The following is a 144,179-nucleotide window of genomic DNA, read 5'->3' on the forward strand; positions in this document are numbered from 1 at the left end:
CTTCAAAAAAGCGAGCGCTTCGCTTCTCGCTTCTCGCTTTAAGCGAAAAGGGGCTTGTCGCTTTTCCTCGCTTCATGCTCTTCATAACATTGGGAACATTAGTCATCGTTTCACCATGATCGTTCTTCATTTTTTTGCATTTAAGGGCCATAAAACAGGAATTTCGCTCGATTCCATATTTTCATGTGCTATAGCCTACGCCATCTGCATGGGCCCGAGCCCGTGGACCTGAATCGCCTAAAAACTTTTCGACCCATCAAAAACGACCTAAAAAATATTAGTCATCGTCTTTCCATGACTGTACCTCATTTTTTGGCGTTTTAGGGCCATAAAATAAAATTTTGCCCGATTCCAATATTTTCGTGTGCTATAGCTCACGCTTTCTGCATGGGTCCGGGCGTCCGATTTCGAATCGCCTAATATTTTATCGGCCCATAAGAAATGACCTAATAAACATTAGTCATCGCCTTTCCATGAATGTTCCTCGTTTGTTTGGCGTATTAGGACCAAAAAGTAGGAATTCAGCACGATTTTTAATTTTTTGTGTGTTAATGTCCATGCCATCTTTACGAATTCGACGACCCGCCTGGAATCGACTAAAATTTTGTGTGCCTGTCAGAAATGATCTAATGAATAATAGTCATTATTTCTCCTTGATTGTTCCTTATTTTATGGCGTTTTAGGGGCCATAAAACAGAAATTCAGCGCGATTACCGATATTTTGTGTGTTAATGTTCATGCCATCTTCATTAATTCGGGCGACCAGCCCTGAATTGCCTAAAATTTTGTGGGTCTATCCGAAATGACCTAATAAACAATAGCCATTACTTATCCATGACCGTTCCTCATTTTTTGGCATTTTAAAGCAATAATTAGGAATTCAGCGCGATTTTTGATTTTTCATGTGCTAATGTACATGTCATCTTCATGAATTCGAGAGACCGGCCCTGAATTGCTTAAAATTTTTGTGAGCCCGTCAGAAACGATCTAATTAATAATAGTCATTGCTTCTTCATGATCGTTCCTTGTTTTTTGCCATTTTCGAGCCATAAAACAGGAATTCAACATGATTTCTAATTTTTCGTGTGCTAATGTCCACGCCATTTTCATTAATTTGGGAAACCGGCCCCGAATTGCCATTTTATGAGCCCATCAAAAATGACTTAATGAACAATAGTTATCGTTTTGCCATGACCGTTCCTCTATATACGAGAACTGAATTGCCTGCTACATTGTGGACCCATTAGTAAAGACTTAATGAAAAATAGTCATCGCTTCTCTATAACCGTTCCTCATGTTTTGGCGTTTTATGGCCATAAAACGAGAATTTAGGACGATTTCCAATTTTATATGTGTTAATGTCCACGCCATCTTCATTAGGGCGATGGGCTTTGATTCGCCTAAAATTTTGTGGGCTGATCAGAAATGACCTAATAAACAATAGTTATCACTTCACCATGACCGTTTCTCTTTTTTTTTTTGTTGATATTTTATAGCCATAAAGCTTATTATAACGACCCAGTCGGTTGTTTTGAGAGTTGTATACCCGTTCTCCCATTTACTGCTCATTTTGTACTTTATAGCTGTTATGTGACTTATCGGGGTAGTCGATTCGGGTCCGGTGTGATTTCAGAATGAAATGAGACACTTAGTCTCAAGGTTGAAAGCTTAAGTTAAAATGTTTGACCGGATGTTGATCTTTGAGTAAACGACTCCGGAACGGAGTTTTGATGTTTCCGTTAGCTTCGTTAGGGGATTTGGTCTTCGGAGCATTTTCGGATTGTGATTTGGAAGTCCGTAGTGGAATTAGGCTTGAAATAGCGAAAGTTGCATTTTTGGAAAGTTTGACCGGGATTGGACTTTTTGATATCAGGGTCGGATTCCGATTTCGAAAGTTAAAGTAGGTCTGTGGTGTCATTTTTGACTTGTGTGCAAAATTTGGGGTCAATCAGATGTGATTTGATAGATTTCGGCATCATTTGTAGAAATTGGAAGTTCAAAGTTTGTTAGGCTTGAATCTATGTGCGATTCATGTTTTTGATGTTGTTCGAGGTGGTTTGAAGGCTCGACTAATTTCGTATAAGGTGTTAAGACTTGTTGGTATATTTGTTTGAGGTCCGGGGGGCCTCAGGTTGATTTCAGATGGTTAACGGAACGATTTGAAGTTTGAGAGAAGTGCTGAAGCTCACCAGCTTCTGGTGTAATCGCACCTGCGGAGTGGGGATCGCAGGTGAGATCTCACAGACGTGAAGGGTGAACCGCAGAAGCGGAGCTCGGCTGGCCTGGGCAGGGCGCAGGTGCGAGGGTCTAACTGCATATGCGAGCCCGCAGGTGCAAGCGAGGCTCCGCAGATGCGAAATTATGAGAGGGGCTTGTTTCCGCAGAAGCGCCTCCGCAAGTGCGGAACCTGGAACGCATATGCGGTCCTGAGGAATTTAAGTGGCTTTCGCAAAAGCGGGGATTTGACCGCAGAAGCGGTTCCGCAGGTTCATATATATGGCCGCAGGTGCAAAAATCCTGGACAGATTATTAAAATAAGGGTTCGCGATTTTGGCTTCATTTCAAACATGTCAAGCACGGTTTAGGCGATTTTTGAGAGGGTTTTCGAGGGGATTCTTGAGGTAAATCCCCTGTGCTTATTTTTGATCAATAATATTGCTTCCCCATTGATTTTCCCAACTAGTTGTTGTGTGTTTAAGGTGTAAATTGGGAGTTTGATGCTAGGGATTTGGAGAGTTTGATTCGAGGATTTGGGGGACGATTTGGTGTCGGATTTTGATAGATTTGGTATAGTTAGACTCGTGGTTGAGAGGGCTTTCGGGTTTTGTGACTTTTATCAAATTTTGAGACGTGGTCTCGGAGATCGGATTTTGAGCCGATTTTTTATTTTGATTAATAACTTAGTATTTTCTTATGGAGTTGATTCCTTTAGCTCGTATTGATTATATCGCATTGTTTATGGCTTGATTCGAGGCATTCAGAGGCCGTTTCGCGAGGCAAGGGTGTGTTAGAGTAGAGATTTGCTCGTATTGAGGTAAGTAACAGTTCTAAATTTGGTCATGAGGGTACGAAATCCCGTATTTCGTGTCATGTATTTGGTTTTGAGGTGACGCACATGCTAGGTGACGGGCGTGTGGGCGTGCACCGTAGGAATTGCGACTTGGTAAAATTTCATGGAACCGTGTAGTTGTATAATCTGTTGTTATCTGTACATTCTCCATGTATTAGAGAAATGTAACCACAAATAATGTTTAGACCAAGTGTTGGCGCTGTAGGAACCCACAAAGGTCGTATACATGTTGAATTATCTGCTAAATTGCTGTCTGTACTCAGTCACAGTTTATTTGTATATTACATCTCAGTCTCTATTGTTCATTTTTGATGCATCATATCATTGCTATCTGGGCTGCTTATTATGACTTCTGAGAGCCCGAGATACTAGAGAGGTTGATGACTGAGTGAGGCCGAGGGCCTGATTGTGAGGTATTATACTATAGCACGTGAGTTGTCTATGCGGATCCAGCTATTATACTATAGCACGTGAGTTGTCCGTGCCGCACGTGAGTTGCCCATGGGATCCAGATATTATATTATAGAACGTGAGTTGTCCGTGCAGCACGTGAGTTATCCGTGCAGATTATAGCGTTTGGGCTGAAGGAGCCCCTCCGGAGTTTGCGCACACACCCAGTGAGCGCAAGTACCTATTGAGTGCGAGTGTCGAGTGGTGAGTGAATGGGAAGGCTGAGTGACTGTGTCCCTGAGAGGATGCATTTGATCTCATTATTGTTGCACTTAGCTGCAATGTATCACTGCCTTTAAACTTTCTAGATGATATTACACTCTGTTTCAGTTGAACTTGACATGAAATTACTGTTTTGGCCTAAATTGTCGAACTAGAAAGCATGCCTACTTTCTTATTTGAAATCATTGAAATTGAACTATAATTGTGAAGCTCGTCACTACATTCAGTTCTTTAGAGGTAGAGGTGCATCTCGTACAGCAGCTAGAGCAGCACTTGCAGATCTACCAGTTGCTCCAGCTCAGGAGCAGGTCCCAGATGTAGTTGAGCTAGTGGGGACAGCTTAGGCACCAGTTGTGCCCATTGTGATTCCAGGCCTTCAGGAGGTCTTGGCCCAGATATTGACGGTTTGTGTATTCCTTGCTCAGGTGGTTTTGGCTCATGCCGCACCAGCCACTTCTCAGGCTGGGGGAGGTTCTCATACCCCCGCTGCCCGTACTCCATAGCAGGCGATGCAGGGACTTCATGTTACACCCCATATTTTTGTACGTGAAAGTACGTCGTAAGTCAATTGATATAAGCTTGAAAATGAGATCCTCTTTGAAAGTATATAAAGTGATTTAATGATGTTACGTACCATTTTCGCAAGCCTTTAAGAGTTATCATTCGGGGACAGATGTTTCTAAGGGGAAATGTGCTTATACCCCGTACATTAGATGTCACTGTCATTATAGGATTATCTAATGTAAGTTCAAAAAGGACAAAATCCTTCTACAAGGATAAGAAAGGTTTACCGAAGTCTTAAGTAAGTTAAGATGAATATGAGACTTATTAATCATGATTTAAATGAGTTTAAAGTTATGATATGACTATATATGATGTTTGGATAAAGTTTGGGAAAAATCGGATTTAAGTTGCGGAAAAACCGACTTAAGGATTTGCCTTGTAATGAAGCTTTTTGAGAAATATATTTTGTAAGCTTTATGATGTCTTTTGGCATATATTATATACCAAATTGAAGCTCTTTGAGTCTATTTTCTAACACATTTAACCATTCATCGATATGATATCGGAGTAGAGATATATTTGCTTTTTACGAGACTGCGCAAGCAGCACCCATGGGACCCACAAAGTCGTGGGAAAATTCCAACTTGTATTAAAGCCAATTCTCCGTCATTTTAACTCATTTTTCTGGTCCAAAACAGTTTCTAAATCCTCCTAAATGCTCTCCAATTGTTCCTCCATGATTCTAGGGTGAGAACCTAAGATGAAAACATGAATCCAATGCTAGAAATCCCGTAGTGCTTGATAGATCGTAGTTCTTCGTTTTGTGGCTATTTTGGAGGTTTCTTCAAAGGTAAGTAACCTCAGATTTCGTGTTGTTCTTGTTGATTAAGGTAATAATCAGTCCCTCCTTCATATATATTAGATTTTCAAGGCGAACTACAAGTGTTTACACACCAACTTGAATACTAAAAGTTGATTCAAGAAAAGAATACAACATCTATAGTGTTGTGGTGTTATTGAGGATAGTTGTGGGTTGTGCTTGGCTGAAATTTCATGTTGTTTATACTGTTTAAGGTGAGTATAAAATACTACTACATGTACTTAAAGTTGTTTGTGTGTTGGTTGCATTATTTGAGCAAAATACTACAAGAGGAGACTTGAAATAGTTTGAGATGTTACGGGTTTTAATGGACTGTATTGGAAAGGTTGTTTCCATGAACTATAAATGGATGGAAAATGGGAAAAATAACTTAATTATGATATGGTTTCTATTGTTATGCATGTCTATATGTTTATCAAGTGAATTAGTGAAAGAAGCATACAAAATTTGAGATTGGAAGTAAAAATTAGCTTAAGTCACTTCTATGGTGTTGTATTGCCATTGAGGGTTGTTGTAAGATAAATATAACTTGGATTTCGACTTGAAGCTACTGTAGGAGGTATGTATATTGTGTTCTTAAGGTTATCTTGACATTGATTAAGTTAAATGGATGGACTAGACATGAACTAGTGAATAAAATTGCTAATTGAGGATAATTAGAGTTGTGGATTATTTTCTTTGTTATAAATATATGGTATAAGGCTGGAATCATTGATGAATGACTTCATTATCATTTTAATTATACTAGTAAGTTAAAGTAAGAAGTCTATAAGGGGTGATATGGGGTATACGGATTCTAATTGGGCTTGTAGCTTGTCGTGAAGTAGTTGTGACTTGTTGTTGTTATATGGTGTCTTGTTATTGATAGTTATGTATTGCTGGATTTCTCTAGTCATTGATGTTGGTATATGGTATTGGAGGAGTCTCTTGTTACAGGGGAGATGCTGCCCAAATTTACATAAACGAGCTATTAGTTTAAGTTGCGGACTTAGCCTTTACTCAATATTGATTTTGAATCTCCTTATGCTATGGTAGATTGAGTTGAGTTGTTTGAAGAATTGCTTGGAAGGTATTAAGGACTCAATGGAGTTAAGGTATGTTAAGGTTATCCATTCTTTCCTTTTGGCATGATCCATATGATACAAATAAAACGTGCAAACACGGAACTTTCATAAATGACTATATTCATAGAAATACTAGGGGTGCCTATGTTCTTGATTCCCCATGTACCCTATTATTATATCTTTTGTTCATGGGTATCAGAAAAATACGTAAGTTGCTAAAGTTTATCCAAAGGCATATTGATCTTATGACATTGTGAGAAATCTTACTGACATACTTCATTATGCATTGCATTCATTTATACATGTACATTGACTCATGACCAGATGGCATTGTATATGCATATATTATATGTATATGGGATATGAAAAAAAGGTTATGTCGTTATATACACACCACCACCTGATCAACTGGTATACATTGATGATTTCGCCCATAGTGGCTGCGATGATATAAAAGTACGCCATGAGTAAATTGATGAAAGCCCGGAAATGAGATATTACATCCTGTATTTTCGTACGTTAAAATTTCGTCGTAAGTTAATCGTTGTAAGTTCGGGAATGGGATTATTTTGAGCTTATAAGCATTATGCTATTTCAAACAAGTGATGAGTGAATTCGTGAAGATGAGAGGGTAAGCAAATCGAAGAAAAATGAATTTCGTCGAAGGTTGCCGATTTGAGATAAAATACGGTATGAGCTACTATACCCGGTATTTTTGAATTAGTGCCATATAAGGTACCACATGACCATGATAGTAGGGTACATAAAGTGTGTCAAGTGAATAGTATTTGAAGTAATTTGAGATAATTCTTAATTATGTGAGTAATTTATTAATTATTAGATTAGTGGGGGATTAATAAGTTGATTAAGAAAAAGTGGTGAAAGTTTGGATAAGTTTAAGTGCAAAACGTGGAAGCAAGTTGGATTGCTAGACAATCCTTATTCCACAGCGCCCATGAAAGGTTAAAGTAATAACTAATACTGTGAGCCACAGATCAGAAGATAGCTTAAGCCTACATAAAGGCTGATCAGAAGGAAGAGGAAACTAAAGAGTTACAACAACGAAGTAAATAAGGAGTCTCATTATTGGACCCAGAAAATTATAGAAATCGTGATTGAGAACATTGCAGGATCGATCTTAATATCAGAGGTACAAGAGAGATAGTACAGTAGCCATATTCTATAATGGTGTAGGATAAAGTCAGTTGGTTGAGTACCAGCCTCATAAGAAGTCAATATGAAGCTCCCACCGGAGTGTGTATGCACCAGAGGTGCAAGTATTATAATAGAGCTTCAAGTCGCGGATGTGAATTATACCTATGTGAAGGGAGGTCATGAAAGGGATAGAAGATGTGATGCGAAATTTTAAGGTAAGTAAGGTAAAGGTGAACAACGTACGAGATACTCAAATACAGAAGATTGTGAATAGTCCATACTTCGGATAGAAGGCTAGAAGCGCTGGGATTCAGTATCTAAGAATGATAGAGACGTCATTGGTGGCATATCTTCCAGCCTATGGTTTCTAAGTACTGAGAGATCTAGTCAAGAGAGTAAAGAATAGTTAGAGACGATGTGATGTCTCGCTTGATGTTCTAAAATAACACAAGGAAATCTATGGTGCAAGCAAATTGAAAGAAGGTTGTGAGTAGTATAACTAGATATGTGTAGGTCGCATGCTAAAGTATGGTAAAGCGACAAGGTTTTAGGAAGACAGGAGTAAGGATAAGAAAGGGCGAGTGAAAGTGATAAGAATGGATAAGTCTTTAGGATTAAGCCCATGAAAACAAGAGAGTTGATGGTTTCTCTAAGTTATAGAAAGCTCAGTATAGCCTGAATGAACTCAAAGGAGTCTAAGACTAATAGCATTTAAAAGAGATGGAATGTTGCCCTGGTAGTAAAATAAGGGTATGTTTGTGATAAATGAAGGATGACGTTTGGACCTTCGATTGAGTAATTGTACAGGATTAAAATACCCACGTAAGTGAGTCACATTGGGATACTATAAAATACGGTTATTGAAGTACAGTATCGCCGCAAAGTGGATAAGGAAAATCACTTCAAATATGCCTCGATTCAATGTAAGCCCTAGTGGTAAGGTATTACGTAAGAAGTTTTAAGTTATGAGTGGTATATTGTAGATCAATATTGATGTGAATCAATAATGGATGGACAAAAGTCACAAAGTATGAGATGAGATTAGGCTGTCATTCTTAAGATGAACAGTAATGAGGAAGCATTAAAGGACTTAGATTTATACATATGGTATAAGCAACGAAAGTAACCTGGAATTCGGTAGCAGACCTCAGTAACAATAAATTGAAGTAAGAATTATGATATAGTATGACCTACCTAGATATAGTAAAGTCATACGAATGGATAATCGAGTTTATGAAATAAGATATAACAATATTCGTAAGTTCAACAAAGTACCGAGAAGAGAACTTCAGTGTACTTATAGATGCCCAGAGGGACATCTTATTAAGCTCTGTATATGCTTACAAATTGAGGCCTAGAGATTGGCTAAAAACTGGAGGAAAGAGGAGAAAAGGGTTGCATAGGCGCACATACAAGGAAAAGGTCGTACAGGCTGAATGACAGAAGGTAGCAAGAGTTACGAGATTGGAAGAATTCCGACCACAGACCGTGGTGTGAGAAAGTGGCCTAAATAGGGGAATGCCCTGGCCTTTGGATTTATTCAAAGAACAGTTGCCTAAATGGCAAGAAGAGTATTAAAGTATTCGCAAAGGCTATGGGTTATGAGAATGATAAGTGCATCAGTCAATATTCGAGGACGAATATTCCAAAGGGGGGAATGATGTTACACCCCGTATTTTCTTACATAAAAGTACGCCATGAGTAAATTGATGAAAGTCCGAAAATAAGATATTACATCCCGTATTTTCGTACGTTAAAGTTTCGTCATAAGTTAATCGTTGTAAGTTCGGGAATGAGATTATTTTGAGCTTATAAGCATTATGCTATTTCAAACAAGTGATGAGTGAATTCGTGAAGATGAGAGGGTAAGCAAATCGAAGAAAATGAATTTCGTCGAAGGTTGCCGATTTGGGATAAAATACGGTCTGAGCTACAATACCCGGTATTTTTGGATTAGTGCCATACAAGGGACCACATGACCATGATAGGAGGGTACATAAAGTGTGTCAAGTGAGTAGTACTTAAAGTAATTTGAGATAAGTCTTAATTATGTGGGTAATTAATTAATTATTGAATTAGTGGGGGATTAATCAGTTGATTAAGAAAAAGTGGTGAAAGTTTGGATAAGTTTAAGTGCAAAACGTGGCAGCAAGTTGGATTGCTAGACAATCCTTATAGTGACCAGGTAAATTAGTATCTAGGTGGCTTAATTACGGGGCTTTTGGCCGAAAGTCATCCCCAAAATGGGGGCCCACAAAACCTCATAGATAAGAAGATTATCATACATCTTTTAAGTAAGATTTTCATAATGGTCTTCTGTTTGCTAAGCAACGAATGATACTTTGCCTAAAAGCCAACTTCTTTGTCCAGCTTGTTGTGAGAAACTTAGCTTCTATTTGAATAGTATCTCTAAAAGTACACTATGTTGAGTGTACAAGCACGGAAAGGAAAAAGAAGCGTAAATCCGGATTGGTCGAGATGCAATTCTAAGAGAGCACGGTACAATCTTTCTCAAGGATATCATACAAATTTTCCCCTACCTCGATCCGTCGTTACGTGTTTTGTCGCAATTGACGTGTGTTAGAGGGATTGTCGAGAGAATCTATTCCAGGTATGTTAAGGCTATCCCTTCTTTCTTTTTGGCATGATCCAAATAATACAAATAAAACGAACAAAATACGCAACTTTCATAAATGACTCTATTCATAGAAATACTAGGGGTGTCTATATTTTTTATTTTTTCATGTGAATTATTATTATATCTTCTGTTCATGGGTCTCAGAAAAATATGTATTTGATAAAGTTTAGCCGAAAGGTATATTGATTTTTATGGCATTCCGAGAAAATCTTATTAAATTATTTCTTATGCATTTCATGCATTTATACATGTACATTGACCCATGACCAGATGGCGTTATATACGCGTATATATGTATATTATATGGATATGGGATATGGAAAAAGGTTACGGCGTTATATACGCACCACCACCTGATCAGCTGGTATACATTGATGATTTACCCACAGTGGCCGAAATGATATGATGGGATGCCCTCAGAGGCTTGATGATGTTATGAACACATATACCTATGCATGGTATGACATTTATACACATATGCATGACACTATAAAAATGAAATGATTCACAGAGCTATGCAGACGTACATATCGAGTCTTTTACTCCATGTTTCTCTCATATCTATTATTTACTGATTTTCATTCCTTACATGCTCGGTACATTATTTGTACTGACGTCTCTTTTTCCTGGGGACGCTGCGTTTCATGCCCGCAGGTCTCGATAGACAGGTGGAGATTCCTCCAAGTAGGCGATCAGCTCAGCATAAGATATTGGTGCACTCCATTTGCTCCGAAGTTGCTTGTTTGGTCAGTATGATTTAGATATGTATGGTTTGGTATGGTGGGGCTCTATCCCGCCCTTTATGACAATTATGTACTCTTAGAGGCTTGTAGACATATGTCGTGTACGTGAAAGATTGTACGGCCGTGTCGGCCTTTGTTTTGAGTTTATAAATGATGATGTTGGCCTATTAAGCATGTATGTCACTTGTATATGATGATACAATAAGAAAGATATGTTATATTGGTACTCGGTTAAGTAAGGTATCGGGTATGCATGGTGGACATGTATTGATTGGTATGGCCGGGTCATATCTCAAACTTTATGACATTTATGTACTCGTAGAGGCCTATAGACAGATGTCATGTATATGGATACTTGTATGGCCTTGTCGGCCTATGTTTTGAGTATACAAATGATTATGTCGGCCTTATAGGCCCGTATGTCATATGCATAAGCTTCTACATCATGTTGGGTCATCCCAAGTCGAGTATTTTCTTATGTTTAATTCTAGTTATCTCATGACGGCCTTTCCGGTTCATTAACCCATGATAGTATGATAAGAAGGATATGTTACGTTGGTACTCGGTTGAGTTAGGCACTGGGTGCCCATCGCGGCCCTACGATTTGGGTCGTGACACTTCAGACACCGGAGGTGCTACTAGCCCAGCCAGTTACAGCTGCTCAGGCCCTGGTGGTCCCCGCTATGACTGATGATGAGCAGAGGAGACTTGAGAGATTTGAGAGACTTCGGCCTCCATCATTTAGCGGAGTGGAGTCGGAGGATGCCCAGGGCTTCTTGGACAAGTGCCAGCGGATGCTTCGTACAACAGGTATTCTGGAGACCAGTGGGGTCTCGTTCACTACTTTTTAGTTTTCTGGAGCTGCCTTCATATGGTGGGAGGCTTATGAGAGGCGCGGGCCGGTCGGTGCAGCACCACTTACATGGAAAGAGTTCTCCATTCTCTTCTTGGAGAAGTTCATGTTGCAGTCTCGTAGGGAGGAGCTGCGCAGACAGTTTGAGAAGCTTCGTCATGATGGCATGTCTATGACCCAGTACGAGATGTGGTTTTCTGAGTTAGCTAGTCACGCAGTTTGGTTGGTTCCCACTGATAGGGAAAGGATCATGAGGTTCATTTATGGCCTCACGTATCATCTGCGGTTGCTTATGACTAGAGAGAGGGTATCTAGTGCCATTTTTGACGAGGTGGTTCACATTGCTCGGCAGATAGAGATAGTTCGTAGCCAGGAGCGTGGTGAGAGGGAGGCCAAGAGGCCTCGAGGTTCGGGCGGTTTTGGTGGTGTACCTTCTGGGGGACAGTCCTACCACAGCAGGGGTCGACCTTATAGGCCCGCCCAGATGACTCGTCCAGCTCATCGTGGTGCATCAGCTAGCCACAGTTCTTATAGTGCTCATTCAGGCCAGTCTTCATTCAGTGCACTACTAGCACAGAGTTCTCACCATGCCTCATCCACTCAGGCTTCTACAGGTAGTTCCTCATGTTATTCGGAGCAGCAGTTCCGTTACATGAGGGGTTGTTTTGAGTGCGGAGACTTCGGCCATATCAAGAGAGATTGCCATAGGTTGTTGAGTGGGACTCTACAACAGAGTTCTCGGCCGATGGAACCAGCACCAGTAGTTACGCCACCCACTCAGCCAGCTCGGGGTGGGGGCCAGGCAGCTAGAGGTCGCCCTAGAGGGGGAGTCCGAGTAGGGGGCGGTCAGGCCCAGTTCTATGCTATCCCTGCCAGACCACATGTTATTGCCTCTGATGCGGTGATTACAGGTATTGTCTCAGTATGACACAGGGGTGCCTCTACATTATTTGACCCTGGTTCCACTTATTCGTATGTATCTTCGTATTTTTCTCATTATCTAGATATACCCCGTGGGTCCTTAGTTTTATTTGTTCATGTATCTACGCCAGTGGGCGATACTATTGTTGTGGACCATGTATGTCGGTCATGTGCAGTGACTATTGGGGGATTGGAGACTAGAGTTGATCTTTTATTGCTTAGAGGTGGACTTCGATGTGATATTGGGTATGGATTAGTTGTCTCCATATCTTGCTGTTCTGGATTGTCATGCTAAGACCGTGACATTGGCGATGCCGGGTTTGCCAAAGATCGAGTGGAGAAGTTCTCTAGACTATGTTTCCAGTAGAGTGATTTCATATTTAAAGGCCCAGCGGATGGTTGGGAAGGGTTGTTTATCTTATTTGGCCTTTGTGAGGGATGTTGGAGCTGATATTACTCCTATTGATTCTATCCAGGTGGTGCAAGATTTTCCGAATGTGTTTCCTGCAGACCTGCCAGGCATGCCGCCCGACAGGGATATCGATTTTGGTATTAACTTGGCGCCGGGCACTCAGCCCATTTTTATTCCACCATATTGTATGGAACCGGCTGAGTTGAAGGAATTGAAGGAACAGCTTCAGGAACTCCTTGATAAGGGGTTTATTTGACCTAGTGTGTTGCCTTGGAGTGCTCCTGTCTTGTCTGTAAAGAAGAAGGATGGTTTGATACGAATGTGCATTGATTATCGCCAATTGAACAAGGTTACAGTGAAGAACAGGTATCCATTTCCACGTATTGATGACCTATTTGATCAGCTTCAGTGTGCCAGGGTGTTCTCTAAGATCGAATTGCGTTCAGGCTATTATCAGTTGAAGATTCGGGAGCCAGATATCCCGAAGACTTCCTTCAGGACTAGGTATGGTCATTACGAGTTCCTTGTGATGTCTTTTGGGCTGACCAACGCCCCAGTAACATTCATGCACTTGATGAACAATGTAGTTTAACCTTATCTTGACTCATTTGTCATTGTGTTTATTGACGATATTCTGGTGTACTCTCGGAGCCGGGAGGATCATGAGCAGCATCTGAGGACCGTGCTTCAGACCTTGAGATAAGAGAAGTTGTATACAAAATTTTCTAAGTGTGATTTCTGGCTAGATTCAGTGGCATTTATGGGCCATGTGGAATCGAGTGGGGGATCAAGGTAGATCCGAAGAAGATAGAGGCGGTTCAGAGTTTTCCCAGACCGTCCTCAGCTACGTAGATCTGGAATTTTCTTGGCTTGGCTGGGTATTACTGTCATTTTGTAGAGGGTTTCTTGTCTGTTGCAGCACCTATGACCAGATTAACCCAGAAGGGTGCTCCATTCAGGTGGACCGAGTAGTGTGAGGAGAGTTTTCAAAAGCTCAAGACTACTTTGACCATAGCCCCAGTGTTGGTGTTTCCTATTGGTTTGGGGTCCTATACCGTATATTGTGATGCGTAGCGCATTGGTCTCGGCACAGTGTTGATGTAGGATGGTAGGGTGGTTGCCTACTCATCTAGATAGCTGAAGGTGCATGAGAAGAACTATCATGTCCACGACCTCGAGTTAGCAGCTATTGTTCATGCCTTGAAGATCTGGCGGCACTATTTGCATGGTGTTCTTTGTGAGGTTTTCACCGATCACCGGAGTCTACAGCATCTGTTTAAACAGAAGGATCTTAACTTGCGGCAGCAGAGATGGTTAGAGCTGCTTAAAGATTATGACATCACCATCCTCTATCATCCCGGAAAGGCGAATATGGTGACCGATGCCTTGAATCGCAAGGCGGAGAGTTTGGAGAGTTTAACATATCTACCAGTAGCAGAGAGGCCTTTAGCCTTGGATGTGCAGGCCTTGTCCAACCAGTTTTATCAGATTGGATATTTCCGAGCCGAGCAGAGTTTTGGCTTTTGTGGTTTTGCGGTATTTTTTATATGATCGCAGCAGAGAGCACCAGAATAATGACCCTCATTTGCTTGACCTTAAGGACACGGTTTAGCACGGTGATGCTAGAGATGTTACTATTGGGGATGATGGGATATTGAGGATGCAGGGTCGGATTTGTATGCCTAATATGGATGGGCTACGTGAGTTGATTCTTGAGGAGGCCCATAGTTCACGGTATTCTATTCATCCGAGTGCCGCGAAGATGTATCGGAACTTGAGGCAGCATTATTGGTGGAGAAGAATGAAGAAGGATAGTGGGATTTATAGCTCGGTGCCTCAACTATCAGCGGGTAAAGTATGAGCATCAGAGACCGGGCGGATTGCTTCAGAGGTTAGAGATTCCAGAGTGGAAATGGGACCGGATCACCATGGATTTCGTAGTTGGGCTCCCACAGACTTCGAGGAAGATGCTATTTGGGTGATTGTGGATCGGCTGACCAAGTCCGCGCACTTCATTCCAGATGGGACTACTTATACTTCATAGCGGTTGGCTAAGATTTACATCCGATATATTGTTCGCCTCCATGGTGTTCCAGTGTCCATCATTTCAGATCGGGGCACGTTGTTCACATCGCAGTTTTGGAGAGTCGTGCAGTGAGAGTTGGGTACCCAGGTTGAGTTGAGCACATCATTTCACCCTCAAACGGACGGACAGTCCGAGCGCACTATTCAGATATTAGAGGATATGCTACACGCTTGTGTCATTGATTTGGGGGGTTCTTGGGATCCGTTTATTCCATTCGTGGAGTTTTCCTACAACAACAGCTACCGGTCAAGCATTCAGATGGCTCTGTATGAGACTTTGTATGGGAAACGGTGTAGATCTCCGGTGGGTTGGTTTGAGCCTAGGGAGGCTAGGCTATTGGGTACTAACTTGGTCCAGGATGCTTTGGACAAGGTTAAGATGATTCAGGAGCGGCTTCGCACTGCGCAGTCTAGACAGAAGAGTTATGCCGATAGGAAGGTCCATGATGTTGCTTATATGGTTGAGGAGAAGGTATTGCTCAAGGTTTCACCCATGAAGGGTGTTATGAGGTTCGGGAGAAGGGCAAGTTGAGCCCTCAGTATATTGGGCCATTTGAGGTACTTTGGAGGATTGGGAAGGTGGCTTACAAGCTTGCCTTGCCACCTAGTTTGTCGAGTGTGCATCCAGTATTTCATATTTCTATGCTTCGGAAGTATATCGGCGATCCGTCTCATGTTTTGAATTTTAGCACAGTTCAGTTGGATGGTGATCTGACTTATGATGTGGAGCCGGTGGACGTTTTGGATTGGCAGGTTCAAAAGTTAAGGTCAAAGGACATAGCTTCACTAAAAGTGCAGTGGAGAGGTCGGCCAGTTGAGAAGGCTACTTGAGTGACCGAGCGGGAGATGCGGAGCAGATATCCACACCTATTTGGGACTCCAGGTATGTTTCTACACCCGTTCGAGGACAAACGTTTGTTTAAGAAGGGGAGGATGTAATGACCCGTCCGGTCGTTTTGATAACGACCAGGTCGGTCGTTTTGAGAGTTGTAGCCTCGTTCCCCTATTTACTGCTCATTTTGTACTTTATAATTGTTATGTGACTTGCCGGGATGGTCGGTTCGGGTCCAGTGAGATTTCGAAATAAAATAAGAAACTTAGTCTCAAGATTGAAAGCTTAAGTTACAATAATTTACCGGATGTCGATCTTTGAGTAAATGACTCCGAAACGGAGTTTTGATGTTTTGTTAGCTCTGTTAGGTGATTTTGGACTTAGGAGTGTTTCCAGATTGTGATTTGGAAGTCCGTAGTGGAATAAGGCTTGAAATGGCGAAAGTTGAATTTTTGGAAAGTTTGACCAGGAGTGGACTTTTTGATATCGGGGTCGGATTCCAATTTCGGAAGTTGGAGTAGGTCCATGGTGTCATTTGTGACTTGTGTGCAAAATTTGGGGTCAATCGGATGTGATTTGATAAGTTTCGGTATCGTTTGTAGAAATTGGAAGTTCAAAGTTTGTTAGGCTTGAATCTATGTGTGATTCGTATTTTTGATGTTGTTCGAGGTGGTTTGAAGGCCCTACTAAGTTCGTATGAGGTGTTAAGACTTGTTGGTATGTTTGGTTGAGGTCCCGGGGGCCTCGGGTTGATTTCGGATGGTTAATAGAACGATTTGAAGTTTGAGAGAAGTGTTGAAGCTCACCAGCTTCTGGTGTAATCGCACATGCAGAGTGAGGATCGCAGGTGCGATCTCGCAGAAGCGAGGGGTGAACTGCAGAAGAGGAGCTGTGCTGGCCTGGGCAGGGCGCAGGTGCGAGGGTCTAACCGTATCTGCGAGCCCGCAGGTGCTAGCGAGGCTCCGCAGATGCGAAATTGTGAGAGGGGATTGTTTCCGCAGAAGCAGGTAGAAGGCCGCAGAAGCGCCTCCGCAGATGCAAAATTGTGAGAGGGGATTATTTTCGCAGAAGCGGGTAGAAGGCCGCAGAAGTGCCTCCGCAGGTGCAAAACCTGAAGCGCAGATGCGGGCCTGGGGAATTTATGTGGCTTCCGCAGAAGCGGTTTCACAGGTGCGGATATATGGCCGCAGGTGCGAAAATCCTGGGCATTATTAAAACAAGGGTTCGTGATTTTGGCTTCATTTCAAGCACAGTATAGGCGATTGTTGAGAGAGTTTTCGAGGGGATTCTTGAGGTAAGTCCCTTGTGCTTATTTTTGATCAATAATATTGCTTCTCCATTGATTTTCCCACCTAGTTGGTATGTGTTTAAGGTGTAAATTGGGAGTTTGAGACTAGGGATTTGGAGAATTTGATTCGGGAATTTGGGGGACGATTTGGTATCGGATTTTGATAGATTTGGTATGGTTAGACTCGTGGTTGAGAGGGCTTTTGGGTTTTGTTACTTTTATCGAATTTCAAGACGTGGGATCGTGTCACGCCCCAAACCTGGGGAGGCGTGGCTGGCACCTGGTGTCGTACTGGCCCGAGCGAACCACTCTGTAACTCATGATCGTTCGACCAAAACTAGAACATACATAGGTCGAGTTAACTGAACTCATTCCTTTTGTAACTATCATGGACTCATTTGGCCACCACTCATAATGTACAACTGTAAGTGGGAAAATACTGTATCAATGAACCATCTTTCTTAAAACATGAATACATATGGGCCATCAAGGCCTCTGTCATACTGTACAAAATAAACCTTTGTCTACAAAGCCTCGAAGATTATTTGACATCAAATGGAATAGGGTACCGGCCCTACCCATAAGACTATAGCAAAACTCTGACATGATGACTCATAGACTCGGCTGCACTCCGAATGAGGTGGAGTCTTACCGATCCTTCGTTGAATGCTAACCTCGTCTACTATGAGGGCTCATCAAACTGATTATCTATACCTGCAGGCACGAATGCAGCGTCCCCAACAAAAGGACGTCAGTACGAATAATGTACCGAGTATGTAAGGCGGAACTAAAACATAACAATAAGTCAACATTAATTAAAGACATATAAGAATCAACCTGAATCTCTGAAGTGCCACCGTATATGCATACTTATTATACTTATATATACAATGCTTCTCTTTGAGACTCTTATCCATATCGTATGATGCATGACTGCCCAACTTGTGGTAAATAATGATATATAACTGCCCAACCAATGGTAACTGCCCGACCAGCCGTAGTACTGTGGTAAATATATGAAGATGCATGTACATGTATCACAATATTATAAACATTAACATATCTATCATATACCTCATTAGGGACTTAGGGACATACTTAGACATGCTTGAATATCATTTTACAGGAATAACTAACATAGACATCCTTAACTGATAAGAGTAGAAACACTTATAAAATAGCATTACGTTTACGTATCGTTACTTGGATCATGCCAAAAGGAAAGAAGGGATATCCTTAACATACCTGAGCCGATTCTCTTGACAATCCCTCTAACACATGTTTATTGCGACAAAACATGTAATGGCGGATCGAAGTAGGGAAAAATCCGTATGATATTCTTGAGGAAGATTGCATCGTGCTCTCTTAGAATCGCATTTTACACTACTGTAGAAAGCCATTTGTTAGCAAGCTTAGCTCTCTTATAAGAGTTCATAAGAATTCTTTTGAAAATGATGTGTGTTAGTTGCAGCCCATGATTTTCCTCTTAAAAGATATGTAACAATCTCTCATTTGTTTAGATTTGCGGGGCTCCGCTTTTGGGATGACTTAGCCAACAATATTCATCTAACTTTGCCACCTATTTATGAACTTTAAGAGTCACTACAAACCATATATTTAGCCACAGAACAGTCCAACCGAAAAGACAATCATATCCCATGTTCTTTCTAGTGTTATCTTATGATTTTTCACTCAAACAACACAACCAACACAAGATTAACCTTAGGCACAATCAAAAAAGATGTTATACATACCTTGTACAGTAGATACAACTCGAAACCCTATCTCAACTTAGCTCACAATAGCCCTCAATCACACCACAACCCCATAGAAGCATTCTCTTGTAGACTTTAATATCTTTGATGATGATTTGAGTTGTTGTTTCCTTGAGTTTGGTTCTTGTGATCTTGAGATATGTTAGGGATGATTTTGGAGATCTTGAGAGTGGTTTTGTGTGAGTAACATCTGTATTGTTGACGAGATATAAGGGGATAAGACCACCGCCTCAATTTTCCAAGCAGGTGGGTAAGCTGCCCGCTTGGCAGCTTGAGCAGTGCCACTTCGGACACTTGTATATCTCTATTCCGATATTGTATTGACAAACGATTTACAGCGTTGGAAACTAGACACATAGGGATTTAATTCCATATAAATTTCTCCATGTAACTCTCAATATATTGGGAGAAAACTGCGTCGCAACTTGGCCAATAAACCTGTCAATTTCTCCGAAGTGCGGCAACGTGACTTGGCGATCCTATTTTAAAAATTTATATTTCTCTGCCCCGATGTCGTATGAATAAATGGTTTAGACCGTTGGAAACTAGGTTCCAAGACCTTCATTTTGGTATATAATATGTCCCTAAAAGACCTCATATAGCACATGAAATATATTTCTCAAAATGCTTCATTACAAGGCAAATCCTTAGTCGGTTTTTCTGCAACTTAAATCCGATTTTTCCCAAACTTTATATTTCATATCCAAACATCATATATAGCCATATCACGACTTTAAACTCATTTAAATCATGATTAAAAAGTCTCATTCATCCTAACTTACCTAATACTTCGATAAACCTTCCTTAGCCTTGTAGAAGGATTTCATCCTTTTTGAGCTTACATCAATTTACATATGGCGGACTTTCATGTACGGAAACATGGGGTATAACAGCTCGGGGGCTGTCTTTTGAGCCAATTTTTTATTTTGATTAATAATTTAGTATTTACTTATGGAGTTGATTCCTTTAGCCCGTATTGATTATATCGCATTGTTTATGGCTAGATTCGAGGTATTCAGAGGCTGTTTCGCGAGGCAAGGGTGTGTTGGAGTAGAGATTTGCTCATATTGAGGTAAGTAACAGTTCTAAATTTAGTTCTGAGGGTACGCAACCCCATATTTCATGTCATGTATTTGGTTTTGAGGTGACGCACATGCTAGGTGACGGGCGTATGGGCGTGCACCGTAGGAATTGTGACTTGGTCAAATTCCGTGGAACCTTGTAGTTGTATAATCTGTTATTATTTGTACATTCTCCATGTATTAGAGAAATATAACCACAAATCATGTTTAGACTACGTGTTAGCATTGTAAGGACCCACATAGGTCGTGTACACGTTCAATTATCTGTGAAATTATTGTTTGTACTCAGTCATAGTTTATTTGTATATTACATCTGAGTCTCTATTGTTCATTTATGATGCATCATATCATTGCTGTCTGGGATTCTTATTATGACTTCTGAGAGCCCGAGAGACTAGAGAGGTTGATGACTAAGTGAGGCCGAGGGCCTGATTGTGAGGTATTATACTATAGAACATGAGTTGTCCTTGCGGATTCGGATATTATACTATAGTACGTGAGTTGTCCGTGCAGCACGTGAGTTGCCCGTGCGAATCCAGATCTTATATTATAGCACGTGAGTTGTCCGTGCAGATTATAGTGCTTGGGCTGAAGGAGCCCCTCCGGAGTCTGCACACACCCCCAGTGAGTGCAGGTACTGATCACGCCCAACTCTAGTCCTAAAAAGGAAAAGCGGTCGCTGCAAATATAATCCGGTCTAAAAGTCCGGAGTTGAATCCCACAGAGAACTAAGGTTTCTCTATAACTGTTCAATATCACCAAGAGGACAAGCTTGAATAACTTGAAAATTACTTAAACTAATTAACTAGTGATTATCAAAAAGCAATAGAAATTTATCAACTAAAGAAACTAAGGGTTGGAGACAAAATTAAGGAGTTCTAGAGTTATGATTTTACCAATTGTCAGAATCCTTCCCACTGTGTCTCTTATAATATCGCCTAAGTATTCTATATTGATCATGAGCACTCAACTTATCTTAATTCTCTCTCTAGCAACTACAATAATGTACTAGTCATATTCTCTCGAATTACGCTAGCTCGCACTTGTTTTACCGCTCACTAGGATCACGTCAAAGCTTCGTTATCTCTAATCCCGCTTTTAAACCCGTAGTATTGATCTCTCATATACCTTAGGAGTGATGTTGTTCAACAACCACCTAAATATGTATACACATAATAAATAGGCACAATCAATCAATGGTCATTCAATCAACTGAAATAAGTATGTAATTGAACAAGTAGATAAATCCAAAGGTTAAATTATATTAAAACATAACAAGAATTCATCCTCCAAGAGGTTCCATCAAAACTCTAGATAATAAATTAGTTACTCATAATAGTACGTAAAACTACAATACTAAAAGTCATAATCAACAATGAAAAGTAGGAAGAAGAAGGGGAAAAACTCGTGGTTAAATCTTCCTCCTTGCTCCTAGCGTATTCTTGCCTCCTTGGGTGTTGTCTTACCCTAAAGTAGTGTCTCCTCCTTCAAAAGGACGTTTTGTGATGTATTTATATCAATTAGGGTTGATGTGGGGCGTTCTTGATCTCTCCTAATTCGAAAAGGACAAGCTGAGTCGCGTGCTAGAGTTGGTGCAATGCGCGACTTCTAGCACGCTCCCAGTTATTTCTTTTTTTCTTCTTTGTTCTTTCGCGTGCCAGGTCCAGTGCCAACCTCCATATTGCACTGTTTTTTGTCTATTCGCTAGGCCATTTCGTGCCTACTTTCATGCAATGCACCAATTGTGGCACGCTCCCAGGTCTTGCATCTCTACTCTTTTTGCATCAAAGCATCCAATTCTTGCCAACTTCCATCCAAATTTATTCCTACACACAATAAACATGTAATGAGCATATTCTATGTTTATAAATATGTAATCTACCACAACTCACATAAGAAATAATATGCAAACATACTCAAAAATATGCATTTTTCATCATTTATCACTACCCCACACTTAAACCCTTGTTCATCCTCGAGCAACTTAAAATTAAGCACATCGGCAAGTAACACAATTCCAAAACATACTCAAGTATCATATCAATGACAATGGTTTATATCAACGCTTAGAACCCGACATAAGCACTCTTCACACTTTTTCTTATTATTAGACCAATGCCAATACTAATTAAAATATTTGTGTGACTCTTCTAACATCCTAACCTCAAAAAGTGACTCCCCTACATTCCTCTATATGACTCGTGTCTTGTGCCAACTAAAGATATGAGTTCTTTACCAATCCATCATAAAGCATGTGCCCTCACCAACAAAGCAAAGAGAGTAATCAGTCTACATACTCAAATATGAATTCAAGTATAATTTAAGGACTCACATATTAAAAGAATTCGCTCACTCTCGCAAAGAAACTCATGTGCCACCCAAGTACGTATCATAGGCTTGCCCGTAGTGTAAGACTCGACTAATTTAAGCTTGCAAAGTTTAGGATCAAGTAGGACTTTATAAGTTATAATGTAGGCTAGGTCAGTATAGGAGATATATATATATATATATATATATATATATATATATATATATATATATATATATATAGGAAAATAGTGACTAACCCTCCTAAGCACTTTAATACACTACGCTTTCAAGCACATTCTTGTCATGACCAATTCAATGTTTTACCGTGAAACCATACACAATTAAGCTCTTCTTCATTAAGCACATCAAGATATAGATACTCACTAGCCCAAACAAAGATATGGGAAGTGTCATTCATCTTTCTTTTTTTTATTATTTTGTGTTTTGTTTTCTCTTTTTTTTCACACTCTCCTTAATTTGGTATTTCCAGCTAGTAAGGCTATTAAATACAAGTGTACCTTTTTGGCCTTTCTATGGTTTCACTTAAAAGCTACCCAATCTCTTTCTTTACTCTTTCAGCGACTTAAAAGCTTTCGGAGATAAAGGGTAAACAAGATACGATTTAGAACAAAATAGGGGTTAGCTTGTAATGTGAGTGCCAAAGAAAAAGGTCTACAGGCTCAAAAGGGTTGACTACGGATAATATTATCAATGGTAGGCAAATAGGCTTAAGGGTCAACCAAAGAAACGCCTATTTCATTTCCTCAACTCACAAGACTTAATCATTTCGCTTCGACTCACACACGGGAAAAGTTCTAGACTAACAAGGGATGACACAAAATACAATCAAAATCTCACCTCACATAATGCACATGACTTACTCAGGACGGCTCAGACCCGGCTCTCAAGTTAAAGCAACTAGCACATTCATCATATAATGAAAACAATAGGAAATAACAACAGGAGTCAATAGACGAGCCCAAGCGTCAAAATAAAGTCATATATATTCTCAAGGCATATAGTCACAAGAATCATGAAGAAAGTACTCAATAAATGCTCCAGTTCTAAGCCCCAACATAAAACATGTCAAAAATCATAGATACTCAAGTTCTTCCCATTCCATTATCAGTTAAAAAGAAAAAAGAAAAAAAAATGATCTTTTTGTATTTTCTTTAGACTTTAAATCCTCAAGAAAACTGTCTAAGAAGTCCATCGTCGAGAAAAGTCCAAAACTTTTTGAAAACCCTATATAAAAAAATTACTACCCGGTTCAAAGAGTCATCCCTTGAAAAAGAACCGTGGCCATAAGAAAAACCAAGAGGGATTATATCTACCTAATTTTTTATTTTTTTATTTTTTTTTATTATTTTCAACACTCATAAAATAATACAACTAAAGTAGCATAGGAAATCACATAAACAGTCTCTTCACCCACACTTAAAATTGTGCATTATCCCCAATGCACACCCAAAAATACAAGAGGGTAAAACAAACTCCATGTTAGGCCAAAGGCCGAAGCATTAGTAGCTCATGGGGTATTCAGACTTCTCTCAGGCATGACCCTTTGTGCGGGCACCCTACACTCAGTTCTAACCATCTAGCTTGCTTTTGCTTCCTTCCATTGGATTTGCTTCTTCTGCTCCTAGAAAATAAAAAATGATACTACAAAAATCATACAATAAAAAAAAATTAAAAAAAATAATTGTAAAGTAGGGTTTCCTCCCAACAAGCGTCTGATTTAACGTCGCGGCATGACGTGAATCACTTTTTGCCTCCACTTCGAACTTATGAATTGGACCTCGAGATTTGATTCTGCTTTATGATCATGCTCTTGGGGCGATACAAATTGTTGTAAGCCAAAAGTTAAATGATTCTTTATGCACTTTTTTGGTTTTCAACCGAGGAGTGTCACTTTGCCTAGACGGCCTTGAAACTTTCAGAGTATAGGGCTCATCTACCTCGTCCTTTGACTCTTGCATTGGCTCATACAAATCAATTTCCATTTCACTATCTGAACATAATGTAGAGAAGTGTTTGGAATGAGGTCCAACGCGCTCAAATAAATGAACCTCAAGATTGTCAACCTCCCCAAAACCAATCACACTATAGTCAACTAAATTTATATCTTTAACATCCCTGGTTGACTCTAGTATTACTTCTTTAACATCGGCATTCTCAAATTCTAGTTGGTTAGATTGTTGGTGTTCTACTCCGACCTCTTCCATTAGAACCTCAATTTTGGTATCTAATTCATGCTCTTCTTGGCTACTATCCACAATATTGGCTTGTTGAGCATTAAATGCTTCAACTAATTGACTCACGTGTGCCTCCAGATTGCGAATAGTAGCATCTTGCCTTTGTATGTGCAGTTATTTCTTATTATTTTGTTCCACAAGGCACCTTAGAATATCCTTGATCTCTTTTAGGTCATCACCCATGGGTTCTTTGTTCCTATTAACTTCACAAGAAAAAGAAGAACCATCAAAGTAAAGGGTTGGGGAAGATAAAAAATATAAGCACAACCATGAAAGTGACCATCTTGACCACCACACATATCACATACATTCCACACATAAGATTGAGTTGGTACACATAACCCGTTCTAGGGAATATTTTGATAATTTTGCCGCAGGTGATTTCCTCCACAATACACACAAGGAAGATTAACAGTAGAATTACCAACATCAAAATTCCCATAATTCCACGATGCCATATTTCTCAAATTAACAAGTAAAACAAAAATTAAAAGAATCAAGTACAAGAAAACAAAAATAAAAGTTCAAACTTAAAAACTGGCAATGCGTACACATACAGCTACACCGTTAGTTCCCCGGCAACGGCGTCAAATTTTGATCACGCCCAACTGTAGTCCTAAAAAGAATAAGCGGTCGCTGCAAATGTAATCCGGTCTAAAAGTCCGGAATCGAATCCTATAGAGAACTAAGGTTTCGCTATAACTGTTCAATATCACCAAGAGGACAAGCTCGAATAACTTTTAAGTTACTTAAACTACTTAACTAGTGATTATCAAAAAGCAATAGAAATTTATCGACTAAAGAAACTAAGGGTTGGAGACAAAATTAAGGAGGTCTAGAGTTATGATTTTCCCAATTGTCGGAATCCTTCCCACTGCGTCTCCTATAATATCGCCTAAGTATTCTCTACTGATCATGAGCACTCAGCTTATCGTAATTCTCTCTCTAGCAACTACAATAATGTACTAGTCATATTCTCTCGAATTACGCTAGCTCGCACTTGTTTTACCGCTCACTAGGATCACGTCAAAGCTTCGTTATCTCTAATCCCGCTTTTAAACCCGTAGTATTGATCTCTCATATACCTTAGGAGTGATGTTGTTCAACAACCACCTAAATATGTATACACATAATAAATAGGCACAATCAATCGATGGTCATTCAATCAACTGAAATAAGTACGTAGTTGAACAAGTAGATAAATCCAAAGGTTAAATTATATTAAAACATAACAAGAATTCATCCTCCAAGAGGTTCCATCAAAACTCTAGATAATAAATTAGTTACTCATAATAGTACGTAAAACTACAATACTAAAAGTCATAATCAACAATGAAAAGTAGGAAGAAGAAGGGGAAAAACTCGTGGTTAAATCTTCCTCCTTGCTCCTAGCGTATTCTTGCCTCCTTGGGTGTTGTCTTACCCTAAAGTAGTGTCTCCTCCTTCAAAAGGACGTTTTGTGATGTATTTATATCAATTAGGGTTGATGTGGGGTGTTCTTGATCTCTCCTAATTCGAAAAGGACAAGCTGAGTCGCGTGCTAGAGTTGGTGCAATGCGCGACTTCTAGCACGCTCCCAGTTATTTCTTTTTTTCTTCTTTGTTCTTTCGCGTGCCAGGTCCAGTGCCAACCTCCATATTGCACTGTTTTTTGTCTATTCGCTAGGCCATTTCGTGCCTACTTTCATGCAATGCACCAATTGTGGCACGCTCCCAGGTCTTGCATCTCTACTCTTTTTACATCAAATCATCCAATTCTTGGCAACTTCCATCCAAATTCATTCTTACACACAATAAACATTTAATGAGCATATTCTATGTTTATAAATATGTAATCTACCACAACTCACATAAGAAATAATATGCAAACATACTAAAAAATATGCATACCCACTGAGTGCCGAGTGCTGAGTGAATGAGAAGGCTGAGTGACTGTGGCCCTAAGAGGATGCATTTGATCTCATTATTGTTGCACTTAGCTGCCATGTATCACTGCCTTTAAATTTTCTGGAGGATATTACACTCTATTTCAGTTAAACGTGACATGAAATTACTGTTTTGGCCTTAATTGTCGAACTTGAAAGCATGCCTACTTTCTTATTTGAAATCACTAAAATTAAACTATAACTGTGAAGCTCGTCACTACTTTCAGTTCTCTATTTAGTATTGTTACTTACTGAGTGAGTTGTACTCATACTACACCCTGCACTTCGTGTGCAGATCCAGGTATTCCCGAACGCAGTGGGTGTTGATTTCCGTGCACGGTTGATCTTCTGGAGATTTCGAGGTAGCTGTCGTGTATCACTTAGCTGCCATATATCACTGCTTTTAAAATTTCTGGAGGATATTACACTCTATTTCAGTTGAACTTGACATGAAATTACTGTTTTGGCCTTAATTGTCGAACTTGAAAGCATGCCTACTTTCTTATTTAAAATCACTAAAATTAAACTATAACTGTGAAGCTCGCCACTACTTTCAGTTCTCTATATAGTATTGTTACTTTGAGTGGGTTGTACTCATACTATACCCTGCACTTCGTGTGCAGATCCAGGTGTTTCCGGACGCAGTGGATGTTAATTTCCGCGCACGGTTGATCTTCTGGAGATTTCGAGGTAGCTGTCGGCATTTTGCAGACTTTGTTTCTCCTTCCCTATCTTTCCGCTTATTATATTTAGTTTCATACTATATTAGACAGTGTTTTTTTCAGACTGGTGATGTATAGATACTCATGTACTCAGTGACACCCAGATGTTGGGAATTTTCGCGTCGTATTTTGGATTTTCTATCATGTTTATGAGAAGTTGTTATCATTTAAACTGTTTTAAATTCGTTTTCTGTTAAGTGTTGGAGTTATTTCATAAATGTCGGCTTGCCTAGTGCCACGATAGGCGCCATCACGACATGTTAGGATTTTGGATCATGACACTTATTCAGGACTATTTCCAATTTTTCAAGTGCTATGTCCACGCCATCTTCATAAATTTGGGTGACAGGCTTCGAATCGTCTACAATTTTGTGGGCTCATCATAAACGACCTAATGGATGATAATCATTGTTTCGTCATGACGGTTCCTCCTTTTTTTGACGTTATAGGACTATAAAAAAAATTCAGGACGATTTTTAATATTTTTGTGTGCTAATGTCCACGTTATTTTCATGAATTCAGACGACGGGCTGCTATTCACCTAAATTTTGTGGGCCTATCAGAATCAACCTAGTGAACAATATCCATTGCTTCGCCATGATTATTCCTCATTTTTTGGCATTTTAGGGCCATAAAACATAAATTCAGAACGATTTTCAATTTATCGTGTGCCAATGTCGACGCCATCTTCATGAATTCGGGCGAAGGGCTCCAAATAGCCTAAAATTTTGTGGACCCATCAGAAACGACCTAGTGAACAATATCCATTACTTCACGCGATTGTTCCTCGTTTTTGGCGTTTTAAGGTTACAAAATAGGAATTCAAGATAATTTTATATTTGTCGTGTGCACACCATCTTGATAAATTCGGGTGACGGGCTCCGAATCACCTAAAATTATGCGAGCCCATTAGAAACAATCTAATGAACAATAGTTATTTCTTCACTATGATTGTTACTTATTTCTCTGGCGTTTTAAGGCCATAAAACAAGAATTGAGAACGATTTCAAATTTTTCGGGTGCTAATATTCACACCATCTTCATGAATTCGAGCGACGGGCCTCGGATTGCGCAAAATTGTGTGGGTCTATCCGAAACGACCTAAAATTTTTCGTGTGGTAATGTACACACCATCTTCATGAATTCGGACGATGGGCTCCGAATCGCCTAAATTTTTGTTGGCTCATCAGGAACGACCTACTGAACAATAGTCATTGCTTCGTCATGACGGCTCCTCATTTTTTGGGGCCATAAAACAAATAATCAGGACGATTTTCAATCTTTCATGTGCTAATGTCTACACCATCTTCATGAATTCGGGTGATAGGCTCCGAATCGCCTAAATTTTTGTGGGCCCATCAGAAACGACCTAATGAACAGTAGTCGTCGCTTCACCATGATCGTTCCTCATTTTTTGGTGGTTTAGATTCATAAAACAGGAATTTAGAATGATTTTCAATTTTTTGTATACTGTTGTCCACGCTATTTTCATGAATTCGGGCGATTGAACACCAAATGAAATATCTTTTGGTAGCACATATTCCTCCAAGGAGACGATTGGGGCGACACAATCAATAATTCGATTTATTTTCAATTAGATTTTGCTCTAGCTTCAGGAGGAGATAGGAGATCGATCAGCTCATTTCTCCAAGGAATGTGCGATTTAACCAGAATCATCTTGTTAGCTTTTAGAATCTTTCGCTTGTCAAACTTGAACAACCACCATGTGCAGATGAGTATTTTCTCTAGCAATTAGGAGTACAATTTGAATATAGTCAAACACAAAGGTTTTGTCGTGCTCAAATTTTTCGACCTTTCAAGACTCATATTTCTTCCCAAATAGCTAATATAGTTGCCAGCGGACTCCAATACACACTGACCAATATATGGTTCTATATTACACAGCATACAGCATACTTCTCTTGGGTTCTTCTATTTCCAGTGTAAGGTGCCAGGGTCAAGTCTGTAAGACAGCCATTAGACCATCCCAGCGCCACGGTTGGGGCTGCAAACGATCATCTATGGCTCAATGACCCAAAGGCCATGGGGGCCGTTAATCATGCTCTGGTCTAATGGCCATGACTCATCCACCAAACTTGGTTTCCCATCTCCTTAGAACTCAAGGATTCAGTGGTACGAACCTACACACTTTGGTCTAATGGCCATGATTCATCCACCAGACTCGGTATCTTGTCTCCTTAGAACTCAAGGATACAGTGGTACGAACCTATGTGAATCTGTTTTAGTTTAAGGGGGTTCAAAACTAATGCAGCTTCTAGACACAAGTGATTTAATTAATATCCAATCAGTCTGTCACGTCTTAACATAAATCATATTTAACTTCCAGCGCATCAAACGGGCATGAAAGTAGCAACATGAGAAATCAGTTTCATGGTCAACAAAAACTAAGTATGCTGTGATAAAAGGTCAAACTGTAATAAAGAAAAATAAACAAATTCCTCGTCAGATAGTAGCGTGCATAACTAACTCTGTAACAACGAAAAATCAACACGATCCTCAAATAGTTGTGCGATATTAAACTCCATCTGCTCCATTTTTGACAACTAATTTTCCTCAACCCACTAGAGAAGAAAACGGAATCTATTCTACTTCTTGCAGGTAATCATCTATTTCAGTTGGTGTGAGAATTCTGCAAAGAAATGAACCACTAGCTTTTAACCATCTAAAAAAGAGACATTATGTTCAAGTTCAAGGACAAACAGACACTTACTTGAATACTTTGTCATTGCCAATGATGCCAATTTCAATGTTTTTTCCGGAGATCTGCCCCTCAAATCTGGATAAATATAGAAAGTAAGATTATAGTTGAGGGTCCACTTGGAAGCTCATTAAAGATTAAAAGAACATAAAATCAAAAAAAATCCGTGCAATAGAATGTGCAGCTAAAGATGACACTTTAACGAACTGAAACAGTTCAAGTGCATGATATTTTCCGGTATCCTCCTTTTGATACGAATAGTAGGTAAATACTCCTTTAGTTCTGATGTTATCAAATGAAGCAAAATAACAGAGGGGATCTGAAATCAATTCCTCTTCCAACAAACAGGGTATGGCAGAAACACACCTTATCGACAGGAGAAATTCATATGAGCACACAAATACAGCATATATGATGAAGTTAGATGCTTACCCCTCCTTCAGGGTCAATATAGCAGTGTGTACAGCATCATCAAGTTCAATATCCTCAGTGTACCTGGGAGAAGCATGAACATCATTTTTAAACACAAATAAAAACTAACCAGAAATTGCAAAAACTATACAAATTTTCTCTTAGTTATCAAATAACAAAATTATCCCTAGTTGATTGTCCCAATACGTGGACAACATTATCAAGGTGGAAAAGGAAAAATTGATTACATCCTTCTCGGCACACAAGAATTTCAACAGTTTCAAACGCAAGTGGCTGCTACTATAAGCCAGCAATTTGAGTAAAAGATTCTTGATCAGGATCAGTTATTTACCACCTTTCACTGAACCCTCTGCATCAATAGAAGTCCGGTTTATTCATGCAAGTGCAACTCTATTCTAATAACCGAGTAATCCTCCAGGGCGAATGGCACACATTAGAAACTCAGTGGATTAAGTACCAGACTTTTTTCTACAGCACGGTTCGCCTAATCAACACATCATGTACTATGCTTTTACCACTAGACCAAAATCCTGGGGGCGCAAGTGCAACTAGGAGTTAGGATTTCATGAACTCATCCATCAGCAGTGACTATGCTTGAGCACACTTCCTTCTCCTCTTAAACCACCCTCCTACCCACCTCTTGTCCTGATGGTTGGCTTGATATTTGCACTTCTGAATGGAGACTTAGCCTTGGCACATCCAGCAAATTAATAATTACTCATATTAGGTGATAGCTGATGAGACTAAAATGATTCAAACTCTTTCAGAGGCGCATACGACTTTGTAAGACTAACAATTATTCACTTTTTACGCAAAATATTACAAGATTTCAAAGACAGGACTTAACAGCCGGACAAACTAACTCTGCAGGGTGTCTTTCTATTCAGTTTGACATCCAACTAATACAAAGTTATACTCAATTGTTGGCTCTGCATATACACCAAAAAGTGTTACCTATGAGGATGTTTCCCCAGCAAAATCAATGTTCCAACCATTTCCATCTTTTGGTAGAAAACAGAAGCACAAGGAGATAACTAAGTTGCTCGGACTCGGGTGCGGATATCCGATACGGAGAGGGATCCGAGTATCGGATTCGGCAAAATCTAAATTTTAAGATTCGGGGGTGCGGATCCTGATATGGATACCGGTGCGGGGATTCGGCGAAGAAAATTCAAAATAATAAATATTGAGCTATAAAAATATTGTAAATTTTGACAGATTCTATGAAAAACTTACATGAATATTGTAGAATTCAATCTTTCATTCTCCAAAAATATGAGACAAAAATACTACAATATTGAAGGTATGCCATTTTCCATAACTTAAATTGCTTTATTTTTTATTTTGAGAAATCATAATCTCAATTTTTCTCCCAAATTTGTCGATGGACTCCGGTCAAAGTGTCCGGAGTCAATTGACCGAATCCGGGACGTACCCCATCTCGTATCGGGACGGGGACGGCACCAAGATCGAAGAGTCCACGCAACTTAGGGAGATAATGGATCACTAATATGGTGCACAGTTAAGAATTAAGATGGAGAAAGTTTGTTATCAAAAAGGATTGGGATAGAATTAGATGTTTGCCGGCATTATTGGGAGATAATATAGCTGTCATGGATATAGCAAGGGTTTTCAGAGTTTAGCTTATAAGGTAGTGGCCAAGGAGCAGAACCCTTTAAAACTTTTAACTGTATTTTCGATAAATTGATCTGTGCTTGAAGTGTATTTTCAGATAAAGTAACTGCGACTTGAGTATCAGTATAATAAAAGCCTGATCAACTTAGGAAGCTAAAAGATAATGCTCAAACTGAGATAAAAGTATACAAAATTCCGTGTTAATGACTCACCTCTTCTCGAGAAATGTCTTCGCATTTGACACGTTCTTTCCCATCGCTGAAGCCTTCCAAGAGAAGTATGAGCCTGATGGATCCACCTACATGACAGAAGCAAATTGTATATTAGAACAGTTCTAGCATCAAAATTCAGAATCCTGTATTGGTTAAACAGGTCATAAAAAAAAACATTCCCCCCAATTAAGTGGGAGAAGTAACAGATGAAGCACACAAGAATGAATGTATAGAACAACCAACATTAGGCAAGTAGCTCATATGCACCTCAATAACAGTGAAGGACATCAAGAGACGAGATCACGCCAGAACATGACATAGATTACCTGATATAGTTGAGGACCTTTGTCATCATACCCCGCAACCAAGAGAGAAACACCAAATGGCCTTACACCACTGCAAGGGAAAGAATAAGAAAATTAACAGAATTAAGAGATTGTGGGAGAAGACTACATAGGATGACTTCCAATGTCATTAAAAATCACAAACAGATAAAGATTATAGACATCATTTTTTTAAAAAAAAAAAAGGAAAAGAAAAAGACCATAGAAATCTATGGTACATAAGATAGAGAGAAACTCCAAATGGTCTTACACCACTGCAAAGGAAAGAATAAAAAAGTTAACAGAATTAAGAGATTGCAGAAGAAGGCTATACAGGATGACTTCAATGTCATTAAAAATCACAAACAGATAAAGATCATAGTCACCTCCTAATCAAACAAAAAAAAGGAAAAGAAGAGACCACATAAATCTAGTTTACATAAGAAGATCAGCCTACTCTCCGATTAATAGCTTCTTTTTTTCAAATAACAATGGTGTTTAGGTTAGCTTGCGCACACCTCGACTATTCCACCAGGTACCCACTACCTCCCACCAGCACACGCAGCAGGTAACTTGTCTTCGCTGTTAGAAAAGCTGTAAAAATCTGCTGCTCTATTCAACTCCCAGTCATTCACATGCCTTGTGAATGTTTTGTTCCAAGCGTCAAGAAGTACCAGTAGCTTGCATCATCCTGAAAAGGTCTTGGTATTATTCCTTCAAAGGCCTATTCCCAATTCAATTGTCATGCAAAAAGAAAATCTTCCTGCCATCACTTACTTTGAAGATAGTCTTCTCTGTAAGTTCAGGCCGGAAGGATTCTCTAGTCTTCCAGACGGTGTTGTCAAAGGTTCATTTAAGGCGTGCTTAATCCCTGAAGCTCATAAAAGCTCTGGGAGAACGCTTCCCTTCGCTTAAGTTGCGCTTTGATGTAGTCAAGTAACTAAGGCGTGCACCTCGTTGCCTATAATTTCTATCTTGAATCGAACAGTACTAAATAACACACATAATCGGCAAATAAGTGAATTTGTTTTAAAGGAAAACATTATGAATGAACTTATTACTTGTTCTTGAATTACATAGATATTTTTATCTTTTTTCCTTCATTGCGCCTTTTTTTACTAAAGCCCACACTTAAATTGCGCTTTGCTTTTAAAGCCCCAATAGACTTGTAGCGCTTTTTAGAGCTTTTTGCCTTTGACAACACTATTTCCAGATTGCCAACCCATGTGATGTTCTAACTTACTTGGTACACAAGTGATCCTCAATCCCTTACGTGTTCTTAGTAACGCTCCTCCATAAGGCCTCTTCCACGTAACTGAATCTCCATAGTCACTTCATCAATAGGCTTCTTTTGTGCTTCCTAAGATCTTTGATACCTAGTCCTCCATCTTTCACATTTTTTACAAGTGTGTTCCATTTAACCAGATTAAAGGACTTCCTCTTGTTGTTCCCTTGCCACAAAGAAATTCCTTATCACTTTATCAATTCTCCTCTCAGTTTTAGCTAGCAAAGGGAACAAATACATCACATAATTTGGTAGAGGGTCCAAAACACTATTAATTAACCAATCGGCCATGAAGATGTGAAAAAATAAGAAAAGAAAAAAAAGGAAAGGTATTGACTTTTCAAGCTTTCAAGTGTCTTCACTCCCTGCCATATCGCTTCAGCTTTGTGTTTGCACCCTAAGGAAGGACCAAGTACACAATAGGTAAAGTCCCTGTCTGACACCCAGGTTTTTCAGCCAAACTAGCATAGTTAGGAACCTCATCGACGGGGAACAACAAGCTTTTCCTCCAATTAATATGGAGAGCAAAGAAAGCTTCAAAACCCTCATGTGATGAAAAAGGCATGTGCCAAATTTACTTAGCTGAAAATCATTCTTGGGCAGAAAGAATGTTTTGGACGGTGGAGAATTTTTGGACAAATTCTACTTTTTTTCTTTTTTGCAGGAGGCCAAGCTTGGTTCCCTACAAATGGGGATAAACACAAGCAGTCTCATATACGCTAAGTTTTGATAGACTACGAAAAAATATGACCCAAAAAATAACGAGGGTGACCTAGATAGGAAACAAAAGCTCAGAACGTAAAGTGCAAGAGATATACGAGGGGAAGAACACTGGAAAACTGAGAATCCAAGAAGATTAAACTTGTAACAGTATTTCATTTTTTTCCCTTCTCACGCGACATTCACAAACACCGTAAAACTGCATCTTCTTTTCCAACCTCTTTAATACCAACACCAACATACAAGGTCCATTAAATCCATCACGGGTTCAACCCTACCGCAGACAAATTCCCGGTATTGAAGTGGAGAAGGGTAGAGGGGGAGGCCCACTATCTATCGAGTCTCGAACCGTGTGGCACTGTCAGGGATTTCTCAGTTATCAAAAAGGAAAAAAGGTTTTCCCGTTCAACTATACTCTGTGACAAGATTCCACAAGGATAGTGAAGGCAATGATGCTTTGTTTTTGTTTTTTTTTTTATAAGGAAGGCAATGATGCTTTGTACATGTGTATATATCAAAGAGTTCATTTATTACGCACACCGCACAATATTTTTTCTACTATAAGCTAATATTATCTGCAGCAAGAATGTATCATCACATTAGTCCACTGTGGACATATTAGTCACAAGCTACACATGTAGCAAAGTTGTCTAAATGTTGCGCTTCATGAATTTCAACAGCATCAAATCAATTAACGACGGACTAACTCCTTCAGCTTTTACCGGTAAATACATTTCGAAGATGATTGACCCACTATTAAGTTAATATAGCAAGAAGTTGAGGTCAACCACAATATAGCAAGAAGTTGAGGTCAACCACAATATAGCAAGAAGTTGAGGTCAACCACATTACTTAGTAAGAATATCAAAGCTAATTTTGACAAGCCAGAAAATGTCAAAGGCTGATCATCATCATAAATAACTACAACAGTGGTTAAATGATTTTAACAAAAATAAAGTGAGTACCCAAATTGCTATCCTTCTTAAGTGAATTTGACATAAAACAGTAGTTACCCTGATTGGGTGAATTCCTGCATGACAGCAGCAGTTTCCCTCACCAGTTGTGTGACAGGGATTGGTTCCTAAATAGACAGATCAGGAAAAAATAGTATACATAAGTTATGCTCAAACAACATCCACATAAACACTTCAGTTGCAATACAAGTAATAGCACATGTAGTTGAAAAATGAGAAAGGAGGAATTATAATACAAGTAAATGTGTATTCAAATACTCTTTCAATATCCTAATTAAGTCAAACATTAACCAGTAGGACAACTGTATAAACTGTCAGCATATCAGACAAAGTGGTATCATGTAAGCAGCAACTCCATAATACCATGCCAATCAATCTTAGCAATGGTAAAAACTTTTGTTAATAAGGTTTAGCAATGGTAAAGACGAATTCATACTTTATAGAGTCGATAATATTGCTCAGCCTGCTTTCTACTTTTTCGCACCAAAACTCGAGAATCAGGGCCCATGCCGCTGCAACAAGAATCTTAAATGTTAGTCAAGAATATGCCTTGAAAAACTGAGGTAGCATTAAAGTGTTTTTTAAGCTAGCTCCATGAACTGAGGAGCTCTTGTAGGCTGTGGAAATAAGCATTAAGATAGTCTCACATGTTGACATTTAAAGGCAGTGTTTTCACAAACAAAAAGCACAAAAAAAGCAACTATGTCCATGGAGCTTGAATTGAAAAGTGAAAAGTGAAGTGCACGTTTCTTTGAAACAAAGTGCACAATTTACGAAATTAATAAGTACGAAACATATATGAATTTAGTACCACAAAAATCAGATTACAATTAAAATAACTAATTTTTACATCCAATACACAACAACGTTCATATTCATCCTTAAAATTGAGATTCAAATAACTGACCACTTCTGGTTGGTATCATTGCGCGTCAAATGTTTGAGTGCACACTTCCCTGAAGCACATGGCTTCACCTATGAAGTGATAACCCCCTACTTCGCATGGCATCATTGCTTTAAGCGACGAAGCGATGGCTTTTTAAGTCTTAATAAGAATGATGAAAGGAAACCCTTCCCCGCGCTTTGTGCACGGGGATGCCCTATGTTTAGCCAGGCTCCACTGAACTGTCAGTGTGAAACTGACGAGGACTATGCGACTTTTTCACTAAACATGATGCTGCTTATTATTGTGACAATTCATATAAATATCACTGAAGTTGGGGATAACTAAATGAATTTGCACAATCTTTTCATGGAAATTCTGCTTCTGAGTTACACAAATTTTTCAACTATAATATATGAACTAAATATCCAAGAGCCAGACCGGAAATTTGGGTTTAGATGAAATAAACCAGGACATTCTATTGAATGAACCTCTGGTCACTTCATGGTTGACGTTAAACATGCGAGAAAGGAAACCAACTAGGCCAATCAACAAAACTAACAAAAGAGCTCCCCTACAACAGAGGACGGCAACCATAATCTGATGACAGTTACATACCATTCAAGGCATGCTTACTATGGATCCTTGTATCCTAGAATATGAGAAAGATAACTGGAGACAATGAACATAACAGATCAAACCTGTACACTACTCCAATATTTGGTGTTAAAACTTGAATCTTTTGCACCTGTGATACACATATAAAAGAGGGAGGGAAGATGATGGTTACTGTAAGCACATAGATACGTATATATCAAGTGTTAAAAAAACACAGCAAAAAGCAAGAAACCTATTGAAATTCCCATGTATTCCAAAACACACCAGTAGTCATGAAGCTTAGCGCTAATAGAGGATCAGTAAAGTAGGAACAATAAACTCCACTATTCCACAGTTCTGCAGCACAGAAGAGAAGTACTTAAGACCGAGACCATGACACTAAATGCACTTGTTGATACATTGCCTGGCGACCATCTTTTGAATACATTTGGAAAATTACCCTCTAGAGCAGTAAATTAAACACTACTAAGAAAATACATAGAACTTTAATATTTAAGCAAATTCTCATTGACTGACTACTGAAATTTAGAAATAAATCCAAAAAACTACAATTCATGCAATCTAGATGAAGCACCCAGGGATGCAAACACAAGTACAATCAGTCATGAGCAGACTATGAAGGCTGATTCTAAAGAGATAAACTTACAGATGCTTCATCAACCAAGATGGATGGCAATTTCTTCTCAGTTGCAATTACAACACCATTAGCAGCTGCAGTCATCCAATTAGACAAGTGAGATCACTATAAGGATTAGATAGTTATTGACAATAAAAAGGAAAACATAGCTATCTAATTTTGTTACAAGGAAACTTTTTTATGACAGATTGGACGACTATATTAAAATGTATTATCACATAACAAATACATTTCTTGACTAAATTAAAGGCCTCAGCAGGGGAATGTAATAGCATCATCTATTTTGCAAAAGCCATTGAGATCTAAATCAGTTGTAACAGGTAAAACTGACAGATATTTGAAAATAGAGAGCTTCTTTCTGTGGCATTCTCTACATAAAATTTGACTATGATTTCATGACACATGCTGACGGGAAGCGTCTTTGTTTTTATGTCAATACTGCCAAGATAATCGGACATTGCGAGTTACTCATACGAACGAGTACCTATAGACATAAAAAGTTACACTTATAACGGCTAGAGTTACCTTTAATCCCCAGTGATGTTTGGCCCGATCCAACCGCCGTCAAGGCATGTTCAATCTGAACCAGCTTTCCAGATGGACTATTTCACAACAAATCAGTATAAGAGAAATTGCACTTGATTGAAGGAAAGTATACATATAGAGAGGATATACACACAACTTTTCAGCCCTACCTGAAAGTGGTAAGTGAGAAAGAGTACTGACTATCACCCATTTGAATTAAATGCTAGTCTTCAATAGAAACCCTGAAAAATAATGGGCCAAGGAAAATGAACTATTAGTTGGAGATTATGTGTCATTGACATAATTTTGAGTGTATCCTATTTACTTTAGTTGCTAAGAAATTATTTATTTCATGACATAGAAATCCACGAGGATCAATGGTGCACGGTTCGAAACTCTTGGATAGTGGGCCCGCCCCTCTACCCTTCTCTACTTAACTACTAGGCTTTTGCCAGGGCAAGGTTTGAACTCATGGCATGCGCCTAACCCACACATCAGGTGTTTGCACTCTTGCCGGTTGGTAAAGAATTATTTGAACACGATCACGAAATGTACCAAGAAATTGCCGAAGACAATAATCAATCACAGAACTCTTTCAAGACAGAAAAAATTAGTTTACACAGAACTATATTAGTTCTTTTTCTAATTCTCGCTCTACTTTTTGTTTTCTAGTGACATCAGGGACATCTCACGAGCACCTCGTCAAATCACTACTCAACCTGCCTAAGACAGATCTTTAACCAATAAGGGAACTGATTTTTCTTTTCTTTTCTTTTTTACAATAAAGAACCTTTAATACATAACTTACAAGTCTAGGTCAAGAACAAAAGACACTAAAATTCAAAGGATGAGAGTAGGAGTAGGTCACAAGAAACCTAATTGGGTTCTCTTTTTTCTCCTTTTTATGAGAAAAATGGAGAACCCCAGATAAAAAAAAATGAAAGTTTTTTACTTTTTCTATTCTTCACTGAATTCGTAGCTCCAAACATTATGCTAAATTTCTTGTTAGGGCAAAATTAACAAATCTAAGTAAGTCAAAACCCCAGGTAACACATAATGTTAAGTTCATATAATAGCATCTGATTCACACATTTGGCCAAGGAGAGACAATACACTTCAGCTCGAATCAAATTAACGGCGAGAACACTAAGCTTGAAGAGTTAAGATTAATAGGAAAACAAAGAAGAGAGAAAGAGGGATTACCGGATTCCGGTAGTAAACTTAACGGAGGCGACGAGCAGCGCCGGCGAACGAGTAGAAAATAGGGAAGTGCGCGGGTATTGGAGCGTTAAGTAGGCTTTGGGATTCAATGTCACAGTTCAGACTCCGCCCTTCTACTTTATAACTTCTTGTCTTGGAGAAAAAGAAAATTGATTTTGTCCTTTAACTATATTGACGCCATTATTTTTATTTCGAAAATTGAATATAAAAGTTTTTAAATTGTCTATCATAGTATGCTACTTAGATAATTTTTAAATATGCAAAATAGTTTTTTTCAGGATGATTAAGAAATCAACGCTTATATATTTATACCCAAAATTTAAGAGAAAAGATCCAAATTCGCCTATGAGTTATACCGTAGTTTACATTGCATAATTAGGGTCAAATAATTCGCGTCACTAAAATAAACTAAATTTGTCTTTACTAACTAACAGTCAACGTGGAATGCTTCGTGCCTACATCACACTTACTTGGATACAACACTTCTTCGGACCCCGTATAAATATGAGATGTTTTGTGCACTTTATTAACTACTAACATTACGCTGTCAAGACCAAGTGTTCTTGCTTTGTAGGATAATATTAAGTTTTGGTCATCGATTTTCATTTCTTCATATATTCAAATAGGTTTCTTCATATATTATTTTTCATGTAGGAAAATTGATTATTCGATTATATTCATACACAGAATAAATTACGAAGCCTAGTTCTTTTAGGACTTCACTTTATGCATTCCTAGTATTGGCCAAAAAAATATTTTTGATTAATTTAATTAGACTAATTTATTAATCTCATTAGAAATTTACAATTACAATTTATTTATGAATCGTCGAAACAACCCATGAATCAGCATTATCGTATTGGGTCAACACAATGATCATAAATCATAATATAGCGTTTTGACACTGCTTCTTTTCTCTCTCTCTTTTCGTTCTTAAAATTAAAGAATTAATTTTTGGAAAGCTTAATTAGTCAAAACTCAAAATGAATCTCGACTCAAGATTTATTGATGTCAAGTTCCTCTAAAATATCATTTCTCGATTCATACGGGTCATTCTTGTGCATAATGTACCATACTAATTTTCTTTATATTGCTACATCGAAAGAGAATAAACTATCAATTAAGCAGTTGGATTTGAATTCACAGTAGATAAAAGGTGCAATACTAAATAGGAAAACTTACTTGTATAAAGAGGATATATGATCTTACAAGAAATGATTTAGAATTCACAAAACAACTCTTTGAATTCTGCTATATTTATAGCTATTACAAATGTGATCCGACTTAAAAGTTGATAAAAAAGAAATTCCACTTCTAATTAGTGGCAAATTCCTTCTATCTTCTGCAAGATCCTGCACATGTAATTAGATCGCTTTCAAAATCTTTAGAGACTACCAAGCTTGATACTATCAGAAAACATAACATAAAATTTATGACAATATAAAGAGTTTTACATTATAAAAGTAATTTAACATGTTATAATAGGTTACTTATCAGCAGTTTAGGTTACCAATCAATGATTATTGACGAAAGTTACCTACAATTACACTTTAGGTGACGTAACTGTATAAATATTTTTTATATCGTTTGTAAAAAAAAACTTAAACTCCACCACCCAAATATGGTCTATAGACTTCTAGTTCATATGCCGGCTATAAATATGTGTTAACGTGTCTAACTATGTAAAGAACTAATCCATTTAATAAATATATATTTTTACAGTTATCCAAAGTAGAAAGAACGCTCCAAGATATAGATATCAAAGTCTGAGAATTTAATATTTTTGGGAACAATATTGATTTTGGGCAAGTACCTTCTTTTGTCAGACATGATTTGTATGTATATATATCTCTATGATTGAGTGTCCATATTGACACGAAGAGAAAGTAACATTTTGGTATTCGAAATCCACTGATTTGACTATTAGATTTGCATGCGCTTATTATCAAAAGTTTCTCCGTACTCAAAATTTGAACCCGAAACCTTTGATTAAGGATGAAGTAATCTCATCCATCCTATGCAATAATCCCTTGGATATGGAACTGCTGTTCATGTTAAGAATGCTTTTAAAGAAAAACTGATATGCCTCAGAATCTCTATACATTGAGTCTCAATTCTCCACAAAACAGACATCTTCCAAAGGAACTAATAGAGGACGAGTCAAATGATTATTTGAAGCAAAATGTAATAATGCTGTATTGGTGTAAAAATAAACTTGACACGTGGATTAATAATGCGCTGACAAAGGGCATAAGTGTTAGAATAATAAAGAAGAGCGGATGTTGGAAGAAAGACATGGGGAAAACACCCACAAGGATTGTTTACAAAGAGACCGTACCCGACAACTGCTAAGAAGAGATGGCCGCGGAATGCACAATTAAATATTACAAAGAAGAAAGATTCAATAATAGTGGCAGACATGGAAAGGTAATCGACATGATCCCCGATTTAGCACGGTTGGTTATTATTACCATAACCGTTATAAATTATTCAAATAACGAGATATTAATATAATTAATATTGGTAACGGGAGGAAATTAAATATGGCAAAGCAGTTACATATTGTATCTTTATATAAACCCCCTTACCATACTTTGTACGATCAACAAAGAATTCACAAATATATTTTATCAGTATTTTATTTTCTTTTCTCTGCTTAATTGAAGATTCTTATTTTCAACTCTTAGAAGGAAGCTATGACTATCAATAAGGTTTTCTTTTCTTTATTCTCTTAATATTTGATTTCTATTATTTCATATTCTTCTATATCAGGAAAAGTGAAGTAAAATTGATTATTAGAAATCCGATTTATTTTATTATTTGCTTTGACCCCAAATACCATTTTTTGGTTAAACAAATGCTCTATTCTATTACTATACACAATCTGATAAAATCTTAATTCCTAGTCTAAATCCTGGACTTGGTTCAGGCTTGAAAAAAGCAATTCTTCTTTTAATTTCGTACCATCAAATTATATATATAAAGAAGAGTTTGTCTTCTTCAAACAGATAAACATGTAGCAGCTTCAATACTGACTGAAATTACAGTATCATGATACACAATTGTTTGTTTTATTGAAAAATATAGAACATTCTGACAAAAAATTGAATTAGTGTGATGCCCCACAAGATCCAATATGGACAGCAAGCAATCTTGCAAAGATAAAAAAGGACAACTAAACAATGCAGATTCAAAACTTTCAATAGGCTGATTTTTGAGTGCTCATTGATAGAAGATATATCATTTTAATACTACCAAAAAGTTAAACAATTGGTGCTCTTTAATATCTATATGGTTTTCTCGTACAGGATCAAAAGATTTTCAATGATGATTCTTTGAAAATCCAATGCAAAATGCCCCTTTTTTCCAAAAAATAAAATAAAATTGCATGGTGTGGACAAAATAAACCTTGATTCATGCATGAAACCATATTATATGAATATAACTTATACAAATTGAGAGCCTAAAAAATATTTACATATAAGTGAATCTTAACTTGTGATATGTAACAGGTTAGTTAACATTTTTTTCAGGTTACTATAAATATTATCGTAAAAATTTATCTATAATTACCTAATAAGTGATCTTATTGTGTAAATATTATTTATACTGTCAATGCATAGAATTTAAACTCTTAAATAGAATGTCAATTCTGAAATATATACTTTGATAAGAAAATTCAAAAGCGTATATATAGTACCTCAAATGGCTATTTATGGCTGTGCAGGGGGCACAAAATCTTCAGAATCCAAGAAGAATTAAACAATAAACTGACATATAATCTATCTGGGAATTGTTTACTATATTCAGATCTTACTGCAGACAGCTTTATTCAGAAAGTGAGGAAATTAAATGGGTAAATTCTTGACCTTTTCTGTTGGCAAATACGGAGAAATTAGCTTCAAATTCCTTCTCTTTTCTGGTTTGTCATGTTTCAAGTTAATTGAACAGTATTATGATAATCTTTGTTGAAACTTATACTAGTATATTGTAATTAAGTAACCAGTTAACTGTCGATAAAAAATTAGATTTTTGCATTTATCTCAAGTATTTTTAGGGTTTGAGATAAAAGGCTGAATCTTTCCCATCTTTATAATCGACAGAGGTGAATCCAATATTTAAAAGTAGAGACTCGAGAACAAACCCGCAGAACTTACCCTAGAATAATTCTATCAACTATTGAGTTAATTTGTTTGTGAAATGCAGTGTCTATTTTTCTCTTCCCAAAGATCACTGATCAGATCTAGTGATGAGGTACTCCATTTGAAGTTCATCCTCACTACATATGAAGGAAAACTATAGCCTTCCTTAAGGGAAGTGAGAGGTAATACTCTCGCTCTATCATTTCACCTAAATTATAATAATTAACTGATAATTTGTTCGAAAAAATTGAGATCATAATTTATAAATAAAGCAGGTTATTTGTTATAGCAAGTTCAACTACAGTGATTATATAAAAATCGTTTATACTGTAAGTGTATGTGATGGATCTTACAATAATCTAGCAAATAAGACATGTCATTTGTTACAACAAGTTCAAGTTTAGTTATTGTATAAAAAAAATTATACTAATAGTATATGTGTGTGAAAAATCTTATTATTATCTAGAAAATAAGACAGATTATTTGTTACAACAAGTTCAGATATAGCATTATACTCGCATGAAAGATCGATCTTACCATTTTCGATGGGGAGGAACTAGGCAATAACTGCATTAGTGGATCAAGAAAATGAGAGAAACCCTGCAGAAGTGGAATCATCATCTCCTTTGCTGGGGCTAGCTTTCTTTTGTTTCTTCTTATACGCAATGCCACGGGCCTTAGCTTGACACTCTTTCACTTCCCTAAGATACACACGAATCGCAGTACTAGCAAATGGATTCGTCTCAGGCGAGCCGCCATTTTCTTCGTAGGCGGCTCGAAGCCTACCGATGAGTGCATCGAGGCTTCCCCAAGCTTGTCTGAGCGGACAAGTACAAGGAGCCGGGGGCTCAGGTTGTCCATAGAACATACAACCTTGTAAGTGAACCTTAGTCTTTCCAAACTGGTCCAGGTACCGAAGAAACTCTAGTACATGGTTGCTATTGCACTGAGATAGCGGAATTGGTTGCCTCTGATTCCTCAAGTACTGATTAAAAGTATTCCAATCTCGTCGTTTTTGGGACTCGTATCGACTAGGTGTTGTTATTGATTGATCTCCTGGGGATCTCGATGATCCCTCAGCCAAATCTTTGCCTCTATCACTACTTGACATGACTAGAGAGGAATTGAAATAGATCGAGAATATTGATCTATTTGTGTGTAAGTCTAAATGTGTGGAAAATATGGAGAGTTTAAACAAAGGTTGAAGGAAACAGGTGAAAATGGAGGGATGAAATTGTTGAAATCACATCAAATGGACCTATTGAGTTGACATGAAATGGGCCATATGAGGTGCTTAATTTCTGCTCCTTCTTTTCCCTCATCATACGTTTTATTAGCCTTTTTTCATTATAATTTGTTTAACATTACTGAGCTGAGGGTATATATATAAGAGAGAGTCTCTCTACATTTATCTTTTCTGATCAAAGAGTATATCGGAAACAGTCTATTTACCTTCAAGGTAGGGTTACGTAAGGCGTATACACTATCATCCCAGGACTCCACTCGTGAAATTATTTCAACCCAATTATACAATTGTTTGACTAGCTAAATAAAGTATTTAAAACAATATATAAAACTATTCGAGGATTAATTAATACTTAAGTTAACAGATACATCCACCTAAATTATTCAAAGTAATTTTTGTTTGACTGGATTATAGTGGAAGGTTTGAATATGGTACGGATAATACGATAAAGTTATAACAGGTATCTCCTATAATTGGAGTAGTATTTTTGGCTGTCCTTTTCAGATGCAACTGGAATATTAGGTATACATATAGGTCGTTGAGACTCTGACTACTATAGGAGTATGTTTTTTTGGGGTTTTTCTAATTCCGTAGCTGATATTCGCATTGGCATACCATCAAATCCATATTTGCATCAAAAAGTCACGCTTTAAGGTTTTCGACTCGAAACCATGAATTCATTACTAATCACTCTACCAAAACTCTTGTTGGTTACTATAGGAATATGTTAGAGATAAAAAAAAAAATCTTGATAGCCCGCTTGAAAAAGAACTACAAGTTGTTTATTTATAATAACTAGACAATATTTAGTGCGGTTTTATTTTGAATTAGATATCTTCTAATTCGTGTAATCTTGCAAATATTTATGTCTATAATTAAGACTCTATTTTGGTTGTTTTTTTAAATGTCTATATTTATTTTTTTAAAGTATCTTTTGGTGAGTGGAAGCCTATAATAAATAGGAGAAAGGTGAAGAAAGAAAAGGAAAAAAGATCTTCGTAACATTTGAAGTGCACACCTTTTTTTTTTATGTAGGATGGAATTGCAACCAACAGTTTGCCTCGTAAATTATTATTATTATTATTTGCCAGTTAGAATTAAGAGAATTATTCCTTTGATGATTATGATAATTTCTAGTCAAATTAAATCTATCTCCCCCCGGTCAACTTAGTCAAACCGGCCGCATGTTTTAAAAAACAAAAGGAAATTGGCCTTGAATTTTTTAAAAATAAACTCAAGAGAGAATAAAAGAGATTCAAATTGCTCTTACTTAATCAGACTTGAAGAATTTTCTGTCTTTGAGTTCTATACTGAAACAAAGGTCAGAAACAGTTTGTATTAATAATGACTAGCCCGTTATAAATTTAGATTTTCTTTTCTTAACTTAGGGGAAGAAAATACTTCTACGCTATATTTACAAATAAATCAGTTAATTTAATTTTAAGAGTTACACCCGAGAAGGGAGCCTTGAGTTAATTGGTAATTGGTAAAATTGTTGTCATGTGATCAGGAGGTCATATCGTTCGAGCGGTGGAAACAGCCTCTTGCAAAAATGTACGTAGGGTAAAATTGCATACAATAGACACTTGTAGTCCGACCCTTTCCGGACCCGTGCATAGCAGAAACTTAGTGCACCGGACTTCCCTTTCTTTTCTTTTCTTTTTTAGTTACACGCGAGGGACAAATACCAAATCGGGCTATTGCACCCAAGTGAGCTAGTGATCAATGAAAGGTGTAAAAACTATGAGAAATATGACCTATTCTGGCAGAATGTAAAGGTAGATGGGGCGGATCTTGTGCAAAGATTACGGGTTTATGTGAAGTCATTTACTTTTGCTTAGAGCTTGTATTTGTATTAAAAAGCTTAGTAAAATTAAGTATAAAAATATTTAGTTTGAAACACAATCCGTTAGTTCATTATTATTCCCTCCATTTCAATTTAGATGAGATAGTTTGACTCGGCATGAAGTTTAAGAAAAAAAAAGACTTTTGTAACTTGTGATATTAAAGGCTTAAGAGGTAAAAATTTTATTGGGTCATGATATTTGTGTGGTTATAAAAGCTTCTCGTTAAGGGTAAAATGAGTAAAATGAATAGTTTAAAGTTTAATTATCTCCAAATTCAGACTAAAAACGAAAGAACCTCATCTAATTTGAAACAAATGGAGTATTATATTAACTTGAGATCTTGAGATCTTTAGAACGTATAAACTTAAAAGTTTGAATATGGGTCTATAGTTCTATACACACATAAATTAGTACTATCACTGGTATTGCAAATTAAGCTGAAAGAACTTTGGCAAAAGGAGACACCCATACCTGAAAGCTATTTGGCCTATTTTGTGCATTTTGTTAACAGACAAGCACCTTTCCTTGTCATATCATACTTTAGAGGGAATAGTGGAGATTCGACATTGGAGAGAATTATAAAGAGGGTCTACTAAGTCATCCACTTTTCAGATGATCGAAAGGTTTATTTATCACATTGGATCTTTAGTCATTTTATGTGGTCCACAAATATAAAACATCTACGTGGACTCTGAGACGGATTCGGATCTTAAATTGACATGACATCACTATCGAATACTAACTCAAATTATCTTGAAGTGTAAAAAATTATCAAACGGGAATTTGAATTTACACTTTGCTTTTGTTCTACACTAACGAGACGTTTGGTTTGAAGACAAGTTATACTGCGATTAGTTATCCTGGTATTATTTCTTATTGACTGTTTGGTATGTTGTATTAATTTTAGGATTGTCAATTTTACTGTTTTATTCCAGGATAACTTATCGTGCGATTACTATTCAACCCTCTGGCAAGTATAAGTTATCCCGGAATCATGTGATAACTTATCCCAGGATTAATAACCAAACAAGGGATAAGGCGGTACTAAATTTTTATCATAATTATTTTTTGGTTATCTATCATATACCAAACGACCCCTTATCTAATAAGAGACGACGTAATTTCCCTATGATAAATAGCAAATTTGGGCCTCCCATGAGAAAATATTGGTCCAGTGGGTGAAAACAATATTCTCTTATCATTTTTTCAGTGAAAATAACATGAGCTGGCTATTTTTCGGATTGGTAATTGAAAAATAGTCACTATTTTAGCTGAAACCCGGAAAGTTTCAGCATAATGTGCGGGAAGTTTATACGCAGGAGCTCCACCACATTATGAAATTTCAGCACATTATGCTGGAATCTCATATGTAAAAAATCTAAACTGGAATCTGGAATATTTTCGGATTTTTAAGGGTGTTTTTGTTCAAATTTTATCTTTATATGAAAAAGTAACTAAATTTCGATTACTTTTGTAACTGCGATTAATTTTCAATACCAGTTGTAAATTAGGCTATTTCCGATTTTTTTTTCATTTTTTCAAGATAAATATTGACTGATATTTGGGTCTTCCTTCCAAATTTTTACCAAGCTTGAAGAATTAACCTAATAGTTGTTTGCCCAACCGCTTAAATTATAATCATGTATAATTTATGAATACTGGCTAAAAAAAATAAACATGAATTCAGTCGGATATTGGTGCAAAAATCTCTCAAAAAATCATTTTGTTTATTTCACTGGTATGTTCATTATTCAATCTTTAAATTTTAACTTTTTTAACTATATATTACTCATGGAAACTGACAATTTCTTATATGTTACTTAGTTTTTTTCTAATAAAACCAAAATTAAGAAATGAAACCATGCAGTAAAAGATAAGAATTGAATTGCGTGAAGATTGAAAATAGTAAAGAGTAAATTTTGTTAAATCTTGATTTCTTTTTTAATTTTTTATATTACATGTATAATGGGATATATGAGAAAACATAGTGAAAAGGGATAGTGAATCCAACTCATGCTTATAGCATGGTTATTTTTTTCCAAAGTTAAAGCGTTAGACCAAGATTTTAGAAAGAGAAAAAGTATTTTTGAGGAGAGCATAAACAATTTTTGATAACCAAAAAAAAATATTTTTTCCTAAAAGCATTTTAAAGAAAAATATACTGCACTTTTTAAAAGTTCGGCCAAACACTAATTGCTACTCAAAAATATTTTTAAATTAATTAATTAATTAAATACAAATTGCTTTTCATCAACTTTTCAAAATAAGTTGATTTTAGAAGTTTAGCCAAATAATTAAGCTATTATTCGGCATCGAAATCTTGAATTGGCTAATAGATTGAGCTAAAGTTCCTCTCATTGAGAATATTGTAGTTCATTTCGTTACCATCTTGTAAAAGCTCTTCTTTTTCAAACCCTTTATTACTATATCATGAATAGGAAAATGAAGAAATCGTATTTTAATGAAGATCGACAGTTACGAAATACATAGTATATCTGCGTATGAATAATCTTACGCTCACTTTTGGGAATCACGAGGTACATGATGATCTAAAATTTATTTTAGCACTTTCTTTTGTTAGACAAAAAAATTTATTATCAGAAGTTTCTAAATATTCAAATTACAATTTCAAGATATTCGAATCCCCCCCCCCCCCCCCTTTTTCTCAAAATAATGGCCATTCAAAAGTGCGCGGTCAGACCAACTTGACCTAAGTAAGTTTCAAGGTTTACAAGATGAATTTTAGTTTTATATAAATAATGTGTTACAAAATCATGCAAATTAATATCAAATACTGTGTGGGTTGTTATTTCTTTCCATAAAATAAAAAAAATCAATTAAATAAATTAGACTTGTCATTGAAAAATTACATGTTATTGTAGGTTAATTTAACCTAACAAAATATTTTAAAAAATATGATATAATATCGATCTATAAGTCTTAAACCATTGTGAGATGAGATATTAAAAGGGCACAAGCCGGTAAACCTAAAATCTTATGGAAGGAGTTATTTTGAAAGAGCCATAATTTCTTGAAATCAATATAAACTTAGCAAAAGTCATAATACAATAAACGAAAAAGATTTATATAGGTGAAACCAAATTAGTTGCATATATTTTAATCATGTTCATACACTTACTTTAGATCCTATATTTTAGAAGTCTTTTAACCCGATTAGAGATAATTATACCGTTAGAAAATATAAAGAATTTCTAATATTTCTTATTTTTATTCCAATTTTATGTAACGTTGATATGAGATGAACTATAAATAGGTTATAACTTAGGCTATTGTTTGTGTAAGAATCTGTATATTTTTATATATGAAATTAGGGTTCGTTAGTTTGCTTGTCATTGTTTTTGCCGACTGGTGTATGCACAACTCCACATGTCATTGCTCCAATATGCTTCTAAATTCATCCCACAAATCCCCTATTAGTCTTTTCAAACCCACCAAAAAGAGAAAAAAGGGAGTGTTTCTCATGACACAGACTCGTTGTCTCTCCATTTTAGGCTGTCTTATATTATTATTAATGAATGTGAAGTTATGAATAGTTTAATAATTCTTCAGCATCTCTTTAATTACTACGGTATTGTTTTCCCTTTATTTTGAGGTTCTAATGCTAATCAAAACAAGGAGAGTGTCATGACATTCATAATTAGTAGTTTAATGAGGAGATTAGAAATAGTATCTTTCGATCTGTGTAATTGTTTTGATTTTTGAAAATAAAATAAAATGATAAAAAAAAACTAATAAAAGGGTACCTTGTGGAGATGCTCAGACATTCACCCTATAAAATGCTTCCGGCACAAAACTATGTGGTTTTATCATTGTTGTTGGAGGTAGTGTGATAAGATATTATTTGGGCTTTTTGAGAGACCCCGCTATATTATGACACAGTATTTTAAGAATTAATTCATTAATTTCAAGACATATATAGTATGATAAGATGTTTGCGCTTTTTTAGAGACTCATTATTATGACACAGTATATTAAGAATTGGCAGTTTAACTGACGAGACATCATTTTGACATTAATTTGCACCAAATGAAAGTTTGCTTAATTATGAAGTGGTAGTTAGTGGACATATTCCTATAGGACATTATTCCAAAGTTCTATTATTACAGTATAGCTAGGAATAGGAGTATGTTTTTATGTAAAAGAGAGATTAACGATGAGGGGACCTAATTTAACGCTACTAGACATCTTACATGTGTTGTTCAACAAAAAAATCAGATTAGGTAATATATCAGATTCTTTTATTTCATTGAACAAAACAGATATATAGTAGAATTTGGACTTGAATTACACAGAAGTATTAGGAAGATAACAAGAAACAAAAAGATACCTTGTCCCTCTACCCAAAAAGAAAATAGAAAAAAGAATTCCTTTTGTGTCAATATAAAAAGTAAAATCCCTCTAACAAAAGGTTTAAAATAGAAAAATTAAAGGAACAGAAGAAGTAGATACGATTCAGAGAGGAACCTGTAAACCCTAAATTAATATCGGTGCCTTAGACAATCTTTTGAAATCCATAACTACATCAACCGAACCAAAGTTGTGTGATAGGACGGCTGCACTACAACTTTTGAGTTAAAGTTTCAACTGAACTCAATATTTTCAGTAAGGGCAAAATATTTACAAAAAGTAGATTCGAACACGAGCTTTTAATAGTAGAGAAAGAATAAAATCTACTAAATTTCCATTCCCTAAGTATTTTGGGTAGTACCCATTTTGGTCCAAACGATATTAATATTATCTAATATACATCATAACAAAATACTGGGTTAGTTACATACGGAATGCATTTCCTTGCAAATTACTATCTAATATGTGAAAGTGGTTGACAGTTTAAGAAATAAAAGTTTTTTTTTGAAATATATGGTCTAAAATAAATCATAAAAACTAATTATGTGGCTAGGAATCCTTTCATTAGGTTCATAAAGAAATTTAAAGTTGAATTGTTTATAAATATAGAAAGGTGTCATTTTTTTTTACTGAATTAAAAAGGAAAGAGTATTACACAAAATAAAAAGGAGAGAATAATTAATTATGCCTCCCTACAATTTAAATTAGTACTACTCTAAACTTATTTAACAAAAGTCGTAGTTCCTAGTTTATCTATCACTATAGCTTGTATGTAGGAGTTTACATGAAGAACTGCTAGATAAATTAAAATAAGTTTTCAAAAAGCTTCATCCTTGCTCTTTTTGTTATTGGTAGGCCTGCTATCCTGTTTTGTTCTTTGTAACTATGTCTGAACTCCAGATCTGTAGCTTCTGCGTCAACCACCTGCATTTATGTGAAATCGGACTGTATTACAATTGATTAGATCAATACCTAAGATGACATGCATTTTTTTTAAAATCAAAAGCAACCTACTCGAGATAGCATTATCTTTCAAAATAGCATATAGAAACACATGAACGATCATTTTTGTATAATTAATCCATGTAAGTGCGTATCGTATAACTTGTTTCTTACATTATTAATTCATGTATAATTTGTTTTCCAACCAAAGGATCCTTAAAAATTAGGCTTAGACTATGATAGCTTGGTCAAGATCTAAACTAGGGAACAATGACCATATGGCCTGTCATATGAAGAAAACTTGAATACTACTTGTAGGACCATCAAAATTTAAACTCTACTAATAGTCGTACCCGCGCGATATACGGTTAATATTAAAAAATATTGATTAAATTAAATTATGATCGGGCTTGTTTGAAGATATTAGATCATATTGCTTTAATAAATTTTAATTGTCGTCTTATTTGTCAATACGATATACCCAACAATAAAATCTTTATTAAATTAAATGGACTTATATAGTCATTGAATAACTTCTTTTGTTCTATATTTTTCTTTATTATATTATCCAATATTTAGTGTTATTACATTGTTAATAGAAATTTTTATTAGCGTATTACTTTGTTTAATATTTGTGTATCTAAATTTTAATGAATAAATCTCTATTAAATTAAAGGGGTTTATATAGTCATCAAATAACTTTTTTGTTCGGTATATATACTATATATTGCAATTTTTGAGAATTTTTACACATAAATTTATGCTCCATACTAAAAGTACTGAATTCAGATGAATCTGATACCAAAGAGCTGGAACTGTCCCAGAGTATAGTAGTATAGATACCGATGAAAGTCTCTTACATGTACAACATGTGTGAGTTTAATTCTCGCCGTCTTCCTTCTCCTTTCCCCTTATCTAATATCTCTAATTCCCTAATGTATTAGAGAAGTTTCAAAAAGAATACTACTATACTACTTGTAGTTGTAGGAATGACAGGTTAAATATCTCATTTTCAACTGAACTTTTCTACCTTTCTCCAGGTTGAGAACAGAACATTGGTATATATCTTTTTCTAGCACTAGTAGTACTTTTCCACAACTCAAATCACTTTTGAGAAATGATGTTTTATGTCTAGGGGTGAACAATTGAAGGGGCTCAATGTGTATTCAATTCTTTGATCTCCATGTCAAATAATGGAGATATGAAATGCCATATTTTCCATGTTGATGATGGGCAAAAACTAATCAAAGTTTTGGTTAAAACCAACTCTGATTAATATTAAGCGTAAAATTATGCAGATTATAACATTTACGTACTTAGAGAAATTAGAGTACTCTATTCATTTCCTTCCTTTGTTCTAAACTCCATATTGTTCTTTTCTAGTTAGATTTCCATGCATATATAATTACATGCACTCAACTAGAGCAGAGCATAATATCGTAAAAGGTTTGTAATTTGGAAAAGTTAAATATTTATAATTGTAGTGATCAATTGTGTCATCTTGATGATGCAAACCTAGCTAAGTGATGTTTAACATACTAATTGTTCCTCTATTTTAGGTTTTAAAAGTGTATTAATTCTCGTTTAAGTTAGAAAAAAAGATTTTTAACTGTAGAATGTTAGTTTATTCTAGATATATATAAAATTCAATAATTCATTGGTACGATAGGATAATGCAATTGAGATAAGGAATATTCTTTGCTTTAAAAAACTTTGACGGTAAGTATAATAAGTACTATATGCTCCGGAAGATCAGAACAATTCTCTAGTGAGTAAAAAACAATCAAAACTGCATTATTACGAGTTTAACGAGTGGTCATAACTTTTTTGTTCGTACTGTATAAACAATATAATTATTATATTTGATACTGTTTACCATCAAGTCAAATTATATTCATATCATTAATCAGTGAAAACACGCTTTGACTTCACACCCACTAGCAAAAAGGGACTTTTATAGTTGGGAGAAATTAAAATTTCATCATTCACCCAAATCGTAAAGAAACTAAAACTAATTGCTAGAGGAGGGGGGAGAATGAGATACTCATGGACTCAAACGTCACAGTAGAAAGCTGGTTTTAACCTAGATCAGCAACCTCTTTTTTATGTACTCACATTAAGGTTGGTCCCTCTCCAAAAATCATTCTCCTGGGTAGGGGTGTTCGACGGTCGATACGGTACGGTATTTAAATATTTCAGTTTTGTATTTTTGGTATTCGATTTCATAAAATGATATTCCAATATCGTACCTAATTATATTCGGTATGGTTCGATTTTTTTTTTTTTCTTTTTTCGGTTTATTCGATACGGTAACTTCGGTTTGTTAGGTTTCAAATTAACCAGTGCATAAAGCCATAAACTATATTCTTAATTAAAATACTCACAAATATAAAATTAAAAACGTTCCAGGCTAACATGACTATTGACAAAAAAATTGCTCAAAACCAGTAAGTATCAGCCCATAGAGAGAAAAAGGTACATAAAGGAATAAATTTAATCAATGAAAATGTCTTATTATTTGCTTAGAGCTAATTGTCGAAGTTAGAGAATAAAACAAGGAGTAATCCAACACATGCAATTCAATACACGAGAAGAAACACCCTAAAACTGTAAAAGTATTACGATAAGATGCTTGGTATACTAGAGAATAAGAGTCAAATTTTGCGGCCTACCTTGTTCCTCCATTTTCCTAAATAAATACATATATGAGATTTACTACCAGCTTCAACATGCATACCAAAGAAAAATATTGTGTAACTTAGTATGTTATAATCAATAATAAGTGTATTGTGTAACTTATTATATATTTCGGTTCGGTATCAGTATCGGTATTTCAGTATTATCTTTGTAAATACCAAATACCAATTTTTTTTTTAAAACGTAAACCAAATACCATATCAAATACCAAAATATCGAATATCAAATACCAAAATTTTTGGTTTCGGTACGGTAATTCGGTATTTACCACATTATGCACAACCCTACTCTTAGGTTACCATTCGATATTCAGTGTCCGCTTTAGGACTCGACTAATTTGAATTCGCGGTCTACTTTAACGGGAGGATAAATAATTTGCTCCTACTAAAGACGATTCTATATTTCGGACTTGAACCCAGTACCTCTAGTTGGGAATGAATCAATTACGACTCTATCACAATTTGTGTTGGTAAAAAACATATGCTAATTATTTTTCAAAAAAGATACTCGTTTGCTATTAGATTTTTGGACTACTCGCTTTGTCGTCTTTTTACCGACTAAAACTAATCAACAGTTACTCTGTCTCAATATCTAGGTGGGCTCTTTTATTGAAGCACATTACTTTACTTTCTTTACAAAAAGTTCAAGAAAAAGACATGGCTATTTTCATGTTGCTTTTGTAGAATAGTAAAGTTAATTCCAAAGTTCTTCTGCACCGTGTGTACTACCGTACCCACTTATTTTCATTTCATCCTGTCTTTAAAGCATTGTGCTTTTTCTTTTCCTCTCTTTGGAGTTTACAAAATTCTTTTAACATCATCGTATTAAGCTGACCTATAATGATAAATAATTTTTCATAGCAAGCATAATGGAGTAACTTAGAAAAATACAGTAACATGTTATAATCGATTAAAGTGAACTAATAATTACAAAAAATTATATTATCGGTATATATAATTTAATCTTTTTCTTTATAACTTCTTTTGAATAGCCAGTAAAAGGAGTGTGGCATGTCTAATTAACTAGACACTTATCTTTGGCCATTGATAACTTTTTCACTAGTGGGCTGCTCTCTTAGAGACAATGTATCCCTTTAGTAAAAGATTAAAGAGAGAAATTTAGAATTAGTCAGAATTACAACTAGTAACTGAAAGGAGGGGTTTCAATAAATATTTAAAAATCGATTAAACCGATCGTACCGTATCGTATCGAATCGATTTTTAGGTTCCTTTTAATAAAATCGTAGGTTTTTATATAAATTTATAACCGATAATTATGGTAGGTTTTTATGAATAAACCGAATAAAATACCGAACCATACCGAATAATTTTACATAAAAAAATATATTTATATACTAAATTTTAAAAATAATAAAACATTAAATTTTTCCTTGGGCCTTGGAATTATGAAAACGATTACAAGCCAACAAATAATTAAACTTAAAATCCTAATTCACAAACCTATTATACTACTTTTATTGAAACTAAATTATTTCCAACATATTCATTAGCAAGACACAACATATTCTAGCGATTATGACTTATGAGTGGCAAACTACAACATATTAAATATGTTTCCTTTCATATAATTTAAATTTATATTTTTAAATATTTAATCTTTTATAGACTTTATTCTTGAGTCCCAACTTGTTTAATATCTTTCCACTCGTGTGATTTATATTTTCTTTGTCTTTGCTTAGTTTCTTTTGCGCTGCTGTATAAGTTGATGGATCTATACTCTAGCCATCTTTCGCATTTTCTTAATTCATCGCCCTTAAAATAGTAAAAATGTCTAGAGAATTTTGCTAAGTCCTATAAAAGTACCTATTTTATTGTATTCTGCTTCCACTAGTGACTTTTAAATGACATTTTAAAAAATATCAAAAATTAACCGAACCGTACAGATATCGAAGAGAAACCAATATAATTGGTACGATTTCTAAAAGTCTAATTTTGGTTATACATAATAGAATAACCGAAAATTTGGTATGGTATAAATTTTATAAAACAATCGGCCGAACCGAATCATTGACACCCCTAACTGAAAGTAAATCATACTTTTCGAAACTAATTAAATTTAATCACTTTTTCGTGTGAGAATAATATTTGGACAAGAATACCCAACTTAAAAGAGTGCGAAGACTCGCTTCTTATCTTTTTTGCGTTATTCGAACTCCAGCGAAAGCTAAAATTAGAATTATAGGACTATGTTTCGTTTGAGTTCTAGCATCATTTCTTGGAGTTCTAGAATATGGTGGAATTTAACTTCTAAGAGTTAGAACTCCAACATAATATATTGAAATTCACATACATGATGTTCTATTTGAGTTTCAACATTTTTTCTTAGAATTCAAACAAAATATGCAGGAATTTAACTTCTTAAAGTTCGAACTCCAGCATAATATGATAAAATTTACATACAAGACATCGAACTCCAGCATAATGCACTGAAATTTTATACGCAGAAATTTCATAATTCAGTATATTATGTTGGATTTTTTTTTGTGTGTGTTTTTGCTAAGGGTATTTTGTCTATATTTTATCTCTGCATTAAATAGTTGCTATTTTTTAATTACCTTGCAAATGCTGACTATTTTTCAATTATCAATACAAAAACTCACCAACCCATGCTATTTTGACTATATTTGATCACTTTGACATTTTGTGCAGCATTGAGTTATTGTATCTTTTCACAAACAACTATTTTAATTTACTGTTTAGTTTTTTTAGTCGGTATATATAGATTATACTCTGGTTATACATATATTATATATCACCAATTATTTTTAGCTTAAGCAATTGAGTAGACGGCTATTTAAGTTAATTCTTCTTAAGAGATTTGTTATCCCACACTTATTTCAAACTAAACCTATTAAGAAAACGATTCACGAGCGTTTGTTGGTTTTTGGGCTTGTGAGGGTCCAATTCTAAAGTATAACCCAGCCCAATACTGCTAATATCCTTGGTCCAATTCTAAAGTGTAGGCCACTGGACAATATCAATTAGTATTGAATTTGTTAACTGAAGAAAAACTTGATTTTGGAAAAATATTCAATTAGTTATGAAAACTATGATGTGATCACATCTGGTTAACTCTTCAAGGGGCGTAAGAATGTTGGTCATTTATGTGTAAAGAAGAATTAACCATACCTCTAGTATACTTTTTGCTAGTTATAAGCTTGAACTTATTGAACTTTCTTTAGCTCTATACTCAAATAAAAACGTTATTTTATTTTACACAAACAACGTGTCACATTTCATGACTGAGGAAGCTATCATTATCAAGTCCTACCTACTACTAAAAACTGATAATATTCGATGTGCTGCTCATGGTGCAAAACATTAATGAAATTCTCAAGTCATATTATCTCTTTTCTCAACCCAAGATACTAGCAAAGAGTCAAATTTGCTCCTGAATTATGTAAATTTATCTAATTTTTCCTTCGGTTAGTAGTGAAGGCCATTCTCCTTATTCACTTATAGACCACACTTTGAGATTAATGTCTCTAATTAGCATAATATTTCACCATGTGTCCCAATTAAATGTTAATTTAAGATTGAGAAATAAATGACTAATAGATAAAGTTTTCATCTGAACTATGTACCAGATTTTCGTATTAAACACACTCTGAAAAGATTGAATATACAAGGTGATTTTTATTTGCAAAAGTGTATAACATGAATTTGGTCCACAGTTCAGGTGGTGACTTATGTATTTCGTCTTAAATATTTTTTTTCTTTTTAAAATTTCATTAAATTTTCAAGGGTGATAATATGACCTGAAGAAACTTTGTTGGGGTTATCTATCAAAATCGAAGAAGCTCAAGGGGAAGTATTGCAATTATCCATTTGTCTAAGCCCTTTGTTTAACATTTCTACTCACTCTCTCTTCTCTTTTTTAAAAAATCGTCGTAGAGTAAACAAAATCGTCAGAGCCAGAGAACCAAAAAGAAAGGGGAAAGGGTAAAAGGAATCTTCTTTTGCTCACAGAAATCGGACATGGCTTCCTCAAAAGAACGCGAGAACTTCGTCTACATCGCCAAACTCGCCGAGCAAGCTGAACGATACGACGGTTAGGGTTTTGATCTCAATTAATTATTTTTTTCTTTGATTTATATGTTTAATTAGAATGTTTTTATATCTGATTGCTAAGACAACCTTCAAAATCGAATATCAAACTCCATTTCTTCTATATTTAAACTCTCTCTGTCCCAATTTATGTGATGCTATTCTGTATCTGATTATTCGACAACCTTTAAAATCGAGAATGAAACTTCACTTCTTCAGAATTATATCTTCTGAATTAGTGTTTGTTTTTGCCTAATTATATATTTAATGTTTTTGAGCTTTATATCTGCTTAATTACACTAATTGTGTATCTGGTTATTCATATAAACTTCAAAATCGGAAATCAAATTTCAGTTCTTCAAAATTCTAAATTTTGGCTGAGCTTATACTATTTGTGATTTTAATTTGTTAATGAATTGTTTTTTCACCTCTGCAGTTTAATTTTAGCAGTATTCGTGTCAATAGTTATTTAAGAAAAGACAATAGTTATTCGTGTCAATAGTTTTGATCTCAATTAATTATTTTTTTCCTTTGATGTATGTTTAATTTTAGACTGATTTTATATCTGATTGCTAAGACAACCTTCAAAATCGAATATCAAACTTAATTTCTTCAAAATTTACACTCTCTCCGTCCAATTTATGTGATGTTATTTCCTTCTTTACTTCTAAATTAGTGTTGGTTTTTTTTTCTAATTATATATCTCAATTAATGAGTTTGAGCTAATGGCATGGGCCGGAGAGAGAGAGAGAGAGTGTGATGAAGGGGGAAGAGGAGCTTGGTAGCAGGAGCTAGCCTTCAAACGCAGGCGGAACTTCACGCCTCTGGACCCGAAACAGATGTGATGCGCTACCCAGCGCCTAACCTTGTCCCCCCTACTCCTCTTCTGGTTGTGCCATTACCAATCACGGGTAACCCCCATAGTAGTCTACTAGTAGAAGGCTGAAAGAGGAGAGCCAGTCTTGCACACTAAGTCATGAGTGAACCTAGGCTCTTCAAGAGCAGCCTTTCACTTATATCTGTTTAATTACACTAATTGTATATCTGGTTATTCATATAACCTTCAAAATCAGATCTCAAATTTCAGTTCTTCAAAATTCTAAATTTTGGATGAGCTTATACTATTTGTGATTTTCAATTTGGCGATGAATTGTTTTTTGACCTCTGCAGATTAAACTAGATTATTTTAACAGTATTCGTGTCAATAATTATTTAAGAAAAGACAATACACTATACATAGAAAGAAATTTCTAGAGGAAATATTTTGATTGGAAAATTATCCGTTTTTATCTTAGACAAAAAGGAGGTAAAGAGGCATGTTTTAAGAATTTAAAGTTCGTACGATGATAACCAAATACTAAAATTGGTACTACTAATATTGATACAACAACAACAACTATATTTCACCCGTAAACAAGTTGGAATTGGCCATATGAATCCTCACTAACCATGTTTCCCATTTAAATTCATCTCAGGCCAACATTTTACAAAATAAAAATAAAAATAAAAAGTACTAGAAGTTTTCTATATTTCCTACTGATGTATTACCGGTTTTTTTTTTTGTTGTTGTTGCTGCTGCTACTACTACTACTGATGTATTACTAATATTGATAATTGAACAAAATGCATTTTTTTCTCACGATTCATCAAATCCAAAAAGCTATAAAAAGATTTCGAATAAAGTCTTTCTTGATTGGATAGAAATGGATGAAAAGAGTATTTACTCGTCCATTATTGGATCTGAAGTTTTCTATATTTCCTACTGATGTATTACTGGTTTTTTGTTGTTGTTGTTGTTACTGCTACTACTACTATTACTGATGTATTACTAATATTAATAATTGAACAAAATGCATTTTTTTCTCACGATTCATCAAATCCAAAAAGCTATAAAAAGATTTTGAATAAAGTCTTTCTTGATTGGATAGAAATGGATGAAAAAGTATTTACTCGTCCATTATTGGATCTGAAGTTTTCTATATTTCCTACTGATGTATTACTGGTTTTTTTTTTGTTGTTGTTGTTGTTGTTGTTGCTACTACTACTACTACTGATGTATTACTAATATTGATAATTGAACAAAATGCATTTTTTTCTCACGATTCATCAAATCCAAAAAGCTATAAAAAGATTTCGAATAAAGTCTTTCTTGATTGGATAGAAATGGATGAAAAAAGTATTTACTCGTCCATTATTGGATCTGAAATTTTGATTCTTCCTAGAACTTTTGCTGCTTTATAATGCATATGAAATAAAACTGTGGATTATACCAAGAGGTTACTTATATTAAATTTGAATAATTCGCGGCGTTGTTTAATTCTGTTTTCCTCCTCCCTTCTTCTCCTCAGCAATTAAAATGGAATTAGGCTTCCTCTTTATTGTTTAGAAAAAAGGGTAGCTGTTGCACTAAGCTCCCGCTATGCGTGTCCTCTTTATTGTTAAATGGTTAGAGTTTTATATCTTTACATCATTCTACAGAGATGGTTGATGCAATGAAAAAGGTTGCAAATATGGATGTTGAATTGACTGTGGAGGAGAGGAATTTGCTTTCTGTTGGATATAAGAATGTTGTTGGTTCGAGGAGAGCATCATGGAGGATCTTATCCTCTATTGAGCAGAAGGAAGAGTCAAGAGGAAACGAGCTGAATGCTAAACGGATCAAGGAGTACCGGCATAAGGTTGAGAAGGAGCTAACTGACATTTGCAGTGATATCATGACTGTTATCGATGAGCATCTAATTCCCTCATGTCCTGCTGGCGAATCATCTGTGTTTTACTACAAGATGTGAGGGCTTTTGCATTAATCAGTTTGGGTGGAAAATATTGTATTTGGTGACATGGGAAGTCCTAAACTTCAGTGTTTGTTCATTTTGATCATTTGATTTATCTTTGCATACAGGAAAGGGGATTATTATCGCTATCTTGCAGAGTTCAAAACTGGTACCGATAAGAAAGAGGTGTCTGATCTTTCATTGAAGGCATATCAGGTAATAATTGCTTGCACTTAGCTTCTCAAATATGTTGGTACATATAAGAGACCTGTGTTCTCCCCTTTGCTTTTGGCTATTGCTTTTTATGCAAGAACCGATCACATCTCCTGCTTGCTTGTCCATATTGAAAGACTTAAATTCAGACTTTTGACCTCTAAAATAGCTTGCTATTTTCTTTAAAACTGCATTTAATGGATCACTCATATATAGAACTGTATCGTCTGATTGGAGATTGAGTTCTTTAATGCAAGAGAGACTGTGGATTCTTTTGAGTGGCAAATTTCACGGATGTCAAATGTTGGAGGGGGTGTGTGTTTGGTAGAAGTACCTTTAGTTGGATTGTACTACACATGATAAATATCCTTTCGTTTGTTCTTCCTGGATGCAATGAGGGTTTAGGAGGATCCTGGATGAGAGGGTTATTTTTAAAAAAATGTTTAAAATCTGTTTTTGGCCATACTGTTATTCAGTGGAATACCTTTCATGTTTACTTGATCTGAACAATGTTTGATGTACTTGTTAGTTTAGTTGTTTTTACTCACTTTTCACTAAAAGCAGATATGTGTAGACGGTTGAGGGGAAAGGAGGTTGTTTTTTGTTTGTTGAATTAAAACTTGATTTGCACACAGAGAGTTTGCTTCAACGAATTTGTTTTATGACATAGATCTAACTATTGTTCTTGAGGTTTAGCTATGGTGAAATCCTTTAGTGATTGGTTGTTTCTTGCTGTGGAACGATAAGTTTTAACTTCGAGTTATTTGGTAATGGTAACAGTGCTAGCTGAGAAGCTAACAGATATACAATCCAATACCATTGATGAGAATGTAGAATGTGACATATTGGTTACAGCCTACAAGTTTGGGCATTAATTTTTGCCACATGAGCGAATGCTCCTTTATATATTCTTGTTTTTTTTGACTTCATGATGCAACACACAGCATAAAAGTGATACCCCCCTTCCTTTTTTGTAATCTTTAATCTCTTTCACGGACCAGTTCATTTTGTATCCCATGTTTTGGTACTTGGGTGTTGGAAAGCAAACATACAACAACAACATACCCAGTATAATCTAACAAGTGGGGTATGGGGAGGGTAGTGTGTACGCAGACCTTACCCCTACCTGGAGAGGTAGAGAGGCTGTTTCCGATAGACCCTCGGCTCAAGATAAGGTGGAAAGGAAGAAAAGGGAAGAAGAAGGGGGGGGGGGGAGAAAGACAGATAGTAATAATCAGGTAGCAACCATTTCCAGTAAAATGGAGAAAGAGTAGCATCAAATCGTAGCAATCAGGGAGCAATTTTCAAAAACAATGGACGTGGTTGCTAAGTACCAAATATAATAACAAACTAACAGGAAGTGACTGTCAACCAACAACAAGAATATTACTAGTACTACTGGTAAACTTAGGAGAAACTCACAACTACCTGTCAACCCACCACCTTAATCCTAGACCTTCACACCTTCCTATCGCTAGTCATGTCCTCGGTTAGGTGAAGCACCGACATGTCCTGCCTAATCACCTTTCCCCAATACTTCTTTGGCCTATCCCTGCCCTTCCTCACGCACGCCATGGTCAACCTCTCACACCTCCTGACCGGGGCATCTATGTCTCTCCTTCTCACATGCCCAAACCATCGCAGCCTCGATTCCCGCAATTTGGCTTCCACGGATGCCACTCCCACCTTGTCCCTAATAACTTCATTCCTGATCTTGTCTTTCCTGGTGTGTCAACACATCCATCTCAACATCCTCATTTCAGCTACGCTCGTCTTCTGGACATGGGACTTCTTGACGGGCCAATACTCAGCTCCATACAACATAGCCGGTCTAACCACCAGCCTGTAGAATTTGCCCTTAAGTCTAGGCGGCACATTCTTATCGCATAAAACCCCCGAAGTTAGCCTCCATCTCATCCAACCCGCTCCAATGCGGTGAGTAACATCCTCGTCAATCTCCCCGTTGCCTTGAATTATAGACCCAAGATACTTGGAAAGCAAACATCTTTTGCATAAAAATATGATGTCATTGTAGGAGTCTACTTAATGTTGTTATTTCAAGTTTTTAACATTACAAACATGATGCGTAGCCTCTTTTCTCATCCTTTTGTACCTTTTCATCTCTCCATGTTTGATTATAGTTGGTTATGATTACACAGCACGTGAATATATGTTTATCTAGTTCTACTTATTATTCCAACTAAATCTCGTGTGCAGTCAGCTACAACAACTGCTGAGGCTGAATTACCACCTACCCATCCCATTAGGTTGGGTTTGGCTTTGAATTTCTCTGTTTTTTACTATGAGATCCTGAACTCTCCTGAAAGGTCTGTCTTTCGTCTCTCTGAATTATCATTTTCTTGAAGTCTATTCGTAATCTATATGTAATCTCAGCTGATTAATAATCTGTTTTCTCCAGGGCATGCCACCTTGCAAAGCAGGCTTTTGATGAAGCAATATCAGAGTTGGATAGCCTAAATGAGGATTCCTACAAAGATAGCACCTTGATTATGCAGCTTCTGAGGGACAATCTCACCTTGTGGACTTCTGATATTCCAGAGGATTCAGGTATACGTGAAGTCATATTCTCAATCTGCCTTGATGTTTTTGTATAGTCTACAACTTGTGGGTGCGGATTTAGTTGGCTTGTTATGATTGCTAGCACAATGCACTTTTCTCTCTTTTATTTTTAATTTTCTGTTTAAGGCTGAAACTACTTTCATTGGGTTTTGTTTGAACTTTCTGACAGCCCTTTCTGGTATATTTGCCATAGTTGTTGAATATTATGGACAGTAACTTGTCAATCAAAGATATCAGATATCTTCAGGAATGTCAATTCATTTTCAACATGACATTTCAGAACCTTGGAGTGCTGTCGCTTATTTTCGGGGGGAAAAGGAATCCAACCAGTCTAAAAAGTTTGAGGATTTTTTTTGAGGATTTTCTTTTTCATGCTACATCCAATGATTTGTCGGACATAGGATAATCTAGTGGGAAAGGGGATTGTACAAATGTTTCATACTTTTGTTATTGTTTTATTGAGGATGGGATGAGATACTTCTCTTTCTCAAAAAAGAAAAAAAGAAAAAGTGAGATTGGGATTACTGCAACTAGTAGGTTAAGACTTTCAACGTTCTAGGATTCGCTAATTGTATTCTTTGCAAGGCTTCAGCTTAAATTTCACAGATGTTCCTGCTTGTATTGAGGTGGTGAGTTGTCATCTTTTTGTTTTAACATTCTTCAACCGAAATGACTTTGAAGAGGGATTATAATCACAGCGCAACCGATATTTTGATGCTGATAAGGCCATAACAAATAGGTTCAGTTAGATGAATACAATACCTTTTCTAACATTTAGAGGATATTGACTTTCTATTATTCTTGGTTGTATTTTTTGTTTTCCCTTCTCAACAGAAGATGCCCAAAAGGGAGATGCAGCCACAAGCAAAGCAGGAGGCGAGGGTGCCGAGGTGGGTTTCTTCATACATATTTCTGGTCCTTCATTCAAATAAATATTTATTTTTCACCACTCTTTGAGTAGTTGACTTTCCGACCCATTCCGACCCATTTCTTTTCTTATACTTTTGCAGTGACGGGACAACATATTAGAGCCTACTATGTTATTTAAGGGAGGAGGATGATACACCCAGGGGATGCTGTTCATTAGGATCCTTATAAATACTTATTTTATGGGCGCGTCTTGTTATAGTTTGTTTACATATCAGTTTGAAGTCTTCATGTGGTCAGATTTTGCATCCCAGTGCTATTTCCTCCCCTAATAGTGAGGTGTTCAGTCTTTTAGTTGATTGGTTTTGTCTATAGGTGGTTTTATTTTTCAGATGACTGCCGCAGCCAAATGGAGGATTCAGTGTTTATTTGTCCTCTCAACCTTCATTATCTAAATTCCACCAAAATTTTAATATATATCTTGCCTTTTTAGTTTAGTTGGGGGCATAGGCTATTGACTTCTTCAAATGTCGTAGAATGAAGGTTGCTGGCATTTCTTTCCGTCTCTATCTGCTACTGCGGCAGCGTCTATTCAATTCGTAATCTCTGATCTGAGTGGCAGTTTCTATTCAATTTGACGTCTCTGAACTGAGTGGCGCAAGAGTTACGATGCTCAGTTATACTTGCTTAGGTTTACAGGACATTAGCCAAAATATTTCACGTCAACAAAGTTGGTGAATTGTTGGAGGTTGATTTGGTCATTTGGTGTAAGCTCCTTGCTTGTGTTAAACCACCTGTGGTCCTGTTGGGCTGTTGGCCTCCCTCTCCTGCCTTCATTAACGAAAGGAATAAAGATGGAAGACGAGTTCCAAGTTTTTAAAATGTAAACGAGGACAAGTTGTTTGAGGTATGAAGATAACCACGGGAAAGCAGATTCAGCATGTTTTTTCGATCAAGCTCTTTGCTCGTAAATGGGAGTTTTGGCCAACTGGATCAACAGTCGCTTGCGAGATGAAAGCTAGGGAAGCAAATACGATTAGATATCCTAGTTATCTTGGCCGATAACATTTGCCAGAATGAAACGGTTAATTGCTGCGCCTTGATCCATCTTCAGGTGAACAACCTAGTCGAGAAAAACTATCTCGGAGTGACATTTTATTCTTAGCCACAACTTATTCGTTGATCCTCACATTTGGACTTCGAGTTAGTATTAATTTAGGTATAATACTCAGCATAGTGCATACCTAATGAATCTTTAGTTGGCCGCATAAGGAAATTAAAAATCCTCATAACTAAGAGGGTGTTTGGCTAAGCTTATAAGCTGGTCAAACTGGCTTATAAACACCTTTTGACTTATCTACGTGTTTGTTAAACACTCAAAGTGTTTATAAGCCAAATGCTTATAAGCTAAAATCAGCCATAAGTCATAAGCTTGTCACCTCCAACTTATGACTTTTCAGCTTATAAACACTTTTAGTTTGACTAACACTTTTACTAGCTTATCCTTAATAATATTTTCTAGTTCACAAAATACTTTTCCCAAAATAAATTTCTTGACTTTTTCTTCATTCCATATTTATTATTAATTCTTTTCTTTACAAAGAAAAGAATTAGTCATTTAAAAAAAATTCAAGGGTATTTTAGTCATTTTAACAAAAGAATAGTTTATCAACACTTTTTAATCAATACATCAACTGCTTATTATCAGTTTCAGCACTTCTATCCAAATGCGTAAATACTTATTTTAAAAATCAGTTTCAGCACTTAAAAATTTTTTTAAGCACTATAAGTTTATCAGCTAATCCAAACAGGCTCTAATACAACTTTGATATGCAATACAGAACTATGCGTTAGTAATCTAATAATTTCTAAATTGTTTATTTATCCTAATAATATTTACATTGTATTCATTACATATACTAATTCGTGCCGTGTACATGTTTTCACAAAAACAATTTCGGCGAACATTTGGCATTCATGCATCAGACTTTAACAGTTAACAAACCTCAGAAAAGACAGAATACAAATTTATCACTAGAGGAATAGAACGTACACGTGTCCACTTTCCGTTGGTCCAGTAGGATTTCACGATTTTGATACTTTTTCAATTCAAACCACAAAGAAGAAATGGCAATGATTTTCAGTGGGACAAAAATAACAGCCCTCTTTCGCGCTCGCATCAAGATTAACACGCAAATGGCTTTCAGTTTCAAGCTTGACACTGTGAATCCCAATTTCTTCACCCTAACTAACAATCCAATAAGAAGAAGCCGTAATGTTTTGGGGTTTAAATTGTCAGCTTCTTCAAGCAGTAGTGGAAATGCACAAATTTCAGAGGCATTTGAGGAAGGACAACTTGAAAGGCCTCGTTGGACAGGGGAAACCCCACTTTCACGTCTAGTTGGAGCTCTTATTTCCTTCAAACCTCTCTTCTCTATACTCAAACTTGGTGCCAGACAAGTTCTTATCAGGTCCTCCCACTTTTACATTCGCTATTTCTTTTGTTGAATTTTGTGAATATCTTAAAGTTCAACAAGGAACCTTTTTTTTTGGGTTTCCACCCGGTACTCAGTACCCGCATAGGGGTACGAGTAAGTCCGGATTCGCAATGTAAAGTCCTGTATTGGGCGTAAAGTGTTCTAACAAAGGCGACTCCAAACCCAAGGTTCGAATACCTCTAGTTAAGGATGAAGAAGTACTTAACACTCCACCATAAACTTTTTTGGTTAAGAAGAAATTTTTTTATATTTAGAATATACTCTTTGTTTCGTCTTACCTTCTTTCTTGGTTTGTTTTAGAAAAATATCCTTTTTTATATTTTGTTCTGTAACTATTTAACTCCAACGTTACACGTGACATATTTGAGAGCACAAGATTCAAGATTTTGTTTTTGGTACATTAAACATATATTTAGTTAAGGACCACGAGATTTAAAAGTTTTCCTAACTTTGCTTAAATTCCATGTCGAGACACATCAATTGAAACAGGGAAAGTATATTTTAGGATAAATGGTTAAAAATATCCATAGATTACACAAATCATTTCATATTGATCCTTCATAATACCGCAACCCTATCCAGAAATATAACTAAGGGTAATATTAAAACATAATCAAAAGGAGAGAATAATTTGTACTGTTTGGAGCTCCGTTAAAGTCAAGAACAAAGAGACAATTAGCTAATTGCAAGAGTCTGAATAACGTTAAAGTATAGCAAATGATACCATTAGCATATTTCTTAGAGCAGATGGGTAAATTTGGATCTTTTCCTTATATTTTAAGTTTGTAATAAGCTAGCCAACTACGTGTAAATATTTTTTGTTAGTAGGTAGGGACAAACTTGATCATAGAATTTTACTTGCTCCGCTACTATATTGAAATGTTTAAATTGCCTCAAGTTTGATCTGATTTTGTGGGGTTTGAACAGTACAGCTGAGAAAACTAATATTCCATGGAGGGAGATGACAAAGGAGATACTGGATTCTGATGTTTACAAAGAGTTAGAGAGCATCCAGAATCCTGCCATTGTATATCCTGATTGTGAGTTTCTTATCAAACTTTTTTATATTTTTTCTTTTCTTTTATCCCACCGAATTTAGCCTTAGACTGACTCGGCACGGAGTAACTTGTGGTCTAAAATAAACCATAGATATTTGTGGCAGATTAAAAAGGAAAGTATGACATATAAACCGGGATAGAGGGAGTAATAAAGTTACTTGAATTTAGTTTCAGAGGCTGAAAATACTCAGTTAGCCAGGCTAGTGCTTGTAGTCCTAGTAATGGAGAAGGAAAATAAGCAGAAGTTGATTTTTTGAGTATTTAAGAGATGAAGCTTTTTTGCAGTGTGTAATCTGTTGGAGGTGTTAGAAGAGAATGGGATAAATGCAGATGGGAACCATTTATATTAAAGCAAATTTCCTCTGGTGGACTAACCACTAGCTATTTTAAGGAAGCTAATGTTACAGAGGAGGCATATATCTTAAGTTATGCACTACTTTATCTATTAATGGTGGGAACTTGACTGTAATATGGAGCGATGAGCGCATGACATTCAAAGGTCGAAACAACAACAACAACAACAACAACAACATACCTAGTATAATCCCACAAGTGAGGTCTGGGGAGGGTAGTGTGTACGCAAACCTTACTCCTACCTTGTGAATGTAGAGAGGATGTTTCCGATGGACCCTCAGTTCAAGGAAATTCAAAGGTCGAAACCATGAGATATTTTATTAGCTTGAAAAATTATTACACGTGGAGGGGACTTTAGGCCTAACCATTGTTCTTTGTAATGTAATCTCCTCTTACATTATGTGTTTAAGGACTGAAAGACAACTTTTTCTTTTAAATTTTTATTGTACTGAATCACCCTTGCCGAAAACAAACTGGTTGACACGGTGATTGCTTGTTCCAGATTATCTAAATCCCTTCCACGCGTATGATGAAGGCAACCTCTCCTGGCTGGTAAGAGTTAACATTGATTTCCAACATGTCTTTTGTGCCCCTAAAAGTGGCGCATTGAAAGTTTCAATCTTTTCTTATCAGATTTCTTCAGTTTCGTGCATAATTTCAAGTTATATTATATTTATGTTTGATTTGTACTTCATTGGTTATTTGTGCTTCTGTTGGTTCTTTGGTCTCTGGTGATCAAGTAATCGAGGATATGATATATCCTTTTTGTCATGTGCTTATGATTATTTGGTTATGAAGCTACTTAGAAATTTACATCAACTTAATTAACTACTGTAGGCTGCAGCTGAAGTAGAGGCTGCAACCATGTCGATGGTGAGACGTGCAATACCTAATGCTTCTTCACTTGAAGAAGCAAACCAGATAGTACGCGGAAATTGGCTTGACGCAATCGAAAAACATCATCAACAATATTCAGGAGACTTGTCAATCAGAGACATTCTTGACATTGGATGCTCTGTTGGTGTAAGCACAGGATATCTTGCGGACAGATATCCTTTTGCTAAAGTAACTGTGAGTATGAACGAACATTTATAATTTCATCTGTTTAGGAGAAAAAGAAGGCTAGATAATGCCAAATGCAGTAATAACTTCTGTAACCCAGTGTGGGATTACACTGGGTTTGTTGTTGTTGTCAATCTTAAATATTTCTGATTCTTGATTTCTTGTGCAGGGTCTGGATCTTTCACCTTATTTTCTTGCTGTTGCTCAGTATAAAGAAAAGAAAAGAAGCGAGAGAAAGAATCCTATCAGCTGGATACATGCAAACGGCGAAAACACTGGCTTGCCTTCCAAATCATTTGACCTTGTTTCAATTGCTTATGTGGTATGTTGTCTAGCACACTACAAAGATAAATCACATTCTTTACAGGATCGAATTAGCTTTGCATCCTTCCCTGCACTTAGTATCCGATTAGTAGCAAATTCTATAACATACTTTTTTTCCCAGCATTATGGTATTTGTGACTGTTCAAAGCAACATTAGTTGTTCGATAAGTGATCACAATTGGTCAAATAAAAAGAAAGGATGCAGCCCCTGTACTATCCAAAATCGAGCAACCCCTGTACTATCCAAAATCGAGCAACTTTGCCTTTCGTTGAATTTTTGGTCTAATATTACCCATGCCGTTAGGAAAAGTCTCATTTTTGCCATTGACCATAACCGAGTTGCAATCTGAGATATTTTTAAGCCATAGTAAAAAATTAAGGGGTAAATATGGACATTTTTTCTCGGAGAATTTGGACAAGTGGAGCCCGCTCATTTCATGCTGGAGCTCTGTTAATGGTAAGGGCAAAATATGAGAAAATTTGCTAACGGCAAGGGTATGAACAGAAAAAAAGTTTAACGGAAAGCAAAATTGAGCAATTTGAACTGTTCCCAATTTTATTGAAGTGGATATTCACTTAACTGTCTTTGATTTTGTACTGTTTTTGCAGTTTCATGAATGTCCTGAAAGAGCAATAAGAAATTTAGTGAAGGAGTCATTTCGGATACTTCGACCTGGAGGAACTGTTGCTATAACTGATAACTCGGTAATTAACCAGATTGCTTTAATTAACTGATAACTATTGCTATTACCATTTTACATCAGTCTTATTAGATATTCTTGCTCTCTTCTGCAGCCAAAGTCGAAGATTCTTCAGGTATGTCCATTCTTTCACTTACACATTTCAAACACAAACTATTCAAGATAAAGTTTCAAATTGGCTGGTCTGCTTTACTCAAAAAATTCGAGAAAATGACAAAATGATCTCTTATATTTGGGGTTAGATTAAAATAGTCCTTTAAATATACTCTTAAGCAGTTCTGATCCTTTTAGTTTGCCTAAAGTAAGCATATTTTGTCTCCCTTCTATTATTTAACAAACTTTGATGGTTAGATTTAGCGAGAACTGTGAAAGAAAAGATTTAACCAGAAACACCAGGAGAGTACCGTCAAATCCTAGAATCTGCATTACCAAAAATCACACCAAACACCAGAAATACAAGGGCGGATCTACAGTATCGGGTATGGGTTCCCGGGAACCCAGTAACTTTTACCCGAACTTTGTATTTGTATTGAGAAATCTATTAAACGTATAATTATTTTTAGTTTGGAACCCATGAGCAAACTCAGATGTTGGTCGCGGGGGTTCAAATCCCATTGTACACTTCTTAACATTACTTTTGTTTTTTTCACCAAACAGCACCCATAGGCACGCTTTTTATTTTTTATTTTTAAAACTGACCAGCCAACAGTAAAAAATTTTCTTCCTTGCTGAAACTAGGTCCAAAAAATAACAGAAATTACACATCCAAATGTGAGTTCTCGTTAAATTTAACTACTAGAGTTTCTTAAATATATGACGAAGACCAAAAGTGCTCAACTTTGGTAAACTTAAAGGACCAAAACTGCTCAGGGTATATTCAAGGGGCTATCTTAGACCTACCCCCAAAATTAGGGACCATTTTTATCATTTTCTCCAAAAATTTCAAACATAGAGTATGAACAAAGTATTTATGAGTCCAACTTACTGTTCGGATTTACAATGTACAGGAATTACCACCAGTGCTGTTTACATTGATGAAGAGCACAGAACCTTTTCTGGATGAGTATTACTTGACTGATCTTGAAAGAGTGATGAGGGAAACTGGTTTTGCCAATGTACAAACTGTTCTCACTGATCCTAGACACAGAACTGTTACCGCTACCGTTCCTTACTAATTTTCCCCCCATACTTACTGAAGCATGTTTTGTTAGCAATCTGCTCAGGAAATTGGAAGAGAAAAAAAACATATAATCTGTTAAGTTTGGAACAGATTTTTTATCCATCATTTAGAAAAGAAAAAATGCAGCAGCTTTTGTAAACATGAAATTACATGTTTTTTTTTTCTTGTAGTAATTATTTAATTTTCTTTTTTGGAAGAATTGTAATTTTATCTCCTCGGCTTAGCTACTGCATTAATTATTTCCATGAATTTGTTCGATAATCCTGGATAATGGTAAAATTGTCTTTGTGTGATAAATATGTCACGATTTCGAATAGTGGAAGCAACCACTAATATTTGTATGATGGTAGATTGTCTGTATCACACAATTAGGGGTGTGACCTGTCCTCGAACCCTACGTGAATGCGGGATGCTTTGTGCCTAATTGTCCCACCGTCCCATTGTAAATGATGACCCTCTTTCTCTTATAAAATGAAATAGAAGACAACTAATCAGTTCACGAGAGCATTAACCAGCTTTATATTTTATTCTATATACACCAAAAATTACTTGTATTAGTTCATTTTAAAAATACAGTTCAAATAAATGATAACCAACTTATATACTAAGAGAACTTGAACGTGTATGAATATTAGAGGTGAGGAATAGATAGTAAGCGGGTCATGTGCAAGGTGCAAGACTTTTCTCATCCAAATAAATTAACATTATTGATATGAGGTCACATATTTGCACGTTATTTTAAAGTTATGGTATATATTCTGTGTATGATTCAAAAAGTAAGACAAAAAATACACAACCCTATAAACTAGCACTTTTAGTAATTTTTTTATAAGAAACTGAAACTTTAGGTGAAGCCTCAAATTGCAAATGAAAGTGCATATTTCCCGATACAATTACCAAAGATTATGATGAAACTAATAGGATCCTTACCGTTAACCAAATGGAAAAGATTTCGGTAGTTAATGGGTGTTTTTCCTTTAATGGAGCTTATACAGTGCGAACCCGAATTAGTCGGACTCAATACGCATATTGAATAGCAATACTCGGATAGGAGCTAATAGGGCTGTCCATGATTTGGTTCGGCCAGTTATTTTATAAAATATGTACCATACCAATTTTTCGGTTATTCCATTATGTATAACCAAAATTAGACTTTTTAAAACTGTCCCAACCATGTCGGTTTCTCTTCGGTATTGGTACGGTTAATTTTCGGCATTTTTTTAAAATGTCATGTAAAAGTCACTAGTAGAAGTAGAATGCAATAACATGCGTACTTTTATAGGACTTAGCAAAACTCTCTAGACATTTTTACGGTTTAAAAGGTGATGAATTAAAAAAAAATATGAAAGATGACTAGAGTATAGATCCATCAACTATTCTACAACAACATAAAAGAAACTAAGCAAATACAAAAATATAAATCACACGAGTGAAAAGATACTAACCAAGTTGGGATTCAAGAATAAAGTTTAGAAATTAAACATTCAAAAAGATAATCTAAATCATATGAAAGGAAACATATTCAATACATTGTAGTTTGCTACACATAATTGAAACAATACCTTGTGTCTTACTAGTGAATATGCTGAAAATAATTTAGTTCAATAGAAGTAACATAATAGGTTTGAGAATTAAGATTTTGAGTTTAATTACTTGTTGGCATGTAACTGTTTCATAATTCCAAAGCCCAAGAACAAATTTAATGCTATATTATTTTTAAACTTAACATATCAATATATTTTTCACGTTGTAAATTTATTCGGTACGGTTCAGTATTATTTTGATTTATTTTTATAAAATAAAAAACATACCATAATTATCGATTTGGTTTTAGATTTATATAAAAACCTACGATTTTATTAAAAGAAACCTAAAAATTAGTTCGGTACGGTACGGTTCGGTCGGTTTAGTCGATTTTTAAATATCCATTGATACCCCTAGTAACTAATATGCGGTTATAGTATTGTAATCTGTTATCAAAAGGGGTATAACCTAGCTCAAGTTTATGATTATATTATCTCAAAAAAAAAAAAAAAAAAGAAAGAGATGTGTCCAATCACAAAAATCTGATATTTAGATCCTTTGCGTGAACTTATAAGGATTGCACCTAATAATCCATTATGAATTTTGGCAGCTAATAATTAGTACACTTGAATGTTGACGCTTATGAAAAGAGTTAGGTAAATACAGCCAATTCAAACCAAACTTTAGCTTCGTTTCTACGTCTACCATTCCGGCCGTTGAAAGACTGAGCTAGAACGATATGCTTATTCTGTCTCAATTTATATAGTACACTTTTTTTTTTTAATTAAAAAAATGATATTTTTTAATATTTAAAATTTAAAATAATTTAACTTTAAACTTTTTATTTTATCTGTAGTGATATGATTTATGGTCAAACATATATCTATAACTAAATTTATACCATAAATTTCAAATTCTTTTTTTTTCTTTCTTAAAATACATGTCTAGTCGAAATACATCGTATAAAATGAGATGAAGGAAGGGTGGCTGGTTTCACTATCTTTTAAAATTGTGATTTTCCATGAACGTACAAACGCTTCATTCCAAAAGTTGTCGCAAGACACTACAACATTATGCATATATAGCTACGAAGTATATCGTAGCTAAATACAAAAACTTCCGTAGCAAAACACTTTAGCTACAATATTTTTTCTCGTAGCATGCATAAAATGTAGCGTAACTAAAAGTTAGCTATAAATTTTAACGTTTTATGGCTAAAAATTAATACATATTGCTACAAGAAAATTTGTGATGTGGCTATATTGATAAAACTATTGCCACGGAAAATTTATGTTTGTAGCTAATGAGTTTATTCTTTTTCTACAAAAAAAATAACTTTGTAGCTATCTTTTATACTAACCACAAAGGGATATATTGTGGCAAAAGATGTAATGCGTTTTGCCACAAAAAGATTAATATGTAGTTGTGCTCACATATTAGCCACGGAGTGTAGTATTTATGTTTGGATACGAATTCAAAATGTTGTAGCTATAAATCATCACCAATATCCATGATTAATTTTTTATATATATTTTATTCGGACTAGATTTTCTATTATATTTTAATTAGTGATGAAAAATTAATTTATTAGTGACAATAAATGTTTTCATCGCAAATGCGTTGCTATTTTTTTACCTCACTAAATATTTTTAATTTTTTAAAATATTCCATATCCATGCATAGTTTGTTTTATTAAAACTAGAAACATAATAAGCTCTACAATTATATATCTAAAGTTGATGCATCCTAAATATACAACTATTCTACAAGAGACATAATAAAATCTGTAGAATAAAAACTAGCTAATGGGAGGGCTAGACGACAATAAGATGAACTCAAATTTAATTTTATATCAAACTAAAATAATACAAACTATGTACATTGGGTTAGATATTTTATCTTTAATCTTTAAATTCTAGGAAGTTCCACATCAAAAAAGAAAAACTTCTAAGTAATTGATCATGTGATTGAAAATGTCGGCACCCGATCTTTGATCTTCTTGCATTCAAGAATTAAATGCACCCTGTAAATTCAAAAGAAACAACAAGTAGCACAAAAATGATGAGAAAACCAAATATGTATAAGAAAATTACCTACGCAAATTTGTTTTATAGAATTTACATTAAGCAAGATAGAAAAAAACAACTATTTGCATAAAAAAAATATTCTTTGCAATTTTTTCTGTCCTATGTGATTATTTTTAGATTTGTTATATCATCATATTTCAATTATATTAGCTTCTTGATTTTTAGTTTTTTTTTTAAAAATTATACAACAACAACAACTACAACAATAACAACGACCTAGTAAAATCTCACAAAGTGGAGTCTGAGAAGGGTAATGTGTACGCAGACCTTACCCCTACCCCGATGGGGGCAAAGAGGCTGTTTTCGATAGACCCCCGGCTTAGGAAGACGGGAATAAAACAAGAAGAGACAATTCATCAGTAACGTCAGCAGAAACCGTAGAAATAGTAACAGAAGCATAAAAATCAAAAAATAGATGACATGTAATAACAATAACCAGTAATTAAGGCCATGAGCTAAGAAAAACAGAAAGGATAGTGTGGACTCAATATTAACCACAAGCCGTCTAAGATTAATCATATCCTACCCCGCCTCACCCCCGTATGAAGTAAGGAAAGCTCTACTACCCCCTAACCTACAACCCTAATGCTTGACCTCCAGACCTTCCTATCAAGGGCCATGTCCTCGAAAATCTGCAGTCGTACCATGTCCTGCCCGATCACCTCTCCCCAATACTTCTTAGGCCACCATCTACCTCTTATCGTACCCACCATAGCTAACCGCTCACACCTCCTCATCGGAGCATCAAGGCTTCCCGCATCTTGTCATCCACAAGGGTCACGCCCACCTTCTCCCGAATAACTTCATTCCTAATCTTATCCATCCTAGTGTGACCGCACATCCACCTCAACATCCTCATCTCTGCGACCTTCGTCTTCTGGATATGAGAGTTCATAACCGGCCAACACTCTGCCCCACACAACATGGCCGGTCTAACCACAACTCTATAAAATTTGCCTTTGAGTATCAATGGCACTTTCTTGTCACACAAGACTCCAGATGCTAGTCTCCATTTCATCCAGCCCTCCCTATACGGTTAGTGACGTCCTCGTCGATCTCTTCGTCCCCCTGAATAACCGACCCAAGGTACTTGAAACTACCTCTCTTGGGGATGACCTGTGATCCAAGCCTAATGTCCTTGCCTACTACCCTCGACTCAGCACTGAACTTGCACTCCAGGCACTCTGTCTTAGACCTGCTCAACTTAAAACCCTTAGACTCGAGGGTCTGCCTCCAAACCTTCAACCACTCGTTAACGCCGTCCCGCGTCTCATCAATTAGAACGATGTCATCAGCAAATAACAAAAACCATGGCACATCCCCTTGAATATGGTGTGTCAGTGCATCCATCGCCAAGGCAAATAAGAACGGGCTAAGTGCAGAGCCTTGATGTAACCCCATAACAGCCGGGAAATGCTCTGAGTCACCTCCTACAGTCCTAACCTTAGTCTTAGCTCCAACATACATGTCCTTGATCGCTCTGATGTAAGCTACCAGCACACCCTTTGCCTTAAAACATCTCCAGAGCACCTTCATAGGGACCTTGTTATACGCTTTCTCCAAATCAATAAATACCATGTACAGATCCTTCTTCTTATCCCTGTAATGTTCCACCAACCTCCAAATAAGGTGGATAGCTTCCGTAGTTGAGTGACCCGGCATGAACCCAAACTGGTTGTCGTATATAGACACCGTTTTCCACACCCTCACCTCCACCACCCTTTCCCAAACTTTCATGGTGTGGCTTAGTAACTTGATACACCTATAATTATTACAACACTGTGTATCATCTTTATTCTTGTACAATGGTACCATTGTACTCCACCTCCACTCATACGACATCTTCTTCGTCCTAAAAATTACATTGAACAACCCAATGAGCCACTCCAAGCCTACTCTACCCACACACTTCCAAAACTCAACTGGAATTTCGTCTGGCCCGGGCAATCTACCCCTACTCATCTTACGCAAAGCCCCCACGACCTCCTCCGCCATAATGCGCCTGCAATACCTAAAGTCTCGGAGACTCTCCGAATGCCCCAAATCCCCTAGCACTATATCCCGGTCCCCCTCCTCATTCAGAAGACCATGAAGGTACGTCTGCCATCTCTGCTTAATCTGGGACTCCCCCATTAATACTCTACCATCCTCGTCTTTGAAGCACTTTACTTGGTCCAGATCCCGAGCCTTCCTCTCCCTCACCTTAGCCAGCCGAAACAACTTCCTATCCCCGCCTTTACCCCTCGATTCCTCATACATATGACCAAACGTTGCATTCTTTGCATCTGTGACCGCCAGCTTTGCCTCCTTTCTCGCTACTTTGTACCTCTCTCTATTCACTCTCCTCTCCTCCTCGCTTGTGCTCCCTGATCTTGTCACGCCCCAAACCTGAAGGGACGTAGCTGGCACCCGGAACCATACTCGGTCCGAGCGTACCACTCTGTAACTGTGAACTCTAGAGGAATATTCCTCAACCTAGGCCAATGAGGCCATATTCTGAATCATCTTATATATATATATATATATATATATATATATATATATATATATATATATATATATATATATATATATATATATATATATATATATATATATATATATATATATATATATATATATATATATATATATATATATATATATATATATATATATATATATATATATATATATATATATATATATATATATATATATATATATATATATATATATATATATATATATATATATATATATTCTAGAGATAGTTGAATTGTATCATGGTCGGGACAGAGCCTCGACCTACCCATCAAACCTGTATATATAAAACGGACTCCAAGGTCTAGACCTGGTAACTCCGGGAAAGTGGAGCTTACCAACCAAGCTAATATTTGGCTCTGTCTACTGGGAAGGTTTATCCAGCTGTCTATCAGGACCTGCAGGCATGAAATGCAGCGTCCCCAGCAAAGGGACGTCAGTACAAATAATGTACTGAGTATGTAAGGGCAAAAAAATAACTGAAAGTTGAAACTGAATTGATGATATAATAACGGAATGTAACTGGGAGTCAAAAATAATCTAAAGATATGCTTACCTGCTGATACTAACTCAACTCTCTCCATATATTATGTAAAATAGTTATCCGGCCCTATAAGGCTCGGTATGTGTAACTGCCCTGCCGTAATAGGCTCGCTCATAGGCGCTCGGCCATACTAGGCTCTGTATCTCGGCCATTCTGGGCTCGCTCATAGGCGCTCGGCCACAGTAGGCTCGGTATATAACTTACCATCTGATCAGAGGTTGCCCAATAGGGGCCTGCCCACCGATTATAGCTCGATGGTGGTAAAAAATACTGTAACACTGTATATATATATACTCTCTGCTCTCTTAGCTGAAATAAGACAATACTAAACTGAATATGAAGTCCCGATAAGGGAGAATACTGTAACTTCTGAGACTAGGATAATGTGAATAAATTCAGGAATACGAACTTCTCTTTATGCCTTGTTATCAAACTCATGTAGTTACGGGATCATGCCAAAATGAAGAAAGGTTTAGCCTTAACATACCTTATCACAATATTTCCAATTACCAACTTGAACTCGCCTCTTCTCACCTTAATCTACAACAACGATAATAATACTATCATTAAGTTACGAAAGGTACAACTAACGCACAACGAACGACAAGCTTATTTTGTATTAAAACGGACATCATCTCCCCTATAATCCTTACTTCCTCCAAATTCAAGATAACACCACAACACCAAAAACAACAATAACAACATATGTACATTAGTTTCCAACCTTATGCATACCACACAATACTACAAAACAGCCCAACACACCCCAATCTCTTCATACACAAAACGACCACCGTAGTAGTGTCAACAACCCGAAATTGTTATGATGAACGACCAGCCCAATATCCTGCATTTATGTGGTGTTTCTCCAACCATTCCTCCTCCAAAACTCTCACAAAACAGTAGTAAAACACGCTGCCCAACAGCACCACAAAACAGTCCACAAAACAGTCCGCTACAAGTGAATAACTCAAACTCACCGTTTCCGATCACCGTCCCGTGAGTTCTTACAAATATAGAACGACTTACTATGCATATACAGCAGAAAAAAGTGGATGAAAGAGAGCAGTAAAATTACCTTATTTGTTGGATAACTCGGCTCCTATCTTGGTTCTTCAAACTCTAGGCTTTACCTCCAATTAGAACTTGAAAGGGAGAGAAAATCAATTGGGGTTTGGGGGAAATATTTGGGAGTAGTTTTGCAGAGATTAAGTCTGGTTATTTTTTCCTATTATCAACCTAATATATTAAGGGGATAAGCCTTTAAAAAGTCCTCTTTGAATGACCCGAACTTGCCCATTTTTGGACGACCCGAAGAGGCCCATTTTTGGATTTTCGTTTAAGCAAGTAGGTGACAGTCTGCGCAGTCTCAGAAAAACTCCCATATCTCTCTACTCTGATGTCGTATTGACAAACGGTTTAATGCGTTGGAAAATAGACTCATATATCTTTAATGTGATGGGTGGAACGACCCATAACTCTATGTATATTGGGAGAAAATGTCAGTTACATTGGACCCAAAGTTTCAGTAAACTTATGAACGTAACTTGTGATGACTTTCATCGACTTTTATTCCACCACTCGCTTGACTTCAAAATATAACACACGAATATCATACGACTAAAATAACTCATAACATAACCTCCTTATCATGTTAAACACCCTGGTCTCACTCCAAAAGTACATGCTATAACATTCCCAATTTGTCGATTTTCGACGAAACATTATGTTTTTCAATTCCTTTAGCTTTTGAATCTTCCAACCATCTTTGTACTTGTTGTTCATGATCTTCAATATTTATAACCTCCGAGGTAATATGATTAACTTACTTTGTAAACTTTTCAAATATGATTTTATTTCTGAGCTTACATCAATTGACTTACGATGACTCGTACGTACGAAAACATGGGTTGTAATATCATTTTCCCCTTTGGAACATTCGTCCTCGAATGTTGACTGGTCTACTTATACACCTCATAACCTATAGCTCTCATAAATACTTTATTGCTGGCCTTTCCATCTAGGCAACTGTTCTATGAATAAATCTATAGGCCCGGGCATTCCCCCCTTTAGGCCTCTTTCTGACACCACGACTTATGGTCTGAATCCTTCCAACCTCGTAATTATTGTGACCTTCTGTCATGCATCCTGTACGACTTTGTCCTTGTATGTGTGCCTATGCGACTCTTCTATTCCTTTTCCTCCAGCTTTTAGCCAATCTCTAGGCCTCACTTTGGGAACATATATAGAACTATGACAAGTTGTTCCTCCCGGTGTATATAGGTGTAGTAAAGTTCTTCACTCGGTAATTTGTCAAACTTACGACTGTTGTGATATCTTGTTTCGTAGCCTTGTAAATATATCCTTATGGCTTTACTACATCTAGGTAGGTCATACTACACTATCACATTTGCTTCAGTTTATTATTGCCGAGGTTTGCTACCCAACTCCATGTTACCTCTCGCTTCTTATCCTATATGTATAAATCTAAGTCCTTTAGTTCTTCCTCATTACTGTTCATCTTAAAAATGAAGGCCTGATATTATCTCATACTTTGGAACTTTTATCTGCCTATTGTTGATTCACCTTAATGTGGATCTATAATCTACCATTGATAACTTGAAACCTCTTACGTAATACATTGTCCTTAGGGATCACGTCTCATCAGGAAACATCTGAAGTTATTTTCTTGATCCATCTAGGGACAATACTATACTTCAATAACTGTATTTCATCATATCCCAACGTGATTCATCTTATGAGGGGTATTCTAATCTCATGCAATTCATGAGATCCCTTCTCTTTGAATCATTAACCAATCAATGGCCTTAACGTTATTATCTTATATATCACAATTACACCATTATTATACTACCAGGGCAACATTTTATCTCTTCAAATTGCTCATAGTCTTAGACTCCTCTCAGTTCATTCAGGCTATACTGAGTTTTCTTTTTATAACTTATGGAAACCATCAGCTCTCTTGTTTTGATGGGCTTAATTTTGAGGCCTTACCTATTCTCGTCACCTTCTCAATAATCTTTTTGCTCTATTATACTTTAGCTTGCGACCTACATATATCTATTTATAGTACTCATAACCTTCCTTTAACTTTCTAGCACCATACATTTCCTTATGTTATTCAGGAACTTCAAGAGGGACATCAAATTGTCTCTAACTCTTCTTTACTCTCTTAACTAGACCTCTCGGTACTTGGAAACTATAGGCTAGAAGATATGTCCCTGGCAACACCACTATCATTTGTGGGTACTGAATCATGGCGCTTCTAGCCCACTATCTGATGTATGGACTATTCACAACCTTCTACATTTGAGCATTTCGTACCTTCTTAACCTTTACCTTACTTAGCTTTTAATCTCGCATTGTATCTTCTGTCTCTTTCATAACCTCCCTTCCACATAGGTAGAATTCACTTCCACTTCTTGAAGCTCTACTATAAACTTTCACCTCTAGTACGTACATAATCTAGTGGGAGCTTCATACTTACTCCTTATGAGACTGGTAATTTTTTTTCTAGCTTTATTGTAGAGCTGTTATAGAATATGGCTGTTGTACTATCTTTCTTGTACCTCTAATGTTAAGAGTGATTTTGCAATGTTCAGACTCCTAATTCACTTACCTGATGTAACTCGTTAGTTTCCTCTTCTCTCCCAGCCTTTAAGTAGGCTTAAGCTATCTTTCGATATGTTGCTCAGGGTATTATTACTTTCTCCTTTGGTGGACGCCATGGAACATCCATAATATAATCTTCTAACAATTCAAGCCTTTGTCTGTGAGGTGGACTCAATTCGTTTTGTTTTAACTTTATACCGGCATCTCCTATAGCTGTAGGAATGTCAACATATATGCTGCATGGATAATACTCTAAAATGTTAAGTGCGGTCATAACATAACTAACTCCGGGTCATTGATTTAATAATTCCTTTCATGCCTTCTCAGTTTTCTTTAAAAGTGCGCAATTACTTCTCCTGGTCGTTCTGCCACTTATTGCATGAATACCTGGCTTATCCTAGTACCAACACCTATTGGAATTTCGTGCAACTCATATGATCTCAAATATTTCTTTTGATTTTTACTTCCCGTTCATTAGCCACGATAGGTGCCACTTTCTTATGGAGTGTATACAATATTGTAGTGAGACTGTTGTTACAAGATCATTTCTTCTTTAGGTCACTATGCTTATGTTGAAGCCTTCTTCCTTATTTCCTCAGCTAGTCTTTCATTGTAGCACTTAGGGAAGACCCTCTGACTCTTATAGAGCTGGGAGCTTTTTACATCGTATACCCGACGAAAGATTTTATGCACTGACTCACCAATAATTATCCTTAGTTACTTATCTCTGTGCCCTTATGCTCGTAGGGTTACTTCTGCACTCGAATTTTTATTATCTCCTCAGTGGCACTCTCTCTTTTATTTCCATAACACTTATACGGTACCTTTTACTGCTCAACTCCTATCAGAATATTCCTCAAGGATTACGATGTTGTATCTACGAGATCGAATTTCCTATGTTGGGTTTCACTTCATTTATCTTGCATGGTCTACTAATTTATCTAATACCTCTTGTCTAGCCATGACTAGGCTATTACTGAATTCCTGAATGAACTTCTAACTACTCATCAGTCCATGCTCATATTTACCTTCTGGGTAACCACTCTTGGGTTATGTCTTCTACCTTAACTTAACTTTTGCACTGGCTCCTAATGTATCAAGTGTTCATTCGCTCTTATTTATCAATAACATTTGGTATGGGAACCCTTACTGCCTCTCCCCGACGTCGTGCTTGCATAATGTTCTGGACTCGTATCATGTCTGTAGGATCTGAATAAATGCAATATCATTCCTTTCACCATTTACTGCATTCTTCCTTTACTATTCCATAGTTACCTGAACCACTTAACTCTGACTTAATACCATATTACACCATCTTCCCCCCTTTAGGGGAGTATTAACATGTAATGCTATGAAGACTTACTTATAAATATTTTACCTCTTCATCTTCGACGTCTTTTCACGTCTTTATTGACTCTTACTTGCCTTGCAGTAACCTTTATGTATCAAGGATAATTGAATATCTTACACACGATGGTATCAGATGCCTAGTGTAGCTGGAACACTTAGTCCCTTAAGATTAACTTTGCTCAAAGTTCTTGCTTTAGGGAAGGGTCTTCCTGAGTGACCTTTAAAGGTTATTCTTCTGTTGTCGATTGTATTATTGCTTGAATGCGATATTTGAAATTCTCTTGATGTCAACTATCATCACCTCATTTGATCCCTAATTGATGTTCAGTTTATCTTGTTCACTAGCCCATACTAATTTCTATTACTCCGGGGGTCTAAATTGTTTTGTCTTGTTAATCACGTTGACTCAAGTCAAACTTGGCCACCTTAGGCCACTATAATAGAACTAAGTGTTCCGGATTTAACCCGAACCTTTACAAAACCAAACCAACCATTCCCGTAAGTCATAAAATAGGAAAAGTACATATGGGAAGCCTTATATAGGGGAACGAGGATCTATAAAGTAAAATGACCAGTCAGGTCATTACATTTTCCACCTCTTAAACAAACGTTCATCCTCGAACGAGTTTAGAATCATACCTGAAGTGTCGAATAAGTGTGGATATCTGTGCCGCATGTCCTCCTCAGTCTCCCAAGTCACCTCCTCGATTGGTTGACCCTTCCACTAGACCTTCACCGCTGTAATCTTCTTAGCCCTAAACTTGCGGACCCACCTGCCAACAATGGTAGTTGGCTCCTCTTCATAACCCGTGATATCTTCTAGATGAACTATACTGTAACCCCAAACATGAGACCTGTCGGGATTGTACCTCTAGAGCATAGACACATGGAATACCGGATGAACTCCCGATAGACTAGGAGGCAAACCAAGCCTATATGCAACCTCACGATACCCTTCACCAGCAAGACCTTTAGAAAAACCTTCTCGCCCACCATAAATGACAAATCACACGCTTTTTGATCCGCGTAACTCTTCTGACCAGACTGTGCTGTGCAAAGTCACTCCTGAATCAAATTTACCATATCCAAGGCATCCTTTACCAAATAAATACCATACAACCTAGCCTTGTCGGGCTCAAACCAACCGATAGAAGAACTCCATCGTCGACACTTCAAGGCCTCAAATGGAGCCATCTCGATGTAGGACTGATAACTGTTGTTATAAGAAAACTCGGCCAATGGTAAGAATCGATCCCACTGCCCTCCGAAGTGAATCACACATGCTTTGAGCATATACTCCAAAATTTGAACTATCCGCTTTGGCTGCCCATCAGTATGCAGATGAAAGGGGTGCTGAGCTCTACTCGGGTACCCTACTCACTATGTACCGCTCTCCAGAAATGCAAAGAGAACTGAGTGCCTCTATCTGAAAAAATGTAAATAGGCACGCCATGAAACCGAACGATCTCCTGAATATAAATCTGGGCCAACCTCTTTGAAGTGTATGTAGTCATCATCGAAATAAAGTGTGCAAACTTGGTCAGTCTGTCGACAATAACCCAAACGACATCAAATTTCCTCAACGTCTAGAGCAGACCAACCACGAAATCCATAGTGAACTTGTCTCCCCTTTCATTGTTACATGTTGTCTCTTTCCTTATCAATTTATCATTATTTGAAGTTATTGTTACATGTTATCTCTTTCCTTGTCGATTTATCATTATTTACTCATTTCTCGAAATGAGAATATGACTTTTGGCCTATACTCTTTTATTGTCTCAAGACCTGTCACCTCTTGTTTTTTTTCGTTTTTTTTCACTTGACTATAGACTCTGTCATCATATCATATTTTGATTTACCGTTATCACCTATTTATCACATCTTACTCATAATACTTCATTTCTCTCTTCTTATTCTCCTGCTAATACTTCTGTTTATCGCATTATTCTGAAAACTTCAACAAAACATTATTTCACTTTGATCTCCCCTGGCTCAATCCACCATTTCGGGTTACTCTAACCCAAGATGGATCTTGATATCCCATCCTTCTCTTAAACTATATATGTTAGCTCCCATAGGGCATAATTGAGATGGGTGTGGCCAATTGTACATACCTCTATTTCTGTTGAAGGTAACTTAGAATTCTTTTATTTCTCTGCCTGACGTGGAAATTCGGACAGTCTTCATTAACTAGGTACCTCGTACCCTTCTTCACCTTGCTTCTGTTACATGTTGAAACTTATACTTTTACCTTATGATACTCCCATGGCCTGCTATTCACGGGGTATGTTAGATATTCCCGTCTTAGGGTAAATGGGAAATTCGCACATATGGTAAGCACAATCTAATAGGGTCTCAAACAGGGCCACGTAGTCAAGAATTCTCTCTCTACTAATGCTTTTACCTGTTGTTGTATTAGACCTTTAGCTAGCTATAATTATTCTAATTGAAAGCATCGCTATATCATTAGCAAACATAAGCTTTGGCTCGAACTCTTATGACTCAGCTCTATAGCACGATTTGGATTTGAATGAAGGGTAACAGACTCCTAAATGCCTTGTAGCCTCCTGCTTATAAGTGTGGTGCACAACACACCCATAAACAAGACTCTACTAGACACGGCTTGTAGACTCCCTAGGATAGAACTGCTCTGATACCAAGTTTGTCACGCCCCAAACCTGAAGGGACGTGGCCGGCACCCGGTACCATATTCGGCCCGAGCGTACCACTCTGTAACTGTGAATTCTAGAGGAATAACCCTCAACCTAGGCCGATGAGGCCATATTCTGAATCATCTGAAAATATCGTATGTCTCATCTAAGGGGTAAACATACCCAAAAACTCATATATATATATATATATATATATATATATATATATATATATATATATATATATATATATAAATGTATAGACTGACGAGGCCGCCGTGAACATCTACTGTTATACAAACTATACAGGACTTGTCTACAAGCCTCTAGAGATAGTTGAATTGTATCATGGTCGGGACAGGGCCTCGACTTACCCATCAAACCTGTATATATAAAATGGACTCCAAGGTCTAGACCTGGTAACTCCGGGAAAGTGGAGCTTACTAACCAAGCTGATATTTGGCTCTGTCTACTGGGAAGGTTTATCCAGGTGTCTATCAGGACCTGCAGGCATGAAATGCAGCATCCCCAGCAAAGGGACGTCAGTACAAATAATGTACTGAGTATGCAAGGCAATAAAATAACTGAAAGCTGAAACTGAATTGATGATATAATAACGGAATGTAACTGGGAATCAAAAATAATCTGAAGATATGCTTACCTGCTGATACTGACTCAACTCTCTCCATATAGTATGTAAAATAATTGTCCGGCCGTATAAGGCTCGGTATGTGTAACTGCCCTGCCATAGTAGGCTCGCTCATAGGCGTTCGACCATACTAGGCTCTGTATCTCGACCATTCTGGGCTCGCTCATAGGCGCTCGACCACAGTAGGCTCGGTATATAACTTACCATCTGATCAGAGGTTGCCCAATAGGGGCCTGCCCACCGATTAAAGCTCGATGGTGGTAAAAAATACTGTAACACTGTATATATATATACTCTCTGCTCTCTTAGCTGAAATAAGACAATACTAAACTGAATATGAAGTCCCGATAAGGGAGAATACTGTAACTTCTGAGACTAGGATAATGTGAATAAATTCAGGAATACGAACTTCTCTTTATGCCTCGTTATCAAACTCATGTAGTTACGGGATCATGCCAAAATAAAGAAAGGTTTAGCCTTAACATACCTTATCATAATCTTTCCAATCACCAACTTGAACTCGTCTCTTCTCACCTTATTCTACAACAACGATAATAATACTATCATTAAGTTACGAAAGGTACAACTAACACACAACGAACGACAAGCTTATTTTGTATTAAGACGGATATCATCTCCCCTATAATCCTTACTTCCTCCAAATTCAAGATAACACCACAACACCAAAAACAAAAATAACAACATATGTACATTAGTTTTAAACCTTATGCATACCACACAATACTACAAAAAAGCCCAACACACCCCAATCTCTTCATACACAAAAGGACCACCATAGTAGTGTCAACAACCCGAAATTGTTACGATGAACGACCAGCCCAACATCCTGCATTTATGTGGTATTTCTCCACACCATTCCTCCTCCAAAACTCTCACAAAATAGTAGTAAAACACGCTTCCCAACAGCACCACAAAACAGTCCACAAAACAGTCCGCTACAAGTGAATAACTCAAACTCACGGCTTCCGATCACCGTCCCGTGAGTTCTTACAAATATAGAACGACTTACTATGAATATACAGCAGAAAAAAATAGATGAAAGAGAGCAGTAAACTTACCTTATTTATTGAATAACTCGGCTTCTATCTCGGTTCTTCAAACTCTAGGCTTTACCTCCAATTAGAACTTGAAAGGGAGAGAAAATCAATTGGGGTTTAGGGGAAATATTTGGGAGGAGTTTTGCAGAGTTTAAGTCTGGTTATTTTTCCCTATTATCAACCTAATATATGAAGGGGATAAGCCTTTAAAAAGTCCTCTTTGAATGACCCGAAGAGGCCCATTTTTGGATTTTCGTTTAAGCAAGTAGGTGACAGTCTGCGCAGTCTCAGAACAACTCCCATATCTCTCTACTCCGATGTCGTATTGACAAACAGTTTAATGCGTTGGAAACTAGACTCATAGATATTTAATATGATGGGTGGAACACACCATAAGTCTACGTATATTGGGAGAAAATATCAGTTACATTGGACCCAAAGTTTGAGTAAAACTTATGAACGTAACTTGTGATGACTTTCATCGACTTTTGTTCCACCACTCGCTTGACTTCAAAATATAACATACAAATATCATACGACTAAAATAACTCATAACATAACCTCCTTATCATGTTAAACACCCTGGTCTCACTCTAAAAGTACATGCTATAACATTTGCAATTTTTCGATTTTCGACGAAACATTATGTTTTTCAAATCCTTTAGCTTTTGAATCTTCCAACCATCTTTGTACTTGTTGTTCATGATCTTCAATATTTATAACCTCCGAGGTAATATGATTAACTTACTTTGTAAACTTTTCAAATATGATTTTATTTCTGAGCTTATATCAATAGACTTACGATGACTCGTACGTACGAAAACATGGATTGTAACAGATCTCTCCCAAGTCACACCTCAAATTGGGGTTGTGAAGCGGTCGATTGCAATAATAATGCCCAACTAGGAGTCGGGATCGAATCCACGGGGAGCGCAGATGGGATTAGTGGTATGTATTTGATCTAAGCCCATGAATTGTCTAAGTTGCACTTCCACAAATTTTATTTTGATTTTACTTCTAAAATTATACTAAGGATTGCAATTGAAAAATATGAAACTAGAGAAGAATGTTTTTGTTGTTGTTTTTCAAATGTGTAACAGGTCTAGGGCTGTGGCTTCCACCTAGGTGTTTGCCTAACGGGTTGTGGGCTTTAGAGCGAGTTTCGCTGGTCGGGGTGTATTATAGCAAGCAACCCTCAAATACCCACCCAATACCTCTCGGTAAGAGAGTGATTTTGCCCAATTTGGTTTTATCAAGTCCAAATGGTTATTGAACTAAACATTTGACAAATTGCTCAAGTCAGGTTTTACTATCTCTAGGTTCAACGCTTTAATTGGGACTATCAATCTCTTGATTTCATCCCAAACTCTTGTTAGCCAAGTTTTCCTAGACTAAGTCTCTCTTTCTCAAGTAGAGACCAAATCAAATAGGCTTGAACCAATATTTGCAACCATTAATTCAACAATTATAGCAAGAATTAGGCTAAATAATACACACCCAACCATAAATAAGCCATAAATCAAACACCCATTAGGTTCCCACACTAGGGTTGGGTCACAACCCTAGCTAGAAATTTAGTTACTCATAGTGGGTAATAAAGAAAATAAAGAAGAAAAGATGATAAAACTCATATTGAAAGATAAATAGATGAAAATCCAATGTAAAGTCAACAAGATGAGCTAAAGTTGCCTAAAATATTAAAGAAAAATGACTACAGATTTTCTGGTATTCCAAACTTGACCTAATTTCGTGAAAGTAGTCTATTTATACAAAGCTGGAATTTTCGGACAAAATTATCCTTTAGGAGGTTCTGCGGCCGCACAATTCTGTGTGCGGTCCGCACTTTGTTGCATCTCTTGACATGAGTGGTTTCTGCGGCCGCACAATTCTGAACTGCGGCCGCACTTCTTGAGTTATGCATACCACACAATTCTGGGTACGACCGCACATTTGTTTTCCGAGGCCGCACAATTATACTGCGGTCCGCAGATCTTGATTGTCTTGATTTTCCAACTCTTTGAATCTTGACTTATGCGACAGCATAATTATTGTGCGGTCCGCACTTTGTACTGCAACACTGTCAAATTTTCTTCTTGTTCTACGACCGCAGACAAAATTCTACGGTCCGCACTTTAGCCGTTTTGCTTGATTTTTGTCCTTGTTCAAAATCACTCCTCTTGTGTTGAATTTCATCACTTTGACTCATTTTCCAATACTCCTGCAAGTAAGCATATTTCATCAGTTTTCGAGAATACATTTAAGCATGTTTGAACTAAAACGAAAGTCAAAAGGCGCAAATAAGTAGTCAAAATTCCTACTTATCAACTCCTCCAAACTTAAGCTTTTGCTTGTTCTCAAGAAAATAAGGTAATTCCCACCTCCACAAGAAAAGAGCTATTCCAGTTAAGCTAAGGTGAACAAAACACACATCAATTGGGACCAACAATTACCCACACACTCATGAATCATCAACACGACAATGTTTTGAAGGTTAAAGCACAAATAGCTCTAATGTGACACTTGAGCATCAAGAGTTGACTTTACTCATCAATGAAGTTCATACTTTCATGTAGGTCACTGTGGATCCCAAACTCCTCCTCCTATATTTTCCGTTAGCTCATCTCACTTAAGAATGTCACACTCAATTCAATGATTTGTTAAAAGTTCGCTCATCACTCTCAAAAGAATGCCACAAGTACGACTCTAAGTACAATATGATTGCCCCTTATGTAAATCACCACTAATGTAAGCTCACTCGACTGTAAATCACGTAGGGCTTTTTCGGCATGTAATGAAGGCTTTTGGAATACGGTAGGAAATGTTAGAGTAGAACGGGTTCATCTTTCCTTAAGCACTTCATTTTCTCTTTTTGGCTTATGCTTTGTCGACTCGTTGAGTCATTTTCTTTTTCCTTAGGGGAACTAGAGAGACTTGACATCACTCTTTCTTGGTCATGATATTCATTTCTTTCTTCCTTGTTTTTTCCATGCTTTGCACTCTTGCTTTTCTTTGAATCCCTTCAACTCTTCAATTTATTCACTTTCTTTTTGTATTTTTCTTTTGTTCTTTCTTTCTTTTTCTTTGCCTTGCCTTTTCTTCATTTCTTTTCTCTTTTTGTACCTTGATACCAATTTCAAACTCCTCGTCTTTCCCCAAAACTTATGTTTTCGCCAATTGCTTCTCATGAGTGTTAAGGAAAGCTCGGGTGCCAAGATAGGGTCACTACAAAACGGGTAAAGGCTTGTAGCATGGTTATCAAATGAGAAAGACTTTAGGCTTAAAAGAGTTGACTAGGGATAACATCATTGGTAGGCCATGAAAATTTTCAAAACGGGTCAAAGAGAGCCTACAATCACTTCTCAAACCAAGCAAAACTTAAATTTTCGCCTAGAAACACATCCGGGGCAAGTTGTAGACCATTCACACAGGTAATTGGACTTGCTACAAAACATCTCACCTCTCACACAACTGGATTGTTAAAGAGGATAGAGTCGAGGGCCCACAACACACGTATTCAGGATTGAAAATCACTAATGGTTCAATTAAATCACTCGATGATTGCCTAAGTCACGCAAGAGTCACAAGGTCACTAACTAGAGATATGTTTTTCCAAGAACTTATTTTTAATCTTAAGCGTGTAGTTAAGTGTGTTGGTACCAAGTGAATCATGCTTGAATCTCTTATTCATTATTACCTAAATATAAAAACGGACTCAATCCCTTAAGAAAGTGGTCATGCCATCCATCGTTGGGAAGAGCCACCTGGTTCACACAAAAACCACCTTTGGAAAGAACCCTGGCATTAAAAAAACCAAATGCTTATTGATCACTAAAACATAAAAAGAAGCTATTAAAGTAAATAAGAACCTAAACTACTAATAAACAAAATAAAGAAGCTATAAAATAACTACTGAAAGCAAAAATGAATATACAAACCGAGAAAGGGCAATATAATATATACATCAATAGAGACAGGAGAATATATACATAATAAAAATAAAAATAAAAAGAGAGTATTATAGTTATTACATGCCAATGTCAAATGTCATATCAAATCAAAATAGACTACCCCCTCAATAAGAATAAGCATTGTCCTAAACGCTTAACAAAAATCAAAATAAGGAGGGAAAAGAGTAAAGAAGACTCCCTATATGGTCTCGGTGTCTATAGCAGCATCACCACCCTCAGGCTCCTCCAACTAGATCTCATCATCCTCTACTCGGGGAGTAGCGGGGTTGGTGAACATCTGTAACACCTCCTCAGCAGTGTGGGTAGCGAGGTCTGGCTCCTCAGACTGGCCAGCTGGTGCCACTGGTGCTGCCGGGTCTGCTAGTGCTGATGTGTCACGACCCAAAATTCCATCACAGGCGTCGTGATGACACCTAGTCTCTAAGACTAAATAAGCCGATTTCCATTATATTTTGAAGCCATTTGTTTTCTGAATTCAATATAGATGCCAAAAACCAACAACGGCAACAAATATGAAAAACCTCACAAGACTGGTACTACTGAGTCACGAACTCTAACTGAATACATGAAATGATCTCAAGGATCGAATACTCAATACTGTTTGAATAATAAATAACAGTACAATAAAATGGAAAGACTCCAAGGAACTACGACGACCAAGCAACTCTACCTTGAATTCTTGCGATCCCACTCTAACTCTGTCTGAGTCCGATATCTCTAATACCTGGCTCTGCACAAAAATGTGCAGAAGTGTAGTATGAGTACACCACAGTCGGTACCCAGTAAGTATCAAGACTAACCTCAGTGGAGTAGAGACGAGGTACAGTCAAGACACTCACTAGTCTAATAACCTGTGCAATATGATATACAAAATAATAGAAAACAAATAACAATAAGGGCAACACAAATCAATCAGTGATATGCACAACAGGGCAAACAGAACACCATTAATACCCCTCAACAAATAATAAATACAAGTACACCCAATTAAATCAAGTCCTTCAAATAAATATCTTTCATATATATTCTTCCAAATAACTCTCTTTCAAATATAATTTCCTTAAATAAATATCTTTCAAATATAATTCTTTCAATAAATCTTTTTCAAATATAGTTTCCTTCAAATACTACTTTTTGAATAAAATCCTTCCAAATAAATATTTTGAATATAATTCTTTCAATTAAAAGTCACCATGTGACACCCCATTTCATAATCATAAAAATATGGGTCTCGGCCCTTTTTTTTTATATTTTTCGTAAACACGGGTCTCAACCCACTTTCATATTTTTCACGGCACTTTGTGCCCATAATTAAATTATCATATTTTTCCGGAACCTCGTGCCCATTTTTTATATCACATCTGCACGGACAGTTTACGTGCCAATAATAAAACCATCATATTTTCCCCGGCACTTCGTTCCCACATTTCATATCTCAACTACACGGACAATTCACGTGCCAATATCATTATTATTTACTCACGGCACCTCGTGCCCATATTTGTTTTCATGATCCACCTAGCAATAACCACATGCTTCCAATTTCAACATAAATCAGACTATTTTCAATTTACGAACAACAAGACAAATTGCACAAGGTATAAGAATAAATATAAGAAAAATCACAACATCATATAACATCACCAATGCAACCACTCCACATCATCACATATCGTCCCTGACAATAGCCATCCTTATCTTTCCTATAGCCACCCTTATCACTCCTATAATAGCCACCCTTATCCCTCCGCCCTGATAATATCAATAGCCACCCTTATTGCTCCTATTGCCACCCTTATCTCTCCTATAGCCACCCTTATCGCTCCGCCCAGACAATATTCCAACAAACACAACAACAGTGAATGCCACCCTTATACCCACATAATATCAACAGTGGAATGCCACCCTTATTTCCTCAAAAATAACAACTCACACAACACAATAATTTATACGGAAAATTATCACGACAACATAATAAAATCAATTCATATCACAATTTGCCCAATGACCACAACTAAATTCCAAAGATACAACCAAATTAATTAATTTCACAACAAATAACCGAAGGCTCCACGCAATATATATAACACCACAAAAACAAATCAACAGAGATAAAAATTATTCAGCATAAAGCAAAGCCTTCATTAATCCAAATTTAGATAATTATATAAACACCTCTTCTTAAGCTCATTTAATTAATTATTTCTAGAGGAAAAATCCATAATGAAATTAAATTCTAACAATTATTAAACCAACAAATTCACAGAGTTACATAAATAATCAAGTAACAATCACATCAAATTGTCATATAACAACAGATTCAACAACAAGGATTTAGGCACGACAAATAGATGATTAAATATATGCCAACAATTATTCAATTTACTATACAAATTGCCATATGGGGTAAGGTTTTTGTGTTGTTCATGTATTGTACTTGTGTCTAGAACTTGCCCGGTATGTGAGTTGAAGCGAAATTTGAGGTGATGCTCGGTTTGAAAAATGATTTTAGGCTTTCTTTGATCTTTTTGAGCCAGTATTTTCGCAATTGCGATAAATGGTTCGCAATTGCGAATGAACAGTGTATCACCAGAAACCAGCAAACTCAAACTTCTCCGAAATGATCCGAAACCACCCTGAAACTCATCCGGAACCTCCCGGACACAAACAATATATGAATTTCAATCATAAAACATGCTACGGACCTGCTCGCGCACTCAAAATACCGAAAAGAGGTCGTCTTGACCCGATATTAACCATGGTCAAACTCCCAAATTTTTTAACTTTACCAGTCTTTTAATCAATGATCCAAAAATACACCTAAGCCCCTCGGGACCCGTCAAATCATACCAACAAGTCCTAAAACATCATACGAACTTAGTCGAAACTTCAAATTAAATCGAATAATGCTAGAACCACGAATCATACCCCAATTCAAGCTTAATAAAACTAAGAAATTCTAACTTCTACATTTAATGCCGAAACTTGTCAAATCACGTCCGATTGACCTCAAATTTTGGATACAAGTCATAAATGACATTCTATTTTCGCCATTTCAAGCCAAATTCTACTACGAACTTCCAAAAAACTTTTTGGACAGGCTCCTCCTATGCCCAAAATCACCATACGGAGCTATTGGAACCATCAGAATTTGAATCCGAGGTCGTAAACTCAAAAGTCAACTCTCCGGTCGACTTTTTCCATTTATGCTTCTAAATAAGGATTGTTCTTTTAATTTAATTTCGAATCTTCAGTAAATCAAACTCGACCACACCCCGTGGGTCATAATACATATTGCGAAACTGCTCGAGACCTTAAGTCACTGAACATGGCGTTAATTCTTAAAACGACAAGCCGGGTCGTTACATTCTCCACCTCTTAAACAAACGTTAGTCCTCGAACGTGCTAAGAATTATTCTGAGGTTACCAAATTGATGATTTTATTTTTACACATATACTCACGATTGATCCCACGTTACCGCATTTGAGATAAATCCGACAACACCATCTCAATTGAGACTATTTCTTTTATCCATATTTGTATACTTTAAGACCAATTTCTTACACACCAAACATTTTCAAAAGGCCTGATTTTCACAACAACGGACGGTATTAGTCTCAACTGGATATAGCAACTCGTGCCTACGAACACATCAACTTTCTTGATAGTGTTGAAGTATTTCAATTTTTTTTTGGGGGTGTTACATGCTCCCCCACTTAGGATCATTCACCCTTGAATGAGAAAAATCCATAATGAAATTAAATTTCAATAATTATCAAACCAACAAATTCACGGAGCTACGTAAATAATCAAGTAACAATCACATCAAGTTGTCATATAATAACAAATTCAATAACAAGGATTTAGGCACGACAAATAAATGATTAAATATATGCCAACAATTATCCAATTTACTACACAATATGCCTAAGACTTTATCTCAATGAATTTTGCATATATAAACCCGAATACGTACTCGTCACCTCGCGTCTTTCCATATTTCACAAATGTCACATCAGACTCGATGCCTAAGGGGTAATTCCTTCACTCGAGGTTAAGCAAGACACTTACCTTTTTGAAGTTATGCTGATATTCTAAAATCTCCTTCTTGCTTGAATTGACCTCCGAACCGCTCAAATCTATTCAAATCAATTGTACAACTTCATTAAAATTCACCGGAAATAATTTCGGATAATAAAACGTCAACTTAAAAATTTATTCCAAAAAGTCAACAAAAGTCAATACGAGGCTCGCCTCTCGGAGCACGACATACTTTTCACGACATCCGAACACCCATTCCGATACGAGTTCAACCATACCAATTTTATCCATTTCCAACAACAAATCATCCTCCAAATCTGTATTTTTTGTTCTTGGAAAGTTTTTCAAAAATCATGATTTCTTCCCTTTAAATCCGAATTAAAAGATAAATATAACCATAAATTCATGAAATATAATCACTTTAGGATATAGAACACTTACCCCTATCGAAGTCGTGAAGAAATCCTCAAAATCGCCCAAAAATCGAGCTCCAAAAATCCCAATTGAAAATGAAGAAATGACAGATTTTCAATCCTTAAGTTTCTGCTGAGGTTCATATTTGTAGACAAAACCTTCGCAATTGCAAATGAACAGTACCTCACATGAACAGTGTTTTCGCAATTGCCATAAATGGTTTGCAATTGCGAATGAACAGTGTTTTAAAAATTGCCATAAATGGTTCGCAATTGCGAATGAACAGTGTTTTCGCAATTGCCATAAATGGTTTGTAATTGCGAATGAACAGTGTTTCACACGAAACCAACAAACTCAAACTTCTCCGAAATGATCCGAAACTACCCTGAAACTCATCCGGAACCTCCCGGACACAAACCATATATGAATTTCAATTATAAAACATGCTACGGACTTGCTCGCGCACTCAAAATACTGAAAAGAGGTCGTCTTGACCCGATATTGACCATGGTCAAACTCTCAGATTTCTTAACTTTACTAGTCTTTCAACCAATGATCCAAATGTAGACCTAAGCCCCTAGGGACCCGTCAAATCATACCTACAAGTCCTAAAACATCATATGAACTTAGTCGAAACTTCAAATTACATTGAACATTGCTAGAAGCACGAATCATCAATTCAAGCTTAATGAAACCAAGAAATTCCAACTTCTACATTTAATGCCGAAACTTATCAACTCACGTCCGATTGACCTCAAATTTTGCACACAAGTAATAAATGACATAACAGACCTATACCAATTTTAAGAACTGGATTTCGACACCGATATCAAAAAGTCAACTCCCTGGTTAAACTTCCCAAAAATTCTATTTTTGCCATTTCAAGCCAAATTCTACTACGGACTTCCAAATAATTTTTCCGGACACGCTCCTACGTCCAAAATCACCATACGGAGCTATTGAAACTATCAAAATTTGAATATGAGGTCGTTTACGCAAAAGTTAACTCTCCGATCAACTTTTTCCATTTATGCTTTTAAATAAGGATTGTTCTTTTAATTTATTTCCGAATCTTCACTAAATCAAACTCGACCATACCCCTGGGTCATAATACATATTGTGAAGCTGCTCAAGACCTTAAGTCACTGAACGAGACATTAATTCTTAAAACTATAAGTCGGGTCATTACATTATGGATCTGTCTCCATCAGTAAGTCAAAGGGAAGATCACTAGCTGCTGCTATCTTGGTCACTTCACGTCTCAACTTGTCCACTGATTTTCTCGAGGCCTATGATTTCATCATCTTCTTCACCTGTTTATCCAGCTCCTCAATAGCCCTCCCCTCATGTTCCACCAATGTATCCATGACGGTCTTCTAATTGTCCAAGATCTTCTTCAAGGTTTCCTCCACTGACGGAGGAACCTGGGGTGCTGGGGCAGAAGATTGTGCTGTAAAAGTACTGGATATGTCAGGAAACTTTGCAGTAGTTGTCTGCATCCAATTGTTGAGACTCACTAATATCTGGGAGACTCGCAACACAGTGAGTGGATATATGGAGGAGGAAGGCACTGATTCTGGTGTTGATGGTTTAGAGGATGGAGGTGGTGGCATGCCAGTTGTCTCGGTGGAAGGACCAACTGCTGTGGAAGGCATGGAAGTTGTAGAAGGCATAACAGCTAAATCTACATCCACCACTGATGGCTCATCAGACTGGCCTATGGTAGTAGTCGACTTACCCTTGTTCATCGGGTTCCTTGGGTCCGTCAGAGAATACAAGGAGAAAGACTTCTTAGCTCAAACCTTCATATCAAAGCTCCTAGGCTCCACCCCTGCATCTATGACATACTCCATGATAGTGTTGGGATATGGGTAGGAGCTCTCACCCTGCCTGACAACCACTGATATCTTGGCCGATATGATGGCACCCGCATTAATTGGGTACCCGACCATGATAGATGAAACTAAGACTGCCCGGGGAATTGTAAGATTATTCTCATTTTGGCTCGGATCTATACGGCTGCACACAAAATAGTATTCTCATACCTGGCCATGCTTTTCGTGAACCACTTTTACCCTTTTCTTTCCTGAAATTGTCTAGCCATATTCAAATTGAATCTATCCAAATACTTCAACAGGAACTGTCGTTCAAGTGCGAGCGATCTATGGGGACACCACTCTCTAAATTTATTAAATGCCGTCAAGCTCACAAATCTGTCTTCCCAGACTTCCTTCTTTTTCGACCTCTCTAGGCTGGCCACTCTTGTATCACCCCCTCTACCATTGTCTGGCATGTCATTATCATCATCCACTGCGACTGGTGCAATGAGAGTGTGTGTAGAGGAGGGTTTTGAATCCTGGCTGCCTCCATCCGAACTCTCAGAAGAGCTTGCTGAAGTGGATGGTTCATTTCGGAGTTGGTATCTCCCAGGGAACTGTAGTGGTTGAGATTGGGCCTTAGGTTGTTCCTACACTAAGTGAATCTCGGAAGCTTCCCTATACGGGATATAACAATGTCACGCCCCGAACCTGGGGGGAGAGACCTACCCCTGGTGCCCCACCTATCCTTGCGTACCAACTTGCGACTAAATGACTCTGAACATATAAGGTCATACTTTGGCCATGGGCCATATTTCAAGACAATTTGCAAATGCTGACTAAACATCAATATAAAGCTAGGCCGACAAGGCCGTCATAACTACTACAGTTGGCAAACCAATTAAAATATACATACAAGGCCTACAAGCCCAACATACTACACTAACTGATAGGATATGTCTACAAGCCTCTACTGATGGATATGCTGTGATCGAAATAGGGCCCCGACCTACTCATAAGGCTCGGTATATGTATAATTGCTCTGTCGTAGTAGGATCACTCATAGGCGCTCTCTGATACTAGGATTTGTATCTCGTCCAACTGGACTCGCTCATAGGCGCTCGTCCACAGTAGGCTCGGTATATAACTTACCATCTGATCAGAGGTTGCCCAATAGGGGCCTGCCCATCGATTATAACTCGATGGTAACCGAAATTCTTTTAATACAGTATATATGAAAATACTGCAATACTATATATATAGGCTCTCTGTTCTCTTGACTGGAAGAAGACAATACTCAATTAAATATGAAGTCCCGATAAGGAGAATACTGTAATTTATGAGACTAGGATAATGTATATAAATTCGGGAGTATCAACTTCTCTTTATGCCTCGTTATCAAATGCATGTAATTATGAGATCATGCCAAAATGAAGGAAGGGCTTAGCCTTAACATACCTGAGCCGGTTTTCTGGACAATCCTTCTAAGACACGACAATTGCGACAAAACTTGTGACGGCAAGATCAGAGTAGAAAAACATCCGTATGATATTCTTGAGAAAGATTATATCGGGCTTCTTTAGAGTCACATTGCTAAGTTGCTTAAGGAATATTTTTTCTTGAATTCTAGAATTCTTGCGTGAATATCCATTACCTAACAATTTGATGTAAGACCTTTCTTTTGAATTAGATAGGTTTTGGGCTTTAAATGGTATGACTAAGCCATATACTAAAATGTGCCACCTTTTCACTCATAGTATAAGACTCATAATTTGGAAGAGATTTTGCTGCCAAGTTAGCTTTACTTAGTCTTTATCCAAAGACCTTAATTAACCATCCACCAAATCCTTAATTAACTTATTAATTCTCCACTAATCCAATATTTAACCAATTACCCACATAATTAAGAATTATCTCAAATTACTTAAAATACTACTCACTTGACACACTTTATGTACCCTACTATCATGGTCATATGGTACATTGTATGGTACTAGTCCATAAGTATCGGATATTTTAGCTCGGGCCGTATTTTATCCCAAAATATCAAACTTCGACGAAAATTCATTTTCTTCGATTTGCTTACCCTTTCATCTTTATGAATTTATTCATCACTTGTTTGAAATAGCATAATGCTTATAATCTCCAAATAATCTTGTCGTTGAACTGAGATCAATTATCTTACGACATTTTTACATATAATACTACAGGGTGTAACATCATCGTAATATAATACTGCGAAGCGTAACATTATCATAGTGTAATACTGCAGGGCATAATATCGACATAATACTATGGGGCGTAACATCATTCCTCCCTTTGGAACATTCGTCCTTGAATATTGACTGATGCACTTATCATTCTCATAACCCATAGCTCTTGCAAATACTTTAATATTCTCCTTTCTATTTAGGCAACTGTTCTTTGAATAAATCCAAAGGCCAGTGCATTCCCCCTTTTAAGCCTCTTTCTCCCACCACGACTTGTAGTTGGAATCCTTCTAATCTCGTAATTGTTGCTATCTTCTATCATACAGCCTTTACGACTTTAACTTTGTATGTGCGCCTATGCGACACTTCTCTCCTCTTTCCTCCAGCTCTTAGCCAATCTCTAGGTCTCACTTTGTGAACATATACAAAATTATGTCAAGATGTCCCTCTAGGCGTCATTAGCTTTACTACATCTAAGTAGGCCATACTATACCATAACTCTTACTTCGATTTATTGTTGCTTAGGTCTGCGACCAAACTCCAGGTTACTCTCATTGCATATCCTATATGCATAAAGCTAAGTCTTTTAACGCTTCTTCATTACTGTTCATCTTATGACTGCTGGCCTAATCTCACCTCGTACTTTGTATCTTTTACCCATCCATTGTCTATTCACCTTAATGTTGATCTACAATCTTCCATTGATAACTTGAAACTTCTTACGTAATACATTGCCACTAGGGCTTATGTTGCATTGAGGAATATTTGAAGTGATTTTCCTGATCCACTTAGGGGTGATACTGTACTTCAATAATCGTATTTTATAGCATCCCAATATGATTCAACTTACGTGGGTATTTTAATTTCGTACAATCCATGAATTCCTCTTCAAATCATTACTCAATCGAAGGCTCAAACATCATCCTTTATCTATTACAATTGCACCTTTATTCTACTACAAGGGAAACATTCTATCTCTTATAAATGCTACTAGTCTTAGATTTCTTTGAGTTCATTCAGGCTATACTGAGCTTTCTATATCTTAGAGAAGCCAACCTCTATCTTGTTTTCATGGGCTTAATCCCGAGGACTCATCCGTTTCTCGTTACCTTCTCACTCACCCTTTCTTGTCCTTACTCTTATCTTCCTTAAACCTTGTCGCTCTATAATACTTTAGCTTGCGACCTACATATATCCATTTATACTGCGCGCAACCTTGATTTCACCATAGATATCCTTGTATTATTCTGGAACATCAAGCGAGACATCACATCGTCTTTAACTCTTCTTTTACTCCCTTAACTAGACCTGTCGATACCTAGAAACCTTAGGCTGAAAAATATGCCACTGACGACGACGCTATCATTCCTGGGTACTGAATACCCGCGCTTCTAGCCTTCTATCCATAGTATGGACTATTCACAACCTTCTACATTTGAGTATCTCGTACGTTGTTTACTTTTGCACGAAAATCTCGCATCATATCTTCCATCTCTTTCATAATTCCCCCCTTTAGGAAGGTGCTAAGATTTAGTGCTACGATGTTCTATGTATAGATGATTTACCTCTTTATCTTTGGCTTCTTTTCACATCATCGATGACCCTTACTCGCCTTGCGGAAATACATCTGTACCAAGGATAACGAAATTCCTTATTCAAGAGGGTGACACCTAGTGTAACTGGCACATATAGTCCCTTAAGCTTAACTTTGCTCCCATTGCTTGCTTTAGGGAAGCGTCCTCCTAAATGACCCTTAAGGGTTATTCTTCTGTTTTCCATTCTATTATCGTTAGAATGCAATCTCTGAAATTCTCATGATGCCGACCATTATCAAATTACTCAGTCCCTAATTCATGTTTAGCTTACCTTGTTTACCAGCCCATACTGATTTTTATTACTTTGGAGACAAATTTAAAAGGAAAAGCTGTGGTCGAGTAATTGATTGGAATTTGCAAACCTAGGTAAGTGTCGTGGTTAACCTTGACTTGAGGGAATAAAACCCTTAAATTATTTTTTATGTGAAATGCATGTGAACGACGTATAGGCGAGGTGACGAGTGTCTATACGTCGTCAAATTAATTGTTTGTGTATTTATTTAAAAAATCATAAATTGTTTTTAATTATGAATTAATTGTCATAATAATTATTTCTCTCCAATTCTTTGTCAAATATTAATTCTTGAATTTCTGCATTAATTATTACATGCTATTTGAATTATGCGCCTTAATTGTTATATGACATTTAGCATATTAAATATTAAACTGCATATTCTCTCTTTGATTTCTATAATAATTTGCTAGCTGCCTTTGTTTGTTTCGTAGTTAAATCACAATTATTGTATGCTTGTTGTCTTATAATTTTATATTAATTGTTGTATTTATTGGGGAAATGCTTCTATAAGAATTGGTAAATGAATATGTTGGAGGAGCGGGTTGCACGCCACAACATGATTGATTATAATGAATATGTTGGAGGAGCAGGTTGCACGCCGCAACATGATTGATTATAATGAATATATTGGAGGATCGGTTTGCACGCCACAACAGACTTATTAAAAGTCCATATTAGAGGATCGGGTTGCATGCCGCAACAGACTTGTTTAAAAGTCGATATATATATTGGGGGAGCAGGTTGCGCGCCGCAACAGACTTGATTAAAATGAATATATTGTGAGAGCGGGTTGCATGCTGCAACAGAATTGAATATGAATATATTGTGAGAGCGGGTTGCACGCTGCAATAGAATTGGTTGAAATAATAATGGATTATGACTTCTGGGTTGGTTTCAATTATTGTAAATGAGTTACCTTATTTATTTCTATTATTTGTTGTTGTTATTAATATTGCGTACAAGTTAATGTAAGTGAACCGCCTTAGCCTCGTCACTACTTCGTCGAGGTTAGGCTCAGCACTAACCAGTACTTGGGGTCAGTTGTACTGATCATACACTCTGCACTTCTTATGCAGATTTTGGAGTTGGTCCCAGCGGCGTACCATAGACTTGCTCGGATTTCAGCTACCAGAGGAGACTTGAGGTATAACTGCATGGCGTCCGCAGTTCTGAAGTCCCCGTCTATTTTACTTTAGCTGTGTGTTTATTTCCAGACAACTTTATTTTATTCAGACCTTTATTTGTATTTATTCTAGAAGCTCGTGCACTTGTGACACCAATTGTGGGATGGTATTTAGATACCATTATTTTTATGAATTATTTCACTATATTTCAAACTTTTCTTCCGCATTTGTTTCCTTGTTATTAATAAATTTAAAATTGTTTTAAAAATAGATAATATTATTCTAACGTTGGCTTGCCTAGCAAGAGAAATGTTAGGCGCCATCACGGTCCGAAGGTGGGAATTTCGGGCCGTGACAGTATCACTGAACCATTTTTTCTTAAAACATGAATACATATGGGTCGTCAAGGCCTCTGACATACTTTACAAAATGAACCTTTGTCTACAAAGACTCTAAGATTATTTGGCATCAAATGGGACATGGTACCAGCCTACCCATAAGTCTGTAGCAAAATTCTGACACGATGACTCATATACTCGGATGCACTCCGAATGAGGTGGAGTCTTACCGATCCTTCGCTGAAGCCAATCTCGTCTACTATGAGGGCTCGTCAAACTGATTATCTATACATGTAGGCATGAATGGAGCGTCCCTAATAAAAAAATGTCAGTACGAATAATGTACCAAATATGTAAGGAGGAACTGAAACATAACAGTAAGTCAACATTAATTAAAGACATATAAGAGTCAACCTGAATCTATGAAGTGTCACCGTATATGCATACTTATTGTACATACATATATAATGTTTCTCTTTGAAACTATTTCAATTATCCATATCGTATGATGCATGACTGCCCAACTGATCAATGGTAACTGCCCGACCGGCCTTAGCGCGGTGGTAAATGTATGACTGCCCGACCGGCCGTAGCTCGATGGTAAATGTGTAACTGCCCAACCGGCCGTAGCTCGGTGGTAAATGCATATGCATGACTGCCCAACTGGTGGTAGATAATGATACATAACTGCCCAACCGATGGTAAATAATGATATATAGCTGCCCAATCGGTGGTAATTGCCCGACCGGCCGTAGCACGGTGGTAAATGCATGAAGATGCATGTACATGTATTACTATATTATAAACATTAACATCTTTATCAAATACCTCAATAGGGAACTAGATACATACTTAGACATGCTTGAATATCACTTTACCGGAATGAATGACATAGACATCTTTAACTGCTAAGAGTAGAATCATTTGTGGAATAACATTACATTTACGTATCGTTACTTGGATATTCTTAACATACCTGAGTCGATTCTCTTGACACTCATCTAACACACATTAATTGCGAGAAAATACGGAACAAGTTGTATGGAAAGCTCGTTGCTTATTCAAATACTATCTTGGCCCGACTTCTCCTTAAGTAAATAATTTTATTTATCAAAGTTGATCTTTCCAATTGCTAGCATGCTTCTTTGCTATCCAAATTTTATCTCTAGATGCGAATTCAATTAGATTTCTGTTGGCATACGCGGTTGAGAAAAATAGGCTTCTTCTGTTCTTTTTATTTCATCTTTCTTTTTATTTTTCAAGTAACCCAGAACTGCTATGTAGGAATAAGGCAAAAGTCGAAAAAGCAAATAGCAAGAGTAAATGAATACACAACCTTGCTTGGCTAATTTGGGTATTTTTGTTAATAAATGATTGTTATTCTTGAGTGGCCCCACATAATTAAGCTTGGAATCACACTTCTTTCTCAAAGTGTGACACCTTGCAATCTTTAATACTTAGTCATTTAAATGGAAGGGATGATTGCCACGTTGGGGGAGGGTTAAATCTTATCCCACTCTTTAATTAATTACCCAATAATTAATCAATTACCCACATAATTAAGAATTATCTCAAATTACTTAAAATACTACTCATTTTTAATACACTTTATACATCATACTATTATTTCATTACAACATTCATGTAAAAATACATATATTTTCTCAACTTCTAATTTCCTAATCTCATATTAAGAGTACAAATTTTCGTATGCTTAATTCTTAAAATGATAAAATGATAACCTTCTTTTCTTGTGAAAAAATAATTTCTATCTTTACAATAAAGAAAATCTCATAAACTTTCCTATATTATGTGTATAATTTACCATATCCGAAAATAGTAATAATGGTAACTATCCAAAATTATACTTATAAAACTTTTACTAAAATACTCCACTTAAAAGAAAATAACACACTAACATAATATCTAACAGTATCAAGGTTGTAAACTTACAGGATCTCAAAATTATAATGTCTTAAACCCTCTATAACCTCCTAATAGACATAATCCCTTCGTACTCATGTGGATTTACTATGACACATCCTAATGCTAAGGTACGGGATCTAACGATCACCTTCTTTGAACTCCCTGTTCCGGATGTACATTGCATGTAGGTACTTCATCTTCTCCTTGTATCGGATAAACTTGTATATGCATGGTACCGAAATTCATCTAGCTCATTCAATTGTGCCACCCTTAAGTTGGTGGCGATATCCCACTCAAGATTTAGCTTATTCAAAGCCCATATAGCCTTGTACTCAAGTTCCACCAGTAGGTGGCAAGCTTTACCGAATACCAACCGGTATGGAGACATCCCAATCGGTATTTTATAAACCGTCTTATAGGCCCATAGACCATCATTAAGTTTCTTTGAACAATGCATCCACTTGGCATTCACTGTCTTTGATAAAATACTCTTGATCTTCCGGTTGGAGACTTCCACTTCTCCGCTTGCTTGAGGGTGATAGGGGGTCGTGACTTTGTGAGTGACACCATACTTGGTGAGTAAGGTATCAAAAATTTTGTTGCAAAAGTGCGACCCCCCATCATTTATAATGGCCCTTGGAGTACCAAATCTTGTAAAGATATTCTTTTTCAAAAATGCCACCACACTTCGAGCTTTGTTGTTGGGTAGAGTAAGAGACTCAACCCACTTTGACACATAGTCCACAACTACCAAAATGTAGGTGTTCCCACAAGAGCTTACGAATGGTCCCATGAAATCCATACCCACACACATCAAAAATATCAATTTCCAAGATGGTGGTGATGGGCATCTCATTTTTCTTTGAAATTCCATTGGCCCTTTGACATTTATCACAACACTTGACTAGATCACCTGTGTCCTTGTAGAGAGTAGGATAAAAGAATCCACAACTCAACACTTTTGCCGCCGTTCTCGCTCCACCATGGTGACCATTATATGGTGAAGAGTGGCAAGACTCAAGAATTTCCACTTGTTCTTCCTTCGGCTCACATCGTCGAATCACACCATCGGTACAAATCTGGAAGAGATACGGTTCATTCCAATAATAGTCAAGGCAATCCTGTTTGGCTTCTTCTTTTGGTTTGAAGAGAACTCATTCGGTTTAATACCACTCATAAGATAATTTGCTAAGTCAACGAACCATGGCATTTCGGTCATTGAAATGGCTAGAAGTTGCTCGTCGGGGAAGGAGTCATTAATTTCAAGGACGTCTTGTGGCCTCCCCTCCTCCTCCAAGCGAGACAAGTGGTCCGCCACTTGGTTTTCACTACCTTCGCGGTCTTGGATTTCGAGATCGAACTCTTGCAATAAAAGCACCCACCGTATTAACCTCGCCTTTGAATCCCTTTTGCTCATTAAGTACCTAAGCGCCGCATGATCGGTGTGGACAATCACCTTTGTACCCATCAAGTACGAGATAAACTTCTCCATAGTAAAGACAATAGCAAGGAGCTCTTTTTCGGTCACCCTGTAATTGACTTAGGCATCGTTCATGGTCTTACTAGCATAGTAGACCAGATGGAAGATTTTATTGATATGTTGCGCCAAAACGTCTCCAACCGCCACATCACTTGCGTCACACATGAGCTCAAAAGGCAAGCTCCAATCCGGTGTAGTGTAATAGGAGTAGTAGTTAATTTGAACTTGAGCAATTCAAATACCTTCATGCAATCCTCTTTGAAATGGAATTTGGCATCCTTCTCCAAAAGCTTACACAAGGGGTTAACCACTTTGGAAAAATCCTTGATGAATCGGCGATAGAACCCGCATGACCCAAGAAGCTCCTCACTCCCTTCACGGATGTAGGGGTGGGAGTTTAGAGATTACCTCTATTTTGGCCTTGTCGACCTCAATACCATGATTTTAAATTTTTTGGCCGAGGACAATACCTTCCTCGACCATGAAGTGACATTTCTCCCAATTAAAAACCAAGTTTGTTTTTCACATCTTGTCAAGACCTTATCCAAGTTGTTCAAGCAATCATCAAAAGAATTTCCGACCGCGGAAAAGTCATCCATGAAGACTCAAGAAAATCCTCTACCATGTCGGTGAAGATGTCCATCATACACAGTTAAAAAGTCGCCAGTGCATTGCATAAACCAAATGGCATCTGCGAGAATGCGAAAGTACCATAGGGACATGTGAAATTAGTCTTCTCTTGATCCTCCAGAGCAATAAGAATTTGACTGTAGCTGGAATACCCATCAAGGAAACAATAGAAAGCACGACCAGCCAACCTATCAAGCACTTGATCAAGGAAGGGAAGTGGGAAATGATCCTTCCTTGTGACTTTGTTGAGCTTGCGATAGTCCATACACACTCTCCATACGGTCACTGTTCTTTTAGGAATCAACTCATTCTTTTCATTGGTGACCACCATCATGCCCCCTTTCTTTGGGACACATTGTACCAGAGAGGTCCATGAACTATCGAAAATGGGGTAAATAATACCGACATCAAACCACTTTATGATCTCCTTTTTGACCACCTCTTGCATTGCTTTATTTAGTCTTCTTTGATGTTTAACAGAGGGTTTGGCATCCTCCTTCAAAATAATCTTGTGCATGCAAAATGAGGGGCTTATTCCCCAAATATACGCCAATATCCATCCTATAGCTTTCTTCCTCTTTTGTAGCACCGCCAATGTGGAATCTATCTGCACGTTAGTCAAACAAGAGGAAAAAATAGCCGGTAATATAGAACAAGGGCCAAGGAATTAATACCTGAGATGTGGAGGCAATGGCTTTAATGCCAAAGTGGGAGGCTCCTCGATTGAGGGCTTTGTTGGAGGAGTCTTTCAATTTTCAAGATCCAAGGACAATTTGCGGGGTCATAAGTGTAAGACCCCATTCCTTGCAATGCATTCACACATTCCACTTAGCCATCCTTCTCATCATCATCAAGGTTAAGCAAAATGGCCTCTAAAGTATCATCCACATTCATCATGGAACTAGCATCATCAACAATCACCTCGGTCACTAAGTCCACAAACGAACAAACTTCATTGCTATTCGGTTGCCTCATAGATTCACACAGATGGAAAACCACCTTTTCATCACCCACCCGGAGAGTGAGCTCGCCGACTTCCACATCAATAAAATCCTTCCCCGTAGCAAGGAAAAGTCTTCCTAGAATAATAGGCACCTCATAGTCTACTTCACAATCAAGAATCACAAAGTTTGCCGGGAGGATGAACTTATCAACTCGAACCAACACATCATTAATAATACCCAATGGTCTCTTCATAGTATGATCCGCCATTTGTAACCTCATAGATGTGGATCTTGGTTGCCCAATTCCCAAAGTATTGAAAACCGAATAAGGCATCAAATTTATACTTGCCCCAAGATGACAAAGAGCTTTGGCAAAGTTGGCGCTTCCAATGGTGCAAGGGATTGTGAAAGCAACGAGATCTTCCAATTTAGGATCCATTGAGTGCACAAATGCGCTCACTTGATGTGTCATCTTTAAAGTCTCACAATTCATCGACCTCTTATTTGTCACCAAATCCTTCATGAACTTTACATATCTGGGCATTTGCTCCAAAGCCTCAACCAATGGCACAATAATAGATAAGCTCTACATCATGTCGATGAACGTTTTGAATTGGTTCTCACCATTTTGCTTGGCAAGCCTTTGAAGGTATGGAGGAGGAGGCCTTGGAATTGGTGCCTTAGACTTTGGCACTACCGGTTCCAGTATGTCAACAATGTGTTCCCTAGACGGGTTCACTTCTTCTTGAGTCTCCTCCACGTTTTCATCAATATAAATTCTCACTTCGCCATTTGCTTGCACCATATTGTTTGGAATCTCATCTTCTTGAATCACTTGTTCATCATCCCCAATTCTTCCTTGACTTGAGGTGGTTGCATCCCTACCTTTTTCACTCCTTGTAGTCATGACCATGGCATGTCCCGTATTGTTCCCACCCTTCGGGTTCACCACCGTATCACTTGGTAGTGCCCCCTTAGGTCGAGTGTTCAAAGCTTGCGATATTTGCCCCAATTGAACTTCCGAATTGCGAATTGAAGTGTTGTGAGAGGCTAGTTGAGCATCAGAGTCGGCATTCTTCTCCATCATAATTCTTCTTTGACTCGAGGTGGTTGCATCCCCACCTTTTCCACTTCTTGTAGTCATGACCATGGCATGTCCCGTGTTGTTCCCACCCTTCGGGTTCACCACCGTATCACTTGGTAGTGCCCCCTTAGGATGAGTGTTCAAAGCTTGCGAGATTTTCCCCAATTGAAATTCCAAATTGCGAATTGAAGTGTTGTGAGAGGCTAGTTGAGCATCAGAGTCGGCATTCTTCTCCATCATTTGTTTAAACATATTCTCAATTTGCCCCATATCATTGTTGGAAGAGCTTGGACCTTGAGAAGGATAAGGAGGCAGGTTGCTCGGTTGTTGATACATCGGGGGCCTTTGAAAGCCAGACCCCCGATTTCCTTGGTTATTGTTCCATACCCCTTGCTTGTTTCCTCTCCAATATCCTTGACTATTGCCACTCCAATTGCCTTGGTTATTTTGACCATTCCAATTTCCTTGATTGTTTTGATTGTTCCAATTCCCTTGATTACCATGAGGTCTCCATTGTTGTTGATTCGTGCCTTGAGAGTTGTTTCTTTGTCCTTGAAAGTTGTTCACATATTGTATTTCCTCCTCTTGGTCATTATAATATTCATCGTGATCAAACCCACTATCTTCTTGAACATAATGTTCTACGCAGTTTTGCACTTGAGGACCCTTTTTCCTTCTCTTGGTTACCATCATATTGATACCCTCAATTGCATTTACTTGCTTAGGACCTTGAACTTGTTGAAGTTGAGTTTTGGCTAATTGATTCATTGTAGTGGTCAACTCGGCAATTGCTTGCCCATGATCATGCAATTCTTTATGTAGGTGAATCATATTTGGATTACCTTGAGGAACATTTGCTCTACTTTGCCATGCCGATTAAGTATCTGCCATTTCATCTAGGATCTCACAAGCTTCGGCATATGGTATTGTCATGAAATTTCCACCATCAAGTTATTTGACCACGCATTTATTGGTAGTATTGATCCCTATATCAAAATTTTGTTGAATCATGGCCTCCGTCATGTCATTGTTCGGGTACTCTTTCACCATAGTTCGGCACCTCTCCCATATCTCATGCAAAGGCTCATTGGGTTCTTGTTTGAATGCTAGAATCTCGTCTCTAAGAGTAGCCATATGCCCTGGAGAAAAGAACTTGGCAATGTATTTCTCCGCCAATTCATCCCATGTATGGATGGAATGGTTTGGAAACCTTTCTAACCAATCCAAGGCTTTCCCCTGTAGTGAAAAAGGAAATAGCCTCAACCTTAAAGCATCCTCGGAAATGTTTGTCTGTTTACTCCCTCAGCAAGTGTCCACAAATCCTTTCAAGTGTTTGTACACATTTTGATTCTGAGCCCCAATGAAGAATCCCCGTTACTCTAGCAATATGAACATACCGTTTGTGATTTGAAAGTTGCCCACCCTAATGCGGGGCGAGATTATGGCACTTGCATACCCTTTATTCGGAAACACTCGGTGTGGAGCCGCTATTTGCGGAGGTGGGGGTGGAACGGGAACGTTGTCTTGAGGCGGTCGACCTCGTCTATTTTCTTGAGGTTCAAGAGGAACCTCTTCAACTTGGTCATCTTCCACATCCACATCCCCCAAAGGCATGTTTCCGAGAGGATCATTATTGTTGAGAGCCATTGTTTCACCTAAAATTATTTCACCAAAAAGATTAGTAACACGAAAAGAAAAAAAGATAATTCACACACAAAATCAAATATATAGCTAAATCCGTTTTTTACACTCCCCGGCAATGGTGCCAAAAATTGATCTCGCCCAAGTCACACCTCAAATTGGGGTTGTGAAGCGGTCGATTGCAATAATAATACCCAACTAGGAGTCGGGATCGAATCCACAGGGAGCGTAGATGAGATTAGTGGTATGTATTTGATCTAAGCCCATGAATTTTCTAAGTTGTACTTCCACAAAATTTGTTTTGATTTTACCTCTAAAATTATACTAAGGATTGCAATTAAAAAATATGAAACTATAGAAGAATGTTTTTGTTGTTATTTTTCAAATGTATAAAAGGTCTAGGGTTGTGGCTTCCACCTAGGTGTTTGTAGGCTTTAGAGCGAGTTTCGTTGGTCGAGGTATATTATAGCAATCAACCCTCAAATACCCACTCAATACCTCTCGGTAAGAGATGATTTTGCCCAATTTGACTTTCTCAAGTCCAAATGGGTATTGAACTAAACAATTGACAAATTTCTCAAGTCGGTTTTACTATCTCTAGGTTCAACCCTTTAATTGGGACTATCAATTTCTTGATCTCATCCCAAACTCTTGTTAGCCAAATTTTCCTAGACTAAGTCTCTCTTCTCAAGTAGAGACCAAATCAAATAGGCTTGAACCAATGTTTGCAACTATTAATTATATAATTATAGCAAGAACTAGGCTAAATAATACATACCCAACCATAAACAAGCCCTAAATCAAACACCCATTAGGTTCCTACACTAGGGTTGGGTCACAACCCTAACTAGAAATTTAGCTACTCATAGTGAGTAATGAAGAAGATATAGAAGAAAAGATGATAAAACTCGTATTGAAAGATAAATAGATGAAAATCTAATGTAAAATCAACAAGATGAGCTAAAGTTGCCTAAAAGAGTAAAGAAACACGACTACATATTTTCTGATATTCCAAACTTGACCTAATTTCGTGAAAGTAGTCTATTTATACAAAGCTAGAATTTTCAGACAAAATTGCCCTTTAGGAGGTTCTGCGGCCGCACAATTCTGTGTGCGGTCCGCACTTTGCTGCAGTTCTTGACATAAGTGGTTTATGCGACCGCACAATTTTGCACTGTGACCGCACTTCTTGATTTATGCAGACCGCACAATTCTGGGCGCGACCGCACATTTATTTTCTGCGGCCGCACAATTATAGTGCGGTTCGAAGATCTTGATTGTCTTGATTTCCCAACTCTCTGAACCTCGACTTCTGCGACCATATAATTATTGTGCGGTCCGCACTTTGTATTGCAGCACTATCAAATTTTCTTCTTGTTCTGTGGCCGCAGACATAATTCTGCGGTCCGCACTTTAGCCGTTTTGCTTGATTTTTGTCCTTGTTCAAAATCACTCCTCTTGAGTTGAATTTCATCACTTTGGCTCATTTTCCAATACTCCTTTAAGTAAGCATATTTCATCGGTTTTTGGGAATACATTTAAGCATTTTTGAACTAAAACGAAAGTCGAAAGGCCCAAATAAGTAGTCAAAATCCCTACTTATCACTCCCTCCCAACTTCATATATGCTACCTTCTTCACCTCCACTTTACCTTGGACTACGTCATTCCACCACCAGTCACCTTGGTGCCTGTCAGAGTAACCCTTTGATATTCCTAGCACATCTTTCGCCGCCTCCCTAACATAGTTCGTTGCCGTTGATCACATAGCGCTCGCGTATCCACTACTCTTCCAAGGTCCCATAGCTGATAACCTCCCCTCCAACTCCTGGTCTTTATCCTTAGTTAAATCTCCCCATCTAATCCTCGGTCGACCACGAGCATACCTCTTCTTCCTCCTTATTATAGTGCTGACGTCCATTACTAAGAGCCTATGCTGAGTCGCGAGGGTCTCACCTAGTATAACCTTGCAATCCTTGCACAATCATCTATCACACCTTCTGAGGAGGAGTTAATCAATCTAAGTCTTCACCACCGAACTTTGAAAAGTTACCAGATGCTCCTCCCTCTTTGGAAAAGTCGAGTTCGCAATCACCAACTCGAAAGCCTTTAAATCAATAGTATTAGACCATTAAATGATAATTATTAAATTATTAAAATAGTATTAGACAATTAAATCAATAACTTTTAAACTTATTTAAATTCAATATAATTAGTGGTCAACGTAGAAACATACAAATACAAACATATAGCTTTTAAAATCTGCTGTGTTCATATATTAAAATTTAATTAAATATTATTGCATACTTATTTGATTATATTTGAAACTCACAAGTAATTATTGAATTATAATATACTAGTTAGTTTTATTTTACACTATTATATCAATGATATTTAATTCTTTACCTTTTTCAAATAAAATTAATAATATCAAAATTATGTAATAAAATATAAAATACTAGTCACTAGAGATACATGACCCCCTTCCGAATCATATTAAATTCTCAATTCTTAGATTTGATGTATAATTTGATTTATGATCATCAATACGTTATTAAAATAGCAAAAGACCATATCATTATAAATTAATTTATTGTCTAGATTAAATTTATATAATTTACTATAAAATATAAGTGGAGCAAGCTTATAGTCGTTTAAATTCTACTATATAATTAGTTATTCACACATTAATTAGATATAATTCCATTATTTTTTAATTATATTTGAAGCTTACAAGTAATGCTTTATTTATTTTTAATTGTGATACACTAGTTAAAATTAAAAGTATTACAATTATGTAAGTATTATAAAATATAAAATAATAGTCATAAGAGAGATCTTCCCTTTCAAGTCATATTATAATCTCAATTTTTAGATTTAGTATATAATTTAATCTATGATAATTAATAAGTTATTGAGATAGTAATGGACCATATCATTATAATCTATTATTGTATAGATTAATATAAATAATTTGCTATAGAATGTAAGTGTTACAACATTATGGTTGTTTAAATTCTACTATATAATTGATTATTTCATCATTAGTTAGATATACTTTCATTATTTTTATTTATAATTTGAAATTATAAAATACACTTATTTAATAAGAAATATAATATAATTAGTTTTCCAATGAACTTAGATATTAACTATATTAAATTAGTAATTCTAAATGTATCTAGATATATGAAAATTATATAAAAATTTACATGAACAGTAATGTTAATGATAGATAATTAAATATTATGTTCTATCTATGTAATTGTTAAGCTAATTATTTTTGTTGTGTGGGTAATTTGAAGAAAAAATAATCATTTAGCTACACGATTTTGTTTTAAGTAATTTTATGTAATTAAAAGATTACTATTGTTATAGCAAGTTTTAACTTGTGGCAAAACATAATAATTAGCTGCGGAATTTTATCTCAAAAATACATTCGTGGCTATATCATCTTATCATGTAAATAACTGTAGCTATTAAACCAATTGTTACCACGGTAATTTAGTACTTGAAGCACAAAATATTTGTTTAACTATAATATTTTATTTTAGATAACTTGTTGTGGTTAAAAGGTTACTATTGCTACGATAAGTTTTAACTCGTAGTTAAAATTATTATTAGCTACGAAATTATGTTATAGCAATAACTCCGTGGCTATATCATTTAACTATTGCTACAAGTTTTTGATAACTTAAAGCAAAAATAAGTATTTAGCTACTACTTTTTGCTTCAAATAATTTATTATGGCTAAAAGATTACTATAGCTGCAGTAACTTTTATTATGTGGCAAAAAATTATGATTAGCTATGGAATTTTATTGTAGCAATAAATTTGTAGCTATTTAGGTAATTATTGCTACGATTGTTAGCAATTATAGCAAAAATGAGGAATTAGCTTGCAATTTAATTTTCGTGGCTAAGAAATTTTATAAATTTGTAAATAGCCATGGAATTTGAATTTTTGTGGCTATTATTAGGTGCTAGCCACGATTTTTAAATCTATAGCTAAGATTTCGTAACTATAATGAAGTAATTGTTGATAGAAATTATTTTTCTCTTTAATTGACGACACGAACTCGATTAGTCTGACCAATACTAAATGGTTATTAAAACAAAGTCGTGATCAGTCATCTTAATGACCACATTTACTCTAACCCAAACGTGAAGGGTGTCATCAAATAACAATAGACCATGGCTATATCCTCTTCATAACCCACACATTAGGTTCAATTTACAAGTTCTTCATAAATTAATTGCAATATTATATTGTCACAATTAGCAACCACGATTCCAGGAGGACAGCCCCAACAAGTTGGCCCCTCCCCATGCCCACATGCAACATCATTCTTTATATTTCTGGAGGGCCACATTTAAAAAGTAATAATATGCTTTTGTTTGAAATTAACTTTAATATTGGACTGATAATGAAATGCTTGATTAGAAGGGAAGTCATGGATAAGAGAATAATCATCGCCTTTTACGTTCTAATCGAACAATTATTTGTCTTCTTTTAGAAGTCATTAATTGGTCCATTTATTTCAGAAAAGTACATATTAAAGTTCTTCTAATAGTTGGGGCCTACATTAATAATTCATAATAGCCAAAATCCAAATTATCGAGTAATGACTATTTAAATGATAAACAAACGCTTACTCCCTTCAATCCATTTTAATTTGATATTTTAGTTGTTTTTACATATATTAAGAAATTCATCATTTAGCAATTAATAATGAAATTGATCATATTAACCTTAATTTATTTATTTGAAATATAACAAATACTCATAGGCTCTTTAATTCAATGACAATTTTGAAAAAAGAAGTTAATTCCTTCTTAATATCTGAAAAACTCAAATATATATTATGGACTATAAAAAAAGGCAAACAAAGTGGATTAAAGGGAGTAGTATAGAAAAGGAATCTATCAAAAATAATTTTGTGTTAGTTATAATAATAATTTTGCATTGACTTGCGAGGTTGATATAGGCGGACAATAGTTGGCAAGAATTTTAAACAAAACACATTCATGACGAAGGTTGTTAAAGCTTTCAACATGATTATTGTTTGCAACTAAATCCACATGAAGATATCAATTAAATTTGTTATGCAAATGTAACAAGAAATTATGATGCAGGTCTCTAAAGCTTTCATGATGTTAGCATTCATTCTAACTTATACATAAATCCACATGAAGATATTAATATATACTAGTATTCGTTATCGTAGGGGTAATTTGGTTCAAATCTAGGATATTCCGGGGTTATATATTTTGGATAATCATCATATTAATAGCTTGTTTGGCAAAGCTTCTAAAATCAGCTTATTTGAGAAGTGTTTTTCTCAAAAATACTTTTCAAAAAAGTGCTTTTGGTGATGAGCAATTTGTGTTTGATTAATTAATTTAAAAATATTTTTGAGCAGTAATTAGTGTTTGGTCAAGCTTTTAAAAACTGCTTCTAAGTGTATTTTTCTCAAAAGTGTTTCTCAGAAAAGTGTTTTTGAAGAGAAACTACTTTTTTCTGCGCTTCTCAAAAACTGCTTCTGCTTCTCTTCAAAAATATTTTTTTTCTTCTAAAAACTTGGTCAAACACCTCAATTTTTAGAAAAATACTTTTGACCAAAAAAGCACTTTTGACCCAATAAAACAACTTGGCCAAATAGACTATAAATCCAGAATAACTTATCTCACCTCTATATAGGATAAGTTACACCAAAATTTTGATATAGAAATAATATCATTAGCTAATTCTTCCGACCAAACACGAAATAAATTTAATTCCAAGTTCTATATCGAGATAACACACCAAACTAAGCATGCATGGTAGTGGAGTCATGTGGCCAGATCACAATCAATAGAAACACAGAATATTATTCAGGTTTCAACTTAGGTAGGGGCTATATCACATGTGAGAAAGGAATGTGTTTCTGAAGGTTTAATAGAATCACAGAATACAAATAACTTAAACATGAAATATATTGAAGAAGACAAACGGATAAGAATATTACTGAACAACAAACTTTGACCAGAAAGCATTTTAAAATAAGAATCAAAGTAAGTAAAATATTGAAAATTTCACTATATACTGATATTTGTACCAAATCAATAAACAGATTATATCGATATGTATAATCTTTACAAAATGTATTTGTTTACGTAATCATAGTTAATTACTTTCTCCGTCCAATTTATGTGTCATACTTTTCCTTTTTAGTATGTCCCAAAATAATATCATATTTTCTTATTTAGAAGCAAAACTAACTTTAAACTTTTTATTTACCTTTAGTTAGACGATTTATAGCTAATCACATAAATTTTTATGGCTTGTTGCAGACCAAAAGTTTTAAAAATTATCATTTCTTTCTTAAATTTAGCGCTTAATTAAACATTGCCATATAAATTTAGATATGAGTAATCTAGACTCTCAGCTCACTTTTGTCACTAATTATGAAACACTAATGTAGTTTAACATGAACATTAGCTTTATGTAATTCTTTTTGTAGAATATATATCTGTAAATAATAAAATGAGCACCATCTTCTTAACATTTCAGAGCACCTAGAGCCCCTTGTTTACCTTCATAGTTCCACTCCTTCAGTATTTTAAGATAAAATTTAAGAATAGACAGAATTTAGGAACAATTGAAGGATTGTACCATCAAATAATAAGACACATGGATTAAGGCAAGATTAGTAACCAGCTGCACATGTTGTTGAACTTAATGCAGGACATTATCCTTTTGCATTTGGTCCCTATTTTGTTTTTGTCTTTGCCTTTTATTGACTTAGAATTAATCGGGCTTTGAGAAATCCTCAAACAGGTTGACCGCTGAAAAAAGACACAATAGTTTGGGACCCTCTTTAGACAACTTTTGTTTAGTTCTCATTAAATTTTAAGTGGTCTTTAATACCCTTATGATCTTGGTATTTTGATAGTTTCAACTCCCTTCAATGCCGATAATCCATGGATTGTGACACACGTCGTGCCACATGAACTTTTTGTCCATCCGGTGAATATTTTACCCTTTCTTCAAGTAATAGATAAAAATTTAAATTGATAAAAAAATCAGGACAAACTTAACAATTATGCCAAACTAATTGCCAAACGAGCACAAATTAGAGCAAAATGTGTTATCTTGACCACATACGTCGATAGGCAGTAGCGGAGCCACATATATGTAAGGGGTGTCAGTTGATATCCTTCATTCGAAATTATATTGTGTAGCCAGCTAAAATATCTATTCTATATATTACTCTACTTAATTTCTTCGTGAGTTTATTTTTTTATATTTTGACACCCCTTAATGAAAATTTTAGCTTTATAACTATCGGTAAGAGTAAAGATTAGTTGAAAGATCGAAAGGTTCAATGTTGATTGTTGTCTTCGTAGGTAAGCAAGTGAGCCCATTCATAATGAAAACTATTTACTTTCGACTATATTAATATTGTAACAATGAATATATTATTATAATTAAGTGATAAATTAAAATTAGAATGTCCCAAAACTATTATTTAATTCACCGTAGCTAAATAATAATAGAGAAAAATACTTACTCACATTTAGTGTTTACACTAAATCATTCTACTTCACTGTATGTGAAAATAAATGTCACATACTTATTAATTTGCTGTGATACGGGGCGCTTTAGTTTTTATCATCTTAATATAGTTTATGGGAGAGTAATATCGTGTTCGATTCAGTCTTTAATTCATAGCATAGGGATCTCTTCTTCGAAGATTACATTATGGAGTAGTATTAAAGCAAACATTTTAGGTAATATCAACTAGTGATAATAAATTTTTCCCAAAAGAGAGAATAGATCGACCCGAGAAAAGTAGGGGAAGTGACAATGGAAGAGAAAACTTTTGGTTAGATTAGATCTTGTACAATGTAAAATGAAATTAAAATGGCTAAGATGATGTCTAATTTCATAAAAAACGAAATAGTACAAATTTGTATACTCTCTCATATTATGTGTCATAATTAGTTTCACTTAATTGGGAAGATTTTTGAATCTAGTAATCTTAAATTAACAATATGTAATATATCATAATGTTTATGAATTGTGTGATCTTACATGTACGATGCATAAAGTTTGAGTTAAAAAGTTAATAGTACTAATTAATATAATTTGGTTTTTTTAAACAAACTAAAAAGAAAAATAAAGACTATAAATTGAAACAAAGAGATATTTCTTTCTCTTTTTCCGAGAAACATTCTATTCCCTCCGTTTCAAATTAGAAGAGATACTTTTCTTTTTAGTCTGTTCAAAAATAAATGACACATTTTTAAATTTGGAAATAATTCAACTTTAAACTCTTCATTTTACCCATTTTATCCTTAATGAGAAACTTTTATAACCACATAAATGTCATAGATCCACAAAGCTTTTACCCCTTAAGCTTTTAGGACTACAAGTTTTAAAAGTCTTATTCTTTTTCTTAAATTTCGTGCCGAGTCAAACTAACTCATCTAAATTGAAACGGACGGAGTATAAAAAGTTTTGGGATCAACTACCCGTTAAACAATGGCGGATCTAGAAGTTATATGCGGGTACGCGAGAACTCAGTAGTTAAACAGTGGCGGATATTAAATTTTTTATTGAATATTTATAAATATTTGACTGTGAATTCAGTTACTATATATTAATTTGAAATCGTTACAAAACCCATAAACTTCAAATCTTGTATCTGACTCTGCCTCCGAAAACAAATATATCCGGCGGAAAGAGACGTTCTCTTTAAAAGAAGTACTTAGTTTCCTCCGTTGGTAAACTAAAAAAATAATCATGTATAGTTCCAAATTTCAAATAAAATAACTCCATGTTGTCTCCATATCTTCTAGAAAATCAAATTCTTAAAAAGTTCTCTTTATTCTCTTCTGACTACATATATAGCACATTGTCTCCCTATTCTTCCCACGTCAAACTCTTCTCTGTTTACACATTATATACACATTGCATCCTTTTAATTGAGTTTCTTGATTGAAACTCAAGATGGGATTTTTGTTACTCTCTCTGTTTTTGCTGTTTTCATTAGAAACAAATGCAAAGCAAGAGGAGCATTATTATCTGAATGCCACAAACTCCACTGATGCCAAGAAAATAAGCAGTGGTTGCAATATTTTCAAAGGCAAATGGGTTTTTGATTCTTCCTATCCTCTCTATGATTTTTCAAGCTGTCCTTTCATTGACAACGAATTCAACTGCCAGAAATATAACAGACCTGATAAATCCTACCTCAAATATAGATGGCAACCTTTCTCCTGTAACCTGCCAAGGTAGAGAACCACTTTCTTTTTTCCTTTCATAGCTCTTTTAATTTTATAAGTTCTTAATTTTAAAACGACGATTTCGAACAGCTAATAACTGGATTCTAAAATTAACATGTGTACATATTTAATGAATTTCTTAACACAAATACCTTATTTGAATAAAAGCTACTAAGTCCGATCGAACATGTCTCTGAGCTTCTATCTCCACTCATGAATTTAAGGTATATATATTCACATTGTAAAGAATTTTTATAATATCAGTGTAGTTTAACGTATTATAGCAGGTTGGTTACCATTCTTATCAAGTTATCAAGTACTAATGTTTATCCTAGGATTTTCTTGTAGTTGTCTTACACCATAGTTGCATAGAACTTTAACTCATTATTCAAAAGGATTTAAGTTAAATGCACTTGTAGAGTAAAGATCTTTTATATATTCTACTAGTTGAATCAGGTGGTAGCTGATAAATTATTATTCAGGCTATCAATAAATGCATATTATAGAAATTTACATATAATTACTAATAAATGGCGTTTTTCTCTAAATAAGTTTTACATCCTAAGTACATATGACTTGAAACTTTTTTATTAAAATGTTGGGTATTGTTACACAAATAGCCGACTAGATTCAATGTTTACTTTTTCTAGCCGGTATACATAGATTATACATTAATTATACACAGTTTACATATATTATACATAAACTATACATATGTAATAAATCCACCAACTATTTTTAGTTTACGGCAAAGGGACAAATATACCCCTCTATTTTCGAAAATGGTCTAAGAATACCCTTCGTTATACTATTGGGTTATCTATACCCCTGCAGTCATACTTTGAGTTCAAATATACTCCTCATTTAAACGGAGGGACACGTGTCATAGTCCTGTTGGTCAATTCTAAATATCTCATAATTAATTAAAAAGACCCATTACCCATACCCGAAAAATAAATTTTTTTTTTTGTAAAAACTGGAAAAAACTGAAATTATTTTTACTAAAAACAGAAAAAAATAAAAATATTTTTTTTTCCAGTTTTTACAAAAAACTACTTTAGAAAAAACTGAAAAATATTTTCTAAAATAATATTTTTGTAAAAACTGAAAACAAAGCTGAAAATTAATTTTCTAAAGCAATTTTTTTGTAAAAACTGGAAAAAACTGATTTTTTTACTAAAAACTGAAAAAAACGAAAATAATCTTTTTCCAGTTTTTACAAAAAAACTGCTTTAAAAAAAGCTGATAAATATTTTCTAAAATAATATTTTTGTAAAAACTGAAAAAAAACTAAAAAATAATTTCCTAAAGCAATGTTTTTGTAAAAACTGAAAAAACAATTTTTTTTTCAGTTTTTAGTTAAAAATATTTCAGTTTTTTCCAGTTTTTAATTGCTTTAGAAAATTGATTTTCAGTTTTTTTTCAGTTTTTATAAAAATATTGTTTTAGAAAATATTTTTCAGTTTTTCTAAAGCAGTTCTTTTTTGTAAAAACTGAAAAAACAAATATTTTTGTTTTTTCAGTTTTTTGTAAAAAACAAAATTTAGTTTTTTTCAGTTTTTACAAAAAAAATAAATATATTTTTCGGATATGGGTAATGTGTCTTTTTAATTAATTAGGAGATATTTAGAATTGACCAACATGACGATGACACGTGTCTCTCCATTTAAATGAGGGGTATATTTGAACCCAAAGTATGACTGCAGAGTATAGATAATCCAATAATATAACGAGGGGTATTCTTAGATTGCGAAAGTAGAAGGGTATATTTGGCCCTTTGCCTTTTAGTTTAAAGGATAAGGTGATCGACTATTCGGAATAATTCTTAAAAATGGAAAATGGTTGCAGGTTCAATGGGTTGGTTTTCTTGGAGAAATACAGAGGGAAGAATATCATGTTTGTGGGTGATTCTCTCAGTTTGAATATGTGGGAGTCATTGGCTTGCATGATTCACTCATCAGTGCCAAATGCCAAAACTGCAGTCATAAGGAAAAATGGAATTTCTGAAATTGCATTTTTGGTGAGTGAATTGAATATTATTCTGCACATACTACTGATTCTATTTCTTGTCTTTCTAGTTCAATTCTTGGTATTTCCACTTCAACTACTTGGTTATATTTGGCAAAAATATTATTGAGGGCATGCATGTCTTGTCCTTGAATTTTTTCCGTCATAAGACTTTATTCAATTATTATATATTCAATTATTCAACTATATTCAACCTTTACCGTTCAATTATTTATATATATATATATATATATATATATATATATATATATATATATATTGTGTGTGTGTGTGTGTGTCTGTCTGGTTGTGGGCATACATATAATGTAAGTTTGAGGGGTCGTTTGGTTCGTGAACAAATTTTAATTTAATAAATTAAGAAGAGTGGATTTGGGTTTGGGGGAGGGGTGGGGGAGGGGGGGGGAGCTAATAGAAATGAATTATTTCCAGTTGTATGCTTTCAAGAATTTGAGGTTGTGGTAGGTTACAATTCATATTTTTTTAAGAACTGGGGCCACCTTATGTTGAAGTTTCACTTTATTTGCTGTTGGGCATAATCGAGAGATAGGGCGGCTACTCATTTATTTTAATTGTTTCCTACATAAGTTTGTTGAATATCAGTTGCCTTAACGTAAGTTTGTTGCTAAGTATTTATGACACTTGAAGCTTTTATGTAGCAATATTAATTTCCACCATCTTCCTTTTTTGTTGATTTTTATTTGGATGTTAAATGAACGGTTTGAACTAAATTTGAATGAGTTACAATAAGTTGAGTTAATAAATGGACAAATTATTAATCTACCCAAACTTGAGTGGATTGGCAGGTCATATTTTTTTGGGTTGATTTTGCTCCCCTTAGTTTTTATAGTATCCACATATACCCCACATATTCTGTTACAGTAATGGTTATAAAACATATCTAGAATTTAGCAGCCGGAAAAAGGAAGAGCAGCCATTAATGACCAAATTTGAAGCAACTTGATTGTCAAGTCAAGCAAGTCGTTAGCAATAACAATGACAGTTATCTGTTAGCCACCAAATGGGAAAAAGGGCATTAGACTTTGTCTATCCCTCCTCCTTGACTAAAGATCTTATGTTTGTCAATGGACAAACTTCCGATAAGGAGTGCTTCCTACTTTTATAGGCCATTCGTCTGGACTTAGGATTTAAAAGTTTGGGATATAACCAAAATCTGTTTGTACACAGGGTGCCACTAACTCACTACTAATATATCAGTATTTTTAAAAAATATATACATCTATTCATGAAACTTTTGCCGAATTTTTGGGTGTCGGAGACCCCTCTCTTGATAACATAAGTCTGCCTATGCTTCACCACATAAATTTGGATTAGGACCACTGGGGTATTGGATACCAGATAGTCATACCCCAAAAAACTGCATTATTTTTTCACTATTTATGAACAATTATCTATGTTTATTCTTTAGGTAACCTGATAATGCTAAAGAATTTTACACTACAGAGTACAAATGTTAAACTCTTAACAACAATCCCAAAACTCAGTTCACTACATTTTAAGAGTTGTTATTTTCAAAAAGTTGCAATAACTAAATCTTAGTCCAAAATTTTATATGCATGTAAAACAGGGGTGCATAAATATGATGAGAAGCTAAACTTCTTCTTGCCATGAATATAACACAGGATTATGGAGTTAGATTGCTAATGTATCGTACTCCTTATTTGGTGGACATGGTGAAAGAAAACATTGGAACAGTTCTGAAGTTGGATTCCATTACTGATGGCAATGCTTGGAAAGGAATGGATGTATTAATATTCAACTCTTGGCATTGGTGGACTCATACCGGCAATTCCCAGCCGTAAACTATCTGAACTTGCCACTAAACTCATAGTCGGTTTTGATTACTAAATTCGCAACTTAATAGTTATACGTATTGAATATTTGAGTATATGTTGCAGGTGGGATTACATACAAGAAGGGAATAAAGTTGTCAAAGATATGAACCGTATGGTTGCTTTCTACAAAGGAATGACTACATGGGCTGGATGGGTCAACAAAAATATTGACCCAACTAAAACTAGTGTCTTTTTCCAGGGAATTTCCCCCGTTCACTATCAGTAAGCAATTAATTCCCTCCTTGTTCATTCCTAGAAATTATGTTCTGTACATTGATAACTTAAACTACAGTGTTAGGTTAAGTTAATTTCAACAATAACAGGTAATGTTACATACACGTTAAGCCTTATAACTTGATGTAACCGATTAAATCACACAAATAGTGTAAAAGTACTTTTATTGCCAAGGTTAACTTAAACTTTTCACTCTTAGCAACATGTCACTAACGAGATAGTCTAGTAGTTAAAAGATCATAGTTCTAGTCATAGTACACGAGTTTAAATCTCAGTGACTTCATATTGCCTTGTGACCTCTGATGCATATGCAAACAAATTCCAAATTTGAAGTTGATAAGAAGAAAATTTATATATAAGATGTACATATACTCTTAATTGTTAGCATTGTACGGACTTTTTTGAAAAAAAGATGAAGTTTGACCTAAAACAAACATTATTATCACACCTTTTAAAAAGTGTTTTTGGGGTGACTTAGCCCAACAACCTCATCATCTTTGCTATCCAATTGGGACTAAATCGTTCAGTAAGTTAGTTTCCATTTCTGACTTAGAAAGCGGCTGCCCAGTGAGCTATCCAATAGTGCATGTGAAAGAAGAAAGATTGTTTTACTCTACTTTAACCATAGAAGAGAATGTCATTCTGTTTTCTCAATTCATATACTGTTACGTAAAATATTTACAAGATGCTTATGTGATCAAAATTTCAGGGGCAAGCATTGGAACGAACCATCAAAATCATGCAAAGAAGAAACACAACCATTCTTTGGTACAAAGTATCCAGCAGGGACACCTCAAGAAGCCATTGTGGTCAACAAAGTAATGAGCAGAATTAAAAAGTCAAAAGCTTATTTATTGGACATTACAACTCTCTCACAATATAGAAAAGATGCACATCCAGGATTTTATAGTGAAATGCATGGATCAGATTGTAGTCATTGGTGTCTACCTGGATTGCCTGATACTTGAAATCTTCTTCTTTATACATCTCTTGTCGTTTGAATAAGTTTCAGCGACATGACTGTTCTGAAAAATTATTTGTAAAATGTCGTGACGGCAAAATCGTCACAAAAAGTCTCATTTCTTGTTGTGCATAACCATTATTCTCTAGCTACCATGATACATTTTTCCATTTTAGGAGATGTGTTATTTATGTTGAGTATTAGGAACTTGATTAATTCTATTTGTCACAAAATAAGAAGGTTGATGTTTGAATTGTAAAGTGGGCATAGGATTTTAAGGCATGATGCCTTAGTCGAGGTGAGGGAATATTGTTGTACCTAATGCTGTAATATCAATTACAATTCTTATTTAAAGGAAAAGATTATAAAGTTGTTTTTCATCATTTTCACATTGCTTTTCTTGTTTGCCTAAACTAGTCCAATAGCTTTTTGGTTTGAAGTGAGCAAAATCTCTTGGATTCTGAGAGTGACCCTATTGTAGCAATTTGTATGTCAACCTTTATGCATATTGAAGTCATCATTCACTGGTTAAGGGAAAAATCAAAATAGAGAGGTAAAAGAAAAAGATAAAATTTTGCTTACCTAATACTCTCTCATTCCCAATTTATATGATTATCTACAGTCAAGTAAGTTAATATTGACCATGAATTCGAACATAGAATCGTTAAATTTTTGAAATAAAATTTATATATTTATAAATTACATAAAAATGACTATAAGTCACAATAATTAATAATTTAAAATATATATCAAAAATATACAATAAAAAATCTCGTTTAACTCTCGAAATTCGAACTACTACATAAATTGCGACTAAGTGTATATCTTTCAAAGCAATCCAAACTTTAAAGATAAATTTTTGCATCCAAAGGCATCAGGCATGAATAAATTTTTCAATGCTATATGTTTGTTTATAAGATGGTAAGTAGAGGGCCGGATAGCAGTCTAGATACAGGTTCGATTGATTTCCGTAGTTTTTTTTCAAACATATATTTGTATTAAGAACTTTCTCAAATATATTTACATATTAAATTTAAAATTCAATTATTAATATTTAACACTTGAAATTATCTTTCTAAAACGTATCCTTAAAATTGTAATTTTAACTCCTGCCCTCAATAAGTAGTTGATACTCCACCCTAAATTTGAAAACATAACATTGGATCGCCTGAATATTTTACATCACAACATGATGTTGATGAATAAAGCTCCCATTGGACCAACCTAAAAATACAAAGAAGATAAAAGTTAAACATAGGCAAATTCACAGAGTGACACGTTTACAAGGTAATTGCTGACATAATTCCCAACATCCTACCACGTTGCAATATTGCATGACATAGAGCTCAACACTCACCACTATTGCACCACTTGTCATTAGCCTAGAGCCTTTGTCTTTCTCTTTTGATAGTCCCTCCTCTGTGTCACTCTCTCCTCAGTCTCAATTTAACACATCTTTCAAGTCAAACACAAACAAAAACCAGTTGATTCAATTTGTTACTTTTGTTTAACCAATGGCTTCACAACAAGCAAGAAGAGAGAACATAACTGATGAACAACCTAACATTCACTTGGAGAAAACCATAGACCCCAAAAGGGGTGCTGTGAAAGTGCAAGTTGGAACTGATTTTCATCTTGCAGGTGGTGGCATTATTCATGTCACAAATGCTGAACACAAAGGCCAAGTCCAAAGAGAGAAGCATTCTTTTGGTAATCAACAGAGGCAACAACATGGATTTGAAGAGAGACCAGGAGGTGTCAAGTTTGAAGTAAATAGCCAGAAACAGAAGGGTTCTCTAGATTCAAAGCACAAAAGCCAAATGGAGAACTCTTCAGAAGGCTTAAAGGTTGCTGAAGAGCGCTATGACAAGGCAAAGGAGTTGGGCGGATCGGCATTGCATAATGTCAAAGAATCGGCAAGTTATGGACTTGGTTCCCCAGGTCAGAAAGCGAATTCAAGATTTAAATTTAATAGTAGATTCAAGATTCTAACTTCTTTGAAAGTGTGAGTTCAAAACTAATTAGTATAGTACTCCCTCGGTCTCAATTGACGTCCCAATTTATGGTGTTTGACTGAGGACGAAGTTTAAGATTTGTTTTTTATTGTTGTTGAAATTTGTGGTCTGAAATAAGCATAGATATTGCGTATCTTAAATCATCTTATAGGGTAACTTGAGTATATTAAAGTTACATTGTTATTATATGTAGAAAGGTACATTTGGCACATTGAAGTTAAATTTTTATTAAATATAAAAGAGTGTCATGTGTCATTGTAGAGTGTTACATGGGACGAAACGGAATGTCACAAAAATTGGGATGGGGCAGTAGGAGTTTATTTTTTCAGGATCTTTCACATATATACCTATGTTGCTGAATATTATGAGTCTAATTGAATCTACCCATAACAGTACTCTTGTCTTTGTTGCAGGTGCTTATGCAACACCAAAAGGTGCACAAGGCAAAGACAATGTTACACATGGAGTTCAAAGTGGATATCAATATGTTGCTAAGAATGCTGGCGCTGCTAAAGACACAGCACTTCAAAAAGGCCAGCAAACTTATGCTGTAACTAAAGATAACCTTTCAACTGCAGGACAAAATGTAGCTCAATCTACACAACAAGCTAAAGATTATACCTTCCAAAAAGCAGGGGAGACTAAAGATTATGCTAAGGACACAACACTTGAGAAGGGTCAACAAGCTTATGATACCCTTTCAAGCACAGGACAAACTGCAGCTCAATATGCACAACAAGCTAAAGACTATACCTTGCAAAAGGCAGGAGTGGCTAAAGACACAGCTCTTGAGAAGGGTCAACAAGCTTACAATACAACTAAAGATACCCTTTCAAGCGCAGGACAAAATGCAGTTCAATCAGCACAGCAGGCAAAAGATTATACACTGCAAAAGGCAGGGGAGACTAAAGATACAGTCCGCGACAAGGGTCAGCAAGCTTACTCTACAACTAGAGACACCCTTTCAAGCGCAGGAACAAATGCAGCTCAATCAGCACAACAAGCAAAAGATTATACACTACAAAATGCTGGAGAGGCTAAAGATTATGCTAAAGACAGGGTCCTTGACAAAGGTCGGAAAGCTTACTCCACAACTAGAGACACCCTTTCGAGTGCTGGACAAAATGCTCAATCAGCACAGCAGTCTACAGATTACACCCAAAAAAACGCAGAGGAGGCCAGGGACAATGCAGCAGGACTGAGCAAGAACGCAGCAAGCTATATTGGGAAGAAAGCTACAGAAGCAAAAGATGTCACCTTAGAAACAGGCAAAGGAGCAGTAGGATATGCAGGGCAAGCAGCAAGTTATGTTGGACAGAAAGCAGTTGATACAAAAGATGTCACGGTAGAAACAGGCAGAGGAGCAGTAGGATATGCAGGGCAAGCAGCAAGCTATGTTGGACAGAAAGCTGTTGATGCTAAAGATGTTACCTTAGAAACAGGGAAAGGAGCAGTAGGATATGCAGGGGAAGTAGCTGAAACTGTGAAGGAAAAAGCTGTAGTGGCTGGTTGGGGAGCTGCACATTATACTGCTGAGAAAGCAGCAGAGGCAACTAAAGCTGTGGTTGGTGTTGCTTCTAATGTTGCAGGGTATACTGGAGAGAAGGCGGTCGCCGCAAAGGATGTAGTTGCTGGCACTGGAATGAGTGCTGTGGAGTATGTCGAGAACAAGCTGGCTAATGCAAAGGATTATGTTGTTTTAACTGAAGAAAGTGCAGCAGAGTATGCAGTTAGGAGGAAAGCTGAAGCTGAAAAGGAATTGGAAGCTAAGAGATCATATGATTACAAGGTAAACTTGGTAATTGAGTTTTTCTATGTTTTTACTTACTAATGGTGGCATTGATTTCAGTTAAACTTTAACCATGTTATGACTATCATTGTATTGTTTGATTTGAATATGCGCAGAGAGAAAGTGGAGGTGGACTTATTAGTGAGGAAAATCAAGAAACAAAATGGGAGGAATTAGGAGGAGAGGAAAGCAAGCAGCAGAAGCAGAAAGGAGGGTTATTACAAGCCATTGGGGAAACTATAGTGGAGATAGGGAAGACAGCAACAGATCTTATAGCTGGACGTGGCCAATCTCAAAGTGATAGCAAGGGAGATGAAAGTCACTCTTCACATAGAAACAGCTGATTTTTGGCATTTTGAGCGCAGAATTTCAACTGTTTTTTTTTTTGTTGTTGCTGTTTTTCAAGCGTCAGTATATGGGGTTTTATATTATTATTAGGATTGTAACGATTAGGCTCCTTTATCTTTGATAGTTAAGGTACCTAAAACTTGGAATTCCTGGTATTGTAGGAAAACTTGGATTATTGGTCTGCAATAGTTGACGACCAGAAAATTTTTTAGGCGATCCGTGTCCGGAGACCTGGGTAATTGTGGAAGGTATGGGTTATAGCACACGAAAATTTAGGAATATAGCGGAATTTCAGTTTTATGGTCGTAAAACGTTAAAAAACGAGGAACGGTCATGGCGGGGTGATAACTATAGTTTCTTAGGTCGTATTAGATTGCCCAAAATAATTTTAGGAGATCCGGGTCCAAAGGTTCAGCCCATGTGGAAGGCGTGGACTATAGCACACGAAAATCTGCGAATCAGGCGGAATTCCAATTTAATGGTCGTAAAACGCCCAAAAATGAGGAACAGTCATGGTGGGGCAGAGACTATGGTTCCTTAGGTTATTTTTGATGGGCTGGAAAATGTTTGGGCGATACAGGTCCGGGGGTCCGGTCCCATGTGGAAGGCGTGGGATATAGCACACGAAAATCGGGGAATAAGGTAGAATTTCAATTTTATGGCCGTAAAATGCCAAAAAACGAGGAACGGTCATAGCAGGGCGATGACTATGGTTCCTTAGGTCGTATTTGATAGCCCGAAAATTGTGAGGCGATCCGGGTCTGGGGGCCTGGGCCTATGTAGAATGCGGTGGCCTATAACACACGAAAATATTAGAATTGGGTGGAATCCCAGTTTTATGACCGAAAAACGTAAATAAACGAGGAACGATCATTGCTGGGCGGTGACCATGATTTCTTAGGTCATTTTGGAAGTCCCGAAATTTTTTTTGGCGATCCTGGTCCGAGGGCCCGGGCTTATGCGTAAGGTGTGAGCTATTGCACACGAAAATAGGGGAATCGATCAGAATTCCAATTTTTATGGCCGTAAAATGCCAAAAAATAAGGATCACTCATGGCGGGACGGTGACTGTGGTTCCTTAGGTCGTTTTGGAAGTCCCAAAGTTTTCTTAGGCGATCCGGGTCCAGGTGCCCGGGCCTATGCGGAAGGCGTGTGCTATAGCACACGAAAATCTGGGAATTGTAAGAAATTCTAATTTTATGGCCGTTAAACGCCAAAACACGAGAAACGGTCATGGCGGGGAGGTTACTATAGTTCCTTAAGTTGTATTTGATGGACCAAATATTTTTTGTGCGGTCTGGGTCTGGGGGCTTGGGCTCATGCGGAAGGCGTGGGCTATATCACACGAAAATCTAGGAATATGTCGGAATTTCAGTTTTATGGCCGTAAAATGTCAAAAAATGACGAACGATCATGGCGGGGGTGGTAACTATGGTTCCTTAGGTCGTATTTGATGGCCCGAAATAACTTTAGGCGATCCGAATCCGGAGGCCCGTGCCTATGCGGAAGGTGTGGGCTATAGCACACGAAAATTTATGAATCGGGTGGAATTCCTGTTTAATGGCCGTAAAATGCCAAAAAACGAGGAATGGCGGGGCGATGACTATGATTCCTTAGGTTATTTTTGATGGGCTGGTAAATTTTTGGGCGATCCAGGTCCGGGGGCCCGGTCCCACGAAAAATCGGGGAATCAGACGTAATTTCAGTTTTATGGCCGTAAAATGCTATAAAACGAGGAACGGTCATAGTAGGGCGATGACTATGGTTCCCTAGGTCGTATTTGATAGCCCAAAAATTGTGAGGCGATCTGGGTCTGGGGACCTAAGCCCATGTAGAAGGCGGTGGCCTATAGCACACGAAAATCTTAGAATCGGGTGGAATCCTAGTTTTATTGCCGTAAAACTCAAATAAACGAGGAACGGTCATGGCTGGGCCGTGACCATGATTCCTTAGGTCGTTTTGGATGGTCCGGTAAAGGGGCCCTGGGCTCATACGTAAGGCGTGGGCTATTGCACACGAAAATCGGAAAATCGATCAGAATTCCTATTTTTACGACCGTAAAATGCCAAAAAATGAGGATCACTCATGGCGGAGCCGTGACTGTGGTTCCTTAGGTCGTTTTGGAAGTCCTAAAATATTTTTAGGCGATGCGGGTCTGGGTGCCTGGGCCTATGCGGAAGGCGTGGGCTATAGCACATGCAAATCTGGGAATTGTGTGAAATTCTAGTTTTATGGCCGTTAAACGCCAAAAAAGAGAAACGGTCATGGATGGGCAGTTACTATAGTTCCTTAGGTCGTATTTGATGGCCCGAAATATTTTTTTGCGATCTGGGTCTGGGAGCCTGGGCCCATGCGGAAGGCGTGGGCTATGCACACGAAAATTTAGGAATCTGGCGGAATTTTAGTTTTATGACCGTAAAACGTGAAAAAATGACGAACGGTCATGGCGGGGGTGGTAACTATGGTTCCTTAGGTCGTATTTGATGGCTCGAAATAATTTTAAGCGATCCGATTCCGGAGGCCTGTGCCCATGCGAAAGGCGTGGGGTATAGCACACAAAAATCTATGAATTAGGTGGAATTCCTGTTTAATGGCCGTAAAACGCCAAAAAATGAGGAACGGTCATGGAGGGGCGATGAATATGGTTCCTTAGGTTATTTGTGATGTGCTAGAAAATTTTTGGGTGATCTAGGTTCGGGGGCCCGAGCCCATGTGGAAGGCGTGGGATATAACATATGAAAATCGAGGAATCAGGCAGAATTCTACTTTTATGACTGTAAAATGCCAAACAATGAGGAACAATCATAGCAGGGCGGTGACTATGGTTCCTTAGGTCGTATTCTATAGCTCAAAAAGTTTTTAGGCGATCCAAGTCTGGCCCATGTAACCCATATTCTCCAACATCAAACCACCCTATAGAAGATATGCACTTACGCCCATACAAAACCTCGTACGGAGCCATCTGGATACTGGAGTGGTAACTGTTATTATATGCAAACTCGATAAGAGGTAGATGCTCATCCCAACTTCTTTTAAAATTCAACACACATGCTCGTAACATATCCTCGAGCGTCTGAATTGTGCGCTCGACTTATCCATCAGTCTATGGATGAAAAGTTGTGCTGAGATTCACCTGAGTCCCTAGACCTATCTGAAATGACCTCTAGAAATGTGATATAAATTTGTCCCCACAGTTAGATATAATAGATAATGGTACTCCGTGTAGCTGCACTATCTCCTTAATATATAACTTCGCATAATTTTCGGCTGTATATGTAGATCTGAACAGTAGGAAATTGGCTGATTTCATGAGACTATCGACTATCACCCATATAGAATCGAACTTACAATGAGAACGAGGCAAATCCGTGAAAAAGTCCATGTTTATCGCCTCCCATTTCCATGCCGGGATCTCTATAGTCTGCATTAATCCTCCGGGCTTCTGGTTCTCTACTTTCACCTGCTGGCAACTAGGACACTGGGCAACAAACTCAGCAATGTTCTTCTTCATATCATTCCACGAATACACATCCTTAATGTTATGATACATCTTCATCGATCCAGGATGAATGGAGTACCACGAATAGTGTGCCTCTGACATAATCCTGTCTCGTAGCCCTGCTACATCTGGGACACACAGACGACCCATATATCTGAGAACCCATCTTCATTGATCTCTAACAACAGCTTCTTCTGTTGCGGAACTCGCTCTCTCAACTCGACCAACTCTGGGTCCTCGTACTGCGTTTTCTTTACTTTAGCTGTGAGAGATGGTTTTGCAGTGTTTTGAAGTAAAACTCCACCATCATCACAATCGACTAACCGAACCCCCAAACAAGCCAATTGATGAAGCTCTCTTGCTAGTTCTCTTTTCTCAGCCTCTACATGTGCTAAGCTACCCATATATCGGCGACTTAAGGCATCAACTATAACATTAGCTTTCCCTGGATGGTAGAGAATGTTAACGTCGTAATCTTTCAATAACTCTAGCCATCGCCTCTATCGCAAATTCAACTCGTTTTGCTTGAAGATATATTGCAAGCTTTTATGATCTGTAAATACATCCACATGAACACCATATAAATAATGCCGCCATATTTTAAGTGCATGGACAACTGCATCTAACTCGAGGTCGTGGGTCGGATAATTCCTCTCATTATTCCTCAACTAACCTGAAGCGTACGCAATTACCTTTCCATGTTGCATCAGGACACATCCTAAGCCGACACCTGAGGCGTCACAATACACGGCATAACCCTATGGACCCTCTGGAAGTGTTAGAACTGGCGCTGAGGTCAACCTATTCTTAAGCTCTTGGAAACTCCGCTTGCAAGCCTCTGTCCACTGAAACTTATCTGCTTTCTAAGTTAGCTTCCTCAATGGTGCCGAAAGGGAAGAAAAATCCTTTACGAATCTCCGGTAGTAGCCTACTAAGCCTAGAAAGCTACGAATCTCTGTTGGAGTTGTAGGTTTGGGCCAGGATTTCACGGCCTCAATCTTCTGAGTGTCTACCTTTATACCTTCATCGGATACAATATGCCCCAAGAATGCTACAGACTTCAACCAGAACTCACATTTAGAAAACTTAGCATACAACTTACGATCATGGAGGGTTTGGAGTACCGCTCGCAAGTGGTCTGCATGCTCCTCCTCTGAACGTGAATAAACCAGAATATCATCAATAAATACTATCACGAATAGATCTAAAAATGGCCGGAATACGCTATTCATCAAGTCCATAAATACAGTGGGTGCATTTGTCACGACCTCAAATCTATCTTTGAAAAGCATCTAGCCCCCTACAACTGATCAAACAAGTCATCGATCCTTGGAAGTGGATACTTATTCTTAATAGTTACCTTGTTCAGCTGCCTATAATGGATACACATCCTCAACGAGCTGTCTTTCTTCCACACAAATAGTACCGGTGCACCCCAATGTGATGTACTGGGTTTGATGAAACCTTTTTCCAGCAAATCTTTTAACTGCTCCTTCAACTCCTTCAATTCGACAGGTACCATTTTTATACGGAGGGATGAATATTGGTTGAGTTCCCAGAAGTAAATCGATGCTAAAATCCACCATCCCTAGCTCAACTAGATCGGCTAAGGTCTGACGACTACAAACTGTCACCGTACAACCTCGGTAAACCCATCTAGCAATAATCGGTTGTCCGACCGGTGTAGATACCGCAAAAGGATCACATAGTATTTAAGGCACTAATACAAACTTCCCCACGACAAATGGGGTAATATACGATAAGGTAGATCCTGGATCTATTAGGGCATAATCATCATGAGAGCAAATAGTCAATACACCCGTCACAACGTCTCGTGAAGACTCCTAGTCTTGTCGATCAGCTAAAGCATAGATACATTTCTGAGTACTGCCTGAACTGGAACCTCTACCTCTGCCTCGACCTCTACCAGCCAAAGATTGAGACACGCGTCCTGAAGGATTCATGGACATAGATGATCCTGTTGCTGAACTCATTTGTTGTTCCATACCCCCAAAATCTCTATTTGAGTAATCCCGCATCATATTCCCCGGACGCCCATATGTATAACAAGCGTCAGAACCTGCTCGGCATTGGCCCAAGTTTCCTCTACCACATATGTCACACTGTCTCACCTGGTGCTGACTGAGTATAGAGATCATACCTGTAACCCTGTAATTGAGGCGGTGGAGTCTAGGTGGCCATCCGAAGTACTGGGGCCTATAACTACCTTTGAGACTGCTCCTAAGACCTCGCAAATCTCATCCTCTTATGCTGCCCTTGCTCACTCCTCTCTGTACCCTGTTGCCGACGCCTACCCTTTTCTATATTCTAGGTGAATGCCTGAATCCGGGAGATATCCATACTAGCATGCGATACAGCGGTGGCACATGCCTCGGTCAACTCTGGGGCCAACCTTGCTATAAACCTGTGGATCCTGTCCTGCATAGTAGCAACTATAGATGGAGCATATTTGGCCAATGAGTCAAAATGGAGACTATACTCTCGAACGCTCATATTGCCCTGCTTAAGGGTTAGGAAATGATCTACTCGAGCCTGTAGAATCTCCCGCAGTAAGTACTGGTCAAGGAAGGCATCTGAAAATTATCCCAAACAGCTGGAGGTGCATCACGTCCCCTGGACCTTTCCCATCCCTCATACCAAAGGACGACTATATCTTGGGAGTCGAAAAGCTGCCAGCTCAACTGCCTTTTTCCTCTTTCTCTGTGGAATGCATAACCCGAAAGATCCTGTGAAGCTGATCGATGAAATCCTGCGGGTCCTCCCTCTGATCTGTCCCCTTGAACTCTGGGGGACTCAAGGTAATAAACTCTCGGACCCCTTAACTCCCAGACCCCTCAGAAGATCCTACACTAGTTGATGCTTTAGCCTATTGTTGGTTAGCTACTAACTGTGTCAACAAATGCCCCGCACTTTTCAAGTCCGGATCTGATGGAAGTGGATGGGGAACTGGATGTGCGGTATCCCTAGGAATCTCCTCAGGTGGTAGAGGATCCGGTAATGGCTGAGTAGGGATCTCACCCTGGGCCTCAGACTGCCCCCATCTACTGGGGGTACCCTTATGGTCCCCTCACCTGCTACTGGGTCTCTCCTCTGACTAGCCGTAGTCTTCCTAGTCACCGTCATCTCTGTATGCAAACACCAATACGTAAGTTTAACTCAAATGTCCTATAACTCAGTTTTACAATACGATTTAGATTTGAAAGAAGGGTAACCAACACCTAAGTGCCATGTAGTTCCCTGTTTATATAATGTGGTGCACAACACATCTATAAACAAGACCTTACTAGACACGACTTGTAGATTCCCTAGGATAGAACTGCTCTGATTCCAAGTTTGTGGTGCCTTACTTAACCGAGCATACCAACATGAGACTGAGGGACTCTGAATATACAATGTCATACTTTGGCCATAGGGCCACATTGCAAGACAATTTGTGAAACAAAATATAAAATTGAACGGAAACTAGCTCTGACTGAACATCAATATAAATCTGGATCGACAAGGTCGTCATAACTACTACAGCTGACAAACCAACAAAAATATACATAGAAGGCCTACAAGCCCAACATATTGCACTGATTGACATGATATGTCTACAAGCTTCTACTGATGGATGTATTGTGGTCGGAATAGGGTCCCGACCTACCTATAATATATATACATATATACACAATATGTACTCAAAACCTTAGAACCGGCAACTCCAAAGGAAGTGGAGCCTACCGATCAAGCTAAACACGGACAACACCTACGAGGGAGGTCTACCAGTCTGTCTATCTGAACCTGCATGCATGAAATGCAACATCCCTAGGAAAGGGACGTCAGTAAGAAATAATGTACTAAATATGTAAGGCAATAGAATAACTAAAAGCTGAAACTGAACTGATAATATAATAACTAAAAGTAACTGGGAGTCAAAGATGATCTAGAGATATAGTTACCTACTGATACTGACTCAACTCTCTCAATATAGTAAGAAAAATAGCTTTTCGGCCTTATAAGGCTCGGTATGTGTAACTGCTCAGCCGTAGTAGGCTGACTCACAGGCGCTCGGCCATACTAGGCTTGGTATCTCAGCTATTCTAGGCTCGCTCATAGGCGCTCACCCACAGTAGGCCTAGTATATAACTTACCATTTGATCAGAGGTTGCCCAATAGGGGCCTGCCCAACGATTATAGCTTGGAGGTGGTGAAAATACTGTAATATGTATATATATAGACTGAAAGAAGATAACACTTAACTGAATATAAATTCCCAATAAGGGAGAATACTGTAACTTCTGAGACTAGGATAATGTGAATAAATTCAAGAATACAAACTTCTCTTTATATCTCGTTATCAAACACATGTAGTTACGAGATCATGCCAAAATGAAGGAAAGATTTAGCCTTAACATACCCTATCACAATCTTTCCAGTAACCACTTTGAGCTCGTCTCTTCTCACCTTAATCTACAACAACGATAATAATACTATTATTAAGTTACGAAAGGTACAACTATCGCATAACAAAAGACAAACTTATTTTATATTAAAACGGGTAGCATCTCCCCTATAATCTTTACTTCCCCCCAATTAGAGATAACACCAACAACACAAGAACACAACAATAACAATATATATGCATTATTTTCCAACCTTATATACACCACAAAATACTACAAAACAGCACAACATGCCCCTACCTCTTCTTACACAAAACGACTATTGTAGTAGTGTCAAACAACCCGAAAATGATACGACGAACGACAAGCACACCACCCTGAATTAATGTGGTGTTTCTCCTCACACTTTCTCCTCCAAAACTCCCTAAAACAGTAGGAAAACACGCAACATGAAATAGCCTACAAAACAGTCCACTACAAATTGAGTAACTTGAACTCACGGCTTCCGATCGCCGTCCTGTGAGTTCTTACAATTATAGAACGACTGTTCATACATTTTCAGTAGAAAAAATGGATGAAATAGAGAAGTAAACTTACCTTATTTGTTGAATAACTCATCTCCTTTCTTGGATTCTTCAAACCCTAGGTTTTCCTTCAACTAGAACTTGAAAAGAAGAGAAAATCAATTAGGATTTGTGTTGAATTATTTGGAGGATTTTTGCAGGGCCTTATCACTGGTTATTTTGATATATAATGAGTATAATATTTGCAGGAGATAAGCCCTTAAAAAGGCTCTTTGGCCGACCCAAAATAGCCCCTTTTTGGAAATATTTAATCCTTTCATTAAGCAAGTAGGTGACACACCTACTTGTCATCTAGCAGTCTACGTAGTCTCGCAAAAATGCATATATGTCTCTACTCCGATGTCGTATTGACAAACATTTTAATGTGTTAGAAAATAGACTCATAGATCTTCAATTTGATGGGGATCACCCCATAACTCTAAGTATATTTGGAGAAAATCGCAGTGACATTTGACCCAATTTTCAGTAAAACTTATGAACGTAACTTGTGATGACTTTCATCAAATTTTGTTCCACAACTCGCTTGACTTCAAAACATAATACACGACTATCATACGACTAACAGAACTCAAAAAGTAACCTTCTTATCATGTTAAGAACCCTAGTCTCACCCCAAAAGTATATGTTATTACATTCCCAACTTGTCGGCTTTTGACAAAATATTATTTTCTTAAATTCCTTTAGCTTTTGAACCTTCCAACCCTATTTGTACTTGTTGTTCATGATCTTTAATATTTGTAACCTCCGAGGTAACATGATTAACTTACTTTATATACTTTCAAATATGATCTCATTTTTGGTCATACATTAGTTTGCTTACGACGCACTTTTACGTACAAAAATATAGGGTGTTACAATCCGGGTCCTGGAGCCCGGGCCCATGGCGAAAGGTGTGGGCTATATCAAACAAAAATCTGGGAATCTAGCGAAATTTCAGTTTCATGGCCGTAAAACACCAAAACACGAGGAACAGTCATAACGGGGCAGTGACTATGGTTCCTTAGGGCATATTTGATGTCTCAGAAATTTTTTAGGCGATCCAGGTCCGAGCCTACAATGGAAGGCGTTGGCTATAGCACACGAAAATCTAGGAATCGAGCGAAATTTCAGTTTTATGACCGTAAAATGCCAAAACACAAGGAACAATCATGGAAGGGTGGTGACTATGGTTTCTTAGGTTGTATTTGATGTCCCAAAAAAATATTTGGAGATTCGAGCACGAAAATATGGGAATCGGGCGGAATTCAAGTTTTATGGCCGAAAACCGCCAAAAAATGAGGAATGATCATGGCATGGAGGTGACTATGGTTCCTTAGGTCGTATTTGATATTCCAGAAAAATTTAAGGCGATTGGGGTCCGGGGACCTGGCCCATAGCGGAAGGCGTGGGCTATAGCGCACGAAAATATGGGAATCGGGTGGAATTCCTGTTTTATGGCCGTAAAACACTAAAACAAAAGAACAGTCATGGCAGTGTGGTGACTATGGTTCCTTAGGTCGGATTTGATATCCCAGAAAACTCTTAGACGATTCGAGTTCGGGTGCCTTGGCCCGCGGCGGAAGGCGTGGAATATAGCATACAAACATATGGGAATCAGGCGTAGTTCCAGATTTATGGCCGTAAAAGAACACAAAACAAGGAACAATCATGGAAAGATGGTGACTATGGTTCCTTAGGTTGTATTTGATGTTCTGGAAAATTTTTAGGCGATTCGAGACAGGGGCCCCTGGCCCACGGCGGAAGTCGTGGGCACACCAAAATATGGGAATCGGGCGTAATTCAAGTTTTATGGCCGTAAAATGCCAAAAAATGAGAAACGATCATGGAATGGCGGTGACTATGGTTCCTTAGGTCGTATTCGATGTCCCAAAATATTCTTAGGCGATTCAGGTCTGGGGGCCTAGCCCTAGCACACGAAATATGGGAATCGGGCGGAATTCTAATTTTATGGCCGTAAAATGCCAAATAAAAAAACTGTCATGGCAGTGTGGTGACTATAGTTCCTTAGGTCAGAATTGATGTCGTGAAAATTTTTTAGGCGATCCAGGTTCGGGTGCTCTGGCCCACGTTGGAAGGAGTGGGATATAGGCCCACGAAAATATGGGTATCGGGTGAAATTCCATATTTATGGCAGTAAAATGACAATAAATGAGGATCGGTCATGACAGGGCGGTGACTATGATTCCTTAGGTCGTATTAGATGTTTCAAAATTTTTTTAGGCGATCCGGGACTGGTGGCCCCGGCCCACGGCGGAAGGCGTGGGCTATAACACACGAAAATATTGGAATCAGGCGATATTCCCTTTTAATAGCCGTAAAATGCCAAAACACGAGGAACGGTCATGGAGGGGCGGTGACTATGATTCCTTAAGTCGTATTTAATTTTTCGGAAATTTTTTAGGCGATTCGAGTCCGAACCCACGGCGGAAGGCATTGACTATAACACACGAAAATCTAGGAATCAGGCGAAATTCGAGTTTTATGGCCGTAAAATGCCAAAAGATGAGAAACGATCATGGCGATGCTATGACTATGGTTCCTTAAGTCATATTTGATGTCCCAAAAAATATTTAGGCGATTCGGGCTCGGGGGCTCGGCCCACGGCAGAAAGCATTGACAATAGCACACGAAAATCTAGGAATCAGGCGGAATTCCTATTTTATGACCGTAAAATGCTAAACAACGAAGAACAGTAATCAAGGGGCGGTTTCTATGGTTCCCTATGTCGTGTTTGATGTCCTGGAAAAATATTAGGAATTGGGCGGAATTCGAGTTTTATGGCCGTAAAATGCCAAAACACGAGGAATGTTCATGGAGGGTCTATGACTATGGTTTCTTAAGTCATATTGGATGTCCTGGAAAATTTTTAGGCGATTCAGGCTCGGGCGTCCGGCCCATGGCGGAAGGCATTGGCTATAGCACACGAAAATCTAGGAATCGGGCGGAATTCCAGTTTTATGACCGTTAAACGCCAAAATATGAGTAACGGTCATGGAAAGGTGGTGAATATTGTTCCTTAGGTCAGTATTGATAGTCTAACAAAATTTTAGGCGATCCAGTGTCCGGGCGCCCTGGCCCACTTCGGAAGGCGTGGGCAATAACACACGAAAATATGGGAATCGGGCTCAATTCAAGTTTTATGGCCGTAAAACGCCAAACAACGAGGAATGATCATGGAATGGAGGTGACTATGGATCCTTAGGTCGTATTTGATGTTCCGGAAAATTTTTAGGTGATTCGCATTCGGGGGCCTGGGCCCACGGCTGAAGGCGTTGACTATAGCACACGAAACTTTAGGAATGAGGCAGAATTTGAGTTTTATGGCCGTAAAATGACAAAAAATAGGAAAGGTCATGGCGGGGCTATGACTATGGTTTCTTAAGTCGTATTTGATGTCCCGGAATCATTTTAGGTGATTCGGGTTCGGGGGCCAGGGCCCACAGCGGAAGGCATTGACTATAGCACACGCAAATCAAGGAATCAGGCGGAATTTCAGTTTTATGGCCATAAAATAGGCCAAATAATGATGAACAACCATGGAAGGGTTGTGACTATGGTTCCTTAGGTTGTATTTGGTGTCCCGAAAATATTTTTGGCGATCCGGGTCAAGGGGGCCCGGCCTACGGCGGAAGGCGTGAGCAATAACACATGAAAATATGGGAATCAGGCGGAATTCCAGTTTTATGGTCGTAAAACACCAAACAATGAGGAACGAATATGGCGGGGATGTGACTATGGTTATTTAGGTCGTATTTGATGTCTCGAAAATTTTTTAAGCGATACAGGTCTAGTGGCTTGGGCACACGGCGAAAGGTGTGGGCTATAGCACACGAAAATATGGGAATCGAGCGGAAGTCCAGTTTTATGGCCATAAAACGCCAACAAACGAGTAACGGTCATGGCAGGGCGGTGGCTATGGTTCCTTAAGTCGTATTTGATGTCCTGGAAATATTTTAGGCGATTCGGGTCCGGGGGCCCGAGCCTACGGCGGAAGGCGTTGGCTATAGAACACGAAAAGCTAGGAATCGAGTGGAATTCCAATTTTATGACCGTAAAATGCCAAAACACAAGGAACAATCATCGAAGGGTGGTGATTATGGTTCCTTAGGTTGTATTTGATGTCCCAGAAAAATATTTGGCTATTCGAGCATGAAAATATGGGAATCGGGCGGAATTCACGTTTTATGGCCGTAAACTGCCAAAAAATGAGGAATGATCATGGCATGGAGGTGACTATGGTTCCTTAGGTCATATTCGATGTTCCAGAAAAATTTAAGGCGATTGGGGTCCGGGAGCCTGGCCCATAGCGCATGGCGTGGGCTATAGCGCACGAAATATGGGAATTGGGTGGAATTCTAGTTTTATGGCCGTAAAACGCCAAAAAAAGAACCGTCATGACAATGTGGTGACTATGGTTCCTTAGGTCTGATTTGATATCCCAGAAAACTCTTAGGCGATTCGAGTTCGGGGGGCCCTAGCCCGCAGCGGAAGGCGTGGAATATAGCACACAAACATATGGGAATCAGGCGTAGTTCCAGATTTATGGCCGTAAAACGCCAAAAAACAAGGAACAATCATGGAAGGATGGTGAATATGGTTCTTTAGGTTGTGGTTCATGTCCTGAAAAAATTTTAGGCGATTCGAGACAGGGGCCCGTAGCCCACGGCGGAAGGCGTTGACACACGAAAATATGGGAATCGGGCGGAATTCAAGTTTTATGGCCGTAAAACGCCAAAACATGAGGAACGATCATGGCATGGCAGTGACTATGGTTCCTTAGGTCGTATACGATGTCCCGAAAAATTCTTAGGCGATTCGGGTCTGGGGGCCTGGCCCTAGCACACGAAACATGGGAATCGGGCGGAATTCCAGTTTTATGGCCGTAAAATGCCAAATAAAAAAGGAATTATGGCCATGTAGTGTCTATAGTTCCTTAGGTCGGATTTGATGTCGCGGAAAATTTTTAGGCGATCCAGGTTCGGGGGCCCGGGCCCACGTTGGAAGGAGTAGGCTATAGCCTACGAAAATATGGGAATCGGGCGAAATTTCATATTTATGGCAGTAAAATGACTATAAATGAGGACCGGTCATGGAAGGGCGGTGACTATGATTCCTTAGGTCATATTTGATGTTGCGAAAATTGGTTAGGCGATCCGAGACTGGTGGCCCCGAACCACGTCGGAAGGCGTGGGTTATAACGCACGAAAATATGGGAATCAGGCGATATTCCAGTTTAATGGCCGTAAAATGCCAAAACACGAGGAACGGTCATGGAGGGGCAGTGAATACGGTTCCTTAAGTCATATTTGATTTTCCAAAATTTTTTTAGGCGATTCGAGTCCAGGCCCACGGCGGAAGGCGTTGACTATGGCACACGAAAAT

General features: G+C 36.9%; 6 protein-coding genes and 1 pseudogene across 7 annotated transcripts; 4 read left to right on the forward strand and 3 right to left on the reverse strand.

Annotated features, from left to right (window-relative positions):
• Positions 1 to 29,145: 29,145 nt before the first annotated feature.
• Positions 29,146 to 29,351, reverse strand: LOC142167749 (small nucleolar RNA U3; annotated as a pseudogene).
• Positions 29,352 to 29,461: 110 nt separating this feature from the next.
• On the reverse strand, positions 29,462 to 39,503 carry LOC107793517 (proteasome subunit alpha type-2-A). Its single transcript, XM_016615884.2, has 12 exons — positions 39,352 to 39,503; positions 38,319 to 38,390; positions 38,149 to 38,225; positions 37,633 to 37,697; positions 37,070 to 37,116; positions 35,922 to 35,997; positions 35,525 to 35,592; positions 32,510 to 32,579; positions 32,184 to 32,269; positions 30,337 to 30,399; positions 29,917 to 29,982; positions 29,462 to 29,835 (listed from the first exon to the last, which is right to left on the reverse strand). The coding sequence occupies exons 2-12, from the start codon at positions 38,357 to 38,359 to the stop codon at positions 29,787 to 29,789; spliced, it is 708 nt and encodes a 235-aa protein (XP_016471370.1). The 5' UTR covers positions 38,360 to 38,390; positions 39,352 to 39,503; the 3' UTR covers positions 29,462 to 29,786.
• Positions 39,504 to 40,538: 1,035 nt separating this feature from the next.
• Positions 40,539 to 44,832, reverse strand: LOC107793501 (protein LIGHT-DEPENDENT SHORT HYPOCOTYLS 10-like). The gene is made up of 2 exons (XM_075227125.1): positions 44,049 to 44,832; positions 40,539 to 40,721 (listed from the first exon to the last, which is right to left on the reverse strand). The coding sequence occupies exon 1, from the start codon at positions 44,620 to 44,622 to the stop codon at positions 44,092 to 44,094; it is 531 nt and encodes a 176-aa protein (XP_075083226.1). The 5' UTR covers positions 44,623 to 44,832; the 3' UTR covers positions 40,539 to 40,721; positions 44,049 to 44,091.
• Positions 44,833 to 58,508: 13,676 nt separating this feature from the next.
• LOC107793523 (14-3-3 protein 9) lies at positions 58,509 to 65,586 on the forward strand. The gene is made up of 7 exons (XM_016615897.2): positions 58,509 to 58,682; positions 61,157 to 61,463; positions 61,578 to 61,665; positions 63,880 to 63,989; positions 64,082 to 64,230; positions 65,077 to 65,132; positions 65,253 to 65,586. The coding sequence occupies exons 1-7, from the start codon at positions 58,610 to 58,612 to the stop codon at positions 65,253 to 65,255; spliced, it is 786 nt and encodes a 261-aa protein (XP_016471383.2). The 5' UTR covers positions 58,509 to 58,609; the 3' UTR covers positions 65,256 to 65,586.
• A 1,635-nt stretch (positions 65,587 to 67,221) lies between these two features.
• On the forward strand, positions 67,222 to 72,482 carry LOC107793530 (uncharacterized). 2 transcript variants are annotated; one of them, NM_001325564.1, is given in 8 exon segments: positions 67,280 to 67,580; positions 68,535 to 68,647; positions 69,522 to 69,571; positions 69,857 to 70,090; positions 70,251 to 70,403; positions 71,015 to 71,110; positions 71,201 to 71,221; positions 72,114 to 72,482. In NM_001325564.1, coding segments are annotated over 8 exon segments (1,110 nt in total). In that variant the 5' UTR covers positions 67,280 to 67,305; the 3' UTR covers positions 72,282 to 72,482.
• Positions 72,483 to 120,701: 48,219 nt separating this feature from the next.
• On the forward strand, positions 120,702 to 126,516 carry LOC107793539 (protein trichome birefringence-like 39). Its single transcript, XM_016615921.2, has 5 exons — positions 120,702 to 121,089; positions 122,929 to 123,100; positions 124,749 to 124,924; positions 125,025 to 125,183; positions 125,905 to 126,516. Exons 1-5 carry the CDS (start codon positions 120,806 to 120,808, stop codon positions 126,161 to 126,163), a joined length of 1,050 nt encoding a protein of 349 aa, XP_016471407.1. The 5' UTR covers positions 120,702 to 120,805; the 3' UTR covers positions 126,164 to 126,516.
• Positions 126,517 to 127,585: 1,069 nt separating this feature from the next.
• On the forward strand, positions 127,586 to 130,494 carry LOC107793505 (uncharacterized). The gene is made up of 3 exons (XM_016615876.2): positions 127,586 to 128,097; positions 128,585 to 129,960; positions 130,077 to 130,494. The coding sequence occupies exons 1-3, from the start codon at positions 127,671 to 127,673 to the stop codon at positions 130,302 to 130,304; spliced, it is 2,031 nt and encodes a 676-aa protein (XP_016471362.2). The 5' UTR covers positions 127,586 to 127,670; the 3' UTR covers positions 130,305 to 130,494.
• Positions 130,495 to 144,179: the final 13,685 nt, after the last annotated feature.

Source organism: Nicotiana tabacum, chromosome 12 (genome assembly GCF_000715075.1).
Source record: "Nicotiana tabacum cultivar K326 chromosome 12, ASM71507v2, whole genome shotgun sequence".
NCBI lineage: Eukaryota > Viridiplantae > Streptophyta > Magnoliopsida > Solanales > Solanaceae > Nicotiana > Nicotiana tabacum.

Bases quoted from the DNA above. Each gene is read 5' to 3' on its own strand.
- LOC107793517 (XM_016615884.2), bottom strand. From the start codon at position 38,359: ATGGGTGATAGTCAGTACTCTTTCTCACTTACCACTTTCAG. The intron at 35,998-37,069 runs GTTTGATCTGTT...TTCTTGTTGCAG, and splicing joins AATATTGGAGTAGTGTACAG to CGGCATGGGCCCTGATTCTC. The intron at 32,270-32,509 runs GTAATCTATGTC...TCTGTCATGTAG, and splicing joins AAGGTCCTCAACTATATCAG to GTGGATCCATCAGGCTCATA.
- LOC107793505 (XM_016615876.2), top strand. From the start codon at position 127,671: ATGGCTTCACAACAAGCAAGAAGAGAGAACATAACTGATGAACAACCT. The intron at 128,098-128,584 runs GTCAGAAAGCGA...TCTTTGTTGCAG, and splicing joins TTATGGACTTGGTTCCCCAG to GTGCTTATGCAACACCAAAA. The intron at 129,961-130,076 runs GTAAACTTGGTA...GAATATGCGCAG, and splicing joins AGAGATCATATGATTACAAG to AGAGAAAGTGGAGGTGGACT.
- LOC107793539 (XM_016615921.2), top strand. From the start codon at position 120,806: ATGGGATTTTTGTTACTCTCTCTGTTTTTGCTGTTTTCATTAGAAACA. The intron at 124,925-125,024 runs GTAAACTATCTG...TATATGTTGCAG, and splicing joins CATACCGGCAATTCCCAGCC to GTGGGATTACATACAAGAAG. The intron at 125,184-125,904 runs GTAAGCAATTAA...TCAAAATTTCAG, and splicing joins ATTTCCCCCGTTCACTATCA to GGGCAAGCATTGGAACGAAC.
- LOC107793501 (XM_075227125.1), bottom strand. From the start codon at position 44,622: ATGTCAAGTAGTGATAGAGGCAAAGATTTGGCTGAGGGATCATCGAGA.
- LOC107793530 (XM_075225995.1), top strand. From the start codon at position 67,237: ATGGCAATGATTTTCAGTGGGACAAAAATAACAGCCCTCTTTCGCGCT. The intron at 68,648-69,521 runs GTGAGTTTCTTA...TGCTTGTTCCAG, and splicing joins TGCCATTGTATATCCTGATT to ATTATCTAAATCCCTTCCAC. The intron at 71,111-72,081 runs GTAATTAACCAG...AGTATTTATGAG, and splicing joins TTGCTATAACTGATAACTCG to TCCAACTTACTGTTCGGATT.
- LOC107793523 (XM_016615897.2), top strand. From the start codon at position 58,610: ATGGCTTCCTCAAAAGAACGCGAGAACTTCGTCTACATCGCCAAACTC. The intron at 58,683-61,156 runs GTTAGGGTTTTG...ATCATTCTACAG, and splicing joins GCAAGCTGAACGATACGACG to AGATGGTTGATGCAATGAAA. The intron at 64,231-65,076 runs GTATACGTGAAG...CCTTCTCAACAG, and splicing joins TGATATTCCAGAGGATTCAG to AAGATGCCCAAAAGGGAGAT.